The sequence below is a fragment of the Notolabrus celidotus genome, chromosome 16, assembly GCF_009762535.1.
Source record: "Notolabrus celidotus isolate fNotCel1 chromosome 16, fNotCel1.pri, whole genome shotgun sequence".
NCBI lineage: Eukaryota > Metazoa > Chordata > Actinopteri > Labriformes > Labridae > Notolabrus > Notolabrus celidotus.
Genome location: NC_048287.1, coordinates 5,664,592 through 5,808,770, shown reverse-complemented (window position 1 = coordinate 5,808,770; position 144,179 = coordinate 5,664,592). Strand labels below are relative to the sequence as shown.

Below are 144,179 nucleotides of genomic sequence, written 5' to 3'. Positions count from 1 at the left end.
TTAAATAAATTTTCACAAATTATGAATGTCTTTGAATGTTCTCACAGTAAACACAACACATAGCATTCAGAAACAGATGCATTCTTTTTTTTTTTTATTACTACTATCAAAGTTTTTGGCAGCGTAATCACAAAAACACTCTAGGTGGGCCTGTTTTGGCGCTACAATGCGGTATTGTGTGTGAGATAATACACTCTAAGAGTGTGTGTGTGGCAGCAAACAGCAGTGTGTTGCAGTAAAGGCAGGGGGCAAGGATCGAGCGTAGCTGCAAGCTGTCACACTCCTGACTTAAAGAGGCAGTGCGCCAACTCTGCACACACATGCACACACACACACACATTCATTTACAGAGCAGCTATTATACCCAAGAAGCTAGTCTGGAGGAAATGAAGCATCATTGTCATACGTAAGCAAACACACACACACACACACACACACACACACACACACACACACACACACACACACACACACACACACACACACTAACACACACACACACACACACAAACCCCAGCCTGAAGTGTTCTCTTTTGTTAAGGTGGACAACAAAAGACAGCGGGACAATGAGAGGAGGAGATGGCTGCCTCTGAGGAGAGCTATGAATGAAAGAAGAGATTGAGGAGGGAGAGAGAACAGACGTGGTGTTGCTGCGATGGACAGGTGAAGGCAGGCAGGGAAATGGGCGACTGGATGAGTAAATGCCTATTATTATGGCATTTAACACCGAGGCCGTGCCGGTGTTATCGTGTATCTTGTGGTGTTTGGATTGGTAGTGTGCAGCACTGGAATAGAAGATGCATTAGGTCACTTCCATGGTGCAGCAGGCGGCTCTCGGTAACCTTGTATTTTTATCTAGGAATGGGGGCTTTTGCATAAACAGTGTTTGTGAAAGAAAAAAAATCCAGGGACACACAGTGCTAGAAATGCTTGTTTCTTGGATTTATCGCAGCCCAAGGTTATTAACACGTCCTTGTACTGACCAAACCCTGTGATTTGTCCTTCACTTCTAAATCCCAGCCTCTCCGCTCACATCGCCTCAACATTCACATCACACTTACACCTTCTCCCCACTGTGCACACACAGCTGTGCACGTCCGCAGACAGACATACATCCACATACAGCTCCCCACCCACACACCCTCAAGAGCGACGTGGAATCAGGACTGTGGATGCCTGATACCTCGCTGTGCTCTGTCAGAGACCCAGTGGCAGAAAAGTGGCCGAATACATGTGCGAGGATGGGGGTGGGATTAGAGCTATTTAAAGCTGTTCGCGTCTGTCTCTCCAGGCTCAAGCACCAGATACGTTCTCCCCTCCTTCTCTCATTTTCCGCTTTCTACATCTCATGCACTTCTGGCTCAGTAAAGCAGGCATGCAGGCCTCTGCTCCTGGGCTCAATCCACTTATGTAACATTGTCATTGGTGGAGAAGGAGCACCATCTGTGCCTGAGGCTACTGTACACACTGTCCTCAGTGTGTGTTCACATATGTACACTCCTTTGTGGGTCCTTGTAAATGAGAGGGAAAGGGTATTACTGCTTATAATCTGTTGTGTAAATCATCAGAGGTGTTTCATTGTCATTTCAATATCATTGATTGTCACATTTTAATAGGATTTCTATAAAAGCATACGTAAGCAAAAGCAACAGAGCTTCTGTGAGGATTGTTTGGTTTGTGCCAAAGCATTATGTCTCATCTCTTTACTGATCCCATCCTGCACATGTGTAAGGAGTGGGGGTGTAGCGGTATACATAAATCATGGTTCATAGTGTACCTTTGTCTTGTCACAGTGACTTTTCAAGTCACAGTCTTGTTCAGTTTTTGTTCCCTTTTACACATTGTCTTAACCACAGCATCAACAATGTGGGCAAGTGGTGTACAGTAGCATCTATTGCTTGTACATAAAGGACTGGTATGGCTTTATGCTGAAATGCAGATGAGAAGGACTTTCATGTTGTGACTTCCTGTAAATCACCTTGAATGTGCACAAAAATCCTGTGATCTCAACATCTGAGTATGGATGTAGATCTGCTGCTATAAAAACGCCAATGGCATCTGCAGTGGTGGACAGAAAAGAAGCGAATTTATTGAAGTACGTGTTTTGAGAATCTGTACTTTACTTGAGTATTATTTTGGGGGGAACTTATTACTTTTACTACATTTGAAAGACAAATATCATCCTTTTGACTTCTATCAGTGCTCTAGTTACTCACTACTTGATCTTTGAAGTCAGCTGATGTGTTTTCTTTTCTGAAATCAGATCCCAAAGACCGTAAACTGTTGGTGTCCTTGTGTTTGGTTTGTCTCAGTGGTGTAGCCGTACCTCGGTTGAGCGTAGATCAGGGGTGTCAAACATGCGGCCCGCAGGCCAAAACCGGCCCGCCAGAGGTTGCAATCCGGCCCACGGAACGACTTTGCAAAGTGAAAAAATTACAGATTAGACATTAACTTCAAATTTTCAATAAAAGTAACTACTATTTAAAATTTGTCCTCTGAGGGTCGCATACAATCATAGTGCTGATGGAGCGCACCTGAACAGCACTTTTTCCCGGGACCTTTTTCTCAAAGTGAGAAAATAGATTACTTGTTGTTTGCATAATCCGGTTGAGATTCATTAAGTGTTTTTAGAGCACTAAAAGATGATCCACTAACTACTAACACTAGCACAACACCCCTGCATACAACATTGTCCAGCAAGCAAACAGTTCCTTTCGGAGCTGAGGGGTCCAGGATAGCCAACTTTGCCTTCTTCATTATTATAATCTCTCTGTTCTTTTGCAGTAAAAATTACACTCTGTCAGGTGAATTGATAACTTGTTTGGTGTGTTTGCAGCAGGTTTCAGTGCTTAAAGAGTAAAATGTTTTTCCCCACTATGAGACTAATCATGGAGAACTGTTTTTGTAGAAAGATAGTTGATTACATTTTCAGCACATACTTGTACTACTTTGCACTAAAACAAAGGGAAAAATGTAAAGTTGTCATTATTTATAGGTTATTATGTTCTGATTTTACTGGTCCGTCCCACTTCAGATCAACTTGGGCTGTGTGTGGCCCCATAACTGAAATGAGTTTGACACCCCTGGCGTAGATCAAACGTTCTTCAGATCAGTGCGTTCATTTAGTCGTGGTGATGATGGCTATGACTGAGAAGGATGATGATTCTCTACCTGAGCAACTACGGCCATATTTTAAACCAACGTTTGAGGTTTTGAAATAAAGAATGATTGTTTGTTGTAAATCTCTGATCTGTTTACCACACAAACTTTATCACAGCCTACAAAACATCAGCATCTAACCTGAGAAAGCATGTGGAGGTCTGGAGCTAACACACTGATTTGATCCCAGATGAACATTGGAAACTTGTCTGTGCTTGTAGTAACTTAGTTTATATTTCATTGTTTACTTTGTAGATATGAAATCATGTTTTCTAGATAAACAGAACGGAGCAGAATGTACACCAATGCATTCTTGACTGACCTGTGAAAATACGTTTAGAGATATTTTAAAAAGTACTTTAAATACTTCAGTATTCTTAAAAGCAAGTACCCCAGGACTTTAACTCAAGTCATAATCTGACTGAACAACTTTCACTTGTAATGGAGTAATGTTTGACCAGGAGGATCTACACTCTGACTGAAGTAATGAAGACGTGGACTTTGTCTCCCACTCCACTGGGCATTTGTTATCTCTTTAGCCTGAACAGAATCATCAGCAAACAGCAGTTTAAACCCCAAAGGAAGCTAGGTCTGCACTACAATGTTTTCTTTTTCCAAGTTGCAGTGATATTCACATTTGTGAGGTGTCATCTGAAAAGTGTTAACAAATATTCATTTTAACCCAACTGCTTCTGAACAACGTTGGCTCACTACTTTCGTCTTATCCACTTGTGTTTGTTCGTTGTTGTACTTCTGCAGGAAACTGTATAAGACCTTAAAGATAGCAGGGGACCTTCAAGCTCTTACTTCTGGTTTGTTGTGGCTGCCATGACGGGCTGAGCATGCCGTGTGTGGTGAGCTCTGTCTCCCAGTTTCTGTGGGAACTCTGATTTCAAGTACTTTTTGTTCAGCACCCATTCAGATCAGTAGAAGTCTGGACTAGTGATGTTCTGAAGCAACTTGTTTCCTAGACGTTTTAATGGAAATATAAATACTACCTAACTGGAGAGAATACTCAGAATTGAAATGTCAACATTGAGCACAGTTTACTTAACATGGCATCACTGAGTCTGTGGAATGCAATGAGACGTTGCAGAGTGAGGCTAAAATTAGCAGAGCTAGCACCACCAGCCTTTGGTTCCCCCTGCAGGTTATCCTCCACATGCCTGTGCTGGTTACTCATTGTAGGCTGTGTCGAGGTAACCACACACAGCCTTCACACAACTGTATCTCAGTTTTCTGAGATAAACTACTGCCAAACTGACTGGCCAGTAACCATACAGCCTGGTTAGTGACGGCAGGCTTAGATACACATGACCAGCACCTCAGGCCTGCTGTAATAATGACTGTAAACTTAGTGATAATTAGTTTAAAGGACTAGTCATTATGGTACTGATTAGCAAGGATGACATTGTTAAATCTTTTGCGCACATCCCTAATCTGGACTGCACCCGAAGCTTTGAACTGAAACAGTCTGGAGAAAATACGAGTACCATAAACCTCTAATATGAAGTGTTTTTAAACAAACTAAATTCAGCCTGCATTCATATGCATCACTTGTCTGGCAAGTACCTCCCAGCAGCAGTTTCAGACATTAGAAAGAACTCTATAGAAATAATTGTCAATGTTTAGTCTGAAATAATTATCATACTCTTTTCTGATGGTCTTGTTTGCTTTTGCGTGTCATAAAGAGGCATCAAAATGAATCTAAGTCTGTTTCATTACCAACTAAAAGCCCCTCCCAGCACCTTTAAGATGAGTTGTTTTAATTCTACAAGGACATTTCCCATAAAACTGTGACTAAACTGTTGTTTGTGCATTAAATCAAGGTGATAAACATGTTCAAACTGATTTCACCATCTGTCTTTTATACGGGCCTCGGGCTTCTCATCTAAACAAAGCACTTTTAATACTGTCGCTTTCCTATCGGCAGAGATCTTTGGTCGAGAACGGGATGCCTCAGGGCTCCATCCTTGGCTCATGTGTCTTCTCTGATTTATTCTTGTAATCGCAAAAAGACACTTTTCATTTTATCCAGATGAGACTGACCACTAGAACATATACGAAGAAGAAGACACAAAGTCACACTCATCGTTAAAGGTAAATTCTTCTGTTTTTTAACCTGGATCTTATCGTCACACTTGGGGTCATTACTACAAAGTGCGCTTAGTTAAATGTTATCATGCCCTCTGTGGCTAGACAGAAGATGATTATTTTGCAGCTGTTATATGCTAACAGTTAGCACCAATTTAAGCTTTACAACGAGTTGTGTCTAAAGGGTCCACTTACTGTGTTTTTTGTTGATGATTATTTTGTGCTGATAGCGCCCACAATCTCAATCTCAAAACGTTTCTCTCCAACACTAAGTTGTTTTTGTTGTTGTTAGTACATTATAAAAGTTGTATAACAACACTCCTGCTTCCTTGGTTGTGTCAGCTTTGAATCACTCCGTGTGCTTGATATTTGCATCTTTAAAAAGAAAATTTCACAAAAAAAATTGTAAAACAATGGAAAGAAATCCTATCCTGGCATAAGTAGCAGCTCTAGACCTGGAAATTTGACCTCAGGCGGCTGTGGCTCAGTGGGTAGAGTCGGTCATCTATCAATCGCAAGGTTGGCAGTTTGATCCCAGCTCCTGCAGATACATTCCAAAGTGTCCTTGAGCAAGACACTGAACTTACTCTTGCTGTTGTTCAGCGGTGTGTGAGTGTGTTTGAATGAGATTAGCTAATACCGATGGTTCCCTTACTATAGCAGCCTCGACCATCAGTGAGTGAATGTGGTGTGAATGGGTGAATGTGACGAGTAGTGTCAAAGTGCTTTGAGTGGTCAGAAAGACTAGAAAAGAGATATAGAAGTCCAAGTCCCTTTACCATTTACCTTCAAACAACGAGTCTAGATGCATGAAATAAACTGTGCAAAGAAAAGGTCTGGAGAATATCACCCTGTATAAGAATTGAGTCTGGGTGACGCCTATTTCAAGGCTTATTTCAGACTCAACAGGATCACATTTGAATTCATTTTGGAAACAATTTGCACATCCATTGTACCAATGCAGACAGATCTTAAGGAGACCATTAGCCCTGCTGAAAGGCTCAGTTCACATACTTAAAATCACATGGAGGAAGTTAAAATGCAAAAAGGATGCAAATTAAATATGTGCAAGATTCTAAACATGATAGAAACGTGCAGTAAATGAAAAGTCTTGCTGCTAAAAGCAGAAACAATTACATGAACAGCAAACACACTACAAATGCACAAACCATGCAAAACACACAAATAGCCCTGTGGGTGTGAAGAGAAACAGCTTTATTGTTAGCAAGACAGATGTGAAGACCTCTGAATTTGTCAATAATTGGACCACTTAGCAATAAACTCCACATGAGCCGAGTGTGTCTAAAGGCCATGCCACGCTGTGTGTAAAAACACAACTATATTAACTTGTATATAAAACCCACATAGTTTTCAAGTGGCGCCCCCTCAGGCCCGGATCACTTCCATCTCAAAGTTTGAATTTCCAGTTTTTCTTTCTTTAGTTGTTTTCTGGATTTGTGGGTTCATCATTTCAGTATTTGCAGTGAGCTTACTGTTAACGCAGTTTCAGCTTTTTGCAGCACGTCCTGTCTTTTGCAGTGTATTTCCGTGTGTTTGCTAACTTGTTTGTCACTTGTGTTGGTATGTGGTGTGATAGGTCAATGCGTAACAAGGTCCAAGAGTAAATAGCTGAAAGAAGCCATCGGCCATAGCGGAGGCGGACAAGCTTGTGTCACTAAAGGCTGATTTATGTTGCTGTTTATCATACAGACATGATTACATGAAGAATAGAGAGGAGGAGATGAAATACACGTCCGATGTCCGAAATCCCGGAAATGCTGTAAATGCCGGTAATACAAGTCGCCGAGACGACCAATCACAGGGCTTGCGGTCCGCATCGATTCTACAGTTAGTTACATTTTGGAAGAGGTGCACGTCAACTACATCCTTGGGCGTGGGCTGCACAGTCAATCCGACGCAGAAGTATAAATCAGCCTTAAAGGTGACATATCACGCTTTTTTCATCAATATATATTAGTCTAAGAGGTCCCCAAAACATGTCTTTAAATCAGATTTTGGTCTGCCTGAAAAGGAAGTGGATGTGCCCTCGGCTCTCCGGCACGTTGATCTAATGTTTACATGTTGGCTGAATATACACGGCTGCTAACAGATCACGTTACTTCAACCCTCTGAATCTGATCCAGAATCTGATCCTGACGGAGAGGCGCCTGCAGCAGGACCTTTCTGAACGATTGGTCACAGATTTAGTGTTTCTTGTTGTTTTATTTATCAGTATGTAGACGTGTGTCTTGGTACACAGCTACAGCTACGACATATAGCTATGTGGCTATGCTAACTAGCGCTAGCACTTATCCATGATAAATAAAAATCATCCACTAGATCTTCAAATCTGCAGACGTGGGGAGTAAAACCGACCTCTGCCAGAAAGGCAGCAGGACCTTTCTGAACGATTGGTCACAGATTCTGTGTTTCTTGTTGTTTTATTTGTCAGTATGTAGACGTGTGTCTTGGTACACAGCTACAGCTACAGCTACAAACATGTAGCTATGTAGCTATGCTAACTAGCGCTAGCACTTTTCCATGACAAATAAAAATCATCCACTAGATCTTCAAATCTGCAGACGTGGGGAGTAAAACTGACCTCTGTGTTTATTAAGACAGCCTACAACTAGCATGCCTCCCTCTTAAGCTCCTTGTTAGCACACATGTGTGCAGGGAATGAAAAACGGAGGGGGGATTCAGTATTATTTTATACAGTCTATGGGCTGAACAAGCTCTGAGCTCTGACTCCGTGACAGACCGGATATTGTTGTTACATAACAAAAACACGGAAGTCTGAAACGGCTCGTTTCACACACATTTACAGAAAGGTGGAGAAATCAGAACAGGGGCAGAATGGATTTTTTTCATTCTCGGGGGGATTCTGGTCTTGCCTTAGCATGCTGTGACTTGGGCAGAGGTACAATCAAGCTTTAACTGTAGCTCAAATTAGCTGTGTATTTAAATGTACTGACTGACAAAACAGCATCACTCTTACAACAAGAACAAAACTACACTGAACTTACCTTCCTGTTAATGTTTTCATTTTATCTTGTAGCTTCTCAAAGCATTGGTCTTCTGTGTTCAGCTGTAAACAGTTTCAACCATTAGGGCTTGACACCGTGGCACATTAATGCAGCACAAACACTCAACCTGAACAGCACAGACAAGCTCTGAACCGTGACCTCCACAAATACACCTCCACAATTTTATCAAGCCCCAGTGTGAAAGCAGACAAAAGCTACTCAATGTCTCATTGCTGGTTGTTTTCACCTCAAGCATCATTCAAATGTGCACTGAGAAGGACTGACTGAAGATTATGGGACACACAGAACAGCTTCCTTGTATACCAACCACCAGCTTAGAGCCTGCTGCACTGAAGCTGCTCAAACCAAGACTGAATGGTGGCAAACCTTTCTAACCCGTTAATCCCTTCTCTCTCAATTATACTGTGACTGACACAAATTCTCTTTGAGGTTAGGAGAAACATACATCCTTCAATATGACTATCAGTGAGCCAGTTTTTAGTGTCAGATACCAGGGTAAGGCGCATACAGTATCCTGTTTTTTTGCACAGCTCTACCAGTAGCAAAACCAGATTTCTCAAAACCAGGATAAGGGATCATCTTGGTTTCTGTAAACAAGAGAAGATGTTTACATGTACGAACACAAAAACAGGACACTGAAAAAAACAGATCAAAACCTGGTTATACAAGTCTACCAGTCAGGGTCCTGGAGGCAGACACCCTCTCTACTTTTAGGAGTAGGCTTCAAACTTTCCATTTTGATAAAGCTTTTTTAATTAGGGTTGGGTCAAGCTTGGACCAAATCTTAGTTATACTGCTATAGGCTTAGACAACTGGGAAACTGATACACTGGGACACTTACTTTAACTTTTCCTGTCCCATTAAAGTTACTAACCATAGACCTTTCTGGAGTCCCTGAGCTCCCTTGTCTCGTAGGTTCCTCTGGATCTCTGCTGCTGTGGACGTGCCAGACTCCAGCTGCTACAACTACTACTATCCGTCTCACCACTATCATCTCTCTCTCTTCATCTCTCTCTATCCCTCTCTCCAACATGGTCTCAGCAGATGTGTGTCTAACATGAGTCTGGTCCTGCTGGAGGTTTCTGCCTGTTAAAGGAAGTTTGTCCTTGCCACTGTAACTTGCTAAATGCTGCAAAGTGCTCTGCTCATGGTGGATTAAGATGAGATCAGACTGAGTCCTGTCTGTAAGATGGGACTGGATCTTATCCTGTCTTGATGTTGGGTCTTTGTTGATCATATAAAATAGAGTACAGTCTAGACCTGCTCTGTTTGAAAAGAGTCTTCAGCTTTATTAATGAATTGAATGCAGGTGTAGATGATTGATGATTGATGGGTTGATGCATCTATCATATAATAATCTTTCCCTGTTATAGCAGCTAATGCTTGAGGTGTTCACAATGGGACGTTAAAATCCTGCACTAATAGCTTCTAAAGGAACCTTAAATTATGTTTCTACCTTTCCTGGCCTGTATTTTCTAAAATAATATCTCGCTGCCTTTTAACTATTGCCTGCAAGCTTCAACCCTGGATTTGTTTGCCTGTTCTGACGCCCCCCTTTGTGTCGACTGTTGCTGCCTTTTGACCTAGTTTTACTCTGTTTTTCAGCACAGCTGTTCTGCCTCCTGAGTCTACTTTGCAATACTAGATTTTTAATCCAGTGCTACACCTGCAGTTTCAACACAAGCGTAATGAATCTATTCTAAAATGCAAATCCAATTAGACGGATGAAACAGCAGGAGGATGTGTTGATCAGTTCATCTTTTCATCTCCGTCAGCCAGCCTTTTCTCAGATAATAAACATCATCACTGTAAAATCAGACTAATTCCTATGAGTGCGAATGTTTTATGTGCTTATTGTTTTTGACGAGGATATTTTATCAGATGATTGGCTTTAGATCACAGAGCAGTGGAGTGGGAGAGGTTGCTTTGTGCCCTCAGATTGTGGAAGTAGAAGTTTATTTTCTGCTTAAACAATTGTAGAGGTAATTAGCCGACTGAGCACTCACAGGGCTGACAAAGATTAACTTTGAATGAATTAACATGAAACTTGTTTTCACAGCCCCTCTAGCACTTACTGGTGTTGAAAAGATCCTGATCTTGCACGTGCCTTCATTTGTTGTGGAAGAAAATGATGAATTATGTTCTTTTTTATATAATTAATACTATTTTTCTTATTAAAACTCAGGTATATGCATAACTGCTAAGTAAAGAGGTAATCAAACCACGGCACATCCTCCCTCTGCCTGTTGACACTGTTAAAGACATTAGTGTGGTCTAAGGCTGGTCTTGAGGGGGAACTAATTACAGTTAAGGTTGATTAATACTCCTGAGTCGCCCCTACGCAGCAGGGGCTGACGCGGACATGAGCACCACATACTTGTGCGTCGATGTGTCCGTGTCGTGCAGCAATTCTTAGCCGAAACACTTGAGGGCAGTGTGGTCTCTCTGATAGCCGGTCGCCTGTTTCCGTCCCCGCTACAATCTCTGTTTACTTTTCCACAGAGTTTCAGAGCGTGTTATGTTAATCTACAGCTGATACATGTTGCTGTTTATCATACACACATGATTACATGAAGAATAGAGAGGAGGAGATGAAATACACGGGTGATGTCTGAGATCCCGGAAGTGCTGTAAATGCGGGAAACACAATGCCGCCGAGCCGACCAATCACGGGGCTTGTGGTCCGCGTCGATTCTATACGTAGTTACATTTTGGAGGAGGTGCATGTCAGCTATGTGCGTATAGGCCTCTGCGGACCTCCGGTGTAGGCTATGCCATCGATCCAACGTAGAAGTATAAATCAGGCTTCAGGTGACACAGATGTGAGGGCAGCCTGAGGAGCTACTGGACCCCAACCTCTGATGTGAGAGCATCTCTCAGCTGCTGATCTCTACAAAGTGAACGAGTGGGTGCACTCACCAAGTTGGGGTTCTAATATGCTTCACCACCCATTAACTACAAATTACCCCTTATATATTCAATTCAACATTAAAAACATTTTATGGGGGCACTGGTGGCCTAGCAGTCTAAGCACCCCACATACAGAGGCTATGGTCCTCATCGCAGAGGTTGCCGGTTCGACTCCAGACTGTTACCATGTACTGCATGTCTTCTACCCTCTCTACTCCCCACACTTCCTGTCTCTCTTCAGCTGTCCTGTCTTAAAGGCACAAAAGCCCACAAAGTAAAACTTTGCCAAATAAAAATGTATGTACTGTATATTCTGATGTCACTACAGCCTTTTGACATGTAAAAGGAAATGTCAAGTCCAAAGGAATGATGTTCTAGCTATTACAGATTTAAGTTGAAATGAGCATGAACAGGACCATATGAAAATGAAGTGCCATAAAAAGGGCAATAAGCTGGAAATCAGTCATGCCCCTGCTTTGTGGACCTGTACATGATCTGTGTCAGTCTCTGTTGAAGAACTTTCTGAGGCATTCACTGTGTGGGTCAAGGTGGTCATGTTTCCTCCGATTTGCACAATCTCCCCCTGCCTCCTCTGTCCGTGTTATTTCATGCCTCAACAACTAAATGGCACACAGTTGATCTGCTGCAGGTTACCAGAGGAAAAAAATACACTGGGTAAGTGGTTTCAGTTGAAATGTGACCTGCTGCATTTCAGCAGAAGGAAAAGGCCAGCGAGAGGAGAGAGTGAGAGTGCTGTGCTGAGCCCTGCAGCCTCTTCACTCCCCCCTCAATGCCTCCTCCTGTGCAGGAGGGCCAGCAGTAATGACCTCCCCCCGCTCTGCAGAGCACCTTCAGCCAGGCCGTGGGCTGAGGCAATCTGTCGCTTGTTTGTGCCGATGACATCTGCTCCCATGGGGACCCCGGATTATTTCTCCTCTCCATTGCAAGCTCCTGAATGTGAACCTGTGTTTGTGGATTTTATCATATGAGGGGGTGTGAGGAGTAAGGAGAGCAAGAAGAGCACCTGCAAACAAACATGTTGTTGAAAGGGAAATAACGGTCTGACAGGGAAGGGTTTGTGAAGAAAGACGCTGATCATTGTAACACTGGTTTGAAAGGTTAATGAGTGAACAATATTGAGACAGATTTAATAAATGCAAGCATGAATTTCTTCAGAGACCGAGTGCTGCAGACCTCCTAGTGCTCATTTGTCAATCGATCAATCAATCAATCAATCAATCAATCAATCAATCGATCAATCAATCAATCACAGTAAATCTTTATTTATCTTTATTCCTTATTCAGTGCTATTATAAGATAAGATACAATATGTAAGGGGTAATGCATGTTTAGCAGGTAGTTATGGGACAGGATCCTATATGAAAACATCCATAGCCTGCTGATTTAGCATGCTAACCTAAGCTAACGGTTTTACCTGACTTACGGTCTATGGAGTCAACAAGCAGAAGCTACATGTGTCTGAACTCTTTTCTGTGGATTGATTTGACATGACGTGTGATCAGTTTGACTCTGGTGTTGCTCATTTTAGTGAAAGTTAATAACCGTTGTCAAGGGGTTTTGACCAATCAGAATCAAGCATTGAAAATCTGTAAGAAAGCTGGCTAATAAGACATAATACACGAAAAAACTGGGATAGAAATGATAGGATAAACTTTTTCTGGACATTTGTCTCAGCCTACAGATATTTAACACGGAATTATTAAAAAGGTATCAGATAGTTTGACCTTGAAGAAAAAGATATAAAGCCCAATTAGTGGATCAGGAATATGTAGAGTCAGTGGTGTGTGATGGTAATGAGTGGAGGATGTGTGTGTAGGAGGGAGGAGGGAAGCAGAGAGAGAGTGGACGTGAATCTGCAGGAGTTGAAGTCAGTTCAGCAAGTGGGCCCAGGTATGCTGAGTTAATATGATTACTGTGCTGCAAACATAGACTGTATTAATAATGGACGTAGTATCCGTGACTAGGGTTGGGAATTGATAAGATTTTATCAATGTCAATGCCATTGTCGATTCTGCTTATCAATCCAAGTCCTTATTAACTCTCCTCATGATTCCTGAGTATTTTTTTGAGGGGAAAAAATAAATTATACACAGTCTTCTGCACCAAAACGAGCCATTTAAATTTTTGCAAAATAATGTCTGCACAAGACTGAACATGAACATATCAACTTGAACATACTGAACAATAGGTTGACCTCATTCTTGGCTGCTTAAGTCCAGACGGATCCCCTCGAGCCTGGAGGAAAAGACTTTGAATTTGGAGAGGAAAAACGCTTTTCCTTGATGGACTGCTGTTTTTAGCACTTCCACATTGGACTCGTATTTTTAGACCGATGGTTGCTGCTTGGCTGTAAAGGAGAAGAACATGTTAGACACGCCTCCAAGATGACATCAGGAAAACACTGCATGACACCTCAGAGGCGTCACAGTGGGTTTTATGGCGTTTGTGTGGTACTGCTGTTATTTGAGTTCTCCCTGCAGACGTACCTGTGGATTAACGTGATCGGCACACTTTAATGTGAACACTCAAAAAGGTTGTGAGTGTGCTTGGGTTTATTTCCACCCAGAGATCAACAGGTTCACAGCTAACACCACGCTTCTGAGAAAGCGGATGTATTGAAAACCTCACTGACACAGGCAGCCACGTGTGTGTGTGTGTGTGTGTGTGTGTGTGTTTCTATATGTAGCACCATACAGAAGCCCCACACAAGTGTCAACAGATATTTTTTATGACCTCAATAAAGCCTCCTGGGCTAAAGGAAACAGAGCGAGGTGGAGGGAAAGTGGAGTGGTGGGAAGGGTACTGTATGTATGTAGTGAACAGTGTGTGTCTGCGTGTGTGTGTGTGTTATGTATTCATCGCACGACTACACACAGCAGCGCTCTGGACCTAATCGCAACTTACTCTGGGTCAGCATTCCAACAATCAGACGGCTCCCTGCACAGCAGATTCAAGACATCGACTTACCGAGGATCAAAAGCAATTATGTCTGATCACCGACACAAATGGAGAGAGCGAGAGAGAGAGAGAGAGAGAGAGAGAGAGAGAGAGAGAGAGAGAGAGAGAGAGAGGGGAAAGGGCTAAAGAAAGGAGAAATGAACATGTAAAAGGATCATTTGAGATCGTGTCACTATCCTGTGTTTAAGTATTCAATCTTAGGCCGATGATGGCAACAACCTCCAGTTAACAAAAATCCCAAAACCCTGTTTCAGCGATGATGCTCTTTGCTTTATTAAACAGATAAATCAATATCATCAAAGGTTAACAAAGCCTGGAGGCATCCTGAAACCCAAATCTACAACAGTCTTTGAGCTGAGGAGTTAAGGACTTTAGGTTCATGACAACAAACGTCCAAACATCAGAAGATAAGATTCAATCCCATTTAAAATAGTGTAAATATTCCTGATTTGTGATATTGATCAGGTGCTGTTATGCTTGGATATTGACTGACATTAATATGCAATGACAATAAACAGTGAGGAGATTCACAAAGCTGTTTTTGGCAACACACTCGCTGTCTTCAGATAATCATCAAGACCTGTGGTAGTCTTTTATTGGCTGCTCAGATTTTGGTTTATTGATTTATTGATACCTTTGTTTCAAACTAAACAAAGCTGTAAAGCCTTCTTTCACACAGTTGTAGTTTCTATTTGCTTCTTATGACTGGGACCTGAGTAACAAACTTAATTCCTGTTCACGTATAACCCAGCACTTTCACTGGTTGCACGTCTTGCAGGTTTAGCTTCCACGTCTGTCAACTCCCGTTGGCTTGATTTCGGAGTGCAGCTGAGTCGTGAGACCCAGGATTTCCTGCAGAACTATTCGTTTTCCATCTCCATGAAGAGCCTCTCCTCATCGATGCTGTGTTCAGTGGCCTGACAGTTTGTTCATATAGTTAAATGAGATATTAGCTGGTGTCCACACAAGTGTTTTATTCTGAAAGTTAACCTGATGCTTTCTAACAAGTAACATCACTATGAATTAGCAGGCTGATGATTTTACTTGACTGGCGTGCGTTGTGTCAGGGTCCTGCTCACCTTGTCGGGATTCTGATTTGCAAAACCACCAGCTCACCGTTCATTATCCCTACCATACATCCATCCAATATCTAAACAGCTTAACCCAACTGGGTTTGCAGTGGGCTGGAGACTATCCCGGTTGTCATTGTGCGAGAGGCGAAGTACACCCTGGACATGGCTAATCTTTCACAGGGCTAATATACATAGACAAACAACCATTCAAGAACACCTATGGGCAATTTAGGGTCACCAATTAACCTAATGCCTTCAGACTCGGGGAGGAGTACCCATGCATGCAAGCAGGAGAACATGCACACTCCAGGAACCTTCTTGCGGTGAGGCGTGATCAGCATTAACGACTGCACCAGCGTGCAGCCCACAGACAAACATTTCACTTTCACTTTGTGCAGGGAGGTAATGATGAGGCTGCTCATAAATTATATTTTGCCCAGATTAACCTACCTAAAACTATACTTGTTAAATTCTTCACCAGATTAGCAGCAAGGAGCTGAAAGAGACTTTCCTCTGGAGGTGGTAGAGACCAAAATGGAGTCAGATGGGGAATAAATGAGACTTAAGCCTGGTTTATACTTCTGAAGTTGACTCTATGCAGCACTTCATGCTCACATCCGGACATGGGCACTACATACTTCTGCGTTCATGTCCGTGCCACTCTGCTATACTACTCCAAAGCACTTGAGGGCAGTGTGGTCTCTCTATTAGTCGGGTTGTTTCCTGTCCAACTACATTTTCTGCTTTTAACAGCAAAAGTGTGTTAAGTTAAATTACAGCTGATACATGTTGAAGTTTATCATACAGCAATAATTGCATGGGACAATAGAGAGGAAAGTATGGAAAGCCGTTTGAGCATTTATTCCATATCCTTGATATCAAGCGTCAGTTTCCTGCACTAGTTCAATCTTTCACAGCACTAGTTGAATGTTGAAACCCTGACTAGTCTACTAGTAGACAGCAAAAACTCCTACATGTTGACTAGTAAAGGTCACAATCTTCACTAGTGTTACTAGTGAGAGGAATTTTAACATTACTAGTTAACTGGTAAGCCTACAAAAAGTTTACTAGTTTACTAGTAATGACAAGAATGTCCACAACACTGGAAAAAATGCCCCTCCAAAAACAACAAAAAATTTATTTGAAGGTACTTTTACCTTGAAATAAGCAAAACAAATTGCCAATAGAACAAGTGAAATTTTGCTTAGTAAGATTTGTTAAAATAAGATTTAATATTTAGAAAACTGTGATCTTAAAATTAGCATGTAAAACTTATTTTAAGTAATATTTTACCAGTATTTTAAAGCAGAGTGTCTCAGAATAAGACAGGAATGCTAACAATTAGTATTTTATCACTCTAAAAAAGCTTTCTGCACTAATTAATTACATGTCAATTTCTTCATTTGAGATATATTCACCTTAATTTGAGTTGTATTATAGCAGCACTTCTCTAGGTTTAAGACCATCTTGTACTTGAAATAAGATTACAAAGTTTAATTTGAGCATTTTGAGATATAATGTCTTCTCATAGTGAGTTGGATATACTAATATTCAGTCATGTTGTTCTTTAGGATAAGCCAGCTATGCTCTAAAGTAGGTGTTACATTGTGTGCATGTAGTTTGAGGATGGATGTTTTGATCTGATTTAGAAGAAACAGTGCTTGAAAACTGTAACTCTTAAAAACACAACTTTTCTTTCTTTCTTTTATCAATGGAGCTGTGTTCTGATAGATTCTCCAATAAAATGCATTTACTTACTCAAGTAAAGTGTTTTAAATCAAGATTATCCGTCTTCTACAAATAAGATCTCAGCTTGAAAAATGAATGAAATGTTAAATAAACCTTGTTTCTTCTAAATTACAACTCAAAACAAGATCATTTCAAGATTGTTTGACTTAACAAGATATTTAAGATGTCTTAAAACAAATCCCTCTATCTTGCTCAAATGTTACTTGTTGAGTAAATTTATCTTAAATCAAGTGGGATAAGACATTTTGACTACAAATGACACAATTTCACTTGGTAAGATTTTGAGGTTTGGCAGTGTAGTAACACTAGGTAAAGTATTTTTTGTCAGACTAGTTTACAAGTAAGGTTCTACATTGTAACTAGTAACCTAGTGACAGCCAAAAGTCCAGTAGTAACACTAGTAATGGCATTTGGCATTTACTAGCTAACTAGTAAGGTAAAATAATTCCCTAGTTATCCAGTAACCACAAATAGCATACCAGATTGACAGTCAGTGAGTTTCTTTCACAATACTAGTTTTAGGGCCTGATCTACTAAGATCCCAAATAACGAGCGCTAATTTGCGTGTGCAAATAATAATTTTGCGCGTGTTATTTCTGGGCGTGTTGCGGGTGATCTACTAAGACTGCGTGCGCAAATGATAACGAGTGCAAAAGTGGTGCGGACCGCCCTATTTTAATGAGGATTTTGCGCGTGCTATCGGCTGTCACCATGGAGAGTTTGAGAGAACAGAGTGGTCTTAAGCGATAAATGAAGTTTGAAGACATGGAGTTGGAGGTTTTAGTGGAGGAGGGAAATAAACACATCGGTGAACTCCAGCAGAGACATCTCAGCGTTAGAAACGCGATTTGGGAGGCCATCTGTGAAAAGGTGAATGATGTGAGAAAAAACAGAAGATCTGCCGATGAAATAAACGCATCTACTCTTCTCCAAAACGCAATCAGTGTTTTGATGGAGTGATTTGATGAGGCTAAGTCTGCCACTCTTGCTCTAGAAAAGTTAGGCGTCATTTGGATGAAGACAGTCGCCTCACTGTCCCAGGGAGCAACTTTCGGGTGAACGTTTTCAATGCCTGATATCATCATCCAGCAACTGTCCCAAAGATTCACCAGCTTAAATGGAACTAGGAACATGTTTGAGTCAATTCACCCCAACACACTGCTGCAAGCACGAGATGAGGAGTTACGCAGAACTGCCTGGCGCAGCTCAGTGAGCGCTCATTCTCCAAGTTAAAACTAACTAAAAACCCCTTGATGAGCACGATGGGACAGAATAGACTGAGTGGACATGTCATGTTATCTATTGAGAGTGACAGATCAAAGAAAATGGACATACAGTGCATCGTGGACAAGTCCGCGGAGCTTAAGTCTCGTCCAGACAGTGGTGAGTAGGCCGAGTACTTCATATTGATTTTGTGTTTGTATGTGAACATGTGGGCCGCTGTGCCAATTTTACTAAACTTTATATCTGTTGACACAGTGACCTACTGTGCTCTCATTATATGAAAAAGTTAAAGTGGGTGTCAGAATGATGCGGTCGCTATCCGTGGTGCTGAACTGCTTTGATTTTGTGTTGTTTTATTATTATTATTTTGTTCTCTTGGTTTGATTGACTAAAACATGTAGTAATGCTTGTAAGCCCCGCTGTTGCGGGCATGTTGTAAAGCGATGTTATGATGAGCGTTACAGTGACCGCAGCCATGTGAGCGTAACGCTGAGCCAGTTTGCACCTGCCTTTTCAAACGTGCAAAATATAGACGCAAATACAGCGCGCGCTATCTGCTTCAGGTTTGATAGATCACATTGCGTGTGCTAAATGATTACATTTGCATCTCCTCCTCCCAGTATTTTGCGCGTTCTGATGATCTACATGTATTCTGCATATTCATGAAGGCAAACACGCTCAATGATTTGCGAGTGCTATTTTGCTCATTTGACAGACGCAATCCTCTGTGCTCCCGGTTAGTACGTCAGCTTTGCGCGCGCTATCAAGTTTGCACGTGTTTTTATACACGCAAACCTTTAGTAGATCGGGCCCTTAGTCTTTTGGAACTTACTAGATAACTAGTAGGGCTGAAAATGTTGACTAGTACTACTAGTGAAAACCAAAATGCTCTATAGGAGAGGCTAGAGGAGATGAAATGTACCTTCAATGTACGGCGATTCCACAAAGTGTTGTAAATGCATGCGATGCCACCCAGCGGACCAAACACAGCAGTCCAGATTGTTTTGACGCCTAGGTACAATTTGGAAGAGGTGCACATCAGGCTACACCAAGCGCCAACCTCCGTTCTCAAATTTGTTCCACACAGCAGAATAGACCAGGGTTTACAGTTATTGGGTGCCACATACAGTATCCACCCTCGAAAAGATGCTTTGTTCTTGGTTTGTGAACAGGTAATATGTCCGAACATGTTAATTCAAACACTGAGGTGATTGTGTGTCAGTGTTTGTTCACAGTATCACAAAATCTTTTGGAAGGATGGCAAAAAAAAGTCTGCGGTTTGACAAACAACACTTTAACATTTGACACACTTTAATTGAGTCTTCATAAGAGTCTGATAGTCAAGTGTTTCCTCAGGCAGGGCCATGTGAGCGTGTTTCTGCTCTGCTGAGTTCATGTTGTGTACTTGTTTTTCATGTATCAGCAGATGACATGAGATTCACTGGAATTTGTTTTGGAGCTGGAGGAGTAACAGAGCAGAGTAATGAGTGTTTTTACACACAGACCCACAGCCTTATCAGCAGGCCGTGTGTGTTTTCCCGAGTTAAGGGAGAGACATTTTGTTCTCTGGGGTCATGCTGGGAGAAACAACACGTCACTGTCTGCGTACACAAACAGACACAGGACGTGTCTTACTGATACTACACGGCTGATTAAGACAGCCGATTGATACAGCTGATTAATACCTCCTCCTTTATAAAGAGCAGGATCAAAACCAGTTTTTACTTCAGTATAAACACATATAACATGCTGCTATTTTACATAAGTCTTCTTTCAACGTTATTACAATTGCAACACAATTAGAGTGGTACACCAGCCGAGGAATGCATGTGATGAGTCAAACCAGCTTCCCATCCAGTGGCCTCATCTGTGCCACCAAATGAAGGGATTATCTCAGTTGGAGGGATGTATGCAGTTCCATGAGGGGATAAGGAAAGGCTCCAGTTGGCCACGTACTTCCTTTAACAAGGCCTCATGTTTGTCATCCTGTGTCTGTGTCTGTAGATAAAAATATGGGCTTCACATGTTATGTGAGGTAATTCCCTTTTACATGATATAAAACCATTGACACATCAGTCACCGACAAATGTACCCCTTGCTGTCACAGATAAATGAGGCATAGAGACTAAAGTCATCTGTTTTTATTATAGTAAAGCAGAGGTATGCATAATGGCACATAATAAGGGGCCAGGCGGATTTGACTGACAGGTGAGTGTGTTGGAACCATTTGTCAGACCGCTGAAGCTAACTTTTTGCTGCTTTCAAGATTAGTCAGAAGCTGGTTGGAGTCAGCGTTTCCAATATGGCGACCACCATCTTTGGGCTCCAGAATCCTTCTTCAGTGACAAATTGGTGACGCCAATAACAGGGGACTTCTACCGGTCTGTCTCCGATCCGCTGTGGTCCGGCTCCTGGCTCTCTCGTCTGTCAACACTCACCGATTGCGTTTTCAGATCGAGCATGGAGCAGGACCACCGGACAGCTATTATTATAATTTGTATTATTTGTATTATTTTAATCATTATTATCTAAACCATTGTTTTAACATGTATTTATTTATCTTATTTATTTTGTGTTCATCTGATCTCGTTAACTCTACCTTATTTTTAACTTTTCTTTCCACTCTTACTTATTTTATTAATTTTACTGTGTTGATTTTCTTTTTTAAGTATTTCTTTTTTAATCATGTCTTTTATAATTTTACCATTGCTGTTGTTTTCTGACTGTCTGTTACTCTGTGAAGCACTTTGGGCTACATGTTTTTATGTATGAAAGGTGCTATATAAATAAAGTTGAGTTGAGTTGAGAGTCATGTGACCGAGGTTTTCCCATGGTAATCACTGAATCAAGGATTCTCCTCCTCCTCCTCTCCTCATCCATGTTGTCTTTCTGGTCCTCTGAAAACCTCTGACCTGTTGACTCCAGGCCTGGCTCTGCTCATCATGACGGTGTGTTGTTGTAGTTAAGTGAAATACGATCTGGTGATAACACAGAGTGTTTTATTCTGAAAATTAACTGGATGTTTTCATTATGTTTTGGTGCCTGACTTCCTGTCCCGCTCCATCTGCTCTGTTGAGATTGATGTGTCGTGCTCCGGCATCCGGCAAAAAATAGAAGTCTTGTGTATCTGATCTGGAGGGCTCTGACCTGCTGTATGAGAGACGCAGCCGGAACACAACGGAGTGGATCCAGTGGAAGTTAACACATTGACTAGAATAGAAACCTATCAGATCCGATGCTGTGATGGATCAGAGAACACGGATCTGGTGGAATTTGGCCGTCAGACCACTTCCACTTTCTATTGTGCTATACAGTTGTGCTCATAAGTTTACATACCCTGGCAGAATTCATGGTTTCTTGGGTAGTTTCTGTTGTCTTTATGAAATAAAAAAAATAAACACAGTTGTTTGATAAACATTTTGAATCACCCAACCACTTACTATGAGTGAAAAAACCTTTTTCTCTTATCATTCATAATTCATTCTCTGAAAAATGGCCAAAAAAAATCACAAATTTTGTCAGGGTATGTAAACTTAGAAGCACAACTGTACCTAAAAGAAGGGGTATGCCGAGTTTGGTGGGACATGGATGATATCCTGCTGGGAGGTGCATGTGCTAAAGATGGTTCCAGAAAATATCAGGGCCTGAATGTACAGTAAGTACTGAGAAAATGTCTGGAGCTCATGTGTGAACAGGGCTAAAGGAACCTATGATACAGTAACAAAGAGTTCTATTCTTTTGAATGAACTAGTTCAGTGAAATGTATCATTCAGTGATGGCTGAAGGCGTTTTCTGTAGAGGTCCAACAGAGTGTTTAATAAAGTGATGGAGCTCAAATTCTTAGGTTCAAAGGTATTTTGAGATTCTGATCCATTAAAAACAGCAATGAACACAGAAATACTGCAAACTTGAAACAGGTTATGCCGCACTAGCTTTGACCTGGAAACAGTTTTACCGGGAATTGTGACATACTTCTCAACATTCAATTTAGACTTTTTTTTTCTCAAAATGCATTAAAAAAAGCTGTGTTATTTTTTCCCCCTCACCCCTGGCCCTAAAACTCTTTCATAGTAAAAACAATAACAAGGTACCATCAAAAAGTCCCTTCCTCTCCTGACTGATCTTGCCAGGGGAGGAAGGACTCTCAGTGTCTGAAATGTAAACTTTGCTGGAGAAGGAGAGCAGATCTAGTTCAGGCCTGTCACAGTTCTGTGTTCACTCAGCTGTATTTTTACCTGACAGAAATGCTCTCTCGTTCAGATGTCTCTCTTCTTCCCCTGCTTCAGATCTCTGTGTGCACAGTTACTCCTCTGTGTGCTCATTTCACAGCTCTGCGCATGCAAAATTTATGAAACCAAGTAAACCCTGTGTCCCGTCCTCTGCTGTACAAGGTGACTCCACAACGGTTTCATGCTTCTGTAATCTTCACAGGAACAGAAACATTCTCAAGGTATGAAAAACAATATTTTTATATCATTAGACCTGAATGTAGCAGCCATTGAAAGCTCATTTAAATGTGCCTTTTCTCTCTCTGTGTGATTACACAGCACCTTTCCATCACTCTGCTCTTATAACATGTAAATGATTTAATAACTACTTAACATTTCTAACAGCTCCTCTAGTCTTTGTTATACTGGTCACTGTTTGGGGCCTGCTTAATCAGCACTGATTGATCTGAGCTGCAGACGTCTGAACGGGCGTCATTAAACTAAAATTATTAAGTGAAACTGATATAAAAACCAGAGGACAGCTGTTCAGTTAGTATCAAATTATTAACATTACTGGGTTTCATTCATTTTGTGTGCTCAACACCACCTTCTGTTCCATGACAAGGTTTAAAAAAGTGACATTTTACAGTAAAGTGGTGGAGATTTAAAATAATACTGCATTAATCAATAAGAGCTTGAAATGATGTCACCAATGGCCCTAAAAGTCCTTGTCCCTTAGAGTACTTAATAAACACAACAGGAGAACTCCGCCTGCATTGATCCATTGAGAATTTGCAGAACATCCTCAGAGGCTTGGAAAGCTTAAAAGCATCCCAATGTGAAGTCTCACAAAGGATTTCCACCAGATCCGTGTCCGGTCCATCTCTACATCAGCAGTCATACTCTGTGAGTGCGAGGTTGACTCATCCGTGAGACTTAGGGCTGCCTGGTTGGAGAAATAATTACGATGATGATGCTGCAGCAGAGAGCTGCAATCCTGCTCCGGAGCTCCGGAGCATGGAGCAGGACCACAGCAGTAATTACTGAAACAAGGATTCTCCTCCTCCTCTCCTCATCCATGTTGTCTTTCTGGTCCTCTGAAAACCTCTGACCTGTTGACTCCAGACCTGCCTCTGCTCATCATGATGGTTTGGTTTGTTTTGGTGCCTGACTTCCTGTCCCGCTCCATCTGCTCTGTTGAGATTGATGCGTCGTGCTCCGGCATCCGGCAAAAATAGAAGTCTTGCGAATCTGATCTGGAGGGCTCCGGTCTGCTGGATCAGAGACGCAGCCGGAACACAACGGAACAGATCCAGTGGAAGTTAACACATTGACTAGAATAGAAACCTATCAGATCCTGTGCTGTGACCGATCAGAGACGGACCAGACACAGATCTGTTGAAATTTTTCCGTCAAAGGTCAAACAGGCTGCAAAGTAAAACCAGAACAAGCTAGTTATTTGGCTTTTTTCAAGAAAGTGACTGTGTCTTTAAAAGGACACATCCCTCTCAGGCATCAGTTTGAACAGCCTGGAGGTTTTGATGTAAGGGATAATGTATGATTAGCAGGTAGTTACAGGAAATATTCAATCCTGCTTATTACCTGGCTACTAACTTGAGAACTTGATTCCTCGTCAGTGATCCTTCCATGGTGATGGATTCTTCTCTGCCTGTTGCGGTGGATTGAACATGAAACTGTCCTCATTCAGCTCTCCTTCTTCTCTGAGCTCTGCGGTTCACACACCTTTAAAAAGAAACTAATGTCACAACTTTGAACCCTGCTGCTATCATCACCACCGCTCATGGTTTAACTTTCTTTGTAGAGATCACTAACCTAAAGTTTCTCTCACCTGCTCCGCTCCTTCATCATATTGATGAACAGGATCTAATATGAAAATGTCTGTAGCCTGTAGATTTAGCATGCTAACCAAAGCTAAGCTATTGTTTTGATGCTAAATGTGTCTGAACCCTTTTCAGTGGATTGATTTGACATGATGGGTGATCAGTTTGTCTCTGGTGTTGTTCATGTTAGTGAAAGTTAATAACTGTCTTCAAGGGGTTTAAACCAATCAGAATCAAGCATTTAATGATAAGGTTAAAAATTAATGATTAAATAATTAATAATGATAAATGTTAAAAAGTCAGGTTAGGGATGATTAGTGCAAACATCTGGTAACTTTTCTGATGGAGCTTTTAGGATTTGGACAACATGAACTCAACATGTCTCTAAATTTGGTCAGCGTGAGGCAGGGAAACTCAGTTTGGTTGAAGAAAACATCACAGTAAGGTTTGAGCGGCACCAAAGTAACGATGTTAGATCCCTCAGAGAGTATGAAACAATATGTTAAGAGAGAGAGGGGAAAACATGCAGCTGGCTTCCCCTTTAAAATCTGCTTTCGGCAGGTAAAAAAAGTCCATTAATTGAATAAAAATGCAGGCCATTACTTGGAGTCCATTTATACACTCTCCTTAATTATACCTGTGCTTGGGCTCTGAACGGTGAATAATTTGGAAATGGAGTTTTAATTGTCCCATTTACAAACCAGATAATTTTAGATTTTGCTTTAATGCTCATAATGTGACATTATTGGCCTTGGACTTCTGCACAAAAAGTACTGCGTAGGGTACAAATTATATCAGCTTAACTCATAACAGGAACATCAATGTGGGCTTTCATATCGCTGAACAGTTCAATCTAAAGTCCTCCATCACACCTCAGGCTGCTGTTTGTCTCCGCTGTGGAAATGAAACATTCCCCACATTCCTGATTTTCAGCTGCTTCCATTGAGGTCACATCCGAGGCCTCTGGGCTCATTTACAGCAGCAGCTCTCTGCCGCAGCATTGTCACCGTCATTATTTCCCCAACCAGGCAGCCCTAAGTCTCACGGATGAGTCAACATCGCACTCACAGAGTACGTCTGCTGATGTATTTGTGCTCACAACATATCTACGCAGGGTTTAATTTTACTATGAGGTGTTTTTGGAGCAATCAACACATTTCAATGAGCTTTATTCATTAGGCTTTTACCTTTGCATTGAGCAGAGTTGTATGACAGAAACACATGCTTGGTCCTGATTAGACCGTGGAGAGCACTTACTGGTTTTCCCCTTATGTCCTCGCAATCAGTGTAGGATCAGGATGAAACAGCCGACGCTCCGCTGACAACTCCCACATCAGTAAATTACAACTAAAATCATCACCACACTCCATGACTCCTGAAATGAGCTATTTTTATGTACTGGATGACTCATTTTCTGTCCACGACATAAAATCAAATGTGAATTCATCCGGGGCAGTGCTATCTGTGACATTTTCAGAAAAATTAACTCCTACAGATTAAACTGAAAATGTAGAGTCTGTATTTGAGTCTGGGTTTTAAGCATGGGATGCGTGTCTGTTCATGGACTGAGTAGAATCGTCCTATCAGGTGTCAGCATGCTTTGTTGTCTGCAGGTGAAAGAGTCCATTTAAAGACATCTCGGCTCCCATCAGCTGTAATCTGACGATGATTCATTCCTCTCTATAAACAGATATCTGCATAAAGTGAGCGTGCATTTTTCCTGCTTCCTGTAAGGAGCCAGCCGTGAAATTATCTTTAAGTGTAAACTAAAGAAAAGAGATTCGCTGGAAACACAAGGCAGGGTAAGTTCACCTGCTGCCCTACCAGACTAGTTTCTCTGGACAGTACTACAGTGAGCAATGAGTCCAGCCTTTGTGAGTTCAGCCCTATCACCCCTCTAAAACACTACGCTCTCAGCATGCAGGCCTGCTCATCATACCTAAAGTCTCTAAAAGTAGTATGGGAGGTAGAGCCTTCAGCTAACAGGCCCCTCTCCTTTGGAATCATCTACCAGTCAGGGTCCGGGAGGCAGACTTTTCCTTCTTTCCCTCTCTCTCCTGTCTGCCTGTAACTAACTTTAACTCTTCCTGTCCTATTAAAGTTACTAACCATAGACCTTTCTGGAGTCCCTGAGCTCCCTTGACTCGTAGGTTCCTCTGGATCTCTGCTGCTGTGGAAGTGCCAGACTCCAGCTGCTACAACTACTACTATCTGTCTCACCTCTATCCCTCGCTCCAACACGGTCTCAGCAGATGTGTGTCTAACATGAGTCTGGTCCTGCTGGAGGTTTCTGCCTGTTAAAGGAAGTTTGTCCTTGCCACTGTAACTTGCTAAATGCTGCAAAGTGCTCTGCTCATGGTGGATTAAGATGAGATCAGACTGAGTCCTGTCTGTAAGATGGGACTGGATCTGATCCTGTCTTGATGTTGGGTCTTTGTTAATGATAGAACATAGAGTACGGTCTAGACCTGCTGTTTGGAAAGAGTCTTCAGAGAGAACTTTTATTGGGATTTGGCGCTTTATAAATAAAGATGGATTGATTGATTATTTAAAGGAGACAAAGCACCTGGGGTCTCATTTATAAAAGAGTGTGTAGAATCCTTACTAAAAGAGTACGTGCTCCGTCTGTACGCGATGTTCTGTTTGTAAATCACAAACCACCTGGAGATATGTGCATGTAGTTCAGCCTCTTATTCCGCCCTTTTCACGTCAACATTCAACCATATACGGTCAATGCAAAGCACGTTATGAATGAACATGCAGACAAATGAGCCGGAAGATCAAAGGTTCTCATGGTGAATCACGTCAACAACAGAGAGGAAGACGGAGAGAATAAAGTTTCTGATACACAAACCGTGGCCCTCATGAATGAAGCGGAGGTCAGAGAGCACGCATTGTTTGTTTCTTACAGCAGGAGGGACACAAAATGAATACAAATACAAATAAAAATATGGTGTGACTCCACGTCGCTGCAGCATTCATGTATCCGTCACCTGTGCCAGAGCATCCATCACTCATCATGACGCACGGCCTCACTGCAGTGTTTCATGTTTACAGGACACACACTGTTATTTCACATTACAGAGAGCTCACGTCCTTCAGAGATCTCCTCTCTCTGATATTATCTGACAGAAGTTTGATCTGTGAATATAAGTTTTAATGTGCTAGTTTCATCACGGGCAGCTTGGCCTGCGCTCTGACTGATTATGATGATATGTAAGATAATAACTGTGAGAACCGGTCATGGCTTTACTCCACACTTTTCTCATTAACACAGTAAACACATGCAGGTGAGGAAGATGTGATCAGTGTGTGAAGCAGCCGGGGCCGTGTCTCTGCGCTCCGCATGCGTCGTACAGCAGTCTTTATTAAAAGTATAACTACACTCAGTGACTCTGCACAGCGTTAGAAACATTGAAAACATGACTGTCCACGGCTGATTTACGTCCTCTGATGTAACTTTGGTTTTACCTCCAGACGAACACGTTAGGATACGGCCCGTGTGTTTCCTCTACACTTTGGAGGAATGTGACCACGAGACAAAGCTGATTAAATATTTGATGAACTTTAAGACAAGCTTTTATCTTTTAATGACAGCTTATTGGAAACGACTCACCACAGACAGACATACAGTTGTGCTCCTAAGTTTACATACCCTGGCAGAATTTATGGTTTCTTGGGTAGTTTCTGTCTTTATGATATAAAAACAGAAAAACACAGTTGTTTGATAAAAAATGTACTTCACCCAACCACTAACCATGAGTGAAAAAGTTTTCTCTTATCATTAATATTCTCTGAAAAATGGCCAAAAAAATCACAAATTCTGCCAGGGTATGTAAACTTATGAGCACAACTGTACAAATAGAGTATGCAGATTTCAGTGATGATGGTGACGCGGGTCTGTTAATGTTGTTATTCAATTAAATGAAATGTGTAAAAGGCATTAAAATATAATCTGACTTCAGTTCTCCCTCTCACCAGCTGTGTTGCCAATCTCCCCCTGCCTCTAAAATGTACGTACGCCTGGGTCAGAGTTTGCTTACCTGTAGTCACATTTTCACGTCAAGTTTATATTTATAAATCACAAACTTGGCGTGAAAAAAGGCGTACGCCAATTTCAGGCCACGTTTTGTGCGTAAGCAACGTTTATAAAGGAGACCCCTGCTCTCTGCACACCTCAGGAATGGTGCATTTAAGACTATCGGACAACTCAGCGATGTTTCAACACGGCTTCAGCTCACTCTTAAACCTCCCGTTAGAATCAGTCCAAATTAATTCACAAACAGAAGAAACGAAAAGAAGAGGAACCTTATCATTCTCCCTTTCATGATGTTGTCATTTCAGCAAACTTGTGACCCATTATCAGCAAATGAATCACAGACTTGTGTCTTTTTTGGGCTCGTACAGTCAAACTAAGACTCACCAGAAACAGACCAAGAAATGACAGTGTTTGCTTTGCACACATAACAGGTGAAGCAACATTTCCTATATGATCTGAGCTCACATCTGTAATTTAAGTTGCACTCCAGTGACCTTACAGCGTGCTGTTATGTGATACAGATAAAGTGAGAGCTCCACACTGCACAAAGAGAATTACCTATGAGTGAAGGAAAAGCATTTTAACATTATAATAAATACATTAATATGGTTATAATAATACATAGCAAAGTTTTTAATGATTAAGATGTGCACGTTGAATGTAAAGCCCAGAGGACATTAGAAGGCATCTTCTAATGTCAGACAAAGGAGAGACAGGGAAAGACAAGCTCCAAGTGTGTTCTGCCTCGAATCGATGTCTTAGCCTGCGCCGTAGTCTGCGTAGCTCCCTTACCTACGCAGAGGCTTACGCATAGCTGACATGCACCTCCTCCGAAATGTAACTACAGGTCGAATCGAAGCTGACCGCAAGCCCTGTGATTGGTCCGCTCGGCGGCATTGTATTTCCCGCATTTACAGCACTTCCGGGATCTCCGCTCATCACCCGTGTATTTCATCTCCTCCTCTCTATTCTTCATGTAATCATGTCTGTATGATAAACAGCAACATGTATCAGCTGTAGATTAACATAACACGCTCTGAATCTCTGTGGAAAAGTAAACAGAGATCGTAGTGGGGCCGGAAGGAGGCGACCGGCTATCAGAGAGACCACACTGCCCTCAAGAGTTTCGGCAGAGCATTGCTGCGTGACACGCACAAGTATGTAGTGCTCCACGTCAGCCCCTGCTGATGCAGAAGTATAAAGCAGCCTTTAGTTCCCCCGGCAGTCTAAGCCTATAGCAGCGTAACTAAGAGATGGTCCAAGCCTGAGCCAGCTCTAACTATAAGCTTTATCAAAAAGGAAAGGTTGAAGCCTACTCTTGTTTGTATAAAAACTCCTCTAGGAGACAACCTGCTATCAAGGTAGCAAAACCAAGTCCATAAACTGGGTCTGTAAATCAGTCCCTCCAGGAAGTTGCGATTTCGCGATCGCAACTATCAACGCAAATTCAACCAATCAGCGCGATTTTTTCGCGGCCCTGCAATTTTTTACAATAACTGCAACTTTCCCGCAAATTTGACCAATTACCTCAATCTCAGCCCCTGTACGTCATCGGTTTTGTCATCAATTTGACTTCCTTGGAACATAAACATAAGTCCTCACTTGATCGGCACTTTTCAACAACAAAACACGCACAGAGAACGGGTGAAGAGAGGGGACAGCAGGCAGGACAAGTGACCATGACAACGTTGTTATTTATAGATTGAGGGGCTCAGTGTTAGCTTGGTAACCTACCTGCTTTATGAACCAGCTCTCCTCACCTCCATGCATCTGTCTCATCTTCATTGATGATTTTTACCCCCGGTGTGCGTTAGTGACAAAGACACAACCGGGGGACGTCTGTTTACTATTTGATGTTTGACGTTGCCGTGGTTACCGTAAAAAGCTCTGCATCTACAGCTTGATTTAATCCAGTTTGGTTAAACATCAGACACATTCAGTAAGTTTTGATCAACTCCTTGTCATCAAAGATGCAGATTCATTTCAGAGTGCCGCGAACTGACTGTGCATCAGTCGCTGCGAGGTGCATTCAGGGACCGTCGTAAATGTGCAATACAGCCCTTTCATGGCATTTTTCTGTGAATCAAGAGAATCAAAATACAGTCAGTGGCCACATCAAGAATGCTTTCTAAAAACAACAGTAATTTAGCATATTTACTTGCCCCTGAGATGTAATTGGGGGAAAAAAGCAAAAAAAAAATAAGTGCAACTTTCACCGCAATTTTTTCAAAAAGCTGTAGCAAATTCAGGCTTTTTGGGCCGCAACAATCACAAAAAAATCCCGCAAAATCCTGGAGGGACTGGTAAATGATCATTATGATGCCAACGTGTCAGGAGTAGCTTCTGTTAAGTTTAGTATTTTCTTCGTGTTGTCATCCGGCTTTTATTTCCTGTTTTATTTTTGATCTTCCTTGTGTTAATGTCTTGTTTACTTCCTGTCTGTATTAGTAATGAGCTATCATTTTATGTTCCTTCTGTTTATCATTGATCCAAGTCTTGTGTTGTATTCCTTGTGTGTGTATTCCCACTCATGTCTTGCATGAATAATTCTTGTGAGACATGAAGGTAGTTTCATACTCTGTATCTGCGAACTGAACATTTATGTTTATGTATACGAGAAAAAGATTAGACATGTCACATCATTTAGCTGTTACATACGCTCTGTCCAAACATTCAATTCCAGCTCTTTTTCGATGAGATGAAATCTGCGAGAGTGGTTGCTGTGTACATTTCTCCACCCTGAATGCTTTCCTCGTGCTGTGTTGCCATAGAAGCCTGATTCAATGTGTAATTGCTAATGGGCTCATTAGTGAGGCGGAGAGATGTGAGATGGAAATGTCCAATGTTGATGTTGATGCAGCTTCCTCTCATCCTCACTGCAACTTATCGACGTGGTTAGATGCTCTTTTCGGGCTTCGGTATGTCCATATGATGTCATCAGTTTCTGATTCAAAATAAACATCAATGAAAAACAAAGAATTTGAAACTAATACTCAAATACTGCTTTTGGATATTTGGTCATTAGTGGTGAGATGTGCTGTCATTGATGCCTCAGTGAGAAGGAAAACAGCAGCATTAGACTCAAGCATCAGCATCGCTTGTTCCCTCCTCCTTCTCCTCCTTCTCCTCCTCCCTCCTCCTCCTTCTCCTCCTTCTCCTCCTCCCTCCTCCTCCTCCTCCTCCTCCTCCTCCTCCTCCTCCTCCTCCTCCTCCTCCTCCTCCATCGAGACAAAGACATACAGATCTGAGTCCTGAGTACTCAAGGACCAAACAAAGGACACTGAGTGAAGTGCTGTGGATAAACGTGTACAAAAGGTGACCAGGTGAGAATCAAAGAGATTTCAGAGAGGGATTTTGTGGACTTCACTTTGTTGACTTACTGTTAAGAATTTATACCCCTCATATTGACAGGATGCTCTCCTCCTCCTTGTTGGAAATGTGGGAGTAGGCGGGGGTGAGCTCTATCCCAAACATGCTTCCCGCTGGTGCTCTGGTTCTCTCTGCTTTTAGCATGTGGGTATCGTGGGCTTTGAGAGCTAGCACGGAGGGAGGTGGTTCCAGGATGCCGGAAAAGGGAGGATAACCCTGGCGATGTGTTGGCTCTTGCTGCTCATCTGTATCTAAGGTCAGGGTTGTGGGGGCCATTAGTGGCCTGATGATAGTCTAGGAATTTCTGCACTGTCAACACCAAGAGCTTACATAAAGGATTCCTGGCTTTGTAGGAGGTTGCAACTCTGTTTGGGTTGTGTAGGCCATCACTGCACTTCCACTCAAGGCTGGCTGCAAAAGCCAAAGAGTCACCCTGAACACCGATGTTCAGATGAACGTATTCACAGCCAAGACCTGCTTTCACTCTGAAAAGATCATTTATTCATTCATACACAACGTACAGGGAGTTAATTTACTTTAATATCTCATCCATTTTGAAGGTAATGAGATTAAGAGAAAGGTGCTGTGTCCACTAACCAAACAGCAAGTCCAATGTGGAAGTGCTAAAAACAGCAGTTCATCGAGGATCGGCTTGAGGCTGGCTTCAGAAGTACTGGAAACCACACCAATTCAAAAAAGACGATCTTTACAGCAGAAATAAACATGTTTACAGCAATTTTCATAATGCGGTAATTTTAAAGATATTGAGATTACGAGTCAGATCACTTGACTGACAGGTGGGAACACTGTAGCTGTTGGCTAGGAGGCTCAAACTCCGCCTCTTTATGTCACAATCGCTCGACAGCAGCAATATGGCTCCCGCCGCTGACTGGCCTCAAAACAGCGCTTCAGAAACAGATGGCTGACGTCACGGATACTATGTCCATTATTTACACAGTCTATGCCACTAGCACCGTTTTTTGTGCTGGGAGCGCCCAAGACCTCAATTATGGAGCACTTCTCAACAGCGTTTAGCCAACAGGTTAAGAAAGTAGTCCCACAACACATTCATTTTCCCTGAGTAGGTCTGTTTTAAAATGCTCTGTATGCTTCATACTTGCTTTCATTCAATGAAATGATTAAGAGGGTAATAGTTCATAATATGCTTTGGGATGAAAAAGAAACATACATTAATTTAGTATCACTTTAAGAGGGGAAACTGCATCTGATGGACTTGACTCAGTGACATCACCCATTGCTTTCCAAAAGGAGGTATAAAGCCGATCGATGGAAGTCGCCAAATTGAAAATGCTGACCCAACCTTTTAGTCAACCAAGAAACAGATAAATAGGTGGAGCTGAGGGGAGCTGTAAGCCTCCTGACTACAGACTGTATATTAATGGACTCCATTGGTGTTCACTGAATGTGAAGCCAAAAGATTTAGAGCTCCCCCTGCTGACTGGCTGCAGTATAGTTCATAAACCTGCCTCCCCCATGTCAACAGATGAAACACGGGTCAAACTAAAGAGATTAAATACAAATCATAATAATGTTTCTCAAACATGGTTTGAGTCGTTTTGGTTAGTTCTGATTATGCTGATTTATGTCCAAGTGTTCATTCTTCTGAGAAGTTTTGTTTTTATGAGTTATTTCATTTTAAAAAGATGATTGATTGACAGCTCCGTTGACAAAGCAGGCTCCTGCAGCGTTCTGTTTAGCAGAAAGAGGAGGAACAATCACAGAAATACATAAAGTATTTATAATAAAGCTCAAGCATAGGTTCAGACAGGAAGACTATACCCTGCATGCTACTGTTATTTTAGATAACCTTTAATTCACAAAGTCACATACTGGTTAACCAGACTGTTACTGCTCCACAACTTAAAGCTGACAGCTCAACATCACAGCTTTTAGCGTGATGGATTTAGAGTACACACAGTTGGTCGGCATTGAAATGGGCCAATGGTCACTGTGTTGCCATTTTAGATTTATTAGAACAAAGGGAGAGCACATTCCTCCTTACTGCAGATCCACGGGACCAGACGGGTAGAAAACATTCATTTTAAGATATCCTGGGGTTTGATTCTGCCTGCATTAAGATTTTAATTGGTTTGATTCAGCGCAGCTCAACTGATGTGCTTTTGTTTTAGCAGAGAGAGAAGTTAAGAATCTATTTCTAAAAGTTTAAATATGTTTCAAACAAAAGCACCACCATTTTTTCACGCACTAATTTATACTTAAAGTTGATTGACAGATGGAAAACTGCACCAAGAATATACGAGTACTGGTTGTTGGCGCACTTTTTCAAATAGAGAAAGAAAGCTGCTTTACACTTTCCCTCTAAAAGCATCAGCTTGTTTGTTCTTGAGAGCAGAAGTGACAGGACTTGGAAAAATGATGAGGTAGTTGTTTAAGCCTGACTTCCATCAGTTCAATAACAGCATAGAAATCATAGAATGTGGGCCTATAAATAATGGACACGGTATCTGTGACGTCACCCATCTGTTCCTGAGCGCTGTTTTAAAGTCAATCGTTGGCTGGAGCCATATTGGAAATGCTGAACTCAACCTAACCTAGTGTGAGGTAAAGAGGCGGGGTTTGAGCCTCCTAGCCAACAGCTATGTGTTCCCGCCTGTCAGACAAGTCAGTCATGTCCTTATATGGGCAAAAGCTTGTAATCTTAATATCTTATGAACTGACGTGTTATAAAAAAATTCACCCCCCGTACAGTGTGTGCCGATAGAGAAATTAGCTACTTAGAGCCAAGCTGTTTTTTGAACCAGGCTGTAAACATGTTTATTAATGCTGTAAAGATTGTCTGCTTTGAATGGGTGTGTATGTGGTTTCTGGTGTTTCTGCAGGCAGCCTCAGCAGGATACTCGATGAATTGCAGTTTATAATACTTCCGCATGGGCTTCATAATTTGGGACCGGAGGTTGCCGCTTGGTATAAATACAATAAAAACTGTTTATTTTGTCGTAAACCGGATTTGAGTCGACTTGCTATAAGAAAAGTACTGCCTCTCCACAGGAGGAAGCTGGTTTCCAGCAAGAAACTTTGGTACCAATCTGAACAAACACATTCACTTCACCATTTTGTTTGTTTATGTTCGTGACAGTTGGAAGAGAAGAGCGATATGTCTTCTCATTGGTCAACATCACTGACATGACGGAGTGCATCATAGAATGCAGACAGAAAAATCAAGCATGCTAGACTTTCTGTGGGGAAGTCGAGGGGAATCCTACATGTGACCTTGATTTTTGTTCATTATGACACACGACTTGGGATGGGTACTACCGAGTACCGATTCACGAAAAATCAAACAGTACCATCTTTCAGTATCTAAACGCATCCTTGTGACTGTGAGGGAGTGGAAGAGAAGGCAATTTTCCATACTTTCACCCTGTAATAAAGTTTGAGACTGATTGGGTGGACGTCTCTGCTCTCTGCTCTCTGCTCTCTGCATCTGCGCCTGAGCCTGCAGCTGACGGGCGCACGGACTCACCGCAAAGCAGAGCTGCAGGAGGATTAAGTTGAGACTGACCCTCTCGCTCCGACTACCTGCCCTGTTTATAACCGTTCCTGTGTGCGTGAATGCCCAACAAGTAAGTTGTGTGTCCTGTTATTATAAGAGACTGAGAACTGACTTTTTCCCATCCGCAGGCGTTCACAAGTGTTAATGATAAACTCCCGAAAGAGTAATTAGACGCCACGAGCACGTGTCAGCTAATATATCCAATCACCTATATAATCCTGTTTCTGTTCATTTCATGTTAAATTAAATAAATACGTTAAATTTAAAAAAATTGAGATTTTATTATTAAACAAATTAACATTTATTACGACATAAACAAACAAAAGTACAGATTTGTACCGTTGGGTACCGGTATTGATTCCCAGGTACTGGGTGTCGGTACCGTATCGGTTCAGATGTGAAAGGTACCCATCCCTACACACGACACGGGACAAGACGATCGCTTTTCATGGTCAACCTAACGTCTGCCTCATCGGGCTTATAGCGTGTAGTCTGACCTCGGCATTGGTCATAACCAGGGCTTGAAACAAACTTTTTCAACAGCTTCACACAGAGGTAATTGGGTTCAGTATTTCATTGGTTAACAGAATATATTTGCAGTCAAAACCTGAGTAAGCTGAGGGTGGATACATGAAGACACAATTAATACCCATAGATGCCACCAGTTGCTCTGAAACAGTCCTAATCCTGAAAAGAACTTGAGTCCACTGTTTGGACAACGAATCAGATTACTGACCTCTTAACAACCAGACATCTTGATGCCGGTACCAGATTTAATTCTGTGTTGAAAGACGATTATTTTATCTATAGGAATGGAGCAAAATGCAACTTCCTGAGGTGTGCGTTTTGATGACAGCATGTGGCTGGTGTCCGAAAAAGCGATTAACAGTAGGCTGCAGTACAGTCTCTGTTTATGTTATGTTGGGTGATATATTTGACAGCTGCAAGAAGGAATAAGGGTGCAAGTTTGTCCTTGTGGTTAGGGCATCTCATGGACAGGGGCTCTAACATTGGACTTACAACAGATCCATGTCCGGTCCTTCTCTGATCCACTTCGGTTTGGCTCCATGCTCTCTCGTCCGGAGTAGGACCCTCGGACAGCTGGAGTCATGTGACAGAGGTTTCCCCCGCGGCAAACACTGAATCAAGGATTCTCTTCTCTCCTCATCCATGTTGTCTTTCTGGTCCTCTGAAAACCTCTGACCTGTTGAATCCAGGCCTGGCTCCGCTCATCATGACGGTTTGTTGTTGTAGTTAAGTGAAATATGATCTGGTCGTGGTGCTAGATCCAGCAACAATAGAAATCTTGTGTATCTGATCCGGAGGGCTCCGACCTGCCGGATCAGAGACACAACTGGAACGCAACGGAGTGGATCCAGTGGAAGTTAACACATTGACTAAAATAGAAACCTAGCAGGTCTGGTGCCGTGACGGATCAGAGACAGATCTGGTGGAGTTTGACTGTAATCCTTGATGCAGTGGACGCTAGTTCAACTCTCTGCTATGACACTTTGCTGCAGATCTCTCCCTGCTAACTACTCCCCACATTTCCTGTCTCTCTTCAGCTGTCCTGTCATTGAAAGCAAAAATCCCTTTATAAACCGATATAGCTCAAATAGATAACTTGTTCCCTCCATACATTATCTCTCTTCACTGCCACCGTCAGAGAGTTTTTGTAGCTCAGGAATATGAAGCAGCAGAAAGAGCTAACCCAGCAGTGACCCCAGGAAACCACAGCTTGTCATTTTTGCTTTTGGATGAACGTAAAATCTGAGATGAGACATTTTGATCCATGTGCTGTACTGAGGTTCTCAAAGGCAGATATATGCACATTGTGATCACAGCTTTACTTTTACTATCACTTCATTTAAACACAGAAGACGCCTCCAGCATACATTGAATAATGCATTTTACATCTGTAGTCTGTTCAGAAAAGATAGTTGGTGCAGATGAAAGCAGTAGTTACAGAAAGTCCAACTTCAGAAGACAGAACATTTGAGGAAGATTATTCATAGAATCGCCCACGTGTTGATTGACAGGTGATCTCTGGTTACTGCAGCGCGACAACACAACAGTAAAGAGCTCTAACACTAAAAATGGGCACTAAATGATGACAGCTTTTGGGATTACTACTTAAAGTGCTGTAATAGAAAAGTGCTGGATATACAGTAGGTTTGCAGGAGGGGGGCCTCTTTGGATTCAGGCCACACGTCCATCAGCTAAGTTGTGATGACTCATGCTGTTACACCATGCCTACGCATCTATCCCTCTGCTGCACACCAGCTTTATCTGCCTCTGTCTCTCCTTCTCCATCCCTCACTGCTGCTGTCACACACACACACACACACACATTCATGGACAAACTCTCCTCCCCCTTTATTCTGCGAGGCAAAAAGCTAGAACACTGTATTCTTCACTGCCACCAATCCATGCCCTCGTTTTAAACATATCTCCTGCCTAATTCTCTCCGTTACGTAACGGACAATTATACAACCAATTCAGAGCGCTCCTCTAAGACTCGCCTCACAAGGGCACTCGCAGCGTGGCGGTAAGAAGAGCTGGTGATAGGAGGAAAAGGAGGAAATGTGTAAGTAATTTTAATAAAGAGATGGAATACAGTTAAGACCCATCATGGACTAATGATAGGAAATGAATAACGCGGGAGGGAAGGAGCCGGTGTGAAATTGTCAATTAGGATTTTCTTCCTGTGGTGACTGGAGGGAATTCAATAAGCCAGAGGCAAAAGCAGACCGCTGCTGTATGGAGATCACAGCAGCCTGCTTCTCCCTCTCTGTGAGAGCTAAAGCTCTACAAGCTAACAGCAAGCTGCAGATTATGAGATCAGCTTTAATAAACGCAGTGAAGTGGTCATGGAGGAGGTTTTTTTTATTATCCAGTTAGTGTCATCCACCTCTGCAGTATGACAGGAGATGTATTTATTAGAGCTACGAGTGTGTGTTTAGAGATCACACCAGAACAAATTCTAAAGGCACATTTTTATCACACAACTCATTGTAGTACTTCATTATACCTCATGTAGAGTTACGGCCAAATTCCACCAGATCCGCGTCCGGTCCGTCTCCGATCCGTCACAGCACCGGATCTGATTCTGATGGGATGAGGGGGAAAAAATAACACAGGTTTTTTTTAATGCATTTTGAGAAAAAAAAGTCTAAATTGAATGTTGAGAAGTATGTCACAATTCCCAGTAAAACTGTTTCCAGGTCAAAGCTAGTGCGGCATAACCTGTTTCAAGTTTGCAGTATTTCTGTGTTCATCGCGGTTTTTAATGGATCAGAATCTCAAAATACCTTTGAACCTAAGAATTTGAGCACCATCACTTTATTAAACACAATGTTGGACCTCTACAGAAAACGCCTTCAGCCAACACTGAATGATACATTTCACTGAACTAGTTCATTCAAAAGAATAGAACTCTTTGTTACTGTATCATAGGTTCCTTTAGCCCTGTTCACACATGAGCTCCAGACATTTTCTCAATACTTACTGTACATTCAGGCCCTGATATTTTCTGGAACCATCTTTAGCACATGCACCTCCCAGCAGGATATCATCCATGTCCCACCAAACTCTGCATACCCCTTCTTTTAGGTATAGCACAATAGAGAGTGGAAGTGGTCTGATGGCCTAATTCCACCAGATCTGTGTTCGGTCCGTCTGATCCGTCACCGCACCGGATCTGATAGGTTTCTATTCTAGTCCATGTGTTAACTTCCACTGGATCCGCTCCGGCTGCATCTCTGATCCGGCAGGTCGGACGCACGACGCATCAATCTCAACAGAGCAAATGGAGCGGGACAGGAAGTCAGGCACCAAAACAAAATTAAAACATCCGGTTAATTTCAGAATAAAACACTCTGTGTTATCACCAGATCGTATTTCACTTAACTACAACAACAAACCGTCATGATGAGCGGAGCCAGGCCTGGAGTCAACAGGTCAGAGGTTTTCAGAGTACCAGAAAGACAACATGGATGAGGAGAGGAGGAGGAGAATCCTTGATTCAGTGATTACCATGGGAAAACCTCGGTCACATGACTCTCAACTCAACTTTATTTATATAGCACCTTGCATACATAAAAACATGTAGCCCAAAGTGCTTCACAGAGTAACAGACAGTCAGAAAACAACAGCAATGGTAAAATTATAAAAGGCATGATTAAAAAAGAAATACTTAAAAAAGAAAATCAACACAGTAAAATTAATAAAATAAGTAAGAGTGGAAAGAAAAGTTAAAAATAAGGTAGAGTTAATGAGATCAGATGAACACAAAATAAATAAGATAAATAAATACATGTTAAAACAATGGTTTAGACAATAATGATTGAAATAATAAAAATAATAACAACAACAAACCGTCATGATTAGTGGAGCCAGGCCTGGAGTCAACAGGTCAGAGGTTTTCAGAGGACCAGAAAGACAACATGGATGAGGAGAGGAGGAGGAGAATCCTTGATTCAGTGATTGCCGCAGGAAAACCTCGGTCACATGACTCCAGCTGTCAGGCGGTCCTGCTCTGTGCTGAGTTCCGAAAACGCAAGAGAGAGAGCATGAAGCTGGACTGCAGCGGATTGGAGATGGACCGGACACAGATCTGGTGGAAATCCTCTGTCAGGGTGCATACCGGCCTAAAACACCTCTACTGTAAGCCTTAAGATTATTCAACTGCAGCACAGGGAAACATTACCATAATGGCCTGAATATGACCGACCCTGATGATTCTTAAAGAAAGACTTTGGGAAGACCAAATCTTGTTGTCATGAAGAAAGCTATTTTAATTGTCAGTATTGATCAAACAAACACATTGTATGTTCTATATAATGGCACAGTAACATATAAGTAGAAAGATGCACCAGTAGCATGAGGCACACAACATGCACTCAATCTGACAGATGTATTTGAAGTCACAGAAGCAAACACATTCCTTATGGCTTCCTGGTTTGCTTACTTGTAAGTAACACAACCATCCTGAAACACATTTTTTTTTCTTCTCCATCCTGGAACTAACTGAGCTCCTGCTCTGTTTTCATGCTGATGGCCATGAGCCTCCCGCTGCTCACCCACAACAGAGCCTAACATTCCTGGGAACATGTGATTTTCCTCTCTGCTTCCCTTCCCTGCCCCCCACCTCTACGACCTCCCTGACCACCCAGACACGTGGCCACAGGGCTGTTACTCCCTGGAAAACAGCCAGAGTAGGAAAAAACTGCAGAGAGGGCAAATCAGACGGGGCTAAATGGTTTCTGATAACGCAGGCAGTATTAACATGGCTCCTGATGGTGCTAAAACTTAACTGCTGCTGCTGCTATTACCACTTTTTTGAGCCAGCACCAACCACTGCTCTACTTTGGCAACTCGTGTTCCACATCTTAAAATGCAACTCCAAACAGTACTGCACACACCTCTTACAGGTATTGCTGTCGCCAGTATTTTCTTATATAACTGGCATTTCTATGGCTTCAGATGCACTTCAGGTTAATACTATTATAGCTTGCATTTCTGCCAGTAACATAAAAACACTGCTGCTAACAGGACAAAGGCTACCAGTGCTACAGCTATGATGACTTATATATATCTGTTGTTGTTGCTGTTGCCATATTTTGCTCCAAAAAAGAGGAATTAAATAGACGTACTGAAGGCCAACAATCCAGATGGATGCAGGGCTTGCTGGATGAGACGGGGTAGTCTGCATTACTGCTAGCCAAAATGACACAGCTGTGGTGAACCTCACCCCCATCATTACAGCTACTGGCCAACATGTTCAAGAAGGTCACTGGGCCAGCTGTTAAAGTAAACCTATTCATCTACTGTTTTTGAAGAAGAGAGATGTTCACCAGAATAAACTTGACATTCAAAGAACACAGAGGAACATAGACTTCAGTACTGCAGCATAAGCAACATTTTGAATGGGTTATGGAGCAAGAATAAAAACATTCAAACAATAGAACCACAGTTTTCACCAATCATTGCCGTCATGGTGGTTAAAGTTATTTTCAGTTAGGACTCAAATTCATATTGTTTTGGATCCAGATTGAATTGACTCTCAAATGTTTGAGTATGTTCATAAATGAAGGGACAATTGAGAAGTTGTTGATTAAAAACTTTCAGAAGCAACGTTCTGGAGATTTTCAGCTGTGTCATTTAACAGGAATGTTAGGTATACAGTATGAAAACAGCAGCCATTGATGCTAAGGCTTTTCAGTCTCTTGGGCAAAGGTAGGCAAAAGCTGCAAAATGGGTTGTTCTTTGCCCACTGGCACTGAAACCTGATGTAGTTTTCTGAGCACAGAAACAAACTGAAGCTCATTTCAGTGAAGAGTTTTGGTCTTCATCTTATCTTTTTTCCTGTTGTGAGTGAGTCAGAAAAGAATACTCAGTTCTCAGTTCAAGCTTGACATATTGCATTCATATTTATAGTTTGTAATGCTGTCCTATATAAAACCCTGCTGTAGCTCTCCAATAGTCCCTTCATGCACTTTGATTTTCTCTGCTTGTGCTCAAACTGTATGCATAATGATGTATTGTATGATGGATAAAAGGTGTGTTGGGTTAAGTTGTAGAGATCAGCAGCTCAGAGATGCTCTCTCCAGCTCTGCTGCCGTTGTCTGGATTGCAGGATAGGATGTTGCTCCACTTTTTCCTCTCAGAGATGGTTGGGGTCCAGTAGCTCCTCAGGCTGCTCTCACATCTGTGCCCGCTAACTGTCATGATTTCCCCACTCTCAAGACCAGCCTGGGACTTTTGGTCCTTGGTGTCACTTTTTTTGCTGAGAAGGAATCATTGTTGCATGGGTTTTTACCTAGTCAGTAAGAGAGCCAGATAATAACCAAGCCGCAACCTCCGGTCTAAAAATATGAATCCAATGTGGAAGTGCTAAAAACTGCAGTTCATTGAGGATCCGCTTGAGGCCGTCACAGCAGAAATAAACATATTCACAGCCTGGTACAAAAGACGAATGTAGTCTGGATAGCTGATTTCTCGATCGGCACAAACTGTACGGGGGGTGAATTTTTTTCTAACGTGGTAATAATTGTTTTGGTTTTTTTCCTGTTGCTTAGCGCCGCTCGAGTGGCTGCTTTTTGCAGCAGCTCTCTCTTCGTTGTTCTTTTTTCAACTTTTTTTCATATCTGTTTAGTTCTCATTGTATTTGGAGCCTGTCATGACTTTTAATGACTCAGTTGTTAGCCATCAACACCAAACTGGCTCGTTTGCAGTGGTGTTTTTACTATTTTTGTTCCTGTCTGTGTCCGGAGATCCTGCGTGTATCCATGATAACATTGTTTACACACGAGATCAGCTGTTAGCAGCCCGTAGCATGTTGATGCTAAACGATGCTGGGCCCGATGTTCCCTGCGATCTAAGGAGAAGGAGGCAAGACGTGCTGGTACTGAGGTGCAAGCTAAAAAAGACGACGTCGACCTGTCCTTCCACCCACCGTTATGGCGAAAGGAAGATCTATCTATGATAAGGTGGACGAGCTAACCCAGCACTAGAGGGAATACTGGCAGAGTAGCATCATGCTAACAGAGCTAACACGAACGCCACATTGGAAGGATTACACCTGCTGTGGGCGGACAGGATACAGGAGAGCAAGACTGAACACACTGGTGAAGAAGGCCAGCTCAGTCCTGGACCCTGTGGAGGTTGTGGCTGACAGGAGGATTATGGCCAAGCTGTCGTCTTTGATGGACATTTCTTTCCTACATTTATTCTTGTTGAAATTCTTCTTTTTGTTTGCTGCTGTAACTCCATGAATTTCCCCATTGTGGGACGAATAACGGAGTATCTTATCTTATCTTATCTTAATTTCGAAGATATTAAGATTACGAGTCTTCCAATGAGAGGCACAGCTGACTTGATTGACAAGCGGGAACACTGTAGCTGTTGGCTAGGAGGCTCAAAGCCCGCCTCTTTGTGTCACAATCGCTCGACAGCAGCAATATGGATCCGCCAACGATTGGCCTCAAAACAGCTCTTCAGGAACAGATGGGTGACATCACGGATACTACGTCCATATTTCATATAGTCTATGGTAATAACTGTGTGTAAAGGGTTAAATACTCAAAATTGGGTGGCACTGCACACATTTTCTCTCAAACTTAAATAAACACCTTTACATCACGGCTCAGATCACAGCAAATCTATTACAGACTCCCAAGAGAACGACCGATGAGAGCAAATCAATGTTTCTGTTTGTTGTTTTGTTTGTTTGTTTGTTTGTTTTGCCTCCAGTGTTTTTGTGGGAATCATAAAAAGCTGTATATTTCCTTTATTTTGGCTTTGAGCGTCTGAGGCCTGGATAAGATGGTGACGGTTCTGAGTCTGGGGGACGGTGTCCTGGTTGATTTAATAAGATACAGGCCTTTGGCTGGATGTTCCAGTCTAAGTGGATAAATGTAAAAAAGCAAAGTGTAAACTCTTCACTTCACAAATCAAGTGAGTACAATCTTTAAAATCCAGTGTTAATTATTCTTTACAGATTTTGAGTTTCCTGTAAGTGTTGGTGCCTTGGGCAGCTGAATAAAAGACTGGTGAGTGTTTTTAACACCCCACAGCGCTCAGGCTGGGCATTATCTGTCTGGGGCACCTTTGGGCTGGCGCCTGTGGGAAGAAGATGAAGATTAAAAAGGCTTGTTTTGGTTAATCAAGGCCAGTGGGAATCTGTGTCCATAAGGAAATCGGGAGGCTCTGTTTGTGCTTTGTAGCTTCAGAGGCCCACGCACTGATTGCAGATTGTGTACACAAGGGGACGAACCAAAAGAGTTCTAGCTTATAAGGTCTCAAAATGCCACTACTGAAGTAAAATCAAATAAGAAGAGAGCAGAGACTTTGATGCGGCTGCAGTGTTTATTGATGTGTTTGTGTGTGTGTGTGTGTGTGTGTGTGTGTGTGTGTGTGTGTGTGTGTGTGTGTGTGTGTGTGTGTGTGTGTGTGTGTCAAAGTGCAAGTAGTTTGAATGAGGGAAAAGCAGTCCACAGCGAAGAAACTGAATCTGTGGTTTTTAACATAAACTAGTATTAAAATTAAAATTCACCATCAGACATTAAAACAGGAAGAAGATCAAATGTTCAAAAATATCTACAGCAGAAGATGGAGTCACTCTCTAATTGAACCCTGCTAACACCCTAACAGAACTCAGCAGGCGTTAACCTCTCTGTACTTCATATGAAATCTGCAGCGGCTTAAAACTGGTGCGTCATTTTATATGCTGCAGTGTTTTACATTACCTCCAACCAATGCAAATACAAGGACAAGATGACTCCAGAGCTTCAATACAGCACTCTTATCATAAACTTTTATAAAGACACATTTAAGCCCTAAAAGACATAACTACTGTATAGCCGTGCTACAATATCAACAGTGTGGGTATGCAGAATATTCTCAGAGTCTATTTGAGAACTGCAGGGTATGCAGACATTTATCACCGTATGTTAGAGAGTTTAGCACATTGTTTAGTGGATGAGGACATATTGCCCAGAACTATGTAGCTATGTTACGCTAAGCTAAGCTAACACGTGTTTTTATATTCCAGAATATAGAAACACTAGAAACAGAGTCAAGTTATGAAAATGGAGGAGCCCTCTTTGTTTTCAAGTGTGCAACAAGATCACTATCATCTCTCTCTCCCTCTCTCTCTATCTCTCTTCATCTGCTCTATCCCTCTTTCCAACCTCAACTCAGTCTCAGCAGATGTCTGTCCGTCCTCTCTCTGCCTGTCTCTTACTTTAACACTTCCTGTCCCATTAAAGTTACTAACCATAGACCTTTCTGGAGTTTCTGAGCTCCCTTGTCTCGTAGGTTCCTCTGGATCTCTGCTGCTGTGGACGTGCCAGACTCCAGCTGCTACAACTACTACTATCCGTCTCCCCACTATAATCTCTCTCTCTCTCTTCATCTCCCTCTATCCCTCTCTCCAACACGGTCTCAGCAGATGTGTGTCAAACATGAGTGGTCCTGCTTGAGGTTTCTGCCTGTTAAAGGAAGTTTGTTCTTGCCACTGTAACTTGCTAAATGCTGCAAAGTGCTCTGCTCATGGTGGATTAAGATCAGACTGAGTCCTGTCTGTAAGATGGGACTGGATCTTATCTTGTCTGGATGTTGGGCCTTTGTTAATAAAATAACATAGAGTACGGTCTAGACCTGCTCTGTTTGGAAAGAGTCTGAGGATAATGTTTGTTGTGATTTGGTGCTGTATAAATAAAGATTGACAGATTGAATAAGAGGTAACTTTTTCCAGTGGATGGTGATATGGATCTTAAGTTGAGTTCATGCAGAAATAGCTCCGTCAAGGACAGCGTGTATTTTAGCCAAACTCTCTTTCTCATTCAGCCAATGATTCATCTGAATGAGATCCTAAAAACTAAAGTGGAGGATGAGATTAGGGTTCGCCCTTCCCTTCCCTCTGTATCAGCCACTGGCAGCAGGACCAGTTTTGATTTATATCTCCCACGATCTGTGCTCCAGGAACAACCCCAGCTGTTCCACTGACACGGCCGAGGCCAGAGGAGAGATGGGTAATGTAATTAGCCAGTGAATGAAAGGAGGAGGATAGATCGGGGTTACAGTTGCCCACTGATGTTCCCACACGACAGACTCATATCTCAGCGTGTACAAAAGCCCTGCTCTGATGCCATCCTCTCATTGTAATTAAATGAGATAAAAGAGGCAGTGGAGGAGCGTGCCACAGAGCCGGATGACTGTTGTGATGCTGTGTGACATCGGTTCATGGTGCTGTGATATAAACATGCTGAATTATATCTCTGCTGGGGCTGGACAGCTCAAACATATGCTCAAGCACGGACAGATGGGGTTTTGAAGTAGATGAGATGCAGAGCATTAGAGGCCAGAACCAGCACTGACTGTTCTTATTTCAAACTAAAACCTGACGTAGGACAGACGATGGGAATTAGAGAGACAAGTTAGATTTTTATCGTTTTTATTGGTTTATTGTTTTCTTATATGCCTTATAAATGGAACTTAGAGCACTTTTATCATTTCATTATGTTTATTGACTTTAACATTTTTATTGTTATATTAGTTTTAGGATATTTTAGTATGTTTAGCACTTAGAAGTTCTTTGTTCATGTTACATTTGTTTTTTTTAACTCTGTAATGATCTAATATCTCACTGGCTGCAAAACAAGTTTAGCTATGGGTCCAAATAAAATAAACTGAACCTGAACAACATTGATATATTTGTTGATTGCAGACTGAAGCTGGAGATGTGACAGTGCCCAGATGATTAAACTTCACTCTAAACAAGAGCCAAAAATAGACTTTATGGTGATTTGACCTTTGCATTGTGTCAAACTCCTTGATATTCAGTCTGGCAAGTTTAAACCCCAACAAAGTTGCTGATCCTAAAGTGTAGTTAGTTAACTTAAAGGAGCAGTGTGTAGAAGTTAGTGGCATTTGGCAGAACAAATTTGGGTGGAAATGGGATATAACTTTTATAACTATTTAAAAAAATAATATAGTAGAAATAGAATAAGTATATATATTTACATTAGGAGCGGGTCTCACGGCAGCTGCCATCATGTACTGCCATCATGTTTACAGCAGCTCAGAAGGGACAAAACAGAGCACAGCATGTTTTGTTATTCTGTGCCAAGCTGCAGTTCCAGGAATTCTGTTTGAAGACAGGCAGAGAAAAAGAGAGAGCGGTTGTTGTTGGCGTAGATTAAGAGAGAGACGTTGTTGTTGTTTTGCCCAGAATAATTGGCCTGGGACCAAGGATACCATACATCACATGATCGTAAATCTGCTGCATTTTCGTAGAAAATAAATAAATAAAATGCAAAGAAATTAAGGGAAATCGGGACAGCTTCTATTTAGCTAAGACTATTAGCAAAAGTGAAGCCTTACCTTCGCAGAAACTAATTCAAGAGAGTTATTCACACCTTTGTTACATCACGCTTAGACTATTGTAACTCTTTGTTTGTCGGTCTCGACCAAGCGGCAAACTCCGGTCTCAAATGATGAAGCCAATGCGGAAGTGATATAAACTACAATACATCGAAAATCCGCTTGAGGCTGGCTGCAGAAACACCGGAAACCACATAGACATGAATGGGAAAAAGACGATCTTTGCAGCATTAATAAACATGTTTACAGCCTGGTTCAAAAAACGACTTGGCCCTACAACGCTAATCTCTCTAATGGCACACACTGTACGGGGGGGTGAATTTTTTTCTAAAGTGACGGTTCAGAAGATATTAAGATTATGAGTTTTGCCCAAATAAGGACATGACTGACGTGACTCCCGGTTGGGAACACACAGCCATTGGCTAAGAGACTCACACTACGTCACACTCTGCCCAGTTGAGTTCCGCATTACCAATATGGCTGCTGCCGTCGATTTGCTTCAAAACAGCTCTCAGGAACAGATGGGTGACGTCACGGATACTACGTCCATATTTTATACAGTCTATGGTCTCGACCAGTCAGCATTGCGCCGTCTACAGGTCGTCCAAAATGCAGCCGCCCGCCTGCTGACTGGAAAGAAACGGCAGGATCACATCAGTCCTGTCCTTGCATCTTTGCACTGGTTGCCTGTGAACTTTAGGATCCAGTTCAAGGTCCTGTTTTCAAGTGTTTAAATGGTCTGGCACCGTCTTATTTATCAGACCTTGTACAGCCTCACAGTACTTCCAGAGCACTTAGGTCATCAAACCAGCTGCTCCTGGCAGTACCTCGGTCCAAACTCTCTACTCATGGGGACAGAGGCTTGTCAGTGGCGGCCCCAAAGCTGTGGAACAGCCTACCTTTCCAGGTTAGAGTCTGTTGATCACTTTAAGACACTCCTGAAAACCCATCTTATCTCCTTGGCGTTCAGTCCCAGCTAAACAAGAATCCTTGGCTTTTTACTTTTTTACTCTTTTATTTCCTAAATTGAGCTCTTACTATTTTTTTATTGTTTTTTTATTTTTTGTTATATTGTGTATGATTATATTGTATTTTAATATCTGTACAGCACTTTGGTCAACTGAGGTTGTTCTAAATGTGCTTTATAAATAAAGCTTGACTTGACTTGACAGACAACGACAAAAAAACAGAGTAAATATTGGTGTTGCTTTTCAAAGGTGGAAGTCATTAATGACAGAGTTATACTTGATGGATGATGCAGAAGTTTCCTGTTGTCTGCTGGACAGGTAAGAGAACAACCTGCCGTAATCTAAGGTGTTTGTACCAATGTGTATTTGTCTTAAATTGTTTTGTTGTTGGAAAGAAAAGTTGTTTTACAGTTTGTGCCGCCCGCTCACAGAGCATGGTTGTGATAGCGGCTTATAACGTTTAATAATGTATTTTGGTCCTTTGTCTGAAGGTAACATGACACATTATCAGGCAACTATTGGACATTTTTGGGAGAGCTTTGGTCCTCCACGGCCACCGTCTCTCAGCTGAAGGTTAATTCTATAATCTGACCGTTTCATGTTGCTTATATTCCCATTTCTACACAGTGCACCTTTGAGGGTTGTTGGCTGCACTTTAATATGCATCCACCAGGTTAAACGAAGGCATACATGTTATGCTGAAATTAAGCTAATAAAGCTTGAGCGCTGCAACTTTCATCAGAGCCACTCAGCCACCAACCAATCAACAGTGAAGCACTATTTCAGTTCAGGTCATTGAGGATGTCAGCCTTAGAGTTGTTCAAGGGTTCATGTTCAAGTGTGATGTGTCTTCTTGTCAGTGTATAAAAGCCTGAGACCCTCTTGTTATAATACAGAAAGCTTAACTGAATACAGACATCAGTGTTCAGGACTTAAGCTATTATTCTATCGATTCTACATTTCTCAGAGAATGAGTTTTTGCACATGCAGCCTCCTCACCGCCTCTCAGCACACTGTTGCCCATTAAGTGGTTAATGATGTCATGTAATGAGTGTGCCCTCACTGAGCCGCGCGCCAGCTCCTCAGTCTACAGCAGACGTCATCAAATGAAATCAGTGTGTGCCCCGCTGTTTGAACACAGCTCTGCTGCTCTGCCGTAAAGCAGCTGCTTGCGAACAAATAAAGTGAGTTCACTCTGTGTAAATCAAAATACAGTGAAAAGATCCATCTTTCAGGGAGCATATATCATTGTTATTGAGGTAAAAAGACACACTCTTCAAAATAATGGATGCGAGATGTAAGGTATCATGCATAAAGTGAGCACAGTGAGACAAAGTCACTCTCACACCCTGTATGTATCCCAATCTGCTGTGATAACCTTTTTATTATCCCGTTTGTAAATACAGATTTAAAGATGATTTAATGATTTTAAATTATTTATTCATACAGTTAACATAAGGACCCCTATGATTCTAGGGTCTGCAGCACTTCCATGGCAGCAGTATATTCTTATCAACTTCCTTGTGGGACAAATTAACATTAAAATGTTCATTTTAATTACAGTACAGTCCAAACATTAGCCTCATATAAAACTGTGAAGTGAAGTCAAATGAGTGTTTTTCTGTCTTCAATCCTACCTGACAGACAGAAGTTTCTCTGTCCATTTGGGAGATTTTTCCTCTGGGACAGCCCCTCTTACTTGTGGTGTTCCTCAGGGGTCTGTTTTGGGCCCTATCCTGTTCTCATTGTATATGCTGCCCCTTGGATCTATTTTCCAGAAATATGGCGTCTCATTTCATAGTTATGCTGATGATGTGCAAATTTATATGCCGTTCAGCTTAAAGAGGAATGGATCCCTGCAGTCCTTATTCAACTGTTTGAAAGATGTAAAGTTATGGCTGAGCCTAAACTTTCTGCACCTGAATGAGGAAAAGACTGAGGTCATTGTATTTGGACAGCCCCAACAGTTCGATGGGAGCACTCTCGGCCCTCTCGCAGCAAATATTCACTCCTCTGTAAAGAGCCTTGGAGTTCATTTTGACAGTGCCTTCAAATTTAGGAAACAAATCTGTTCTGTGGTTCAGTCCAGCTTCTTCCAGCTGAGACTCATAGCGAAGGTGAAGGCATATCTCCCTCCTAAGGATCTAGAGAGAGTTGTACATGCCTTTATTACGGCTAGGCTTGATTATTGTAATTCTTTGTATGTCGGCTTAGACATGGCGTCTATTCAGTGCCTGCAGCTTGTACAGAATGCGGCAGCTCGCCTCCTGACTGGCAGGAAAAAGAGGGAGCACATCACACCTGTGCTGCGTGCTCTCCACTGGCTCCCAGTCCGTCACAGGATTGATTTTAAAGTTGCACTTTTAACATACAAGGCCCTAAATGGATTGGCACCATCCTACTTGGCTGATCTTCTCCATGTCCATAACCCAGCTCAAGCACTGAGGTCAACAAACCAGCTGCTCCTGGATGTGCCTAAAAGTCGCCTTAAAACCCGGGGAGACCGAGCCTTTGCAGCAGCGGCCCCCAAGCTCTGGAATGGCTTGCCACTCCAATTAAGATCGGCCCCAACTGTTGAATGTTTTAAATCTTTGTTGAAGACCCATCTCTTCTCTTTGGCCTTCTACTCGTGAAGAGGACATTAATATCCTGTTATGTTGTTGTTTATTGTTGTCTTCATGTAATTTTTACTTTTTACCTTGTAAAGCACTTTGGCCAACACTGGTTGTTTTAAATGTGCTATATAAATAAATAAAGTTGACTTCATATTGAACTGATGCATACAATGGCTGCAGCGCTGCAACTTTAAAGGTCTTCACTTTCCCTAAATACCGCAGATCGTGTCTGTTTTGATCTGGTCAGTGTCTCTTTCACTTAGCTCCTTGTTTCACTCTTTCACTGCTGTTTCCTCCTCTTTTGTCTTTTCTATGTTGGTATTTGGTCAACCATACACAATGAATCCGAAGTTTATGCTTTCAAAATAAAATGAGATGTAGTATAATAATATCCTGCATGTTGTCCAGAATGCTAACGGAAGCTAACCTTTCTTGGTGGAGGTGGACTGAATCTGACGTGTGTGATCACTTTGTCCCAGGCAAACACTTTGCTATGAAGAAATAAATCACAGATGCTTTGGAGATTTCTCCAATCAGAACAAAGTATTTACCGCAGTTCTAGGATCCAAAAACAGACAGAAGGCACAGTTCAATAGATGTATTGTTTAAAGTGAGGTTGGATATGGAGTTTGAAGCTGGGAAGGTACAGATGGGCAGGTTGAGGCAAACAGCTGAAAATCTTGGGAGAGTTGTGATCCTGAAGAAAAAGAGGGAGACTGAGAATTACTTTGAGAGAACGGATGAAACACAGTAAAGGTCTTGGGTAGGTAGTTTGGCTGTAGAACAGTACCACATGAAGAACTGAACACTCTGGCGAAGACTGGTTGTGGAGCCGGGGTATATATACTGCAGGAGTTTGATTAGTGGATGGGTCTCAGGTGTGCAGGTTGATTGGCAGGAGGAGTGCAATGGAGAGCCACACCACTTTTATGTGTTATAGTCCTTAAATTTCCCCAAAATTAAACACAACTTTGTATTTTTTTTTAAATCCCTTTGACACCTGTTATTTGTGCATTTATTTACTCTTTAGAAATTAATTCATTTCTTGATGAAAAGGCTTCATTTATTTTTAAAAGAGGGCTCAGTTCATCTTTTCAAATGAAAGGATCTCAACAATTAAAGGTAAATGTTTTCAAATGTTAATGAAGGATAACTTTGAGGTAAATGGTGACATTTCTGCTTCAGAGTGAGTCAAAGCTTTCCTCTTTCATTAAAGAACTATGAACCAAAAAAGCTTTTTCAACCATTAAGAGGTTTTTAATGCAAAAGGTCTGCGATATATTTATGTGGCGAGCTGCTCTGAGTGTGAAACCTTTTGTTTCAGAGGAGGCTGATGTAACTGAATGATAGTATCTGATTTCAGAGCATTACATTAGAAACCTGCTGCATGTTTAGTTGTAAATGGAGAGGAGCGTGCATGAGAGAGAGAGACTTCATCACTGTGGTGTGAGACAATCCTGCCCATCCCCCTTCACAGCCTGGCTCTGCTCACACACTCACATGTAGAGACAGCCTTCAGCACTGAGCTGCTACAGCATGGTGTTTAACCCCCACATTATCACCACAGTGACACAGATCTACATTTTTCACTGCGGATAACGGGGATAAGACCCATGGCATGTGCAATAAATGAGATTGATCTGACTCCATCCAAATCAATAGCTATGTTTACATGGGGGCAAATTATTCTTACAGTGCATGTCTGCCACACATCATGTGTCCAGTTTTCATATTTATCACTGCTGCTCTTTTAGTTTGAGTCAACGTGTTAACTGATACCATTTTACAAATGCATCAGTTATATCTATATCTATATATATATGCATCTGTCAAAGTTATAACAGATATTAAGAACTGAAACATGAGCTGTCGGCATGATGCCTCTAAAGAGCTGGGCACACGGCTGTTAAAATGTCACAGTTATGTTTTTTATTCACTTTTAACTTGGATGCTCTTTTTTTTTTTAAATCATCAAAACCTTTAACTTCTATTTCAACCTTTTTGTCCTTACATCATCATTCCCACGTTAAAAGTTCTCACACTGGATCATGTAATGCCGGCCATGGAGAGAATTTGTGAAAGATGTTGAGACTTCTCTCCGCTAGGGGGCCGTAGGGAAGTAGTGTATCACAGTGAAGGCGTACTGGGTTTAACCCAAGCGGCAACCTCTGGTCTCGAAATATGAAGCTCATGAGGAAGTGTTATAAACTGCAGTTCATCAAGCATCCACTTGAGGCTGCCTGCAGAAACACCAGAAACCACATACACACCCATTCAAAGAAGACGATCTTTACAGCAGAAATAAACATGTTTACAGTCTGGTTCAAAAAGCGGCTTGGGTCTACTCAGCTAATTTCTCTATCAGCACACACTGTACGGGGGTGAATCAGAGGATATTAAGATTACGAGTTTTGCCCAAATAAGGACATGACTGACTTGATTGACAGGCAGGAACACCCCGCCTCTTTACCTCACACTAAGTTTGGTTGAGTTCTGCATTACCAATATGGCTCCTGCCGACCATTGGCTTCAAAACAGCGCTCAGGAACAGATGGGTGATGTCACGGATACTACATCCATTATTTATAGGGTCTATGGTTTAACCACAGTGAGTTTGATTACCAGAGAAAGAAGGATCCAGCTCTTACTTGGTTAAATGATAACTGTAGCAGAGCAGACAGCCTTTGTAGATTTGCAGTCATTTGTGGATCTCTGTAGATTAAATGTGTTTGGAATAAACTGACTTTCAACAGGACTTGACGTAAACGTTAAACACAGACACTCCCACCACTGTTCATTTACGCTACCTGCTGAAACCGGTTTTCAGGATCAAGACTTTATAACAGGACCACCAGCTGTTTATTTTAGTTTTTGTTTTTTTTAATGGCCAGCAAGATGCTCTATGTATGAAATGAAGAAATGTTATCTCAATTAATGGTAAATGGTAAATGGACTTGTACTTATATAGGGCTTTTCTAGTCTTTCTGACCACTCAAAGTGCTGTTACACTACTCGTCACATTCACCCATTCATACCCATTCACTCACTGCTATGTAGTGAGGGACCACCAGTGTTAGCTAATCTCATTTGTTCACATTAACACATCTCTGAACAACAGAGGGAGCAATTCCGGGTTCAGTGTCTTGCTCAAGGACACTTCAACATGTGACTGCCAGAGCTGGGATAGACCTTCGATTGATAGACGATCATCTCTACCCACTGAGCCACAGCTCCAAGCTTCCTCCTCTCGGCTTCGCTGCTTTAATATCCGATCACAGGTAAAAAAGAATTCAAACTTAGTATGTTTTGAGGTGCTTTGTTGTGAAAGTCACTGTACTGACGGGCTAACATCGGACTTCCACCCGGTCCATGTCCAGTCCGTCTCCGATCCGCCGGACAGCTGGAGTCATGTGACCGAGGTTTTCCTGCTGTAATCACTGAATCAAGGATTCTCCTCCTCCTCTCCTCATCCATGTTGTCTTTCTGGTCCTCTGAAAACCTCTGACCTGTTGACTCCAGGCCTGGCTCCACTCATCATGACGGTTTGTTGTTTTAGTTAAGTGAAATACGATCTGGTGATAACACAGAGTGTTTTATTCTGAAAATTAACCAGATGTTTTCATTTTGTTTTGGTGCCTGACTTCCTGTCCCGCTCCATCTGCTCTGTTGAGATTGATGCGCGTGCTCCGGCATCCAGCAAAAATAGAAGTCTTGTGTATCTGATCCGGAGGGCTCCAACCTGCCGGATCAGAGACGCAGCTGGAACGCAACGGAGCGGATCCAGTGGAAGTTAACACATTGACTAGAATAGAAACCAATCAGATCTGGTGCTGTGGTGGATTGGAGACGGACCAGACATCGATCTGGTGGAATAAGGCCAGAGATAAACTTGCTTCGTAACCTTTCGGAGCGTAACTGTAGTTATACTTGACTATGCACAATGTTATTGAAGGATACCTCCAGAGGGCACGGCATGAAGCTCAGGCTGTATATACAACCCCTGGATGTGTGGGATGTAAACAACAGACATAGCAACACTCCAGGAGTTTACCCTTGTGCTGAAGCTGTGATCAAAGCAGAGAAGGCTACAGTGGCAGCAGCAAAGGTGTTCTGTAAGGCCACGAAATCTGCCGGGGCAATGGCGAGTATGTGATACTCCAACTCTGTCACATCAGCTTTGCCTCTACGCTGCCCCCGCTGTCTATAAACATAGACGTGCACGTTCATTTTGGAGAACGTGCACAGCCGACGCACTGAACCATCACTGGAGATGCATGACAGCCATCGTGTGTTTGCGTGTTCATCGTTGACGGCAAGTGTTCCTCCAGCCTCAGCATGCCGTACCTTTAGTTCTGCACATATTTGGATGTGGAAGCATCTGCATCAGACAGTACTCCAAAACAGCAGGGTACAAATACACGTACCTTTAAGCCTCTTTAGTTGGTATTGATAGAGAGTCTTTCAAAACGCCAGCAGACAAAGCTTTGCAACAAAAGCAGACACGTCTAGTCTGTCAGAGTAAATGTTCTCATGGAATAAAGGACGAGCGGTCAGTCTCATCTCAGGCTGACCTGCCTCTCGGCCTGCTGCTTGTGTTACATCTCTAATAGGAGGAAATGGCTTGTGGCGAGGAGAGGATCCAGCCCTTCTGTGGGAGTTTAATTCAATCACAGCTCCGGTCAAAAATGAATTAAAACTCTCATTAAGTCCCCCTCATGTGTTCCAGAGACTAAGCTGGCTGCTACGGCTCACAAGTAGAGATTTGGGTGTTACATAGAAGCATCAGTCAGCTCTGTGGTTATCTGCCTATGAGTCAGCCATCAGTCACCAACTCCATCATTTTGTTATTTTAATTTGAAGCGCTTGTCCTCACCCACACACCAATGAGCCCGACCAAGACAGTAGGCTACGTGCTTTTCAATCTGAACCTGTCACAGTTTGACAAAATCGAGAGCACGGTGCTCTCTGCCCGGACTTTATCACGCTGAGCACAATGTGGATAATACACTGCATTCGCCATCACAAGACCATTGACCTTTCTGCAGCAGACCATATCTAACCACGTTGGACTGAGGCCATTTATTATTGGGAGCAGAAATTGTTGTTTTGTGTCAGGGAGAGAAAGAGGAACCGCTGTGTCGTAACCCCACAGGAAAACGTCTCTGTGCCTCCAACCATTTAAGAGTTTCTGCTTCAGGATCAATTCAGCCTCGCTTTGTCGCTTCTGAGCAGCAGCTTACATTATCTCTGAAGTCACACTGATTCATTGTTACAGCTATTGTCAGGAAGACAAAACGGCCCTGACAGCAGCATTTAAGCCTCTTCTATTCCTGGATTAATATAAACGTGTTCTTTGTGGAATCAAAAAAATAAAAGATGTGAACAAATGAATTTTTACATGGAAAGAATGGTTCCCTGCCTCTGGGAAATAACACATGAACAATGCAGGGAGCTGCAATATAAATAACACAGAGGCCCACAGAAAAGGAACAATCTGGAAAGCAAACATGTAGTTGCCTTCCTCAGATGGTTAAAAGCACTGCTGCATGAAAAAAATGATACTTTTTTTTTTTTTTACCCTGCCACAGGAGCATCAAACATGGCACAAGAGCGCCCCCTGCTGATATGACAATGGTGGTGCGCTGCCTTCAGGTGCTCATTATAATAAAAGGACCACAGAAAGCCAGAGCACATGGAAGGAACATGCCATGCAGGGTTGTTCCTGAATCCTGGACAGATTGTTCTCTAACTAAAATCATTCTTTCCTTATGAAATCAGCCAGTTTGAAGTTATTACTGCACCTTAATTAGTGCTTTTCTGTACCTTTAATCAAAAAGTAGTTGTGAGTTATCATGCATTTATTTTGTGGTTGTGTTAAAACAGACATTTTTATAACATTGAGCCCTAAACAGACGCAAGCTGGATCCCAGACCCCCCTTAGATTGGGTTTTATCACAGGGTGCCAAATCTTATATAAGATTATGCTTTGAGAAAAGCAAATAAAACATTCCTTTGTTTGATAATGACAACTCAAACCTCCTTACTGAACCTACTTTAAAGCTTAAATTATTTCACCTCTCATTTGTGTATGGTGTCCCACAGATGTAATCATATATAGAGAACAAGCGGCAACCTCCTTCGAAAGTACTGGAAACCACATACACACAAATTACAAAAAAGCCGATCTTTACAGCAGAAATAAACATGTTTACAGACTGGTACAAAAAATGAATGTAGTCTGGATAGCTAATTTCTCGATCGGCACACACTGTACGGGGGGTGAAGTTTTTCAGAACACAGCAGTTTTGAAGATATTAAAGGTGACATATCATGCAAAATCTACTTTTTAATGGTTCTTTACCTGAAATATGTGTCCCTGGCATGTCTACAAAATGAAAAAAATCCATTCTGCCCCTGTTCTGATTTCTCCACCTTTCTGTTAATGTGTGTGAAACGAGCCGTTTCAGTTTTCTGTGTTTTTCTTACCTCACAACGCCATCTGGTCTGTGAAGTCAGAGCTCGGAGCTTGTTCAGCCCATAGACTGTATAAAATACATCTCAACTCCTCCTCTGTTTTTCATTCCCTGCACACATGTGTGCTAACAAGGAGCTTAGGAGGGAGGCATGCTAGTTGTAGGCTGTCTTAATAAACACAAAGGTCGGTTTTACTCCCCACGTCTGCAGATTTGAAGATCTAGTGGATGATTTTTATTTATCATGGATAAGTGCTAGCGCTAGTTAGCATTGCCACATAGCTACATGTTTGTAGCTGTGTACCAAACACGTTGACATCCTGACAAATAAAACAACAAGAAACACTAAATCTGTGACCAATGGTTCAGAAAGGTCCTGCTGCAGGCGCCTCTCCATCAGGATCAGATTATGGATAAAATTCAAAGGGTTGAAGTAACGCGGGTCTGTGAGCAGCCGTGTATATTCAGCCAACATGTAAACATTAGATCAACGTGCTGGAGAGCCGAGGCCTCATCCACTTCCTGAGGGGGCGTGGTCAGAGAGAAAACAGCCTGTTCTGAGCAGGGCTGAAAAAGAGGGTTTTTCAGGCATGCCAAAATCTGATTTCAAAGTGTTTTTTTGAGCATAAACTTTAAAGACATGTTTTGGGGACCTCTTAGACCAATATATATTGATGAAAAAGAGCGTGATATGTCACCTTTAAGAGTGTTTTCCATTTTGAGAGGCACAGCTGACTTGATTGACAGGCGGGAACATTGTAGCTGTTAGCGAGGAGGCTCAAAGCCCGCCTCTTTACCTCACACTAACTCGAGAGAAGTTAGGTTGTGTTCAGCATTTCCAATATGGCACCCGCCGGCGATTGGCTTCAAAACAGCATTTCAGAAACAGATGGGTGACGTCACGGATACCACGTCCATTATTTATACAGTCTATGATGGCGAAATTATTGCTTTTAATAGTTCACTGGGATTTTAGAAGTTAAAAACGCTCAAAGTCCTTTAACAGCAGAGATTAAGCCCATATGCGTTACGCTACGTTACGTTACAGTGCAATAAGATACGACACAATACAACAAGATAGGATACTGGATACGTTGCTCACAATAGCAATTACATCCCAACACAGCTATTCTGTTCTGATTGATAAAACTCATCCATGTCACAATAAATCTCAAAATCTGATTAACTGAAGAATATAAAATACACCTTAAAGGTAAAGTGCAGCGTTAAGGTCATTAGCGCCACCACAAGGAGTCATGAGGTAGTGATGTAGTTTCATGCAGATATCTGTCCAGTCTTCTGTTTTCAAGTTAAAGTAACTATATTCAGTGAGTTACAATTATGATTGATTGTTTTACCAGTAATTTATCCCATCCTGCTTCTCTATAATACGAAAATATCAAGTTTGAATCAAATACATACTTAAAGATATAATATAATCGAGAATATTAATAAATATGATTGAATAAAATGAACTGATTTGAGGCGTGTGTCACTGTTATCTTCTTAATGAGTTTATTGATTAGGAAAATGCACATGAATCAACATTTCCTTGTTCCTGGTCTGTGTGCCTCTAATAGAAACAATTTGACTAAATGTAGTTGAATGCATAGTTTGTGCTTTGGTATTTACTGTTTATTGTGTTGCTGTTTTTTTAATGGTGTGTGTATGATGATCATTAGATAATAAGAATCAGTAGAAGTTTGGAAACTGTTATAGTTACTTATTATATTGTAACAATGGAAACAAGGAGGTGTTCTGTCCAAAGTTGTGACTGTCTTCTTGAAGAGAGACTTGATGGATATTACCTTGTTGCTGTCGTGTGTAACCATGTTATAAAACAAAGTGCTGTATAAGAAAATATCATAATCAGTGTGTGCAGATAAGCTGTGAGGTAAGAAAAGATATTTTATGGCAGAAATTTGCCATTTTGAACTTGATAATATTTGACTTCGGTTTAATGTGTTCCTTATAGGTGAGATCAAGCGGCAACCTCCGGTCTCAAAATATGAAGCCCATGCAGGAGAAACTTTGCAGCAGAAACCTGCTTATCACTACAGCCCACTGTTCTCTCTGTGGGGAAAGTTAATAACAATCTGGGCTCATATGCACTGGCTCCTGATAAATCACAAAACACAAGCAGTTAATAAGTTGGATATGGTCAGAGGAGAGATGGATATCTTCCCTACAAATAAATAAAATAACTCTTCACGCACAGGAGCACTCACAAACTGACTCACTACTCCCAGACAGGCTGCTAATTTCTTGTAAACAATGAATTAAATGATGACCTCCCTCAATATTTTTATATGAGGGATAAGTCAAAGGACTTTCTCTAATTTATGAACACCCACAGAATCATCACACAGGTCTGTTACCACCGTGCTGCGCTTGCACTTCTCCTCCTCCCTCCTCTAGCGACACTTCATCTGCTGCTCTTTGCTTCTGCTGACACTGGTGGAACGTCTCCACCATCACCCCGATGAACATGTCCAGGAGAAAGAAGCTCATGACCATGAAAGAGATGAAATACAGCAGCATCCATTCATTGTAGTTCCTCACCGGCTGAGAGAAGCAGAAGAAAAGAAATGTAGGTTTTAAGTTTTTTGTGTTTGAGAAACAAGAGATAAATTTCACACTGTTGTCATACGAGTGGAAACAAGTTGAGAACTTTGAGGAAGGAAAGAAATATATTGGGTAGCTCTGCTTTATGGCACGAGTATTTTCACATTCACTTCAGACTTTGTGTTGTATTTACTTTGTGTTAATATTTCTTAGATTTCCTGTTTATTTTGTAAGATCCTCAAGTCGTCCTTGTATCTCTTGGCACCTTGTCTTGTGTTGTTTTTCCTTGTGTGTTTCTACTCTATCGTGTTTCCTGTTTTATTTTGTAGTTCTTGATCCCTTTAGTTTTACTTTCTGCCCTTGTGTGTTCCCCTACATTTTGGCACTGTTGACCATCAGGTCGGCATTATCAATATTTCTACAAACATAAACAAGGCATGACCCAACAAAAGTTCCTGTTCTGACTCCAACAGCATCCAGCCCATCATACATGATGTTCACCCAGCCATCGGTCGAGAACATTGCAAACAAGGACATCAGAGCCTGAATTGAAAACACAAGAAAGTAAGGTAAACAGGGGAACTTTATTAAGTTTTGTGATCTATCAGGATGAGATATCTATATTACAGTGAGTAGTTTTAGAGGAGCGTAGGCCCACACATCTGTTTTTCCATACCTGAGGCAAGCTGTCAAAGTTGAACTTCTTTCGTGTCCAGCGATAGTTGGCAGCCAGACATTCACTCTTGGTGGTGATGTTTCTGATGTCGTGACCCAGGCAGTGGTGGAACTTTCCTTTAAACAACTGAAGTGTGACAAAGAGTGTGTATGCTGTTATTTCAACTACCATCCTGACACTATAATTACACTTTTGAAGGCAAGAACAATTCATTACAAACAGATGTGTTTGTGTTACCTGCACCCCCAGAATGCCAAAAAAAAACAAAAAAAACGCAGCAAATAAGGACGATGTTCCCGATGGGTTAGACTGCAGCGATAAGAGATTCCATAGCCTGCTTCAGATTGGGGGCTCGCTTGATCACCCTGAACATTGTGGGACCTTAAAAAAAACTTTCTGCAATCTACTGCCTAAATTACATCCTTAAAACATTTTTTGAATGTTGCTGTGAGAGTGTTCTTCATTTTTTACAAGTCAACATTGTAGGAATGTTTTATGGTAGAACATTCTATAATCTAATACCTAAAAAATGTCCCCAAAACATCCTCAGAATGTTGCACCAAAAACGTTCCTCCTTTGTTAACAGTTATAGGAACATTATATTAAATGATAAACATTCTTATAATATTATTTTAACATTACATGAAAATGTTTTCTTTAAACTATTAACAGAACTTCTAGGGAATGTTAGCCAAAGTTCTGGGAATGTTCCCTGCTGGCTGGGTCTTCTGTGAATGTTCGTGGTTGTCCTTCATTAAAACTGAGAATTTTGAAAATTAAACTGAACTAAAAAGTAACCTTTCAAATCTTCTAAAAACCTAAGTGAAATAAAAATTAAAAAAACGAAAAAAGGATAAAAAATAAATAAATAAATAAATAAGTGATGAAATTTTCAAAAACATGAACGTAAACAGCATGACCAGGTGTGAGGCTGTAGTTTCAGAGGCGTACCTGAAGGCAGCGCTGTGTTGTAAGCGTGAATGAGAATGAATGATGTGCTGCAGCCCTGAATCGTGGTCCATACACGTGTAGAGTCAATGAGGAGAGATAGTTACATGGCTCTGTAGTCGAACACAATCAATACTGTTTTCTGAATTCCTTTTTTTGGCTGAAGATTTTTTGCGAAGTGATTTTTCTCTCGACGTTTTGTTTCGGAGGGCAACTCTGGCTGAAGAATATTTGGTAAGGTTGAAATTTGATGCTGTTGACAGAGGATGTTGGCTAGCTAGCAAACACAACAGTTCATAAGCCATGCACAGAACAGCTGTGTTAGTTCCGGTTTAAAACTATCTAAATAAGATTCTGTCTGTTAACCTGTACGCTTAAATGAAGGAAGACTCATTTTACATCAGCCATAGCATTGTAAACAAAGAGTATAGTATGTGAGAGTATCAAATATTGCAGTACACCTGCGTTTTTAGCTGTTTTGTTGTTTTAGCTGCCATGGTTTTCACAATAAAAACATCCACGCGTGCTTTTATTTTGAAAAACGGACCCACTAGCTGCTAGTAACCATAGGGTTTGATACCCCTGTTTAGCTCCTCTTTGTAATAATTATAACACCTGTATCCCACAGTCTTCTGTGAGACATAGATGTGTCCTTTTTCAACAGCACAGCCGAGTATAGGCCTTTATTTTCCGTGTCTTATTGAAGTTAAAGCACACAAACGACACCAACACCAAGAGTTAGCCGAAAGCTAACGTGCTCGCGGTTTTAATTTGGTGTCGTGTGTTTTATCCACGGGGACAAAATGGACGGGCGGCCTCGTCCATTTCTCCCGCTCAGCAAACAGGAAATGAGGACTCCCCGCCCGCCCGGTCGATTCTGTGTGTGGAACCAAGCGCTTTTAATGTGCCATGCTTTGTGTGGAGGAAATGTTTTGTGGATAAAAGAAAAGCTAACAGCCTTCAGATTAAAATACGTTTCAATCTGTTCACCTTTAATACTTATAACAACGTTTATTGGACTGTTTTTAATATTTATTACATTTATACGTTATAAAACAAGGACATTGTGGCCTGACCTTTACTTTGATAAACCGAACAATCTCTCCTTCTTTGTAAGTTTTAAAGACGACCCACAATGTTTACAGATACTAAATTATTATCATGTAAGAGTAAGAAGGCATCAAATATATTACGTTTTTTTTTTCAGGCATTTTCTTTTTAGGTATTTTAGTTTGAAATCACAGGTTTTTTGGGGGGGTATTTTAGTTTGAAATCACAGTTTTTTTGGGGGGGGGGGGGGGGTACTTTAGTTTGAAAGCACAGGTTTTTTGGGGGGGGTATTTTAGTTTGAAATCACAGTTTTTTTTTGGGGGGGGGGGGGTATTTTAGTTTAATATCATAGGTTTTTTTTTAGGTATTTTAGTTTAAACTATGGACTCAGTATTGGTCTATACGCCAATACAGATTAACCTTTGATAGGCCTATAATTAAAATAGGTCTACATTTAAATAGATTGACCTGTAAGTAACTTCGCCAAATTCTTCCCAAAAGTTCTACTTTCTGGATTGTTTCTGGAGATGTCAGCTTTATCCTGTAGCCTTTGTCATTTGTTATCATACACCTCAGAGCTTTTTTCCTTCAAACTTATGTTCACTTTGAGTTTTGACACTCAGTCTGTTGAGGCCGCATGTTTTGTGTTGTTTAGATTTGTTTGAGATCTCCAGAAAACAAATCCACCCAAAGCAAAATGCCTGAACCCAGCTTTGCATTGTGTGATTCGATCACTCATTTATCTGCAGACACCGGAGCAGAATGATGAAGTACATCCTGGTAACTGGAGGAGTCATCTCAGGTATCGGCAAAGGGATCATAGCGAGCAGCGTGGGGACCATCCTGAAGTCATGTGGTCTGCATGTAACTGCCATCAAGATCGACCCGTACATCAACATAGACGCAGGAACATTTTCACCCTATGAGCACGGTACGTCAGAGGAAGTCTTATCACTCAGGACTCTCTTATTATTTACACATGATTAAAAACTTTCTGTATATGTTTATGTTACAATTATGCGTCTTTCTCTGTGCAGGAGAAGTGTTCGTGCTGGATGATGGAGGGGAGGTGGACTTGGATCTGGGGAACTACGAACGCTTCCTTGATATCCGGCTGACCAAAGACAACAACCTGACCACAGGGAAGATCTATCAGTCCGTCATAAACAAAGAGAGGAGGGGAGACTACCTGGGAAAGACTGTGCAGGGTAAGCAGCCGCTGTTAAAGAATTATAACGTCTTTACGAAGAAGAGGAGTAGTTTGATGTATTTCTTTCTTTTCCAGTGGTGCCACACATCACAGATGCCATCCAGGAGTGGGTTGTGAAGCAGGCCAAAGTGCCCGTTGATGAAGATGCAGAACCTCAAGTCTGTGTAATAGAGGTAAGCTGAACACTTTCTATTTATTATTATTATTATTATTAGTTATAATTACATCCTCAGTACCCTGCTGAGGCAGAGACAGCCTCGCCTGTCACTCATGATACGTCTGATCATTTGTTACCGTCTGCAGTTAGGAGGCACTGTGGGAGACATCGAGAGCATGCCGTTCATCGAGGCCTTCAGGCAGTTCCAGTTTAAAGTGAAGAGAGAGAACTTCTGTAACATTCACGTCAGTCTGATACCACAGGTAAGACAGCAACACCTGCAGGATGTTACTCTGTTATCTGGAGAAAGGAAATGTCAGCTGCTGTTTAAAAACTATACAGTGTAAATACATGCACTCGCAGCTAAATTCCACCAGATCCCTGTCCAGTCCGTCTCCGATCCGTCACAGCCATAGACTGTATAATAAATAGACGTAGTATCCGTGACGTCACCCATCTGTTTCTGAAGAGCTGTTTTGAGGCCAATCGTCGGCGGGATCCATATTGCTGCTGTTGAGCGATTGTGACGTAAAGAGGCGGGCTTTGAGCCTCCTAGCGAACAGCTACAGTGTTCCCGCCTGTCAATCAAGTCAGCTGTGCCTCTCATTGGAAGAATCATAATCTCAATATCTTCGAAATTGACGCTTTAGAAAAAACAATTCACCCCCCGTACAGTGTGTGCTGATCCAGAAATGAGCTATCCAGACTACACTCGTCTTTTGAACCAGGCTGTAAACATGTTTATTTCTGCTGTAAAGATCGGCTTTTTTTGAATTGGTGTGTATGTGGTTTCCGGTAATTCTGAGGCCAGCTTTAAGCGGATCCTCGATGAACTGCAGTTTTTACCACTTCCGCATTGGACTCATTTTTAGACCGGAGGTTGCCACTTGGTCACAGCACCAGATCTGAAGTTGTTAACTTCCACTGGATCCACTCATTTGTGTTCCGGCTGCGTCTCTGATCCGGCAGGTCGAAGTCCTCCGGATCAGATACACAAGACTTCTATTTTTGCTGGATGCCAGAGAACGACGCATCAATCTCAACAAAGCAGATGGAGCGGGACAGGAAGTCAGGTTTCACCAAAACAAAATGAAAACATCCGGTTAATTTTCAGAATAAAACACTCTGTGTTATCACCAGATCGTATTTCACTTAACTACAACAACAAACCGTCATGATGAGCGGAGCCAGGCCTGGAGTCAACAGGTCAGAGGTTTTCAGAGGACCAGAAAGACAACATGGATGAGGAGAGGAGGAGGAGAATCCTTGATTCAGTGTTTGCCGCGAGAAAACCTCTGTCACATGACTCCTGCTGTCTGGTGGTCCTGCTCTGTGCTGCGGTCTGAAAACCAGTGGGTGTTGACGGACGAGAGAGCCGGATCGGAGACGGACCGGACACAGATCTGGTGGAAGTCCCACATCACTCAGCTGTGGTCACAACAGATCTTTGTGTTGACACTAGTTTGCAGGATTAATAATCCTCTCGTATCTGAAACTGATTTTGTGTAGTTTTGAAAAGGATCTGCAGCTCTCTTTTTAAATCTGCTGTGTGTTTGGAGTGAAAAGTCACCTCAGAACGGACTCCAGAGTTACTTATTCAACATTATCAACGTTAGTTTGTACGATGAAGGATGCAGCTGCTCGACCCTCTAATTGTGACATGAAATCCATCTCTCTCATTGGACCAGAATCTTTACACTTTTAGGTGAACTTCTTCCAAAGACGAGAAATCTTTTGGACTTTCAAGAAAACCGACTCCATGAATCACTTGATTTCAAACAGAAGTTGTTGGTTAATTTCTCAGTGTATAATAAAGTCTTTGTTCTGTGCAGCCGAGTGCAACGGGAGAACAGAAGACCAAACCAACACAGAACAGCGTCAGAGAGCTGAGAGGACTGGGACTGTCCCCGGATCTGGTGAGTCATCTACAGTCCACTTCTTCTATAAATGCTCTATTTCATTGAGACTGAGTGAGTCTGTACTTTAGATTATGTCAGAAGTAAGAGGTCAGGGGAGAGGATTAGGGATGTGAGGATACACTCATCCCACGATTTGATTCTAATCCCGACTTTTGGTGCACGATACGATTCACTCACAATTCTCAAGAAAACTGGATTGAACTCAAAACTTAAATAACTATTATTTTATTTCATTTCTCAGGTATGGACAGTTGCAATATTTATTTGTTCTCTTATATTATTTGTAAACAAAGTCATTCTTTTTCATTTTTAAGGTGTTGTAACTCAAATAAAACCTCTGCACACTTTTTTTCAGCACCTTGCTAAAAAAACTCAAAATGACCGTACAAAAATACTTTGTTGGAAAATTTCAGAACAAGTATAAAGAAATGTAAGGTGAACGATTCCCAAATGAAAGAATTAAACATTAAAACAAATAAGGTCAATCTCTTTAAATAAACTAAAGTGCTCCTGGTTTGGAGTTGACATGTTTTTCTTCAGGAGTATCAGGGAGAGTCAAAATGCTGCCGTACCTCAGACTGTAAACACAAAGGTTCATCCTGACCTGCTCGGTCTTCACCTGCTGCCTCCATGTCTGTTACGCTCAACTCAGCGAGTGACGAGATAGCAGAGGAAGAGACTTCATTATGTTGAACAAGTGGAGTGAAATGCAGATAGCGCCCTCTACTGTTCAAAAATAATATCGCAATACAAATGTTGTGGAATCGATTTTTAATCCACCCTTATTTGTACCAATTTTTTTACCGTCTTGTGATATATCCTTACATCCCTAGAGAGGATACATTTGCTCTGTAGGGTGACCTAAACTATGTTGATATCTTGAGTTGGTACGTTTACAAAGACAGCAAAAACTGTGTTTCAACTCGGCAATCTAGTAATATGACTTTTATGACAATACCCAAAACGACTTTTCCATCGGCACTTATGATGGCCAAAGGAGATTGTAGATGCTTGCCTGAAGTCCTCATCTGTAAAATATAAATGTCCTCTGTAGTCGGGGTTCACATGAAGCTTTAAAAGTGAGTCATAAAGTAAAAAAACAGGAAACAGAGAATGATGGAGAGAGGCGAGGACAGGAGTCATGTTGTCTCCTCAGCTGATTGAAAAGCCCTGCAGCTGTAGTCTGATTCATTATAAGCACCATCTTTGCTATAATGAAGGCATGATGTGAAACAGTGTGAATGATCTTTCTGAGGTCTGCTGTAGACAGACGTTACTTCATGTTTTCACATCCTCCTGAGCTGAAGGAGACAGAGTTGAGCAGCTGTTGGGATTTTCCTGTACTCCTGTACCTTTTTATCTTTTGTGAACTGTTAAAAAATTTTTTCGTCTCATCTCTGTCGTCAGATCATGTGTCGCTGCTCCACGGCTCTGGAGAACTCGGTCAAAGAGAAGATCTCAATGTTCTGCCATGTAGAACCTGAACAGGTACGTCACTGACTCTGACACTGAAGACACAGACTCCTCTCTCTCAGGCGCTCTGAACTCACCGTACGCTCTCCTCTCAGGTCATCTGTGTGCACGACGTCTCCTCCATCTATAGAGTACCGCTACTGCTGGAGAACCAGGGCGTGGTGGGGTACCTGAGCCGGAGACTCAACATGCCCATAGAGACCCGACCTCGAAGGATGCTGACCAAGTGGAAGGAGATGTCTGACAGGTGAGAGCAGAGACAACGTCTGAACTCTAGTTTAGTCTGTGGTGTGTTTTCTGTCTCACTCTATCCGTACTGATCTACACCCTGTCCTCATAGGTCAGACAGGCTGCTGGAGAGCTGCTCCATCGCTCTGGTGGGGAAGTACACTAAGTTTTCAGACTCCTATGCTTCAGTCATCAAAGCCCTGGAGCACTCAGCTCTGGCTATCAGCCATAAACTGGAGGTCAAGGTATGAACACAGTGTTGATGAGCCTCACTGCTCATTCTCACTATCAGATTCTCATTATCACCCTAGGGGAGAGCTGTAGGAGAACAGATCAATACAAAGACTGAAAAAACAGTGAAATCAGACTTTAAAATCTGACACAATACAAGTACTAGAGCTGACGGCATTAATGCTTTAATCCCTGCACGATTAAGATCAGAAAATAGATAATCTTATGTATTTTTTTAAATATATTTTGTGGGCTTTTATTCGAGAGGAGAGGAGAGGACAGTGGATAGAGCTGGAAACTGGGGGAAAGAGTGGGGGAATGACATGCAGGAAGAGGGCTGCAGGCTGGAATCCAACCTGAGTCATACAATTTAACCATTAGCCTAAACCCGCACCCACACTTTCATTTTTTAATTGCATCTCTTTTTTATTTTATCCCTTTTTAAACCAACATTGTACGGCCGACGCTCCTACTGTCGCCATGATGTAAAGAAAACACCACTGTGTCTTTGAACTAGGGATGGGCATTTCAAGCCAAGATACTATTCGATAATCATTGGCATCTATTCGACGATTATTCAAATAATCACCCACCACCACACACACACACACACACACACACACACACACACACACACACACACACACACACACACACACACACACACCTCTGTCCCATTAAAGTCCCATTTGTGTGGCAGTCGTGTTAACCAGCAGCAGGACGAGGTGCTGCTAGTAGCATGCACTGACAGCGTCTGTCTGGATCTTTACATCAGTGTTTCTGTGACGCAGTGTGGCGTGTGTGTTTACATGTTACAGCCATGCTCAGTCTCTGGAAATACATGTGTAGTAGTTAGGGTTGCAAAGGAGTGGTACATTTCTGGTAAATTTCCATGGGAAGTTAAGCTGGGCAATTTTGGAAATATTCCAAATTAGAAACTTTCCATGGGAATTAACTTTGAATTGAGGGTAATTTAATGGAAAGGTATCGTATCCAAACATAAATATTTGTTTTGTTATAAGCAGACATCCATCCAAAATAATACAATTAACAGATTTATTTGTAAGTAGAACTTTATCAAGTGTTCAATATTTTATTGAACAATCAATTATTTCATTGAAGAACAAAAACATGAATGTTGAGTTAAATATTACTCATCCCCTGACCCAACCCATTCAAAAATGAACAACAATGTAATCCCAACAAAGTCCCATTCAAAATGTTAAATGAAAAGAGCCCCTCTCCCTCCAACAGAGTCCCATTCAACATGCAAATAAAAAAGCATCTTCCCTCAAGCTTCTCAAGCCTAACCTCTGCAGGATTCTAGAAATCATCTGTGCTTCATGTGATGGAGGAATGCACAGTGCATTATATTTAAGTTCCCTATTAAGAGCCAATCTTCAATTTAGTAAATTCCTGATTTATTCCCATGGAAAGTTTCCAACTTTGAAAGTCCCGTAATTTTGCAACCCTAACAGTAGTGTGAGATTCAGAAACGGAAAAAATCGCAGATGTTTTCTTCTTCTTTTACTATTTAATGCAGTTAGCATTCTTCTTCTTCTGTTTGCTAATACGGTTAGCCTTAAGACGCTCTCTAGCCACCGTCTGGCGGGAATACCATATTATAACCAGGCACCGGTCAAAACAATGAAAAACTGTACTTTTAAAATAAGAAAATATTCAAAGTTACTCTTGAATGAATATTCAAAAATCATTGCCCATCCTTACTTTGAATGGCACGTATTTCTTCAAAAACTCCCAGACGGCTCGGTTTCCAAGTCAAAAGCGGTGTGCTTGTGGAGGTCTTATAGTGGCAGCAGTATTCATTTCAGCCTGCATTAAAAACTCCTCTCAGGAAGTCTAAAAAGACACTCCTAACCACAGTCTCACACACCCACACACTCTCACATGAGCTACATGAAGCATTTTAAATCTGCATTTAGTCTTAGCAACATGAAAAGAGAGAGCAGACCCTTAATGAAAAGATTGATTCTGTTATTTTGAGCTCTTTAAACCTCCCCTCTAAAGTCCTTTCATGTCTCCTCCTCAGTATATAGACTCAGCCAATCTGGAGCCCAGCACCCTGCAGGAGGAACCGGTGAAGTACCACGAAGCGTGGCAGAAGCTCTGCAGTGCAGAGTGAGTGCTCAGGACTCGTTTCCTCCAAAGTATTACAACACTTTTATTATAAATGCACGCTCACCAGCTGTTTTGTTCTGCTGTGACCTCAGTGGCATCCTGGTTCCTGGAGGTTTCGGTGTCCGAGGAACTGAAGGAAAGATTCACGCCATCAACTGGGCCAGAAAACAGAAGAAACCTTTTCTAGGTACACATGCTGTCAGGATTAACACAATCACACTGTTAACTATTGTCTTATTCAATTTATTTTACTGTGATTATTTTGTTTTTAGTTCAACAATAAACCCCACATTAATAACAGTGAGCTCACTGCTGTGTTTCTGCAGGTGTGTGTCTGGGAATGCAGCTGGCTGTATGTGAATTTGCTAGGAACGTGCTTGACTGGAAAGGTAAGAATAACTCTCCTACATTACTTCACTTATGATGGTACAGTTATTTGTGTTAATATATCAAAAGCAGCCCATCTGATCTTGAACCAAGAAGGACGAGTTAATCATCAAATAGTTAAGACTTTTATAACTCTGTATAGAAATGTGCATAAACCAGAGCTCTGTTTGCTTTTTAAAGGTATGTGTAAGATACTAATTCTTCTCCTTTGCCCTTTTTATCCTTTAGATGCCAACTCGACTGAATTCCACCCAGAGTTAAAGCATCCTGTGGTAAGCTTTTGTTGAATGAATACAGGACCTCGTTGTTTTTAGACCCTATAGGCGTTTTTCAACCGCAGGAACTTTACCCTGGAACTACGTGCGTTTCAACCGGTGGACCCAGGGTCTAAATTCAGTTCAGGTGTAGATAATCTCCCCCCTAAAAAGCCCCTGCTAGGGGGGTAGTACTTTTTAAAGGTCCTGGGACTTTCGGGGGGCAGGGCCTGCAATGCTGAACGTGTCTGATTGGTAGATTAATCGCAGTGTTTTTATTCCGCCTGCCATCCACAATAACATCACACACATCTGTGATTCACTTGATTTCTCTTTCTTTCATTAGTTTTTATTTGTTCTATCTTTTTTGTATGTGTGTGTACTTTTCAAAAGAAGAAGCTGTGATTCTCTTGATTTAGCAGCTTGTAGCAGTAGTCTTCTCTCTGTCCTTCTCTGAATGCGTCTCTCCCGGTGTCACAGTTTTAAAAGTGACCCTGTAAACTGGAGACCTTCAGCTGAATGCGTCAGTGTTTGTGGAGTTTACACAGCTGTTGAAACACAGAGGGAGTTCCTGGGAATGCAAACTAGTTTAGTTTTTATTAAGATTTCAAAATATCCTCATCAGATATTTAATGATCGTCTAAAGACGTTGCATCTGGCTGAAAGTCTCCAGTTAACAGGGTCGCTGTTTAAACCAAAACACCGTCCGATCTCTGCCACGGCTTTTTGAGTTCAAAAGGATTTTAAAGCCGTGTTGAAACGTCTTTGCTACTCGCTCTTATCTCCTCTCACGTGTTGATTCAGTGAATCCATCTGTGATGAAATATAGCACCATCGAAAACAGCGCCAGCTGAGTCTCTTCATGCTAACAGGCTAACTGTTGTGTTGCTCATAATGATACCTGCCTGTCTGTCTGCTTCTATGGAGTCATCTGTGATGAATGACTTTCGTCTTTGTTTTACTGCCCTCTACTGGTCTGGTGGTGTAGTGCATTTACTTTTTTTTTCTTCATATGTCACTGGCCTGATTTGCACAATCTACCCGGGACTTCAGCCTGCGGTCAAGGCAGACAACAATGGGGGCACAGGAACCTTTTAGTTCAGGGTAAAGTAGTTCTGGGGGCTCTAAGACCCTGGAACTCTTGGTCGAAATGCACCTTATGTGGTTCTTTCTTAAGATTTTCATGTTAAATGTTTGCAGGTGATCGATATGCCAGAACACAACCCCGGACAGATGGGAGGTACCATGAGACTCGGGAAGAGACGGACCATTTTCAAGACAACCAATAGTGTATTACGTAAGAGAAGCTGTCATTCTAATGAAGAGAGGAGCTGATTGTTGTACCTGCCCTGTGCTCACAGCTGTTCTGTATTCTAGGCAGACTTTATGGAGATGCAGAGTATGTGGAAGAGAGGCACAGACATCGCTTTGAGGTTTGTTGTCTCTGTTTATCAGCAGAGGTAAAATGCTTCTACTGACGGTTTTTATGTTTACAGATTTACCTTGTCATGTTTTTGTTCTCTGTGCAGGTCAATCCTGAGCTCACCCGTCACTTCGAGGAGAAGGGCTTCCGCTTCGTAGGTCAGGACGTTGAAGGAGAAAGAATGGAGGTCATCGAGCTGGACGGTACGAAACATGACGCTTCTATTGAGTTAATATCAGTTCTTAATTAGAGGGTCATTCTTGTAATATACACCTGGGGCTATTTAGATACACTTAAGGATCTAAAGCCTGGTTCACACCTTTATGTTGTAGTAAAAAGTGTTTGCAGATGTTTCAGTAGATTGTTACGTCCAAGCAGCAACCTCTGGCCGCGAGTATTGAAGCCAATGAGGAAGTCTTAAAAACTGCAGTTCATCGAGCGTCCACTTGAGGCTGGCTTCAGAAACACCGGAAACCACATACACACCCATTCAAAGAAGACGATCTTTACAGCAGAAATAAACATGTTTACAACCTGGTTCAAAAAACGAGTGTAGTCTGGATAGCTCATTTCTCGATCGGCACACACTGTACGGGGGTGAATTTTTTCATAACACGGCAGTTTCGAAGATATTAAGATTACTAGTTTTCCATAATGAAAGGCACAGCTGACTTGACCAACAGACAGGAACACTGTAGCTGTTGGCTAGGAGGTTCAAAGCCCGCCTCTTTACTTCGCAGTTAGGTTGAGTTCAACCTTTCCAATATGGTTGCCGCCGACTATTGGTCTCAAAAGAGCGCTTCAGAAACAGATGGGCGACGTCACAGATACAGCCTATGATTAAAACCAATGACTTAAAGCATCAAAGGCACACACGACACAAATAATCAAACCGATCGAAGCAGTGATAGACGAGAAAATTCCTCATTCTGTGAATTGAAATGACTGATTTTGTCAGTGAGAAGAGTGATGTGTTACAAGTACAAATGGTTAAAGAGATCCATCCTGTAGTCAGATATTAAAGCTGCTGTTGGTAGTCACAGAGTAAACATCTGTTCAGAGAGAGGGACTTCGAATGTCAACACTATCCCTCCCAACCAGATTTCCTCCTAGCCCCCCAACACAGATCGGCAGTCATGATAGTGCCGGACTCATAACCAATCAGAGGACGTCGTAGGGGCCACCCCTTAATTAATCAGGACAGATAACATTGCTTGATACAGAGGCATTGGAAAACGCAGAGATTTCACAATAGTCTCAAATTACTTCGCTTATAATGAGTACAGATGGATTTAATGACCTTTTCTCCAAACCCAGCAGAAAACACCATTCCTACAAACAGCAGCTTTAAGAATAATCTTTCTTTGGCTGTCTGCAAAAATAAGCACCTTCAGTGAATGACATTGTAGACTGAAAAGAAAGAGGCCCAGGATTGCGGATGTTGGACTTCAGTCATCCTCTCCTGCTTTCTATCTTGTGAATAAGTGTTTACTTTCAGCACTGTGAGGTGTAAATGTCCGCACCAAACTCCCAGTAACCTTGATGATTTTGTTCTCAGATCACCCGTACTTTGTGGGAGTGCAGTACCACCCGGAGTTCACCTCTCGTCCCATCAAGCCATCACCTCCCTATTTTGGTTTGCTGCTTGCTGCTGCAGGGAAGCTGCCAAGCTACTTACAGAAGGGCTGCCGTCTGTCTCCAAGGTAAACATGCAGCATTAGATTAAATGTTTCAATCAGTAGAGTCATACCAAAGCTGATATTTGACTGACTTTTACATTCTGTCTTTGACACAGGGATACCTACAGTGATCGGAGCGGCAGCAGCACCCCAGACTCTGAGATATCAGAACTGAAATTACCCTCAATCTCAAGTGAATGACTCAGGTGTTTGGAATAAAACCATAGTTTTTTAAAAGTCTTTCATTTTGAACGGTTACATTTTTCCTGAATGAAGATGCATCTTGTACTGGACTGTCAATTGTTCACGGACACAATCTGGTTCTGTTACTCAAACTCATATTACAGATTTGTTTCTCTACAGTGTTGAAATGAGTTGTGGACTGGATCTATCATGCTGAAGTCAGCTGGTGGGACTGTACTAGCAGTACAGTACAGATTTGGCCAAAATTCAGTATGTAGTGAGTGAAAGAGCAAAATCTACTGTATGCCAAAACTACCCAGATGTCTTAATGATTTGGGAAAATTTCACAGTATGCATCGGACCAGTCTGCCTCACGTACTGTTAATAGTTTTCACAGCACCTAAAAACTGAGTTCCCCCCCATCAAAAAAAGAAAAAGCAGAAGCGCTGTGCATTGTGGGAAACAGAACGCAAGGCATACTAGTCCAGACTTTATAAAGCGCTTTTCATACAATGACATTGTAACAAAGTGCTGTACATAACTTCAAATAGTATAAATTATGAAAAAGATCCCACCCAACCCACAATCTTAAGGTTAGAATAATATGCAACAAAAGTAAATAAGTTGAACGAACTGAGGAAACACTGGAGGTAAGATGTTAAAACTCACAGGAAATTAAAATGCATTTTAAGATAACATTAAAACCATAAAATGCTATACTTTAAGTACATAAAGTAGAAGTGACTAAAGTTTGAACTAGATGAATAAAACTCAGTTAAGAGACTAAAAAGGTCTTGAGTTTGTGTTTAAATCTGACATCTTAGTTTTGGCATACATAATGAATTTTGGCCAAATCGGTACATACTGCTAGTATAGTAGGTGGTTTCAAAAACAGCCAGTCTTGTGTCCTTGCATTTATCATCTTTGCTGGACTTCTCATACAGTCAGTATCAGACCATCAGAAGCATACCTATACACTACTGTGGCCTTGCTGTAAATATAACCATGGTTTGGAGCTTGCATAACCAGGATGTATTTTAAATGGAAGATGAAAAATAAAAGGAATTCAAATGTAAAGTTTCATGTTTTTTTTATTGCATTCAAGATGTTTAACAAGTTTCTTTCCACAATGACAAGATGCAGCTACTGCACCATACTCTTAGTGAAAATGCAACATGACGTGGGTTTGGATGAACCCAGACCAATTTCTTTCACTGCTCTTGCAGGCCCTCTTCTCTCAGTCTGTCAACTCGACCTGAAATGTAACAAACATCTCATTAAGCACAGCTCGGCAGTTAGGTTTGATTTAGTTCATACAAGAGCTGATCTCAGTCCCATATCCGCAAGCTTCATCCAACAGTCCTCAATGTGTTATGTAATCATCATAGATCAAAAAAAAAAAACTGCATGCAAAACAAGCACTAAAACATACCTGCACAAGCCAGGAAGGCACATGAGCACATGTGGCCCACAACATCAGACCGAAGATCAGTCACGCCAACTTCTGCTAACAAAAGAGAAATTCAGGTTTTAGGATTCTTTCAATATCTAGAGAAGTTAAGTCACCAACATGACTGTTGGACAGCTGAGTGGCTGCTGATGGCACAGGAGGCCACAGCAGTCAAAGGCCACCCCATTTTCTTGCATGCACTTGGAGAACCGAGAGCTACACACAAGCCCGGGTCCTTAGGATAGCACGCTTTAACGTAGAATAGTGGGATTAAATGTAACAGAAAGTTACCTTAACACAGGACTTCTTCATCCAGTCACAGATCAGAGTCAGCCAGGGGAGTCACCTGAGAGGAGAAACTTCAAAATCAGTTTCAGCAAGCCTTTCCCTTCCTTCTAGAAATCCTTTAACACATGTGGCTCAGTGCGTAAAGTCTCAATCAAGCCTTAACTCAGTGAGGGCAAGTTTGTCATCACAGCCAGAGAGCTACTACTCAACGATGTGGTAGAATAATCACCTTTATGTAAGGTTGTCCCTTCCAGTTTTACTGCTCTCATCTTCAATGTTGAGTTCCTGCACAAAGATAAGAAAAAGGAAGATATAAAAACAAGGCACACATGTTTGAATTGTCTTGTTAGTTATTCCCATGACAGATTCTGTCCTTCCCCTTAATGTTGCTTGAGCAGTTATTTGCAAACTGAACAGCGACCGTCGGTGAAAGTCTTCATCTTGGCTACCAGTTGACCACTCACTGCTACAGAAGAGCACGAGCGGCTTCGATAGGAGCCTGATGTGCAAAGAGATCAAGTCTTTAAAGAAAGTATACCTGAGATCCAAAACTATATCCATGGTTGGAGAGGCTGGGTGGAGCCTCTGCTTCTGGATGACCCTGCAGACAGAAGAAAAAATAAACTTTAATGCCTGGCTCTGGGTAACTTAAATATCCGAGATTCAAATTACATCAAAAAAAGTAGTTAAAAAGGCACATTTGCAGAAAAGGTGGTATAAACAATTCCTCGCATCACATAATTCTTGATGCAGTGAAGGTAAAACCCTCATGGATCTCCATTTGGATGACATCCTGACACGAGTTAGCCACGTGGTTAGCTCCACTTCACGTTAATCTTTAAACTTTAACTTTGAAATATTACATACGTCTGATCTTAACGACACTAGCGTGACAACTGGCTTCTAAAAAGGTTGCAAATGTTGTGTTGTTGATTCTGTTCTTTCATGCATACAGAATATCTTCCTAACGCAGCATGTGTGTAGCTTCTTAAGCTAACTTTAGCCGGGCTTCTCCCAAAACTAGTAAACTACTAACTTACATTTGAGTGAGTTCCACTTTTAAGAAGTGCACTTTAACACAAGATCACTTTAACTTTGTGTAAATGCAAGACATGCTTATATATAGGGATGATTCAAAGAGAGGCCTTACCGATCTTTCTTTCTCTGCGGCGCCGTCAGGAGGAAGAGACTGAATGGCGCGCTGCGTGCGCATTTATACTGCTGATTGGCTCACGTGGGTCACTGACTCATGGGATATGTAGTTTTTCGCTCATTTTAGGACCCCAGCTCCTTTTTGGGGTTATTGTCCACCAGACAGAGGAAAACTAACACAAAGGGAGATTATGAACATTAACTGGACACTTTATTTTAAAAAAGAAACACAACTGAGAGGATGTTGTGTGTTTAGAGAGTTACACTGCGGGGGGAAGAAGGGTACAAACCTGTTTAACCTACTTCAGAACCACGGACAGCAGCCTGTCTACAAATAGGCTATATTGACCTGACGCTTGAGATAACGGGTGTACAGTGCCACACGATGCATAAACAGCCACGACGTGTTGTTTTGCACAGCCGTGGCGCATGAAAACTGAATGTACCATGCACTAATCAGCTGAATGTCACACAATGATGACAAAATCCTCTCTGGGTGCGTCCATGGCCCTGTTTGAAAGGGTCAGTTGACGTGGAAATTCCTGCTGCGACTATAAGCAGCTGACTTGTGGCTTAGTAAGACACGGCCGTGCGTTTTCTTGTGGCTTTAAAGTCAAACTATGGTTTATCTCTGAACTTTACGCACGATTGTCTCATTCGCGTCTGCAGCAGGTTTACAGTTGCAGTCAAATGTCATGTGTAGTAGTGCATAGGCAAATCTATCACATGATTGCTCGGCGTCTGTGAGCAGAAGGCAGCAGCAGCAGCAGCAGCAGGACCCGCAGCAGCAGCGGGGCTTCATGTAAACACGCCGCGCACAGGGCTTTGTCTCACACACACACACACTCGCTCTTCGCAGGCATCCTCCTTCTACTAGTCATGCCATGGATATTTTGTGGCAGTACCAGTTCAGGATAATTTTACTCGGGGACTCCACAGTGGGGAAGTCGTCGTTGCTGAAGCGCTTCACGGACGGGATTTACAGCGATGTGGCGGATCCGACGGTCGGGGTAGATTTTTATGCCCGCTCCCTCGATATCGAGCCCGGGGTGAAAATAAAGCTGCAGCTCTGGGACACTGCTGGCCAGGAACGATTCAGGTAAATACAAAATAACCTACATTAAATGTGTGCGATGTAAATGTGACGGTCATTCCTCACCGCGGTGATTTGGCGTTAAATTATGGAGAGGCCTTTGCGCGCTGTCGCGTTTGGCTCATATAAAATGAAGCCCTTTAAATTGAATTAAGGCCATTTCCTCTGTAGTTGTGATGTAATGAAGTGAGTGCAGACAGCAGATTATATTGGCCTCGATCTGTTGATGCCCTCGCCTTTCTAATAACAGGGTAATGGAGTTGCATCAGTGCATCCATTCACGGGTGGATGATGGGCAGTCTCCTCATATCTAGGCCCCAGATTGACTCCCTGATACTGACTCCACAGTCTCCAGGGCAACACAATTGATGGCAACCCTGTAACAAAATCTGGTGTTTATAGCATTCATCCACCCTGTTGCTGGTTCTGTTTCATGTGTCCCAGCTGTCATGGATAGTTTCCTTTAAAGCACTCCTGAGTCTGGAGAAGCAGCTCCGCTCTCAGATCTGCTTTCTCGTTTGAAGCCAAAGCTTCAGAGGGTGTTTTCCTGTCAGGCTCCACCACACGAGTGTTTCACTTCTGTCTGAACTGAGCGCGAGGAGTGTTTGTGAATGCAGTCAGCAATTTCTAAACAACCTTGTGCAACATTTGGTAATAAATGGTTTATTGCCAGGATTGGTCCTGTGGGACAGCATCCACGGTTTGCTGTATTATTCTAGATCCTTTGATTCAGGTCTGTTTTAATATAATTCAACACTGCGACTGATCATTAGAGTTAGTTGGTGAGCTAATATTTTCCCCTTAGACTGCATAAATTAAATTGACATAGCCACCACAAAAAAATATCTGATGGGTAATAATGTTCCCTTTTGAAGACTCTGGTTTGGCATTTCGACCATCACCATCTTGTTTTTCTGGAACACAAGTGACCATAGTCAGCAGAGGAGGTAGATACACATAGCTTTGCCTCTGTCCAGGTTGTCAACCACAGGTAGCCACTTAGGCTCTTTCACATCCTGCTTTTTTCTATTTTTTTTTAATGGGATCACAATTTACAAAATGTAATGAACTGAAGAAATATTGAAACTACTGATTGAGACAACAAAATAATCAGTTATTATTTTCTGGGTTAATAATTCAAATGTGAAATAGACTTATTTTTCTCATAGACTTCAATACAGTCACCACCTATTGGCCACTAGAGAAAATGCACGTTAGGTATATTTGTCTTTTAACTTCCATTTCTTGTAAAGTCAACGTTTCACCCATACCATTTTTTGTTAAGACATGCTGTCACAAGTAGTTGAATATCTTTTTTATAACTCATACGTACAAACACACATCCTGCAAAGGGGTGGTCATCTGCATTTCCACCGATTACAGCACATGGTGGGTAATGAGGTCAGAGTTATACTCGCTTTTTAAGTACGTGTACACGACCGTCTGTGTTATGAACATAATTGTTCACATACTTGACTCTGCACCACGCAGAGGGTACCTCTAGAGGGCACACCAAAGAGTTCAGGTCGCATGCAGATACTAGCATGTAAACAAGAGACGTGTTAATTCAGGGTCACACTGACTGCATCGCCCCCACTAAGTTTTTCCCTCCCTCCTTGGACGTAACCATCCTGGATTGGATGGAATTAGATCTGCAGGTTTCACGCATCTCTCGCCAGCTATTTTGACCGGCATATTTTTTGCTGTTGCAATAACACATCATACAGATGGAGAATTGGTTTATCAGCTTGTCTTTAAAATGTTTCTGCCATTGTTGTCCCTGCTGCAGTGTAGACTAACACATCCCCTCTGCACATCCTTCCTCCATATACAATTGTTTGAGGATCCTAGAAAGTCGAAGGAGCTGTCAGGTCATAGTTGTGTCCATCAGAGATGTCCAAGAAGTAAACTTGTGCTGAGCCCAAACTGTTTCGACTTCAGTTGCTAACATGCCATTTACTTCTTCCCCAACAGGTCCATCACAACCTCATACTACCGTAACTCTGTGGGTGGGCTGCTAGTTTTTGACCTCACCAATCGCAAGACCTTCGAACATGTGAGGGAGTGGCACAAGGAGGTGAGTGAGCACATCCTGCCTCACCACATGGTCTACATCCTCATCGGCCACAAGAGCGACCTCAACAAGGACCGCAAGGTAGGCCGGGACGAGGCCGAGCAGCTGGCGGCCGAGCTTGGCATCCGCTATGTGGAGACATCAGCCAAGTGCAACAGCAACGTGGACCGGGCCTTCGAGCTGCTGACCAGAGACATCTACGAGCTGATGAAGATGGGGGAGATCGTCACTCGCGACGGATGGGATGGAGTGAAGAGCGGCCTCACCGCCAAGGTCCTCTACCCAGAGGACGAAGAGGAGCTCGCTACTGCAACAGCTGAGAAGGGCTGCCACTGCTGACTGAGAACTCTTTTTGTCCAAACACTGTCCTGTCACACCAAGAGCTCACCTCGTCTCACAGCCGTCCATCGAAACCAAGTCACTCAGGCTCAGCACCCTGAAATCACCATCCGTCACTTCCTCACTTTGTGCTTCGTGCCCTCTCTGTGTGTCGGTTCTTCTGACAGCTGGGATTCTTTTCTAACAGGGGGGCATTGTACATCCCAATGTGTGTCTTTTAGGCCAGTTGTATCTCTTAAGTCATGTGGTGTAGCAGGAGGCAGCCTACTTTGGCTCTTGTTGGGTTCAGAAAGCGAGCAGAGGTGATCAGGTCTTGGACTTAGCTTAGCGTGTAGCCAATAATCCCTTTCACAGCCCGGGGGTTAATGGACTACAGAGCATACTGAAGGTACAGATAAATCACCGGACAATGACTTCCTGTTGTCTGGCATCTGTTGTGGGTTTCTACCTGTCAAAGTGTGTGTGATGCTTTTCCTGCAATCTTTTGTGACTGTAAAATTGTAAATAATAGTGAAATCTATAGAGATAAAAGCTAAAAGGTCACTATTTAAATAATAACGTGAACAGACACAGTGCACTCTTCAATAAGTGTCACCATGTTAATCAATGTGCTACTCCCGCTACTGTAAGCTGTGTGTGCACTAACGCCAAACTGACTCCGGTCATTCTCTGAAGAGATGATTATTGTTTTTGTAAAGATTATAGATGATTCTAGTTTAGGTGTGTACACTAATATAGGCCATTGTAATTAGGGTAGCTGGTCCCATCTAGGTCATTGTATGATAGCATCGACAGGAGCGAGACGTCAAGTGTGTCAGCTGTCAGTCATCAGACCTTCGCAGACTTTATCAGCTGTAGTGACGATGTGTTTGATTAAGAAAGAAGGGAGTTTAAATGTCACCTGCAGCTGTTTGTATCTCAGACAAACAGCTGTTTCTTTGTTCCACGCTAAACTCACAGAATAAATATTTCATTCAGACCTGAGCTGATGCCAACTCATTAAATCCAATAGTGCAGATATGCGCCGCTTTCCTGGGACTCTGCTTTGTTCCAGAGGTGTCGGTATGAAATTTGGGCTTAATTCAGTATAAAGGCAGGCTTTCAACTTGAAAACCATGCAAAAGCTATTAAGTATTCCTTTTATCATGGATTTTACAGTCCTTCAAAACCCACTATAGTCTCAGCAGACCAGAGCGTTAAAGCTTAGCACCCTGGATTAGGTTTTGGGTGGATCACATGTCATTACCCCCTCACACGCATGCTTCCTGTTGCACTAACAAAGTGTAAGTTCTTAGAAGTGTAGCCTTGCATTTTGGGAAAAAAACAAATTATACTTGCTTCTCAAGAGTCAGAAGACCATCCGTCCTATTTGTGTGCATTAAGAACAGACTTTGAGGTTATTAGTTTATCTTGGACTTAAGGCAAAAGGCAGATAAAAAGCAAGTCTGGCTCCCTCTGTAGATTAAAAATACACCTCACAGCCAGATATTCTCATGAAAAGACTCGTAGAGAGCTATTTGATTCTGTATATGGATGTGTTTCCTGTAAAAAACCCATAACAGCTAGCTCGTAGACTGTATAAAACAAAGTCTCTATGACACCACCCATTGGTTCCTGGCAGGCACCATGTTGGAAATGCTGACTCAGCTTAACTTTCAATCAATCGAGAAACAGGCAAAGAGGTGGGGCTGCCTCCAGGCAAACAACAACAATGCACCCTCCTGTCAGTCAACTCAGCCATGCTTCTAATGCTCTATGTGAATGTATGTATAACCCTTACCATGTATATTATCTTAATGGGTGCATTATAAAAAAACACCTCCAGTACAGAGTGTACACATTAATAAATGAGATACAAACCCAAACCCCTTTTTTGGAAACATGTTCACATAATTAGTCAAGATTGGCATTCTAACATGGTACCAAATGGAGACTCCATGCTTTAGCAGCCTGCCTCAAGTGGACAATCTAGGAACTGCAGTTATATGCGCTCTACACATAGACTGTATAAATAATGGACGTAGTATCTATGAGGTCACCCATCCTGAGCGCTGTTATGAAGCCAATTGTCGGTGGTAGCCATATTGCTAATGCTGAACTCAACCAAACTTAGTGTGAGGTAAAGAGGCGGGCAGGTATGTGTTCCCGCATGTCAGTCAAGTCAGTCATGTCCATACAGTGTGTGCCGATAGAGAAATTAGCTACGAAGACCATGGCTGGTTTTTGAACCAGGCTGTAAACATGTTTATTTCTGCTGTAAAGATCGTCTCTTTTGAATGGGTGTGTATGTGGTTTCCGGTGTTTCTGCAGCCAGCCTCAAGTGGACGCTTGATGAACTGCAGTTTATAACACTTCTGCATGGGCTTTATATTTTGAGACTGGAGGTTGCCTCTTGGCTCTACATTGGCTTCATCATTCATCCTCAGAGGGTGCTACTTGATCCTCTAGATGGTATCTTGCAGAATTTAAAGTTACAGAGGAGGAACAAAATGTTCTGAGAAAGTGTTTCACACGACACAACATTAGTAATTCACCAGTGTGCAGGATGAATCTTCGACATTTCTAATCCTCTAATATACAACTGCGATGAATTATAAAGCTACTTGATTGTATTTGCAAAACCAGTTGCTGGCGTGACGTTTGATGCAAGATGTCTGCTGGAATATCAGTTAAGCTAATCTTTAATTATTAACTCTGCACTGGGCCAGGCTAGCTGCTTCTGGCCTTGATGAGCTATTTAGTCCTCCTCCATTAATGAGCAGACATGACAGCAGTATCGCAAACTAATCTAAATATCAAGAAGAACGTTTCTTTCCCAAAATGTACGACTACACTTTGAAAAACAGTGATTACCAACATCCAGGTCAGGTTAAGAATATGCCTTAAAGCTCCTGTGAGAATTGTTCAGTTTGTGTTGATTTTGGCGCCCCCTGTTGACAGAGCAGTGTCTCTCTTCCTGTGGTTGTCTTTTCCTTTTCATGTGCAAGTAAAGCTGTTTAACAAAATATCTCGTCCTGCTTTCTTTCAACGATAAAATCAATCACTAATCAATAATCTTTGCCATGGATGACTACAAAAAGGCTGTAGATCACTTAATCTGACACCTACCCCCCCAGCAGTGTTTTCAGACACTAAACATGACTCATAGCCTAACCAATCTTCACGCTGATAGCCTCGTTCGCTTTCGGAGGTGAATGATGAATCGAAGTTTTTAACACTTCTGCATTGGCTTCAATTCTCGCAGCCAGAGGTTGCCGCTTGATTAGAATCTTCTCACAGGAGCTTTAAGAGTTAAAGAAGGTTAAAGCTACACTTGAAAAGTTGCTGATATTCCGAGTAATCCAATCAACATAACTTCAGCTTTTACAGGATTTACAGACTTGTGACAGTAATTATACTCGCTGTAATAGAGCTTGTGATGGTCAACAGTAAGCTGCTTTTATGACAAATATGTCCGTCTGTGCGCACAGACATGTTACGTTAACACGAAGGGTCATGTGTGCTCCAAAGTGTCCAGAGGGTTTTGCCTGTAGAAGCTGGTAATCTGTTGTTCTGTGGTTTGGAGGATAAACTACAGTACACTTCACCTGGGAACTCACACTGCTTTCTCACCTTTCACCAGCATCTCACCGAAAGAAAAAAAAAACCTCATCACACATGTAAACAGAGATTATGCATTCTGCAGGTTTTACTTTGCACTCATGTGACCAATCAGACATGTTTTTGTTGCGTTGAGTGGCTGTATGGATGATGCAGAGGATGTCATGTACAGTATGTGGTTGCTGCTTTGTATTTGATAAGGAATGTATTCCTCTACATGTGCACCATCCCTTTATTTCTGCTTTACAGAACAGATCCAAGCTGTATGCCTCCTGATCAACCCTCCTCTGTTACTGCAAGGTTTATTCATTTTATAGAAACACACATACACTGAATGTTTTTTTAGTTTCATTGACAATCAGATGTTAACATTTGTTGTCCTAGGTGCAAGTCAGGACTTCATCACAGGGGTGCTAGATTACCTTGAACATTCAGAATCTCTGTTTGACAAGCAGTCTGACTGTGTTCATACTAAAACTACCTTTTGGCTCTCATCTGAACAGGGTTAACTTGTGTGATGTTTGTCTTTGTATGTTATTACTATCAGCATGATTCCCATTCGTGAGCACTGCCTGCTCATCAGCCTGGGTCGTCTCACTGCACAGTGTGAAGACGGCAGACTGGTTCAAAAGGACGACACTGGACAGACAGCTTGAGATGGCTCTCTGAAAGACGGACTGGACTCTATGGGAAGAAATATGCTTGTTTGGCATCAGCGATTACTAGATGCCTCTATATCCACCAGTGTTGCATAGTTAATAAATATAAATAAAAGTTACAGCTGTATTTTTAACCTCAGACTGTAATCTTGCAAACAGTGACCATCCCATAATGAAGATAATGATGAAGGCTATTACTGTTTTTTTTTTTTTTTAGATCCATCCTCCTGTTTACTAAAGTTGTTCAACATTTTGGATGTGTGCTGTTTTGTTTCAAATGGATCCTTCAGTTTTTTGAGGTGGGGTTGTTTGAGGTACTTGTTGATAGTATTTGTGTTGCCTACAGGGGATGCTGGTCAGCTCGGCCCCTTTGTTGTGAAACTGGACATAGAACCAGCACAGACGCAAGGCTATCAACCCATGCACTGGATCAACTCTAGCACGTATTGTGACTTATTTTAAAAGTCTGACCCAAACTTTGATGTCAGTGTAAGTGTGCACTCTATTTAGGAATGTTTCTGTGCCATCAGAAAGTCTATTTGTGTTAGCACTATCGCAGACCAAACAATGTTCCTTCACCACGGAACTCCACTTCATAAAACTGAACTATCCCTTTAAGTCAAGGAACTGGATGAGAGTTTTATTACTGAAATCCTGAACTGGAGCTGATCTTCGAGGAGACATGAATCTTCTCTCAAGACCCAGTTTGCTCTTACTGTGTAAAGCAGAAGTTCAACATTTGTAAAATTCACTTCTTCCCTTTCTATCCAAGAGTGAGAGAAAGGCTTGTCACCGCTATTTAGTCTTACAGAACTGAAGCCAGGAGGCTGTTAGCCTAGCTTAGTCTTTGTCGACTTGAAGTAGTGGAAAGAGCAAACCTGGCTCTATGTAAATTTAAAACAGGAACACCTGTAAATTCACCATTTCAATGTGTCTTTTTTTATTGAAACAGTGATATAAAGACTATGAAGCTCAGTGTCACATGTTGGAACATTTTATTGATGACAGTTAGCTGGGTGCAGTGACTCACAGGGTTTTGTTGCCACAGTGAAGGATGAGTTTGGAAGCATCATGGCTGTATAGACACTGATATCTGGAAAACAAAACAACAACATAGAAATAAAAATGAATATAAAACAGGCGATGATACCATTACAGTAGAATAATAAATAGTTCCAGCATGCCTCAGCAAACTCCTCTCAAACACAACAAATCTTTGTTTTTACATATCTGCTTGAGCACAGATTAAACAAAGTGCAGAAAGTAACATGTGCACCTCAGAGGTGTCTTTTTGGTGTGTTTTTTTTTAAGCTTTGTACAGAGTCAAACATCTGCTTTTAGTCTCACTGCAATTGGTTATAACAAAACAACACATTTTCCAAATGTTGAACTACGCCTTTCAGTTTTTGTCTTGTGTTTTAATTCAAATCACAGAATCGATCAAACCGATCCACTCGCAGGGCTTCTGTACCAGAAAAAACAAATGCAGATCTAAGACCTGCAGAGTCATACACAGCACAGACCATTCAGCTCCTGATCCCCGCGGTCACATCTCACAGCTTTATTGAATAAATGTTATTTATTTTATATATTCTGTATAAGGTATTTGCCTTTCATTTGATGTGAATTTTTTGATTGGTTTAAAAAAATAAATAGATGTCCAATGAACAATCGTTGAACTCAATTTTGTCTTCGAATAGGGTTTGGCGCCCTCCTCTGTCAAATTAAAGGAAGAGCAGCATGACCTACATTGCCTTCTCAATAAGGTTAATTCAGGAGTGAGATGAACCAAGTTAAATCAACTTTGCCTCATTTTACCTTAAACATGAGTTACATTATAATAAATTATAAGTAATTAGTGAAACAGTGCTGTAATCAGGTCCAAAATATAACAGAATTTCAGTTCAGAAATGACGTTTAAAGGTTTTAAATGAAATTAATCTGTGTTAAAAGTGTAGTCTTGCCTCTTTTAACATAGCTCTGGTAACCTACAGAAAACAGAACATGTTTTAAAGGTATCTGAATCTTGATGTTTCAATCAAGACCTTAGTATTCATCCTTGGTATTTATTTTGGAAATTTTGACAGTATACCAATATGAAAGAAATGTGTTTTGTTTTTTTTTCTTAAATAATCTGTACCTCCACACAATAACAAAACATAAATCTCAAACGTACATTACAAACGGTATAGACACACAAAAAATAAATCAAATCGATGAAAAAAGAAAACCATAAAAAACTAAAAGAGAAGAAGGACAGAGGGTGGGGGCATCAATAAATACTTAAAGCATGCTTGAAGTTCATTTAAACCAGGGGTTCCCAAACTTCTCAGTCCACGACCCCCAAAATATAGGTGCATGCACTCGTGACTCCCACTGTCCCTCGAAGTGATTTAATGTGTCTTCATTTAGCTGGTCTGCAGAAAATGACCCTACCTATATGAGCATGTGTCTGTGTTTCCTGTGCAGTTATAAATGAACCTACTGCTACTGATGCTTTTGATAATTAACTGTTCACTAACCCTTAACTTAGGAGTCATCTGGCAAAAAGAAAGGCAGAAAACTCATTACACTTTCTATTTTCAAGGTTTTATTTAAAGTTGAGCTACTACTTTTGTCGATATTTTATAACTTAAAAAAAATAATTCTGGAAGACATCTCACGACCCCTTATTTGTGTCTCGTGACCCCTCAGGGGATCCCGACCCACACTTTGGGAACCTCTGATTTAGAGTATAAATTCATGTTAATATGGCTGATTATAAAAATAACCATAACAATCATAGAAATACTATTATATTTACTCTGGTAAGGAGTTCAAGAAAGATCTAACTGTATCCCACAAAGAAATGTCTATCTATGGAAACAGAATACTGCACATGCTCGGCTTTACAGGCTCATTCAATTTGGCAATAAAGTACAGTTACATTTTAAATCTAAAAACCCTGTATGGGATTTATACCAGCAGAATCATATCATGGCAGTTCAACAATTTTGCAGGATACAGACTAAATTACTAAATCAAGTTTTTAAGTGTATAAACTAGGCCGTGCATCGTTTTTTTGTTTTCCTTATATTTGTTTTTTTTTCTACTATTCAACTTTTTTTATTGAGTTTTTTCAGTATTTCTTTGTTCACCACAAGTTCACAAATGATATATGTTATACAAAACCAACAATTATATATATATATATATATATATATATATATATATATATATATATTTATATATTTATATATAAAATACTAAACAGTATAAAAAAAAGGGAAGATAAACATAAGAAAACAAGGTAAATTAACGGAGCAAAAAAAAGCAATCTTATTCCTCTTGGTGAGGTCATCTTCGCAATAATTTCCAGATAGGGACCCCACATAGATCTAAATACCTTAGTGTTATTATTCATTTTGTGGATAAGCTGTTCAAAAGAAACTATCCTGGCCAGTTCATCTCCCCATTCACTTAAACAGATCTTCTGTTTTGACTCCCAATGCCTCAGCACCTTCCTGCAGCCTGTTATAAAAGCTCATTTCACCTAAAATACATTTTTGAGGGCAGATTAGCCTCCTCTGTTAAAATACACAGTACACATAATACTGGGCTCTAAGTGAACTCTGTTTTTAACACATCATTTATACATTTAACTATAGCTGACCAGAAGTCCTTTACAATTTCACATTCATACAACATGTGGATAAATGCGCCCCGTTTTTAATACATCTCCAACAACTTTGGTCCGGTCTAAGCCCCAGCCTTGATATTTTTGAGGGTGTCCAATAACTCCTGTTTATTATTTTGAATAAGATTAGGCGTGTCTGCATGTCTCTGGCTATATCGTACCATGACTGAACTAATTTTACCCCAGGCCTCTTTGTTTAATGTCCTTGTGTTTGGATAAAGTGAAACTGATAGAAAATATAGCCCAGTATATAAAAAGCTTCTGTAATGACAGTTTAAAATAAAAACAAGCTCTGTCAATCCAAAAAGACCCTTCTCAGGACTCTTTTCTAAGCAGTTGATGATCTTTCCTCTTTCACTTGAACGCAACTCGGCAAAACGAGATGAGCCAATCAGAGCGAGGTAGTTTCGATGGTCCCGCCTTGTTTTACCCATCATCCTTTGCAATAGCTAAACTCAGACACTAAATATAACTAATTCTCCAAGATAATTAACGAATGACTACACATCTCGATGAATGTGTTTAACTGTATTTTCTAATTATATATCGTAGTTTAAATCAGTGATTCAGGGATGCAGATTTGGGGTATCTAGACCTCTGAGTGAGGTACATGTTGCCACTGGTCTCTCGGTGCGGCGTTCAAATATAATGTTAAAAAGGGCTTCTGCCATGAATGGCACAGGAGGAGTGGGGAACTCCACACCCCCTGCGGAATCGCCATCAAGAGATTTCGGAAGCATAATTTTTACCACAGGGGCTGCTAGTGATCTCATGTCCTGGCGCCCCGTCCTCACATGTTCAATAGAAACAAAACCGATGAACCCAAACCCAGCCTACTTGTCCTTTAGTTTCAAGCCCTATTCATTTACCTCCAAATGTAAAAGTTGATTTGTCAAACCTGGATGAATGACATCTATTGAGAAAACTCAGAATAATAATTGAGCAAATCACGGTATGGCATTATGACAGCAATAAAGTTCAATACAAGTTATAAAATAAGGAAAGGAATATAAATGCTTTTTTTAGGCAGAAAGCATTAAAATTATTGAAATATTCATTTTTAGTCCTTCTCTGGGATCAAATTAGAGAAAGAAATTATGAAAAACCTTTTAAGATGGTGCAAAAAGTATTATTAGAATCCAGAAATATATATATATATAATTATATTTATTAAAAACATTGTGAAATGTTGGTTAACTTATTTTACATTTGAAAATATTAAGCAAGTATAATCAATTTATTTAAAGCTTTCTAATCGTCTGTCGTCTTTTATAAAATCAAATTGAATGTTACTTAAAGTCAGGGTTTGTATGATAGAATTATTCTATTCTATATATAACCCAGATGTCTGGACTCGTTATAGAGGTACTATTTTTAATAGTATTTTATATTTGATTGTAATGGCTGCTTGTAAAAAATAGCATTGCAATGAAAGAACAGAAGAAAAAAAGTAATAATAATAAAAAAAGTAATAATAATAATAAATGATATATATGTAAGGGCTAAGAGTCGGCCCACGACTGTCTGTCCTCCCTGTAGTTAGCTAGATGTGTTTGTGACAAATAAACCTTTTCCATGAGACGGATCGGGTCCAGCTATTGTGGTATTTCCTCACAAAGGCACAGGGTAACCGGTTGTTTTAGATGAGCACAAACCAAAATGGCTCAAGTGTGTAATTAATGAGTGATAGGAGTCCACCAGAGAACAGGAAAGGCATGAGATCGAATTTGTCTTGTTGTCTTTACATTTATTATTGTGATTGGCTGTGATCCACTGATTCCTTCACTTGTACAACTAGTCTATTTTCGCCGCAATAGATTATAAATGACACAAGATTTGGAAATACTGCCTGTGTTATGTTCCTAAGCCTCCACGTAATGTTCAAAAAGCAGCCTATATTTATAACCGTGTTTAGTGGGTTAGATCGTCACCATTAAAAGGTGGCTCTTTACCTGCAATAAAGTGCAGTAGGGGGGCTGCAGTTAAGTGGTTAATAAGGCCGTAGTTTACAGAAAAATCTTGCAAAGTATGTTCAAGTATTACCTGACATAAACTCAAGGGAGCCAGCATGCTTTACACCAAGGGTATAAATGCACACCAGTGGATTAAAAGATTAATAACATTAAAAGCCTAGTTAAACATTAGGTGCAGGACCTTAGATGTTAAAAGTGCAAAGTGACATAAAGTCGTCAAATGTATTTATAAAGCACATTTTTAAAACAACTTAAATCGACCAAAGTGCTGTACAACCAGGGAGACAACAACATTAAATGTAATCCCAATAAAAAGACTTGCAGACAAATAAAGAACAACAAAATGAATAAATGCATTAACAAAAACTAAAAAGTACAGGATGAGCATCCAGATGCAGACAGAATCAAGGTGAAATCAGACACTGTCTAAGGGCTGTAGTGCAAAATAGGGAGAATATACCAACACTGAAGGATATGTTATCATATTTCATCATCATCATCAGTCATCATCTATATTTGGTATATATAACCATGTACATGTAATGTATGCACAGGATGATACAGACACGTGTGTAAGACCCATATGGATAAAGGTATGAAGGAACAACAAGAAAGACAAGGCACTAGAAACCTAATGTGTTAGTCTTCCATTACCGTAAAAGAAAAGTATTAGGTTGTGCAAACAAACACAGAAGGTCCCATTAAGAACGCCAGACTCTAGCAGCATATTTGCATTTACTTTGCTAAAGCCAGAGCCTGTAGAATAAGTTATAGATGTATTTTTTTAGAGTTTACATGAGCGTGATAATAAGGCGAGCGCTGTTCAGCAGGAAGTCAAGCTACATCAGCTAAGTACGCATGCGCCACAGCTCTGTACAATCTAGGGCTGCGTTACTCTTCATTAAACGGTAAGGACAACCTTATATTTCACTACGTGCATCCCTATTTATTCGTGGGTTAAATATTGGGCGCTTTTACGACACTAACGATGGTTTAAGCCGGGATTTCGGGTAAATTGGCCGGCCAGGCTCGCAGAGAATGGAGGGGCAACGCCGTCGCCGTGCCGTTGTTTGCTGTACGTGCCGCCGCACAGGGAGACGTCATTTTGAGGGGGAGCGGAGAGTTAAAATGCAGAGTTACGAAGGGACGTACGGTTCAGAGACAAGCGGCACGTAACCGTCACACTGTAAATGCAAAGCTATAACCGTCTCGGTCAGTATACTTCACAATATAGTCCAGTTTCCCACACATCAAGTAACGCCCTAGTGTGAACCATAATGGCTACCGCCGAATTGTAGTCTGAGTCTGGCGGCTGTGTGGATCTCAGCAGAGAAAAGCAGCACACTGCTGCCGTAATATCTCATCTGAGGGAAGGAGAACGCTTTTACCTGCAACTAATTTAGCACTGACGCTAGAGTACGTTATATGGTCCCTGCACGAGCCCTCCTGATGGTTTGCATCCTCTTAAATCACATAAAGCTGCAGTTTGTGTACACTAAGAGAGAGTCTGGATCATCTTATTCAGGACACCGTTAACAAAGTTGGACGCTATATGGCATAAATATGATAAATGTGGCCCTTACTTTCACACAATTAAATATAGAAATCATATTCCCTTTTAAAATGACCCTCATAACTTTTTCTTGTATACACTATATTGACAGAAATGTATAAATTCACGCTCAGTAACACTACTATTGAGACTATTTTGGCCATAGGTTTCAATTTTAGTTTCAGTGGTTGTGGAAACAGTTTCCAATTGAATAGTTAATTTGCAAAAACAGATTCAGTTTTTATACATTTTCAAAAAACATATTTCGTTTGTATATTGATTCCCAATAAAGTTACATTTTCAAGTCATTTTGACTTAGTCAAAGCCACCCAACCTCAGTTCATTGACCATTCCAAAAGCTAGTATTAGAAAAAATGTTTTTTTTTTAAACATTTTTTTTTTATTTTTCAAAAGTGAGTTAACTGTTTTTGCAAATGAACTCTTCAATTCTAAAGAAATGGAAAGTGATCGATTCCCAAATGAAAGTATTCAATATTAAAACAAATCGTTTAATCATTTTAAAAAAAAATGTGAATGTTGTCCATGTCAAAAATAATGCCAAATGCGTTTTTTTCCCCCTAAATAAAATTTTCCTTCACGCCACAATGCTACAGATCATATTGAGGTGTTCAAAATGTTAAACACACTGAATATCAATGGGAGAGGCAGGCTTATATATAATCTCTGCGGACGAATGAAATATAGAAATACATATTCCGTTAAAAAAATTATCCTTGTAAATTTTTCTTGTATGAACTAAATTCACATATATTAATAAATTCAGTCTCAGTCACACTACTAAAGAGATTTTGGCCATAGGTTTAATTTTTGGTTGATGGTTAACTGTTTCGTTACCGAATATTTTGGTTGATAACTTTGTGAATTTTAACTTATATTAGTTATAACATACATTGGTTCATTCTGTTTCTCACCTGTCAAGAGATGTACACATTAAAAGCCTAAATCAAATTTTGTTCATACTCCTTATGCTAAGCTAAGCTATGTAAGCTAGGTCTAGGTATGCTAGAAAAGGACACATTTAGGACAAACTTCTCTCTCATATACTTGTAATAATGTTAAAATGAACTAAATAAATGTTAAAAAAAAATGCTTTAAGGATAACATTAAAACCGTTGGAGTACAGTACTTAAGTACATTATTTTGAGTACTATCTAAATTAAATTAGGTTTAGTTTCTTTATGCTAAGCAAAGCAATGTAAGCTAGGTGTAGGTCAGCAAGTAAAGACAGAGTATGTTCATTTAGGACACATTTCTCTCTCATGTACCAGTGATAATGTGTTTAAATGACTTAAATAAATGTTAAATTATGTGTGCACTTAAGAGGGATTAACACTAACTTTAAATACATTTTCTTTTTTAAATTATCCTTGTAACTTTTTCTTGAATGAACTCACAGAAATGTATAAATTCAGGCTCAGTAACACCACTATTGAGAATATTTTGGCCATAGGTTTAAATTTAGTTTTGGTTTACGGTAAACGGCTGTGGATAAACCGTTTCATTACAGAATAATTGGGTAGATAAGTTTGTCGATTTTAACTTATATTAGCTATAACATACAGTGGTTTGTACTGTTTCTCATCTGGCAAGATATGTAAACATTAAAATCCTACTTTCTAAATTAAATTAGGTTTAGTCTCCTTATGCTAAGCTAGGTGTAGGTAGGCTAGTAATAACAAAGTACGTTGATTTCGGACAAATGTCTCTCATTTATAGGTAATAATGTGTGACCTCTAGGATACCATTAAAAACACCTAAGGCTACAGACCAATATCATTTACAGGGGAATATATGTGCAGTGGTACAACTCAAGTCCAAAGCAACAAAATATACCCCCTTCAAAAACTTTAACTTTGTAATGCGACCATAACTGATTACAAATTATATATAGAGTTATTAAGATATCATCCTCTGAGTAATATAATATATAATATAGTATAATCAATGGTTTCAGTTTATGTAATAAGATAATTAATCTAAATTGTGCAGTGCTAATGGAGGCTGTAGGTAATAATAGGCAAAGCTAGCATAAAATACCAGATTTAATGCACTGAAATCACTCAGAAAAAGGGGTACCTTCTCATTATCTTGATCATGAGAAGGTACATTGATGTTAAATTGGATCCTAAATTATAATTGGATATATACACTACCAATCAAAAGTTTGGACACCTTCTCATTCAATGGTTTTTATTTATTTTAATTATTGTCAACATTGTAGATTAATACTGAGGACATCAAAACTATGAAATAATCTGGTTTTGTCATAATCTGGATTACAACAGTAGTCAAATAGGGCTATCCATTGTGTATTAACCCTACCTCTGAACAACACAACTGATGGTCTCAAACACATTAAGAAGGAAAGTCATTCTACAAATGACCTCTTGACAAGGCTCATGTTAATTAGAAACCATTCCAGGAGATCACTTCATGAAGCAGACTGAGAGAATACCAAGAGTGTGCAAATCTGTCATGAAGGAAAAAGGGAGCTACTTTACAGAATCTAAAATATAAAACATATTCTGCTTTGTTTCACACTTTTTGTTAATTAAATAATTCCATATATGTTTTTTCATAGTTTTGATGTCTTTGATATTAATCTACACTGTTTACAATAATTAAAATAAATACAAACCCTTGGTTGAGAAGGTGTTTCAAAACTTTTGACTGGTAGTGTATACACAGTATATTTTTTAATGAATTCATCCTTTCATTCATCAGATGAACAAACTGGACAGCTCTAATACAAAAGCGGCCCCTCTCTGCAGTCTACTCTGAGTGCGATGGCGACCAATGACGAGGTCACGATGTCCATGGCCGAAGTGGTGATGGTGAAGACTGACGGTGAAGAGGATCCGAACGACCCAAACAAAACTCAGGTCATCCTCCAGCTCCAGCCTATCACGACAGGGTACGTTAAAAACTCAGGTGATGAATAAATGATGTTGTGGTGGGGCTTATGTGACAGGTCAGTTCCCCTCAAACACAGCTCGGAGATACCAGCATGGTTTGATCACAATGAGACAACTTAATGTAAATGAAATATAAATTGTGCTGTCTTTTCAGAGATGAATCTGCAGAGACAGATGCAGCTGTCATGGCCGTTGAAGCACATCAAGGTAATGAAATGTCAGAATGACGTTTCAACAGCTTGAACGATCTATTACGGATTACATACATATAGCAGTTTACATGACAAACGTTGGTATCCGTCCCCCCTCTTCATGTTTATAATGTTGTGTGCGTATCTTGTGTCCTTTAGAACAAACTGATGGAGAGGATGTGGAGATTGGCTGTCCCATAACATGCGGCGACTGTAAAGCTGTGCTGCTCGTGAAGAAATTTGTGTGTCCAGGAATCAACGTGAAATGTGTGAAGGTTAGTGATCATCATGGTTGAGTCTGCATTGTAGGAAAAACTTTACGCCTTTAAAAAGAAATTGAAAATGTGAAAAGATACACAAACCCTGATATACATAAAACACTCAGATATGTAAGAAAACTGTTACATATTCTGTTACCAAACATTGCTATACATAGCTGAATGGCAACTAGGTCACTCAATAGTCTGTCCCTCTACAGGAAATAAACACGCAGTACTTCTGATGTCCCACATAAACCACTTATTTATTCCTCCACACATTGAACTCAGAAGCTTCAGACAGCTTTATTCCCTTTAATAGTGCCGGAAAAACGGCTTGTTGAGTTTAATTTGCTATGAACAATCCAAAGTGATGAAAGCTTCAAATCTGACAGATTTATTTCCATACTTTTTCACTTTAATCCATCCTTGTTGCTTCCTTTTAACAATCTAAGTTGCTCAAGCTGTAATAAGCAACACATACTCTGCACCAAATGGAAGATTTAATACCGAGGCTCAAATAGGGTTGCAAAGGGGTGGAACATTTCTTGTAAGTTTCCAGTAAATTACTATGGGAAGTTAAGCTGGGGAATTTTGGAAATATTCTAAATCGGAAACTTTCCATGGGAATTAACTTTGAATTGAGGGTCATTTAATGGAAAGGTATCATATCCAAGCATAAATATTTGTTTTGCTATAAGCAGACATGCGTCCAAAATGATACAATTAAAACAGATGTATTTGTAAGTAGAACTTTATCAAGTGTGAAATAATTATTGAACTATCAATTCTTTCATTGAAGTACAAAAACATGAATATTGAGTTAAATATTACTCTTCCCCCCGACCCAACCCATTCAAAAATTAACAAAAATGCAATCCCAACAAAGTCCCATTCAACATGTTAAATGAAAAGAGCCGCTCTCCCTCCAAAAAAGTCCATTCCACCTGGGTCTCATCAACATCCTCCGTGTCCACTTCCTCAACATCCAACTCTTCCTCTTCAGTGTCACTGTCCAGCCTTGTTGAGGATGGCTCTACTGTACATAGATATTCAACTGTACTTGCATGAAATCTGGTTATTTAGTCAGGATTATGCTAAATTATGTTTCCCCAAACTATATTTAAGTTTCCTATAAGGAGCTAACCTTCAATTTAGTAAATTCCTGGTCTATTCACGTTTATTCCCATAAATTCCCGTTAATTCCCATGGAAAGTTTCCAACTTTGAAAATTCCCAGAATTTTGCAACCCTTGGCTCAAATATGAGTAGCAAAAGGGTGGGAAAAGATTAAAGCTGCTGCAACAGGACTGAAAATACTGTAATTTAGGCTGGGAAAACAGAACAGTAACTGTGCCATCAATTCAATGAGAATATTTGCCTCCGTTTGGTGCGCATATTTCCCGTAAACATCACCCAACTTTTTTCTTCTTTGTGCAAAAAAAAAATCTGATTCTACTGCAACTAATTACAGTTTGTGTGCCATAACTCTTAACACTGCCAGTACCAAGAGTAAACACTAGGCTGCTGTATGACATGAATACATACAGTTAAAGTTGTCTGTCACCAGAGTTCTGAACTTCCACACAATACCAGTAAATACTAAACAATAATGATACATATTTTCAATCAATCTTTATTTAAATAGCGCCAAATCACAACATATCCACAGACTCTTTCCAAACAGAGCAGGTCTAGACCGTACTCTATGTTCTATTATTAACAAAGACCCAAAATCAAGACAGGATCAGATCCAGTCCCATCTTACAGACAGGACTCAGTCTGATCTCATCTTAATCCACCATGAGCAGAGCACCTTGCAGCATTTAGCAAGTTACAGTGGCAAGGACAAACTTCCTTTAACAGGCAGAAACAAGTGGCAACCTCCGGTCATACAATATGAAGCCCATGCGGAAGTGTTATAAACTGCAATTCATCAAGCGTCCACTTGATGCTGGCTGCAGAAACAACGCAAACCACATACACGCCCATTCAAAAAAGCCGATCTTTACAGCAGAAATAAACATGTTTACAGCCTGGTTCAAAAAACAGCTTGGGTCTACGTAGGTAATTACTCTATTATCACACACTGTATGGGGGGTGATTTTTTTTCTAATGCGACGGTTCAGAAGATATCAAGATATCAAGATTTTGCCCAAATAAGGACATGACTGATTTGACTGACAGGTGGGAACACATAGCTGTTATTTAGGAGGCTCAAACCCCACCTCTTTACCTCACACTTAAGGCTGATTTATACTTCTGCGTCGAATCAACGGCGTAGCCTACGCCGGAGGTCCGCGTAGCTCCCGTACCTACGCAGAGGCCTACGCACGTAGCTGACGTGCACCTCCTCAAAATGTAGCTACGGAGGAGCATTGCTGGGCGACATGGACACACTGACGCACAAGTATGTGGTGCTCATGCTCCACGTCAGACACAGAAGTATAAATCAGCCTTAAGTAAGGTTGAGTTCAGCATTACCAATATGGCTCCTGCTGACAATTGGCTTCAAAACAGCGTTCAGGAAAAGACGGGTGACGTCAAGGATACTACGTCCATTATTTATAGTCTATAGCCTGACATGAGCGTTATGTGTGTGCATTTAAAAGACACCAAAGGGACTTGTCACTATGTGCCGTGAACGAGGAGAGTTAGCAGTGTAGTGGCTGTGACTGTGGTTAGAGCAGAGACACACAGTGGACAAGACTTCACTGGCAAATATTACAAAGTGAGGCATCTTCACGTTTGTGCAGAGCTGTGGAGTTCAATACCATCAAAGGTTAAACTAACAGCGATCATATCGTCTTATAGCACATAATGCTAAAAGGTAACAAAGTACTAAAAGTTTGGTGTGCAGCCTTTATTGTTAAGAAGCGCTCTCACAGGGTTTTGAATATATGAAGTCAGTATTTAAATGACATGTACTGATATTATCCTCTTGACATGTTGTCAAGGTTCTGTGTAACATCCGCTGTCCAACTTTACTTTTAATGGACAACCATGTAATCACTGTAGTCTGTTGAAAGATCAGACAATGTTCCTCACTGAGTGCTGCCATGAATGTAAACCAGCTCATTATTTTGAGACTTCACTCTTCAGATGGATTCGATTTTTTTTAACTTCTGTGAATATGTGTCCATGCTGTGAAGCGTGATATGTCTCCAGTAGATGCAACGAAACACTGTCAACACTTTCTTTTTATAACTGTTAGCGCAGCCTCCTTAATCCTGGACTGGTGAGGAGGCGGGAGAGAGGCAGGAAAAAGACAGGGTGAAGCAAAAAACAGTCCTCAGTCACTTAAAGGTGACATATCATACAAAATTGACTTTTTAATGGTTCTCTACCTGAAATATGTGTCCCTGGCATGTCTACAAACCCCCCGAGAATGAAAAAAATCCATTTTGCCCCTGTTTTGATTTCTCCACCTTTCTGTAAATGTGTGTGAAACGAGCCGTTTCAGACTTCCATGTTTTTGTTACGTCACAACAATATCCGGTCTGTAACGGAGTCAGAGCTCAGAGCTTGTTCAGCCCATAGACTGTATAAAATAATACAGAATCTCTCCTCCGTTTTTCATTACCTGCACATATGTGTGCTAACAAGGAGCTTAGGAGGGAGGCATGCTAGTTGTAGGCTGTCTTAATAAACACAAAGGTCGGTTTTACTCCCCACGTCTGCAGATTTGAAGATCTAGTGGATGATTTTTATTTATCATGGATAAGTGCTAGCGCTAGTTAGCATAGCTACATGTCGTAGCTGTAGCTGTGTACCAAGACAAACGTCTACATACTGACAAATAAAACAACAAGAAACACAAAATCTGTGATCAATCCTTCAGAAAAGGTCCCGCTGCCTTTCTGGCAGAGGTCGGTTTTACTCCCCACGTCTGCAGATTTGAAGATCTAGTGGATGATTTTTATTTGTCATGGATAAGTGCTAGCGCTAGTTAGCATAGCCACATAGCTACATGTTCGTAGCTGTGTACCAAGACACACGTCTACATACTGATAAATAAAACAACAAGAAACACTAAATCTGTGACCAATCCTTCAGAAAGGTCCTGCTACAGGCGCCTCTCCGTCAGGATCAGATTCAGAGGGTTGAAGTAACGCTATCTGTGAGCAGCCGTGTATATTCAGCCGACATGTAAACATTAGATCAACGTGCTGGAGAGCCGAGGCACATCCACTTCCTGAGGGGGCGGGGTCAGAGAGAAAACAGAAGAGGGCTTTTCAGGCATACCAAAATCTGATTTCAAAGTGTTTTTTTGAGCATAAACTTTAAAGACATGTTTTGGGGACCTCTTAGACCAATATATATTGATGAAAAAAGCATGATAGGTCATCTTTAATAATCACAATATTCCTGTTTCTCAATAGCCAACATTAAATGTAGTGTAAAGCAGATGGTAATGTTGAATTCAGTCACAAATATAGATCCATGTTAGTCAAAAACCACTGAATGACACCATAACTCCTGTTATCATGTAGCATGCACAGCTCAAATTACATCATAAGAGCATCATTTAATGTAATAGTTTTAAAACAACTACCCCTGTGCAGCCTTGACGGTGCACACAAATATGACACTGACACATAAAGTCTGGTATATTATTGTAATTCTGCTTGTTGACGTGTATTTACACAACACCTTCTCCATCAGTATGAAGACCAGCTGATTAGCCCAAAGCAGTTTGTGCACATTTCTGGAAAAGCCACTCTGAAGGACTGGAAGAGAGCCATCAGGATGGGAGGAGTCATGCTAAGGTGAGAGACTTGAGAGCATATTTCATTTTTGGTTTCACCACTGGACAGTTAAATCACAGTCTGTATGAAAGCGTCACATTTACTGCAGAGTGTTTCAGACGAATGTGTGACTCATACATCCCAATAAAGATCAGAAATGTTGGCAAGATGAATGTTCTGTGTAGCTTTATATGTGTGAACTAACTACACATTCCTCCATCATTTCTGAGCCGTAAAGGAGATGATGATGATGATGATGATGATGATGATGATGGTGTTGATGTGTTTTGGCTTCTCTCTGAAAGTCCTGTCTCTTTGAATGATGGAAATCTTCAGTGTTTGATGCATATTTATTATTTTATGTTGCTTTCTTTTCTCACACACCGCCTGAAATCCAGTCTATTACAGAGTTATTGAGTCAGCCCTGAGAAGATCAGAGATAACTGAACTAGAAACACTGTCTCTTTGTAACTTATACACCGTCTGCTCACCTTTTTTTTTTTGTCTCCCAGAAAAATGATGGATTCTGGTCAGCTGGACTTCTACCAACACAGCACACTTTGCACCAACACGTGTCGCAGCACCAAGTTTGACCTTCTGATCAACAACACACGGTTCCCTCCTGATGGCACGGGGCTGAACACGCCAACGTCCTCGCAGGGTAAGAGCACGATGAGGGCACAGCATGGCAGATAAAGCTTTATTTTGGATGTGACATCACCCCGTGTGTTGTTCGAGTTTTATACTTTTAGATTGCTCTGTACATCTTGTGCCGGATTTGCATATCGTGAGGTCAAAAGGAGGCCAAACAACATTTTTTTCCAAGAGATTCAGTTGATTGAATAGTTAATACAGGGTCATTCCTGTGCGACTCATGGCCAAGGTAATCAAACAGAAATTTAAATTCAAACTAGAAAAAAACAGCAGTTGCCATATTGGAAATGCTGAACACAACATCTGTCAAGCTAGTGTGAGGTAAAGAGGCGGGGTTTGAGCCTCCTCGCTAACAGCTACAGTGTTCCCGCCTGTCAATCAAGTCAGCTGTGCCTCTCATAATGGAAAACTTGTAATCTTAATATCTTTAAAACTACTGCGTTATGAAAAAATGCACCCCCTTACAGTGTGTGCTGATCGAGAAATGAGCTATTCAGACTAAACTCATGTTTTGTACCAGGCTGTAAACATGTTTATTTATTTACTTATTTATTTAAAGCGACAGTGCATATTAATGAACATTTCAGCGTTGCACCAATGTAAATATGCCAGAGGTAGTCATGAGGCTAATTTTCATCCGTTGTCCCCGGCAGGTCAAAACAGAGTTCCTAACAAACGATCAAGATACATGACATGTGGAAACAGCACATCATGATAGCATGACAATGAAAACAACAATACATCACAAGAGCACATATAAGTTATACAAAATTGCAAGTTAGCACGCTAAAGTGCTGCTCAGCATAATCGAGAGATGTGTCTGGAGTTGGACCAGATAAACATGGACCAACATATCAGAGTATCACAGCAAGTAAAAATGCATACATTAAACCCTTAAAATAACACACACACACACACACACACATAGCGAGAGAGAGAGACAGGGAGAGAAACAGCAATGGATACAAATTAGTGATTACAGACCTGATATGTCTTGAGCAAGTGGCAACCTCCGGTCTCTAAATATGAGTCAATGCGGAAGTGTTAAAAGCTGCAGTTCATCGAGGATCCATTTAAGGCTAGCTCCGGAAGTACCGGAAGTCACATACACATGAATGGAAAAAGACGATCTTTACAGCATTAATAAACATGTTTACAGCCTGGTACAAAAGACAAGTGTAGTCTGGATAGCTCATTTCTCGGTGTCCTCTCACTGTGAGGGGGGTGAATTTTTTTCTACCGCGGCAGAATCGAAGATATTGAGATTACTAATCTTCCAATGAGAGGCACAGCTGCCTGCAGGAACACTGCAGCTGTTAGCTAGGAGGCTCAAAGCCCGCGTCTTTACGTCACACTGGCTCAACAGAAGCAATATGGCTGCCGCTGCCGATTGGCTTCAAAACAGCGTTCAGAAACAGATGGGTGACGTCACGGATACTACGTCCATATTTTATTCAGTCTATGGTCTTGAGCCATGTTTATTTCTGCTGTAAATATCACCTTTTTAACATTTGTGTGTGTCATGTCTGGTACTTCCAGAGCCAGCCTCAAGTGGACAATTCAGGAACTGCAGTGTTTTCTTTTTTAAGTTTTATTTTGGGCTTTTACACCTTTATTAAAAGAGGAGAGGACAGTGGATGGTGCAGGAAACCAGGAGAGAGTGGGGGAATGACATGCAGGAAAGGGGCTGCAGGCTGGAATCCATCCCGGGCCGCCTGCTATATGGGCGCACAACTTAACCATTATTACAAGTCTGTGCCTGAAACTGCTGTTTTTAACACTTCTGCATTGGCTTCAATTCTCGCGGCCGGAGGTTGTCACGTTATATCAGTGTCTAAAGTTTGTTTTCTTGTTGTTTACCACGGTTTCAGTCTAGGTTGATGTTTTGGTCACATGTCTATGTTACCTCCTTCAAGGCTCTTGCATGCACTACATTAGAGAGATATATTTCAGTGGTGGGTATCACCTTCACATAAAATTGAACCCAGAATAATCTTTTGGTCTCAGATGTTCATTTAACTGGAAGACTTCTCCTCTTCGTCACAGAGTTATATTAATACTACTCTCTGAAAACTCGACACATCTCTCCAACACCTTGAACCCAGGAGGGGGAAATATTTACGGTACTTATACGGTGCAATGAATATAAATAAGATCATTTTTAATAAAAGGATAAAGAGTCTGTACTGGAATATAATGCCTGAGGAGCATGTATCATCTTAATGCAGAGAGGATGAAAGATATTAAATGGGAGTTAGTTTTACAAGCAGGTGAAGAACACCAACGTGTCCTGATGGCAACAGAGAAAAAACACGTCTGAAAAATAACTTCTTTATTTCAAACCTCTTCTTTTGGAACACTAAATTCTTGGTGATCTCTAAATTTAACGTCCTCTCTCTTATACATTGCAGCTCAAGTGGTTCTGGGTAACGGCGCGGCTGTGGGCGAGGACAGAGTCGAGGTCCTGAGCGGGAAGGTAGACTGGAGCTCGCTGGAGTCTGCAGACAAGAAGGAGTCTAATGAGATCTCAGGTCACAGAGAGCACACACCTCCTCACAGATCGTTCATCCAACACTAATGATACCACAGAGCGCAGCAGTAACAGAGACCTGCCCTTGTATCTGTCCACAGAGGACACGCTGAACTTCTGGAAGGGGATCGCTGACGTGGGTTTGCTGGGTGAAGTGGTGACTAACATCAGCACGGTGCTGCAGGAGCTGCTGAGCGGTGTGCAGCAGCGCAAAGAACCAGCAGCTCTACAGGAAACAGGTACAGTAAATTGTGTGACTCAGGGCGAGCTCGAGGGTGCTAAAATGAGAAAGGAAAGAAAGAACAAACTCAGCTGCTCGTATAAGCTGACGGACGACAAGCCAACATCATGAGGCTTTAAAGCAGCTGATGCTGGTTTCTGTTATGACAATGAATGGTGTGAAATGAGTACATGTGTGCAACAGCTGATTTTGTTCCTCCTTTCTGACTGACCATGTGACCCTTTGATTGATTGCCGCACTGATCCCAGATTCCTGTCTGGTAGAGGTGGCAGTGCTCAGTAACCTCGCCCAGGTGTTCGGTCTGCTCGACCTGGTGAAAGAGATGCTGGAGAGGAGGAGGCAGCAGACGGATCCCTGTCAGGAGCAGATCCTCAGCACGCTCACCAGTGAGTACAAAACATACACGAGGTCTAAATGCTTGAAGTGGTTCGACAAGACCGAAAATCTGACTTAATCTCACATGTGATGCATTTCTATGGGGCGTTTGTAAAGTTGTGCACACTGAAACTAACAGCTACAATTCTCCACATTTAGCTCCAGAACGTCATAAAAATGTAGAGTACACAAAGTTAAAAGTCACTTTTTTGTCACATTTAGAGCAATATTTGTGATCTTCTTCACTTTTGATTTTCTTGTGATAAATATATTTAAGTTACAATCCCTGTTAAATCTAAATGCTAAATCTAAATGTTGAATATACATGTTATTTAACGTTAAGATTTAACAATCAATGTTTAAATTTAACATTTATATTTATATATGTTACAGCTGGGGTTGGTAATCAGATTTAGATACACTTTTTGTTATACTGGTTAAAATGATCTTTATGTCCTGATGGCAATCATTACATGATGTGTTCTTAAAAAAGAGTGAAGAAAAGCTGCTTTCTACAGCCGGAGTAAACCTGGGAAAACACCAACCAATCAGCATTTTTTGGGACCCAATATTTTAAACCATTCAAATCCTGTCCTGCCGTTCTGCCCGCCTCCTGCGAGTACATTTCCCCGGCATGCACTCCAAGTCCCCTTCCCCTGACTCTACTCACTGCCCCTCTCGCTCGACCTCGGGCCTGTCCCCTCTGACCCGATGAGGTGCTTTGCTCAGGACTGTAGTCTGGATCAGAGTCTAAAAAGCTCTCACCACGGGGGCTCTGACAAGCAGAAGAATGAATGACATTTAGTAAGTCCTACAGAAATATATATGTACTGTAGCGTCTGTCCGGACGCTGTAGGGATGACGAGCCGATTCGTGAACACGTTGAGTTTTAATAACCGGTCACTGTCGGCCGTGATCACGACAACCAACAAAGCAACAATCAATGTTTGAAAGAATGAAGAACTTCTCCTGCTTGTCTCTCCTCTCTCTAGCTCACACACTCTACACCTCTCCTGATGCCTTCACTGACCGTCAACACTGTAGGAATTAAGAACATCTTCACTGAACACGTTTAACAAACAGTAGAGTTGTTACAGTATTATATATGTGTTACAACTTTTCTCCTGATATCGTGTCACCGGTACAACTGGATAATGCTAGCATGACAGCTGTGAGTACTAACAGCAGCCATGTTTGTTTGTGTTTTTAACTTTCACTATGATAATGTTTTGGAGAGGACCGGTTTTGAATCAGTCACCATCATATGGTCGCAAGTCAACGGCGCTCGTGCATGTGAGCGGGGGGGGGCGTCGTTTTGGAGGAGCTCTGAGGGAGGAGGGGAGGGGTTAGACGGAGTCCTGAGGAAATGCTACATTCAAATTCATGCTATTTTTCCGAGACTACCAACCCTAGCTGTAAATATAAATGTTAAATGTTGCTCCTAAATATTTAGCTAATATGCAAATCCACACTGCCTCCTAGCACAAAAGGGTTTCACTACGCTCAGAGATAGTACTGACCCAGTCTTGGTACAGACACTCTAGGTTGCTAGTGCTAAGTCTGTATCGCCATGACCATCAAGACAAACCAAACTAGTTTCCGCCATTTTCCTGCAGCGAAAAAAATAACAAAGACGAAGCTGATGGATTCCAAGGCTAACCAGTGGTCGGTCGAGGAGCTAAGCTGCCTCCTTGCAGTTTGGTCCTCGCAGGAGATCCAAAACAAGCTGGAGGGATCGACCAGGACTAAATCCAGGGAAAGATCCCGCTAGCGCTGCTGGGAAAAAGGGATCACGTAGAAGTGACGTCATGACATAGCTCTTCCACGGGCTTGAGCAGGTGGAAAAACAAACTGGTGCAGAGTTGGTTCACAAGTTCAACCAGCGCGAGCACCAGCCAGGAACTAGTACCAGGTTTGTATTGGTCGAAAAGGGGTATTTGAGACGAATGTAAGAGGCTTATCTCTTCCAGCTCTTCCCTAGTCTGGTCAGAAGCCTTTTGTGCCTCTTTTCAACCAATGCAAACCCGGCTGTATTTCTGGGCTTGAACTGGGCTTGTTCTTCCACCCGCTCCAGCCCGTGGAAGAGGCACGTCATGATGTCAGATTTATGTGACCGCTTTTCCCAGCAGAGCTAACTTTCCCTCACAACAACAACGATGGTGGACAACAGCAGCTTGTCTCCTCGGCCAACCACTTCTTTGTCTTGGAATCCATTAGTCTTTTTAGTTTTTTAGCTGCAGGACAATGGAGGAAACACGTTTGGTTTGTGTTTTTGATCACTGCAAACCCGCCCCTCGCCCCTGACGCAAGCGGTTCACAGTTCTAGACCAGCAAAGAGTTGGAGCCGCCCTGGAAACGGTTTTCCCGTCCGAGAGCCGGTTCACTCGCAGTTGAAATACGAAAAACCTGTTCTCAATTGAGCGCCGGCTCCGATCCGGCCCTGAAACTGCCTCGGTCGAAAAGGGGAAATGCAGAAGAGGTGAAACAACTTCAAGAATTTCTACTTGTCTAGTTGCCCTTTGGGATCAAGCTTTAAATTACCATGACCTGGATGACTGAGAACCTTCACAGACATGGACAATTTGAGATTTTAGACATGCTGTCCCATTCAGGTCAGTTTAAGAGAGGATTGTAGGATTGTAATCAGCTGGAGAGTCTCTGGCAGCAAAGACCGGGTCATCTTGTGTTTGAAGGCCGGATCTAGGAAAGACGACTGTTCATGTTTGAAGATCCACAGTATAGGTGGATAGGTTGTAGGTTGTGTTTGAGTTCAAATGCGTGTCAAATGTTTATAACGTAGACATTTGAAGAGACTGAACAGTTCAAAGGAGGGGAACTCTTTTAGAGGTGTTGGTAATGCCTGCAATGAAGGCAGCGGCGAACAAGAACATGTTCACCAATGGTTTAGTTTGTGCCCCTGACAAATTCAGCTCAGGGATCCTACAGAGAAAGACCTTTTGGTTGAAGAGTTAGATCTCACCCAGTTCTTCCATAGCTCTCTTATCAGCCACCAGACTGTGGTTTTATCTGACAGGACACAGGAGATGAACCTCACACAACAATACAAACAATTCACCCTCTTGTGTAGACCAGAGACTCCTCTGCTCAGCAAAAACTGCAGTTACAGTTAAAATTCTCCTTTTAAAGTCTTTATTTCCACTTGTTAGTCACACACACACTGTGATGTGCATCATTGACCTGTAATCACCCTGTAAAGAACTGAATGTTAAGTATGATAAAGGACAGATGACGAGATTAGTCTTGGCATTTGCTGCCTTAAGCCTACGCATCAGCGCTGACGAATACTGATATTAAATATTCATCTGGGGACACGCAAAACACACATTTCAGAAGAAGTGTCTAGAGGTAAATAAGTGTGATAATGTTTACCAGTAGTTCCTCCGCTCTGCCCTCGCTCACTGCTGTGTTGTGTTCTCTGTGCAGATCTGGAGGTGCAGCTGGAAGAGCAGAGGAAGCAGCAGCAGGTGCGGGCTCTCTTGTCCTGCCCTCAGCCTGCCAAAAACAAAAATCCCACCAAACGTCAGACCAAGAGGCCTCGTCTCCAGAGACCTGCCTCCACCACCACCCTCCTGACCTCCCCCATCAGTCAGCAGGCCACCCTGCAGCCACAGCAGTTCACCGTTCTCTCCCCCATCTCTCTGTCCTCTGTGGGTCAGCCGTTCACCATGGCCGGCCTGCCCATCGCCTCCCTGGCCCAGTCCTCCAACACGGTCACCCTGCTGCCCGCCGGCTCACAGCTCTTCACCCGCTACATGGTGGCTGGGGACGGTAAGGGGGACACCATCACCTTGCACCCGTCCTCAGGCCTCACGTTGGTGGGCACCACCCCCATGCAGGACTCCAGCCAGCTGGGCACAATGGTGAGCCCCTTAGAGCTGGTGCACCTGAGCCAGCAAGCCGGGGGGACGGAGATGGTGCCCATAGAAGGCCAGGTGGTGGATGGCACCATGCTGGTGCAGCAGGAGGTCATGCAGGGGGAGGTGGAGGCCGGCCAGGAGCACACAGTCATCGAGATTAATCCGGCCCCCATGGAGCAGACGGTGGGAGTGATGGAGCTACAGCTGAGCGGGGACTCGGGCAGAGAGGGGGCCGCCATGATGGTCCAGAGCGGGATGGAGGTGACGATGGCTGCAGGGGTAGAGGAGACACAGTGCCAAATGCAGGAGGGTCAGACTGAGGGGGTTCAGGGTCTGCAGCTGGATGCCAGCGGACAGTTGTCAGGTGTACAGATAGTAGTGATAGAAGAAAACACTCAGGAAGAAAACAAGGTCAAATGAGACACGCCTCCTGTGTCATCCAGCAGAGCAGGACTCAATGAGCTTGCATAGACTTGTCAAACTGTAAATACACACAATTTCCAAATCCACAACTCAACTTGGTCTCGAGCGAGCTCTAGGGTAGCCATTTCTCCTCTTACAGTGTGTGTGTGTGTTGATGCTCCTCTGAACTCCTGGATGATTTGAAACAAAGAAGCATTGAAACAAAGAGTGTACTGTATGCTTGTGTTTGAAGGTATTTAAACGATAACTCTGGTTTTTGATGATCTGAGTGAAAGTCTGTTATTTGGCATCATCTCTGGCTCTAAATGTGACGTGGAGCTCTCCAGGTCGGCTGCTGAGATGTGAGAAAACTGTATGCACACAGTTTTCCCTGAGCAGTGATGAGTGAACATTTATGTCCTTTTTTTCATTTAATCTATGATTTTACGACAACAAGCTTCACGTTGGTTTTATTTAACTTTGCAGGCTTTTATGTGGCAATAACTTGAAAGATGTGGACTTTGATTGAAAGCTTTAACGTGCCATCGGACAGCTGGCGAGGTATGTCCACAAAGAAGTTCTTGTTTTGGCCTCTGAACGGCTCAGATCTTTATTCCTGATGTTTGACATCATAGAATAGATCCTTGGTTAAACAGATCAATATGTTAAGATATGATAATTAATTCAACCAGAAACAAAAGTCTCATCCCTCTTTTCAAAGCCACTACACGCTTCATTGACAAAAACAGATGTTTTACTTCACAGAACAAAGCTGTAGTGTTGCTTGTTTACTCCTTCCCTGATTGGTTCAAATGTAGTCATTGAAAGGATTAGTGATTGTCAGCAACACAATGAGGAAAACAAACTGTACAGCAAACTCTCTTTGCTTTTCAATTTAAAGTCTGGTGGCTTTGACGACAGTGATGTACCTGCAAGAACTCAAAACTAAGCAAGTGTTTATGTCTCATTTCAGGTCAAAAATATCTTCTTAGACTTAAAATAAGCCACACTCATCTGAGAAGCCAAGAGAAACGTCTTATTTGAAGATCATACAAGCCATAATTAAGGCCTGAATTGCATCTAATGAGTAAAACAAATTCTGTCAATGGAATAAGACAAGTGTACTTGTTAAGTTTCTTGAATTAAAACATTATTCTTATTTCAATAAACTTTAATGGTACATTTTGCTGATTCCATTGGCAGATTTTTTTGCTCTTTACAAGCAATTCAGGTCTTATTTAAGGCTTTTAGTATCTTAAAATAAGACATTTTTCTGGACTTGTTTGGAGAATGTGGCTTATTAAGTCTAAAAAGACATTTTATACTAGAAATAAGATACTTAGTGTATATCTGTAGACTCCCTGTCTTTGACCACATCGGACCCTGAATAATAATCAGAACCTGTCCGTGGTCTTTAAAAGGTCCTGTGTGGTTCAGAAGCAGAACTGGTCCAAAGTGATGTTAGCAACAGGAACCCCAAACTAAGGTCATATGAACAAAAAGCTGTGGACCGGTCCCGATGTCCCCTAATGTCAGCGATCCCCTCGGTCAGTGAAGTGTCATCAAATCTACAGAAACGATGCACACCCCGAGTTGTAACTACTTAAGCCTCTATGAACAACCATAGGACTAGAGTAAGAAGTAAGAAGTGTTCACGCAGGGCTCAGCAGCTTTCCTGTTTCACCCTGAAGCAGCCGGCTGTGTGAGCTCTCTGCTGCCGATCACACTCTCTACCAGTAAGTGTTTGTCACCTGAGGCTGGGATTTATTGCACTGTCTGTTGTGTCGTAGCATCGCGTTGAAGCTGTATTGTTTTTGCACTGTCCTGTTAGGACTACAGGAGGATGTTTGCAAAGATGCCTGCTCTCCCGACCTTCCTTTTAGAAATCAGTTTTTATTTCAGTGTGTAGTTCAAAGGAAGCGGACTGAACTGCTCTCACTGGAAACGCGTCGCTTTGGCACTTACTTTCACAGTGGTCTCTCGCCTCCTGATTTCACTCACATTTCTTTTCTATATTGTGACTGTGTTTCTTGATTTCTTCATGATAGACTGCGTGAGCTACTGGGCTGACTGTTTGAGTCGATATATGAAAACAAAAATGTAAAAATACTAAATGTCAAACTCTTGTATGTCTGTATTTTACACTTGTAAAAAGGTGTCATATTTATTAGTTTCCAAACCTCCTGGTTCAGGTGCAGACATGGTTTAATTTATGCTAGTTCACATCAACAAAGACCTGTTCACAGCTTGTGCATTTTCAGTCATTTAATTTAACAAATGAGAGTATTTGCATACTGACTTTGTAATGTGTTTTAATATCAGATTAAAACAGAGAAAACAGAACATGGAAGCGTTGTTGTGTCCTCGTTTCACCACCAGGGAGCGCTGCATGCTCACTCCATTACGGAGATGAGGGTACACAGCTGCAGGACTCCACGGAGGAAATAGTCTGCTGCTGTAATCTCTGACTTCTCCATGTGTCAGGCTTATTGCAGTGCGCGGTGTAATCTGCACCGTCATGGGCTGTCTGTGATGGGCAGGCTTCTCTGGAGGCTGAGCCGTGCTGACAGGGCACCAGGGCTCGCTGGTTATTACATTTCCTTCTTCTTGTAGCCTCTAATACTGCCAGACAGGCTGCATGAGGAGGGGAAAAAAAACACGAGGATTTTTGTTATACAAGCGTAAAAAAAACAGGCACATACACAAAGCAGAGGGGCTGAAATGGAGACCTGTGTGTAGGTGTGGAGCACAAAAGGGAAACATCCTGTCATCCGCAGATGAATGTGAAGCCGCTGGGGGCCAGGTGAGGGCTAAGAGGTTGAGAAACTGAACCACAGGGGTCATTGTGTGGTGAAGGAGGAGAGGATATGCTGTCCGAGTAAATTACAGAGCTGGTTCATAAACTGTAGATTGGGTTTCGTGGCATGCTGTGCCCAAGACAAAGAAAACAGGAGCAGCAGCATCAGTTTCATGTCAGACGTGTCTTAAAAGACTCCTGCGGGGTTGAAAGGGTGTTGACAGAGAGGACAGTGTGGCTGACATTCAGTCAGAATCACCTCAGCTAGAGCAGGTTTAGCTGAGAAGAGATACACGAGCGTGACATTTGTTGTCAGGATGTCTTCAATGCAAGATGCTTCCAAGCTGTCATCAAACCACAGCTGATTAAACATTCACTTAGCATACAAGTAAAGCTACAGTGGCAAAGCATGTGTTAACTGAGACTGCAGAGCGACATTTGCTTTCTCCTCAGCTCTTGATTAACTGTGGCGTGCATGCATGTTGAAGCCACTGTTTTTGTTCTGTCAGTGTGTGTGACCCCCGTGGATAAGGCGTACATGTGTGTGGAGTGTTTTCCAAAAATAATCCTTCGCCCTGCTTACTCTCTACTCTACCAATCACACCATCCTCTCCATGGAAAATGTGAATGTAGGTATTTTTAGACTGCACGGTTTAATTAAACGCTGACCTGACGACACAGAAATGATCCTTCCTGATTTTCTAGTTTCTTTTAAAATGACATTTATCCTGTTATAACCAGTTAAAACTCCTTATAGTATGTTTAAATGGACTAACAATGAAAAATCAAATGAACACTGACTGAAAAGCTGTGTAAATAATAGATGTAGCCACTCTGACATTTCCTGTTTGTTTGCAGTCCACTGTTCTAAAGCCTCAAGTTCCCCATCCTGGTGTTCCGGAGGCAGAAGTAACCGTATAGAGACAGCACATAACACTTTTCGACCGAGGCAGGTTCAGGGCCGGATCGAGGGGCGGGGTTGCAGTGATCAAAGACACAAACTAAACGTGTTTCCTTCATTGTCCTGCAGCGAAAAACTAAAAAGACTAATGGATTCCAAGACAAAGCAGTGGTCGGCCGAGGAGACAAGCTGCCGTTGTCCGCCATCGTTGTTGTTGTTGTGGGGGAACGTTCACGCTAAAGCTACTGGGAAAAGCAGTCACATAAATCTGACATCATGACATGCCTCTTCCACAGGCTCGAGTGGGTGGAAAAACAAACAGGTGCCATGTTAATTTGAGAGTTCAACCAGCTCCAAAACCAGCCCGGAAATCCAACCCGGTTCACGTTGGTCGAAAAGAGGTATCAGTGGAGCTGGAGAGGAGCAAGGGGTTGGCTAACCCAGAGTTATAAATGACATCCAGTTTAGGTCATGATCATAGACTGTATAAATAATGGACGTAGTATCCGTGACGTCACCCGTCTGTCTCTGAAGCGCTTTTTTGTGGCCAATCGTCAGCGGCAGCCATATTGGAAATGTTGAACTCAATGTAACTTCTGTCGTAAAGTGTGACTTAAAGAGGCGGGCTTTGAGCCTCCTCGCCAACAGCTACAGTGTTCCTGCCTGTCACTCAAGTCAGCTGTGCCTCTCATTGGAAGACTCGTAGTCTCAATATCTTTGAAATTACTGGGTTTGAAAAAATTCACCCCTCACAGTGTGTGTCGATGGAGAAATTAGCTATCCCCAGGAGGGAAATTCAATTTTTTCACTCATGCTATTTTTGGACATGCTACACATACAGTTTTTTTGGTATATACATACAAATGCACATACATGCAGTGAACATGCTTAGGGAGAGATGTCAGAGTGAGGATACTGCTGTTAATCAGCGCACCCCGAGCAGTTGGGGGTTCGGTGCCTTGCTCCTCGGCAGTGCCCAAGGCAAGTGAGCCAGCACCTCTCCAGCCACCAGTGAACTTGCCAAGCTTCATCCATGCTGGGACTCGAACCGACGACCCTTTGGTTCCCAAGCCAAGTCCCTATGGACTGAGCTACTGCTGCCCCCACTCATTAGCTAACGCATAAGCTGGAGGGCCATTGTTGATTTCCCTAAGGGACATGTTCTATTTAGGATGATGATGAATTTAATTTCAAGGCCTGGACAGTTTTCAGAAGCTCAGTCCCTGATATTTTCCAAAGTTGCTTGTTCACATGACCCTCACAGCATGAAGTGTTACTAACCATAGACCTTTCTGGAGTCCCTGAGCTCCCTTGTCTCGTAGGTTCCTCTGAGCTGCCGTAGACGTCCTCCTGCTGTGGACATTCCAGACTCTATCTGATACAGACGAGCTGGACTCCAGTGGCAACAGCTTCCACTCCCTCGCTCTCTTATTCTCCTCTATCCCTCTTTCCAGACACAACTCGGTCAAGGCAGATGTGTGTCTAACATGAGTCTGGTCCTGTCCGAGGTTTCTGCCTGTTAACGGAAGTTTGTCCTCCCCGCTGTGACTAGCTAAATACTGCAAGGTGAAATGCTCATGGTGGATTAAGGTGGGGTCAGACTGAGTATTATCCTGTCTTGGTGTTGAGTCTCTGTTCATAATTTGACATAGAGTGGTCTAGACCTGCTCTGTTTGTAAAAGAGTCTTGAGATAACGTTTGTTGTGATTTGGCACTATACAGATAAAGATTGATTGATTGATTGAAGTCTTGTCTGTCGATTGAGCGGTGGGTAAGGGAGGATGAGTCTCTGAAGGCAGGACGTGACAAAAGCATGCAGTAAATGCCACGGTGTAATGTTTGCAACATGAATCCACATCAAGCGGCATCATCTGGTCATGAAATACGACAACAATGCAAAAGTGTTAAAAACTGCAGTTCTTGGGAAGCCGTTGGCCTCGCGAGTTAGGCGCGCCCTATATACAGAGGCTATGGTCCTCGTTGCAGTGGTAGCAGGCTCGACTCCCAGCCTCTACCATTTACTGCATGACCTCCCCCACTCTCTACTCTCCACACGTCCTGTCTTTCTCCAGCTGTCATATCCAATAAAGGCAAATATGCCAAAAAACAAGAAATAATTCATTTTAAAAACTGCAGTTCCTTGAATTAAATAAAGTTCAACACTATCTTCTCTCTCTCCTCATCTCCCTCTATCCTGTCTGTAAGATGGGACTGGATCTTATCCTGTCTTGGTGTTGGGTCTTTGTTCATAATATAACAAAGAGTACGGTCTAGACCTGCTCTGTTTGGAAAGAGTCTGAGGATAACATTTGTTGTGATTTGGTGCTATACAAATAAAGACTGATTGATTAATAAACCTTGAACAAGTGAGGCAGGTGGGCAGTGGGTCCTTATAGACTAACTGGATGCCTGCCAGGTACGCATAGTAAGCTGTTGAGCTTTGACTGCAATGGTAAAAAGATGTTTGGTTGAAGACATAGCTGATCGATACTTGACGAACTGAAGGAGGAGTAAGATTCACCTGGTGGTGATGAGCTGACTGTCATATGGTGAGTCAGGAGTTTGCACAGTTGCTTTCTTTAAAGTGTTTCAATGTTGACTGTGATGCACTACAAATCCAATTTTCCCCTACACATGCCAGATGAGACGTGAAAATCTCTGTCAGTTTGTGACTGTGTAGTGAATCTTGTGACAGAAGCAGATTTCACTGTGAAATCTTCTCTAATCATAAAAGTTTCATTGCCCAGTTTTCAGAATCTTCATTGTTGGCCATGAACTTTCTTCAACTTTTATCCAACAGAGAAATACCCTGTGGTATGTGCTCTCGCCCAATGCATACTTCGGCTGCCTTCAAGTAGAATGTTACATCCAAGTGGCAACCTCCGGTCTCACAATATGAAGCCCATGCGGAAGTGTTATAAACTGCAGTTCATCAAGCGTCCACTTGAGGCTGCAGAAACACAGGAAACCACATACACACCCATTCAAAAAAGACGATCTTTGCAGCATTACAAAACATGTTTACAGTCTGGTTCAAAAAACGGCTTGGGTCTACGTAGCTCATTTCTCAATCGGCACACACTGTGCGGAGGGTGAATTTTTTTCTAACGCGACGGTTCAGAAGATATTAAGATTACGAGTTTTCGTCCAAATAAGGACATGACTGACTTGACTCCTGGATGAGAACACATAGCTGTAAAGGCTGATTTATACTTCTGCGTTGAATCAACGGCGTACCCTACGCCGGGGGTCCGCGTAGCTCCCGTACCTACGCCGAGGCCTACGCACGTAGCTGACGTGCACCTCCTCCAAAATGTAACTCCACTTAGAGCCGACACGGACCGCAAGCCCTGTGATTGGTCCGCTCGGCGGCTTTGTCTTTCCCGCATTTACAGCACTTCCGGGATCCCGGACATCGGCCGCATATCGGCCGTGTATTTCATCTCCTCCTCTCTATTCTTCATGTAATCATGTCTGTATGATAAACAGCAACATGTATCAGCTGTAGATTAACATAACACGCTCTGAAACTCTGTGGAAAAGTAAACAGAGATCGTAGCGGGACCGGAAGCAGGCGGCCGGCTATCAGAGAGACCGCACTGCCCTCTAGTGTTTTGGCGGAGAATTGCTGCGTGACACGGACACACCGACGCACAAGTATGTGGGGCTCATGTCTGCGTCAGCCCCTGCTGCGTAGGGGAGACGCAGAAGTATAAATCAGCCTTAAGCTAGGAGCAGGGGCGGATCCAGATTATTTTAAGGTGGGGGGCACAGGGGGGTACAACAGTTAAATGAGGGGGGGCATCTAAAAACAACAGAAATGAAGGCAGCACCGACTTCAACATTTTCGACCATTAAGTACTTACACTCAGTTGTCATAGATCGTACAGAAGTCAGTGTTTTGATGTCTTCACCTTTCTTTAATTACACAAATGAATGAAGGCTAGACTTTTTCTCTGCTTCATGCACACTGGAAGTAAATCCAGTTTTGCCAGACAGCCATACCACAAGCTTCTATACTAAACATTAGGTCACAAAATAATCAGAACAAATTACATTCTCACAGAGAGAGCAATACTGCTTAGGAAAAAGTAATGATAAACAACTTACAGCTGTAGTTCCACAACTGGACTGGACTGTTGCTAAGCAACTCAAACATTCCTCTGAACTCTGTTACTCAGAGTAGATATTCTGTGGTGCACAATAGACTCGATCTTATACATTCATTTGCATGTTTAACTTTTTGCAACCAGTTAAGTAACATTCTGCTGTATGATCACCTGTCGGATATCTTCTGCAGCAGAAATTAAAAGTATTGGTTTGATAATGCTCTTGTATTTTTGTGATGAAGAGGAAGTGAGTGTAATTATAAGGACTTTTTAAAAATAAGATATATCAGACAGAATTATTTTCAAAGCACAAGTATCTTATGTAGATTACAAAGCATTTCTTGAACAGATCTCTAAGCAATGCAAATGATGTAAGAACTTCCTGAGGTGGCCAAGTCTGATCCTTTATCACAAAAACTGAACTGATATAAAACTACATTCTATCAGGTGAGAAATACAAAAGAGCAAATAACATATTGCTACATGGTGGGTTAATAATCAATAGTCTGCATTTGGGACCTTTAGGTGCAGCACATGGCTGACTGGGTGCAGGTGTTTCTACTGATGCTGTCATCTGAATCCGTATCAGAGTCAGTGGTCTCTTTCCTGGCTGCATCTTTGACACAAAATTAAATTGCATCATCAAAACTTTATTAACTGTATTTCTAAATTAAACTTCTATCATACTTTTAACAGCAAAGCATAAAGAGCAGATGTCTAACATTTTCTCCACATCACCTGGAGGTCTGTCTGCTGCTCTGCATCCAAAATTAAACCAGTAGCTCACTGTTTCTAAAGCAAACTTACAGAAATCAACAATAAAAGTAGTAAGCTAAACGTTGCAGTGGGTGAAACATGTAATAGTTCTCATAAACCTAGGGAATAAAGGTTTATGGATCTAGTGATCTCACCTGCAACAGACTGAACTCCGCGACGGAAGTCTGCATCTGTGCCGGTGTTATAAAGTTAGCGTTGGTCTGCTGCTGCTATTTCCTGTTTGAATTTAAAATTAAGAGCCCCTTAATTGTACGAACACGGTACAATCAGATATAGGGTTTTGTTTTTGCGCTTGATCACAGAATGGCAGGTAGCAACATTGATTGACAGCATGAAGACCCAATGATATTTGGGGGGGCACATCAGATCGCAGGGGAGGCGGGTGCCCCCCCGCGACCCCACGGTAGATCTGCCTCCGGCTAGGAGGCTCAAACCCCGCCTCTTTACATCACAGTATGCCTGGTTGAGTTCCACATTTCCAATATGGCTGCCACTGCCAATTGGCCTCAAAACAGCGATCAGGAACAGATGGGTGTCATCACCAATACTACGTCCATTATTTGTACAATCTATGGTTACATCTTCATGACCAAAGGAGGATTGTTGTAATACAGTTTTCACACGTTGTAGTATAGCCAACATTTTTACCAAATATCTTCAAATTTATGAATAAAAGTTACTTAATGTAAATATCTGGATTCCATAGGCTCTGTCAGTTCTGACAAAGTCCTCAGGCATGTCATAGCTCTTGATCTTGAAGCTTTCAGAATTTTTTTTAATTACTATGTAGTGACTACCATGTGAGGGGTGGGGTGGGGGGTGGGGCGTTCATCTGGTCTCTTCTCATGAACACAGTAACCTTGACTGCATTTGAAAGCACCACAGGTCAGTCTGCAGTCTCAGTATTGTCCGATTGCATGCTAGTTTTTGCTAATTAGCAGTAACCTTAATCACATGTGGGGTTGACTGGGGTGTGAGGGTCAATTTTGACAAAGATTGTTAATGCTCGCTTGGCGCAGGAGGGAGAGTTACAGCACAACAAGTCATACACAAGTTTGATAAAAGCAAAGTTTTTGGGCCAGAAAACAAAAACAATGAGCCAAAGAAATCTCTTTAAAGGCTCACATCCCTGGAGAAGTATGATCTAACAGCAGAGTTAGATCATAATTCTCTGTGGTTCACTGAGACTAACATTTTTCACAAAACACTTTACTTTTTGATCTATATTTGATATAAAAGTTATGATTAATGCAGCTCAGAGTATCAAGCAAAATATCATGACGCCTGTAGTTTTGTTGAGATTTGTTGCTTTTCTGTTTGTTGCCAAAATGAATGAAGAGTTTTAGACTGTTAGGTTCTCCAAACCTCTTTCTTCTTCTGACCCAATATAAACCATTGTAAACAAAGGCTGTGGATGGTTACTGAGTTTATTCCAGCTGCTCTGAAAAGTTTTAAACCTTTCTGATCAGCCCTAAGTGCCAATTACAGAGCAGCAGTGACAGTCAGAGCTGCTGCCAGCGCATTTTATAGACTGCCTTCAGTCCTACTTTTACCACTGCAGTATTCAGCTTACTGATGTAACATTACCCAGCTCCTGGGTAACTCTCACACATTTGGAAAATAAAATTTGCAGGCAAGCAGTCCCGCACTGACACCTTCGGTCGCCAGATCATAGGGTTGCCAGGTGTAGCTGTAGGGTATGGTGAGGCTGGTGAGGCCCAAGCTGGTTTACCAAATAAAGTGGCTCACATAGAATTCAAAAACTGACTGAATTTCCTTTTTTCAGAGCCATAGGTGGTAACCGGATGTTGCACTCATGGATATGATCTCAGTGATTCAGTTAGATCATTTCTATATGATACACAAGTTACGCTAGCTGAACACAGAGGAGTGATAAATCTATTTCTTTCAGATCATTAGAATTATTCAAACCACTTAATTGGGAATTTATCGTGATATTAATAAAATAAATCAGTAACCTCTCACAGATTCCCACATGTTCACAACAGGTGTCTTTGAAGAAAGGTTTCAATTCAGTTGCAAAAAACCTACAAGTTTCAGCATCTGTAAGGGATCTGCAGCCTCTCAGTTTCTAATGTAGTGACATGAGTGGGCAAGGATGCTAGGATAAGGACACGCTGTACTGATTGGCTGCCTGAATGATATCCAGGGGGCACTGGCTAGATCAGATGTATGCAAAATAAACATGGCGAGTGCCCCAGGAGAACCCATGCCTGTACACCACACATATGATCCAGAATCTGACCCCAAGCAGGAGGAGGCAACTGTAGAAGTGTTGCAGTTCAAGCGGTAACTTCCGGTCTAAAAATATGAGTCCAATGCAGAAGTGCTAAAAACTGCAGTTCATTGAGGATCCTCTTGAGGCTGGCCCCGGAAGTACCGGAAACCACATACACACCAATTCATTAAAGCCGATCTTTACAGCAGAAATACACATGTTTACAGCCTGGTACAAAAGATGAGTGTAGTCTGGATAGCTCATTTCTCCATTGGCACACACTGTACAGGGGGTGAATTGCTTTCTAACGCAGCAATTTCGAAGATATTGAGAATACGAGTCTTCCAATGAGAGGCACAGCTGACTTGATTGGCAGGCGGGAACACTGTAGCTGTTGGCTAGGAGGCTCAAACTCCGCCTCTTTACCTCACACTAGCTCCACAGCAGCAATATGGCTCACGTCGCCGACTGGCCTCTAAACAGCGCTTCAGAAAAAGAGGGGTGACGTCACGGATACCACGTCCATTATTTATGCAGTCTATGCTCCCCGCACATTCACAACATGTCCTTGTTGTCTTTGAAGAAAGGTTTCAATTCAGTTGCAAAAAAGTTTAAAAATTCATCCTTTGTGGACGATCTGCCGCCTCTCAGTTTCTAATGCAGTGACATGAGTGGGCAGGGTTGCAAGGATAAGGACACGCTGCACTGATTGGCTGCCTGAATAAAATATTTTGGGGGGGGGGGGTGACTGGTGCAGACGGATGCAGAGGCAGAAAAACACCAAAATAAACATGGTGAGCGCTCCAGGAGAACCCATGCCTGTACACTACTAGGGACAGGTAGAGTCGGTCATCAAGCTATCAGAAGGTTGGCGGTTCAATCCCAGCTCCAGCTCCGGCAGTCACATGCCGAAGTGTCCTTGAGCAAGACACTGAACCTCGAATTGCTCCCTCTGTTGTTCAGAGGTGTGTGAATATGAACAAATGAGATTGGCTAACACTGATGGTCCCTCACTACATAGCTGCCTCTACCATCAGTGAGTGAATGGGTATGAATGGGTGAATGTGTCGAGTAGTGTAACAGCGCTTTGAGTGACCAGAAAGACTAGAAAAACACTATATAAGTACAAGTCCATTTACCATTTACCATTACATATACTGTATGATCCAGAATCTGACCCCAAGCAGGAGGAGGCATCTATTGAAGTGTTGCAGCTATGTTACAACAGCATGTCTGAGTGGTATGTTCAAATCTGAGTGTTACTCCTACTTTCTTGCCTTATGTGTGTAACATCATGTGGCCGACCCAACATTTTCCTTAAATTCTGCCCAATGTTTGCATCATTGAGACAAAGGAAATCAGTCTTGAGCTCAGAAAAAAGATAATGGAGGCTCATAATAAGGGGGAAGGCTATACTGTCATTTCCAGGCGTTTTACAGTGTCTAGTACAGCTGTATGTTGCCTCATTGCAAAGTACAAGGAGACAAACTCTGTTAGAAACAAACCTAGGCGCAGGATTTCAAGAACTCTGGAGAGGAAAGTTGTCTTAGATATCAATAAGAAGCCCCGGACATCTGCCAAGATGATTGTTGCTGACCTGACCTCTTCTGGAGTTGATGTTTGAAGGAACACAGCTGTGAGGGATCTTCATCGTAGTGGGCTTCAGGACCATCAATCCAGAAGAACCCCTTTACTCAAAGAGCGGCACATCAGAGCCAGACTTATGTTTTTCCCGTGAACATTTGAAAGGTAAAGATAAGTTTGGAAGTCCATCTTTTGTTCTGATGGAACTTTTAGGGCATATGGATTTTGATTATGTTTGACCAAGAAAGGGAGAGTCTTTAAACCCTCAGAACACAGTTCTCACAGTTAAACATGGTGGTGGGAGCATCGTACTGGGGGGCTGTTTTGCAGCCTCAGGCACAGGGAGTCTTGTTTGGGTGCATGGCATCATGAAAAAAGAAAGTTATGTTGACACTTTGAGGGATCCTATGAAGAACTCTGCTCTTAGTCTAGGCTTTGGTCGGCGCTGGGTCTTCTAACAAGACAATGAACCAAAGCATACTTAAAAATTTGTCAAACCGTTCTTAAAGGACACTTAAACCAAGGTCCTGGAGTGGCCAGTGCAGAGCCCAGATCTCAATCCTGTTGAGAATCTGTGATGGGTGCTCAAAGTGAATGTCCATGATCAGAAACCATGTACTTTGGACCAGCTGGAACAATTTACAATGGAAGAATGGGACAAAATCCCTCCAGAGACATGTGCTAACCTTGTAAAGAACTACTTGAAGATGTTGTTGTCAGGTGTGGCTCAGAAAGGGTGCACTATTGACTACTAATGGCCAGGGGGCTAATCATTTTGGACGTGTCATTTTTACCTTTTCTTGTTTCAATTCATTGCATCAATACAGTATCCTAATCAAACATAGTGAACATTTTGACTTTGTTATTTTGGAAATAAATATACTATAAACACTTGTTTTTAATGGTCATTTTCATGAAAAAATCAAGGGTTTTATCTGATTTCACAAGGGGGGCTAATAATTTTGGCCTCAACTGTACATAGAATAGTCCATCTTCTTGTGAATGGTCTTTTTCTTGCTTCTTTAGATCATTAAGAGACGTTAGTATTAAGTTTAGTCTTTATTAGCTTTAAATGAAACCGTCCTCTGCTGTGAGGAAGCACCGTGACTTTAATCTACTGTAGCTAGGCACAGCAGTTTATGTATGCATGTAGAGCAGATTGAAACATGACAAGCAAAATGAACACAAACCATAAGGTGTGAGTGTGCAGGCGTATTAACCAAATAAGCAAACATTATAGTTTTGGGTAGAAAGAGCTGTTATGAAAGCAAAAATCAAGAGCTGCTAAAACCACCAACACAAAAGCTGAGCTTTTGTTGGGCTCCCAATCCAACCGACTGTATCATCCAAAACACTCCACTCAGTCCTGCTTGAAGGGATTTCTGGCTCCGAGGACTGTTCTGTTTACAGCACAGACTAAGAGGACTGTCGACCTTGTCTGATTTTTTTGGGCACACTGCAACTGTGAGGAGCACTAATAAAACTCTGGCAGCCTGTGCCACCATGTGCCCCCCATCTCCTCCCTCTGCCAGACATGTTGGTGCTCGCCAGCAGCAGAAGGTGCGACTTCCCTTCTCGAGCTTTGACAAGCAGACGAGGAGGAGAGGAGAGGAGCGGAGGGCCCCTGTGAGCGATGACGGGAGCCCGGCTGATGGACAGAGGTGTTAACCCCATCGGTGGGCAGAGGGGAGATAGCGGCGTTCTTGTTTACACATACTGAGGCCCGATTGTCACCTTGTCTGTCAAGAAAACATCCTATCTGCCGCCTCTTATCTCGCCACGAGACAGCCAGCTACTCTGCTGGAGAGACCTGCTGCCGCTACACATCACCATAAATCATTTCTCTCACCCATACCTTTGTTGATCCTCATATTATTCTCCCCTTCTCATCTCCAGGCACTCCTATACACTCGTCCTCCCGTCCTTAAATAGCTTCCACTCGTATGCACTCTACAAACTCTCCAGTATTGGTTGACAATGACCCTTTGGCCCAGTCTGCCCAGGAGGCACAGAAGTGTTTAAATTATCCACAAAAACTGCTTTATGAAAAGAAAACTTACCATGACAACCAAGTGGTTTTGTACTTTACTGAAGAGGTGCAGCCTTTTCATTAAACTGTGTTATTTTCTGACGGCATTGTGTCAATTGTAAACTCTTGGAAGTATTTAGCCTGGTTCAATACTGCGACTTTGCACTAAGCAATTATGATATCCACCAAGGCCATCATGATTGTTCACGACACTGATCACACAAATAAGAAGGCGAGGGCTTTTGATGGAATATTAACACATGCATTCATTCAGCCTGAACTCTGGGGGAAAGTACCCGGATCCATCAGACACCCCCAAAATGATTTAAAATGACCCAGTGTGTGACTTTTAGATGAAAGAAGTGTTGATGAAAAAACAACAGTTAAAAAGATGGGTGAGATTTTTTTCTCAGGTTTTTCCATCTGAAGATTGTTTCATTTAGTAGAATAGAATATATCTTTATTGTTATTGTACGTGTACAATGACATTGAAGTGCAATCCATTTATCAGGGCAAAGTTGCATAAAAAGAGCATCAGTAGAGTAGTCAAACAAGTGAATAAGGGAATTTTAGGCACTAAACTGATTGCAACAAAAATAATTGTATACATTAGCAGAGCCACCAACAGAAAGTATGTGCAACAAGTGTTGTATTTAAGTCCAGGACTCATCACAGACATCAACTGAGGTCTTTAAGGTTTTTGTAATATATCTTGAGAGCTGCCTGAGCATGCAGCCATCTTTTTCTTCCTCTCTGAAACGTCTTTTTACATCACACAGCCCATTAAGCGCCATAAGCACCATATTTATGATTTTTGTATGAAAATAAAAAGAAACCATCTTCATGTGGACCAGATTTCCCCAACTTCCAAAACATCAATGTGGAAAAATGTCTTTGAAATCATTTTTATCATCCTCCTTTCATCACTGCAATGGAAACTGTTAATTCAATTGTAAAGCTAAACTGTGTCGTGACACCTTGGAGGATAAATATTTACACCTAATTTCACACTTTTGTATTAAAGGGTAATATCAAAGGTAATGATGGAGAACGTATTAAAAATCAATGATGAAGTCCAGTTGGTGCTCACCTTGGAAGCTCTGCATGAAGGAGTAAATGAAGCAAACACTGCAGAAGAAGAAGAGTCTAAAGAGTCTGAGGATGAGAAGAGGCAGTGTAGACGTGCTGTTGTGATGGACAGATATTCTGGACGTAGATTGGAAGGACTGAGGGGGCGAGAGTGGCAGAGAGAGGAGACAAGAGGAGTCCCAGGAGCTGCACATTTTCACAAATTGATGATTGCTATTGTAGGAAGCCTAAGTGGAGGAGCAAATTGATGAGCAGTGAAGATGGGAATTTTGAAAAGCTCATCCGTCTCTTATTTTCTCGTTAAAAAGAAGGAGATAAATGTTATCAACTGCAGAGTGGGACTTCCCATTTAAAATTAAATAAGAGCAATTTGTAAGTAGAGGGACTTCAGACAGATTAGACCGGGGGAGCAGAGATTTGCTGCTGGAGTTATGGTGTTGTGGCCAGTTAGAGGAGCTATTCCTGTATGCATGAATGCTTTTAAGAGTCTGTTTATGTATTTCTGTCTACATATGGTTTCTACATTTTCAAGCTCTTCATAGTCACAGGAGCCCAGCAGGCCCTCAAATGACTAACATCACTCAGTACGTGCTGGCTGTATCATGAAAAACATTTCAAAGCTTGCACAAAGTGAGTGTTAGACAGCCAGAACTGAGTGTCTTGTCAAATAACTGAACCTCTGTAAAAGTCAATTTTATATCTTTTTCGAAACATGAAGAGAAAATATATTGATTCCCGTGGGAGGAAAGTGGGATACTGAAACTGCAAATAGTTCAGAGCGCAGAGCAGAAAAAACAGAAGAGATATGCATCACAGCAGAGAAATATATGTTGTGTATCCTTTCTACTTCAACAGATACAAACAAGTGAAATGCTAACATCCAACAGGCACAGCATCTGCACTCGGCTTTTTACCGTCTTTGTATCTCACCGGTGAACTTTGAGATGTTGGATAGGTGAAAAGTTGAACCTCCTGGTTGGGATAGAGGAATAGACTCTGAACAAATATGAGCACATCTGATATTTATATGCTTTTGTTAGAGTAATAATAATAATTTAGAGAAATACTTATCTGTTTTATTATTAGTTGAAGAGACGAGACATGCATGTGAGAACAAAAGCTTGAAGCATTTCATCCCAAGACCACTGGCTCTCAACTGGTTAAGCTTCAGAACCCACTACAGATTCCTTAATGACGATCATGCAGCCCTGCTAATCATACATAAAGTCTCTAAAAGTAGTGTGGGAGGTAGAGCCTTCAGTTATCAGGCACCTCTCCTTTGGAATCATCTACCAGTTGTAAGAGTAGGCTTCAAACTTTCCTTTTTGATAAAGCTTATAGTTAGAGCTGGATCAGGCTTGGACCAGCTCTTAGTTATGCTGCTATCGGCTTAGACTGCCAGGGGAACTGACACACTGGGATCCTATCTTTTTTGAATTTGTGTGTATGTGGTTTCCGGTACTTCTGGAGCCAGCCTCAAGTGGACACTGCAGTTTTAGCACTTCTGCATTGGCTTCAATTATCACAGCCAGAGGTTGCTGCTTGATTTTGATACATATTGAAGCTGTAGCGTTAGCTAGATTAGCATTAAAAACTAGCAGGCTTTTAGGCAGGCATTTACCTGCTTCAAACTACACTGGCTCACTAAAGCTAACTGCCTTTAAACCAGCAATGTCTGAAAAAACAATTGGGTTTTCTGCTGTCATGTAACCTTTACTCAGGACAGTGACAGGAGCTTGATAATAACAATAATAATAATAATAATAATAATAATAACTGTATTTATATAGCACCTTTTAAAACAAATGTTTACAAAGTGCTTTGACAAACAAAGCGTAGTTCAAATAGCAGAGGAAACTATTTGACAGACAGGGAGTGTCGTGGCGTGTCTGTCTGTTGAGGATGATCAGAGATGTGAGCTGTATGCGGTATTTTCAATAATCCCGCAAAGGCTGCAAGTTGATTCTGTCTTTGTGTTATTTAATTAACATCAGGAAATTTCTCAACATATTGTATAACTGGGACCCGCATTTCTCTGCCAACTCCACACCTAGGTCAGGTTGACCTGAGTATCATTTCATGAGAAAGTGAACTACTGAACCTTTTTAAGAACAAATAGAGGAAACATCTGGTTTTTGAGAGACCGCCTTCTCACGCACCTTTCTGGGCCTTTAGAGTAGTGAATTCGCCACGACAGGAGGAGAAAATTTGATCAATGCAAAACAGAATGCAACGCAAGAGGTTAAAGGGAATACACGTCAATTAAAGAGTATGGAGTGGTGTGACAATGGACCAGTAAATCAATGCTGAGAAGTTTTTCAGGGTAAATAGATAAGGATGGATAAGTAAATAAAAGCATTCAAAGGGCAATCAAAGAGGTGTTCAGAGTAAAAGGACGACATCACATCGGGAAAATTAGAAAAAGTGCAAAGGATGAATTAGGAACATTAAAATGATAGAATAAATATATTAATTAGTTAATACAATAAATAATCAAATAAAATAATCAAATAGAATTTAAGACAATGAATTAGTTGGATAAAAACTAAAATTAACAATAAAATAGAAGTAAAAGCTGTTAGAAGAATGAAGTCACATAAGAGCAAGTCTGTAAAAATGGGTTTTAAGTAGAGATTTAAAAGATGTCACTGACTCTGCGAGCCTTATCTCCTCAGGGAGGTCGGTTCAAAGTCGAGGGAGCTCTGATGGAGAAACCTCGATCCCCTTTGGATTTGAGCCTCGACTTTGGAACGACCAAAAATGCTCCACCCGAGGATCTAAGGCTGCGAGATGGCTCATAATTTGTTAGCATTTCTGCAATGTATCCCGGGGCGAGACCCATACGAGCTTTAAAAGTGGTCAGCAAAATCTTAAAATCTATTCCAAAACGCAGAGGAAGCCAGAGGAGAGAAGCAAGGACAGGAGTGATGTGACCAGTTAGAAGCCTAGCTGCTGCGTTCTGGACCAGTTGGAGGCGAGAGAGAGATTTATTGGTAATACCGTGATGGTGGAGCGCTCAAACTCCAGCTGACTTCTCATACTCTGCTTAACAAGTTGTTTGTTGAGAGGCCAGCGTTTATTTACTTCTTATTAAAGCAGTCTGTAGATAAGAGATGTTGCAGTGCATGAGCTCTAGTCATGTAGCTCTAGCGAAAGTTCAGACAGGAAGACTATGAAGCAATCACAGCAGTTTAACTCTCCTCTCCCTCATTCAATAGCTCACCTGCTTCCAGCTCCACGCTCCGGAGCTGTCATTGGCTAATCAGCAGCGGCTGTCATCCAATAGCTCAGTGGCACGCCCTTATCATTAGCCTATCAACTCTCTGCTGTCTTTTTAAATGTGTCTCTCTCTACAGCTAGTTCCTTCTTGCATTGATGGTGCGCACCCCTCCACCTCCCCGTCTCCACCTGGTCTCTGCAAGTCTTCATTCCTTGGATCTTCAACCACCACCACCAGTGTCTGGACTCTAGAGGATTTCTTCTGCTGCCAAATTCACACATCCTACACTCACAAAATTACCCCCATAGAGTCCTTACGCCAAATATTTCTGTCAAGTTCCATCATTCATTCAGTTGTAATAAATAACCTTAATATTCAAATTGTGTCTCTCCTGATTGAAGTAATGTTCAGTCTATCCAGATATGGCTAATGCTGGTTAGCAACATATTGGCTAACCAGCTAGCATGATTATGCTTAGTGACTGTGAAGGCTCAGTCTCTGACTTCTATCAGGGAAGGTGAAATCCAGGTCTGCTTCTTTTCTCCCACTAATCTCCTCTCCTTTTACCTTTTTCTCTTCACAATACCTTTAACAGCTTTTGTTACAGGTTCACAGGCACCTCAGCTTTTACTGTCCAAAACTTACTCATAATTCTCTCTTCGTCCATGTCTTTACACTCCCAGACTTTCTAGCGTGTCACATCCAAAGCAGGACAGGTGCATCCGTCAAAGCCCGATCGAAGGGAGCACTGACGTCAATCATTTTATGGAGCTGAGAGGTGTGAAATGATGTGCTGTTTCAAGTGGAAAAGATATGATTCACTGCCTGACACCCTGACGTGACGCGTGATGAGTGTAGATCACAAAATGGGGCTGCAGCTGAGAATCCAATCCACTCTCATTTCGTGAAACTCAAGTGTTGGGAATGGTTGTAAATGGAAAACCTTCTTGACCCACCAACCATGGCTGAACTTATTCACTACCGCCTGACTACCTGCAGCTGCACTGAAGTCTCCGTCTTCCCAAACTGTGCGACTGAAGATAAGTGAGGCTCCTCTTACGATGGTATGTGATCATACAAAGAGCTGCACAAGAAAGACTGTGTGCCATTTTCATATGATTGACTGGTCGGATTTTCAGCTCAGTGTTGAAAATTAAGATGTTTAAAAGTTAAAATTGACAGTTTTTGAGGAGGAGCTGAACATTTTCCCATCAAAATAACGATGTGCTGCAGAAAACATTTGGCCGCTGACACACTTTCAATGTTTGCATGATTTCAGAGACAGGATGAGATTACCAGAAAAATATGGTTATTTACATTCATGAAAACAGTGATCAACAATTTAAATTATGTGGTAACATTCATCTTTACAGCATGACAGCAAATATGTAACTGTGTGATTTTGGTTTAAAGGCACTCGTCATCAACTTGTCGACTCCTCACGTATTTGTATAGACTCAGAGTTTTATAAGAAATACAGTATCTCTTGCTCAAGGTTGTTTTTGTGCAGAAAAGAAGCATCACAGTAATGTCTCAATGTTATAAGGGCAGCCCAGTCTCACAGCAGCTTGTGAAATATTAATCCATCCATGCATTTTCTTCCTGTTGTTCAGAGTGTGGTCGCAGTGGCAGCAGGCTGTGAAAGTCCACCCAGACATCCCTCCACAGCAACTTTTCCAGCTCCTTCAGGGGGATTCTGAGGCGTTCCTAGGCCAGATGGGACAAGCTTTGAATCTAATGGGGTTGAGGAATTCCAAAGGGAGGCATGAAGGAGATGATAAGATGTGCAAACCTTCTCATTTAACTCTGTCGATGTGAAGGAGTAATGGCTCTACTCCAAGCTCCCTCTGCACGCCTGAGAGCCTCTTTAAGGCTGTACTCAGCATCCCTTTGGAGGAAGATCATTTTGGCTGCTTGTGTCTGCAAGCTCATTCTTTTGGTTACTACCTAAAGCTCAGGACCATAGGTGGGGTTTTTACATAAGCAAACTGGAGCAAACTCAAGATCGCTTATTTTAGGTCTTGGTCTTGTCTCGGAATCGAAAGCATTTTTCCTCTGTCTTGTCTCGGTCTCAGACTGGGCAGACTCCATATTTTATATCAAGATCGGTCGAGACCACCACTGATGTACTCTGTGTCCCTGTCAATACTCCGATAAGAGAGAACCCCCCCTCTTTCTCAATTCATTCATGTTTTCCTCAACTGTTGTGGCCATGACTTTCGCGGTGCAACAGTGAATGACGCGCCCCCTGTACTCATGCATTAATGAATGGAGACAGACGACAGGAGGAGGGACTGTGTGCCCGGGACCAGAGATGTCTGCTAAGACGTTTAATTAAGCAATAGATAGACATTCAATAACTGGTTGCAAAAAGTAAAACATGCAAATGAATGTATAAGATTGAGTCTATTGTGCACCACAGAATATCTACTCTGAGTAACAGAGTTCAGAGGAATGCTTGGGTTGCTTAGCAAGTCCAGTTGTGGAACTACAGCTGTAAGTTGTTTATCATTACTTTTTACTAAGCAGTCATAATAAATATTATTGCTCTCTCTGTGAGAATGTAATTTGTTCTGATTATTTTGTGACCACTAATGTTTAGTATAGAAGTTTGGTTGGCTGTCTGGCAAAACTGGATTTACTTCCAGTGTGCATGAAGCAGAGAAAAAGTCTAGCCTTCATTCATTTGTGTAATTAAAGAAAGGTGAAGACATCAAAACACTGTCTTCTGTACGATCTATGACAACTGAGTGTAAGTACTTAATGGTTGAAAATGTTGAAGTCGGTGCTGCCTTCATTTCTGTTGTTTTTAGATGCCCCCCCTCATTTAACTGTTGTGCCCCCCTGTGCCCCCCACCTTAAAATAATCTGGATCCGCCCCTGGAGCATAGCTCCTCCTGGTCAAACATTACTCCAATACAAGTGAAAGTTGTTCAGTCAGATTCTGACTTGAGTTAAAGTCCTGGGGTAGTTGCTTTTAAAAATACTGAAGGATTCAAAGTACTTTTTAAAATATCTCTAAACGTATTTACACAAAGCATGAGTGCAGTCAAGAATGCATGGGTGAACATTCTGCTCCGTTCTGTTTATCTAGAAAACATGATTTCATATCTACAAAGTCTACCATGAAATACAAACTAAGTTACTACAAGCACAGACAAGTTTACAATGTTCATCTGGAATCAAAGCAGTGTGTTAGCTCCAGACCTCCACATGCTTTCTCAGGTTAGATGCTGATGTTTTGTAGGCTGTGATGAAGTTTGTGTGGTGAACAGATCAGAGATTTACAACAATACAAACAATCATTCTTTATTTCAAAACCTCAAACGTGGGTTTAAAATATGGCCGTGGTGCTCAGGTAGAGAATCATCATCCTTCTCAGTCATAGCCATCATCACCTCGACTAAATGAACGCACTGATCTGAATAATGTTTGATCTGATCTACGTCCAACAGAGGTACGGCTACACCACAGACACAAACCAAACACAAGTACACAATTCATTAGCTGACTTCACGGCTAAAGTAGTGAGTAACTGAAGCACTGACAGAAATGTAGTGGAGTCAAAAGTATGATATTTGTCTTTCAAATGGAGTAAAAGTAAAAAGTTCCCCAAAAAATAATACTCAATTAAATTACAGATACTCAGGTAAATGTACTTTGTTACTGTCCACCACTGCTTATTGTCAATAACTATACCAGGAACTGCCAGGAGACTATGGATATGCGTGTTTAGTCAGTTAAACCCTTGCGAGTCAGCCCCAGAATTATTATTATGAAAGGTGACATATCACGCTCTTTTCATCAAAATATATTGGTCTAAGAGGTCCCCAAAACATGTCTTTAAAGTTTATGCTCAAAAAAACACTTTGAAATCAGATTTTGGTCTGCCTGAAGAACCCTCTTTTTCAGTCCTCCGCAGAACACTCTGTTTTCTCTCTGACCACGCCCCCTCAGGAAGTGGATGTGGCCTCGGCTCTCCAGCACGTTGATCTAATGTTTACATGTTGGCTGAATATACACGGCTGCTCACAGATAGCGTTACTTCAACCCTCTGAATCTGATCCAGAATCTGATCCTGACGGAGAGGCGCCTGTAGCAGGACCTTTCTGAAGGATTGTTCACAGATTTTGTGTTTCTTGTTGTAACAAGTAGCTATGTGGCTATGCTAACTAGCGCTAGCACTTATCCATGACAAATAAAAATCATCCACTAGATCTTCAAATCTGCAGACGTGGGGAGTAAAACCGACCTTTGTGTTTATTAAGACAGCCTACAACTAGCACGCCTCCCTCCTAAGCTCCTTGTTAGCACACATTTGTGCAGGGAATGAAAAACGGAGGAGGAGTTGAGTTGTATTTTATACAGTCTATGGGCTGAACAAGCTCCGAGCTCTGACTCCGTGACAGACCGGATATTGTTGTTACGTAACAAAAACATGGAAGTCTGAAACGGCTCGTTTCACACACATTTACAGAAAGGTGGAGAAATCAAAACAGGGGCAGAATGGATTTTTTTCATTTTCAGGGGGTTTGTAGACATGCCAGGGACACATATTTCAGGTAAAGAACCATTAAAAAGTCGATTTTGCATGATATGTCACCTTTAAGACTTGTTCATATTTTCCTCGTTGTAGGCCTGAAATGCTGGTCGTATGTTGTGTCTGGCATATGGACCACTGTGTCAACCTGAGCAACCAGCACAGGCATGTGGTAGTTAACCTTCAAGGTGCTAGCTCTGCCAGTGTTAGCCACACTCACCAAACCAGTTGTGACATTGTGTAGCCACAGAATCTGGGATCCCGTGTTTAGCCGTGTTAAATAAATTGATCTCAACTTTGACTGGGCTCTGAGTGTTTTCTAACTTTCAGACTCGTCAGTTAGTCGGAATTTAAATTTTGGTTCCATTAACGAGGCAATTAGAAACTTAAAAACATCCCAATATGAAACAAGGTTGAAAGACTGTAACGTTCATGGGTATTAATCTGAAGTGGTGTCAGGGTTTTCCAATTATTTCTTGTTGTTAAGAAATGAGTGAAGATTTTGGAGGCCCCAATTTGTCAAAGGAAAAAACAAAAGGCCAGAGAGAGCAATATTCATCAAAGCTGTGACTCATAATAGCATGGAAATGAGAATACACTAGTATATACAGAAAACACCTGCCACACACATATTCTCAAACAAAAGCACAAGGGATTTATATTTTTAGTAATGCTATTGGATCAACCTGGCTGGCCATCATAATGAGGCAAGGGAGATGGAGGCCGGTTCCTTTCACAGGTCAGCGGACTGACAAAGCCCAGCATACCAGCCTAGAAGCATTGAGCTGTCTGCTGGCAGAGGTCTGTCTGGTCTGCATGAGTCTGTACAAGACTGATCTGTATTCACCTCCACTGCGCCTCGGCCCTCTTCTGTTTAATATGGGCCTGCAGTAGCCCACTGCCATCACCTGGCACCGCAGAGTTCATTCTCAGTGTGTGTTTTTATCAGCACCCCTAGGGGCATATGTAATTGCTCGGTGCTGATGAGAACAGCCCTGGCTCAAAGTACCATCTCATATCGCAATTACACCCGTGGAAGTGTGGGGAGAAAACAGAGAAAATAAAGAAACTAGCCGCTGTGGCGTGGCAGGTGAAAGACTCTGGCCTTGCCTCCTGCTGCTGAGCCGAGCCGGCCTGATAGAGGAGGAAAAGTCAGCCATCTCCTTGGGGATGTAGAGTTTCTAAGCTGTTAATCCCCCTTCTGTGGATGATTGAGGGGAACATGTGACATTTGAAGCCTTTTATGTTAAAGTTTCCAAGGCTTTCAGCTGCAGCAATACCGTCTTACCATGACAATAAAGGTGGTAAACTTTCAGAGGAGCTCCCTGTGTCATGTTCAGAGGTGGAAACTATACCCCTGTTCTTCTCTCAACTTGAAGAGTACAGAAAAACAGAGACTAGTGTACAAGAAGATTCCCTAGAAAGTACAAGTGCTAATCCAGCGTCTCCTCTGAGGAAAGATTGAAAAAGTCCAGGCTCTTATGTGTCCCTCTGAAGGACATCTCTACTGGCCATTGTCGTGAAGAGTGAACTAAACCTCATTTAATGTTTGGGATGAAATTATTTGACTTCAATTTAATGGAAAAAGAAAAATAGATCATAAACATTAACTGTGCTCAAATGTACACACCAGTCAAGAGGGGGACATCTTCCTGCTCTGAATCTACTCTGACTTTGCGTGGTTCACTTTCACACTCGTTTCTTGACGTTCTTCCTGTCCGTCACAATCAAGCTCATCAGAATTTCCCTCTCCTCTCCGTTCCATTCGTCTATCATGATATGCATTGATAGATACTCCAGGGAATGGTCTCTTCCATGAGTTGTCGTTACTGTCATTCTTCATGCCTGAGTGTTGATGTTGGTGTTGACTGCAGAGTACAGCTGTTGGCAGTGTCATAGTTGAGTCACCAAACTGTGAGTCTGAGTCAAGTCTTGATTTGCCAGTGTTCAAGTCCAGTCTGAGAGAAGTCCCAATTACCTGAAGATTTACAAGGAAGGCAGCTGTTTCACTCATGACTGACTGTGGGTCTTTTTGAATTGAATACACATTTAATGTGTTAACATTTGAGTCTGAATGATCCTGTGGACATCCTGTTTTAATCTATGAGTGAAGCTACAGCGCTGTGTGGTGTGTGGCGGCCAAATTCCATCAGATCCGTGTTCGCTCTGTCTCTGATCCGTCATGGCTCCAGATCTGATAGGTTTCTATTCTAGTCAATGTGTTAACTTCCACTGGATCCACTCCGTTGCGTTCCGGCTGCGTCTCTAATCCAGCAGGTCGGAGTCCTCCGGATCAGATATGGAGCAGGACAGGAAGTCAGGCACCAAAACAAAATTAAAAAAACATCTGTTTAATTTTCAGAATAAAACCCTCTGTGTTATCACCAGATCGTATTTCACTTAACTACAACAACAAACCGTCATGATGAGCGGAGCCAGGCCTGGAGTCAACAGGTCAGAGGTTTTCAGAGGACCAGAAAGACAACATGGATGAGGAGAGGAGGAGAAGAATCCTTGATTCAGTAATTACTGCCGGAAAACCTCGGTCACATGACTCCAGCTGTCCAGTGGTCCTGCTCTGTGCTACTATCTGAAAAAGTCAACCAGTGTGTGTTGACAGACGAGAGAGCATAAAGCTGGACTGCAGCAGAACAGAGATGGACCGGACACGGTTCTGGTGGAAGTCCCAGGTAAGTGTGCACTGTGCCTCTCTTAACGGGGAGAAACACTCAGGGAGAAGTCTTTGTGTCCATAAAGACAAAGATAATTGAATTATATAAGGCATAATAAATGATAAATGGAGGAACCTTACTATTCTTTCCCACCACTTCATGCTCTTGAGCACTCGTGATCCTCAGCACAGTGAGTTTTATGTGACTGACAGCTGGGACACTATTAAAACTGTGCAGGTTGAATCATCGGAACAAAAGCTATCACAACGTGTCGAGGAGTTTTGTTTAATTAAAAAGTTGCGCGCGCTGTTAAAAAGTGAGAGGTCATGGATTCAAACCTTTTGTGCCAAGCACCAAAGAGAAAACAAAAGAGTATAAACTTATCTCTGAAACCTTTCCAGAGAAGCAGAACATAAAGTAAACTAAACTAAAGTAAAAAAAACTGTTTGCAGATAGCCCTTTACTCATTCAGTAGATGAGGAGCGGCTTTGGCATTCAGTCAGAGTCATGTTTGTCTCCACTTAAACTTCTACTGTACTCGATAACGTGAATCCCCTCTGCCTCAACATCTCAAGTAGTTAACAACACACTGACTCTCGGATGCTGAGACTGGAGAGTGTGCTGTTTTCCAACCATGACATCTTTCTGGGGTGCTTTAAAGCTGGATTAAGGTTCAAGAGGGTAGTTTGGGCTGGAACAAAATGGAAACTTCAGAAGTGGATATCCAAATATTACAGGACGATTGGGCCTTGGAGGATATCTAATGTTTGCTTGTTTTTACTCTGATCTTAAAAAAACTCATTGCCCACTGGAGAAGAGAAAGTTTGAGATGAGACCAAAATAATGTGTTAAAGCTGGGGTTGGTAGTCAGATTTATATTCACTTTTTGTTATACTGGTTAAAATGATCTTTATGTCCCGATGGTAATCAATACATAATGTGTTCTTAAAAAAGAAGTAAAAAAAGCTGCTATCTCTGCTGGAGTAAACCTGGGAAAACACCAACCAATCCCTGCCATCAGGAGCCAAATGATGAAACCAATCAAATCCTGTCCTGCCGTTCTGCCCGCCTCCTGCAAAGCATACACTTCATGTTTGTTTGTGTTTTTAACTTTCACTATGAGAATGTTTTGGTGTTTTCTTACCGCTGAGTGAGACATGAGTTGACGGAGTGCAAAACACAAACCATGTGCTGAGGACTGGTTTTGCACTTGTGAGCCGGGGGGGGGGGGGGGGGGGGCGTCATTTTGGAGGAGCTCCGAGGGGACGGGGACGGAGGGGTTAGACGGAGTCCTGAGGAAATGCTACATTCAAATTCATGCTAGTTTTCCGTGACTACCAACCCTAGCTTTGAGACACTTTGAATATTCCTCATGTGTCCATTCGATGATGAAGTTAGATAATAATATTAATAATAATGAATATGATTTATATATCACTTGTCTTTAACCAAGGATACAAAGTGCTTACAACAACAACATGATAAAAAACAATGTGGAAGGATGGAACGTTAGAAACAAATCCTGAATTAACACAGAGGGAGGTCTACTTCAGAGCTGATTGAAAACATACCAGGATAACAAAAATAGAGCCAGTCAAACATACAGAGATTAAAGATATATATCTATCTAAAAGCCAGACTAGAAAAGTGGGTCCTTAAGAGTTTTTTAAAACAGTGGACAGATTTAGCAAATTTAATGACAGGAGGGAGTGAGTAACACGATCTGGGTGCAAGAGCAGCAAAAGAAAAGTCACTTTTACTAAAAGATTGGAGGGTGGTATGCCCAGGAGGTTCTCATTGGACATCCTGACATCGGACTTCCACAAGATCCTTGTCCAGTCCGTCTCCGATCCACTGTGGTCTGGCTCCGTGCTCTCTCATCCGTCAACATCCACCAGTTGTGTAGCAGGACCGTCGGACAGCTGGAGTCATGTGACTGAGGTTTTCCCACTGTAATTACTGAATCAAGGATTCTCCTCCTCCTCTCCTCATCCATGTTGTCTTTCTGGTCCTCTGAAAACCTCTGACCTGTTGACTCCAGGCCTGGCTCCGCTCATCATGACGGTTTGCTGTTGTAGTTAAGTGAAATACGATCTGGTGATAACACAGAGTGTTTTATTCTGAAAATTAACCGGATGTTTTCATTTTGTTTTTGTGCCTGACTTCCTGTCCCGCTCCATCTGCTCTGTTGAGATCGATGCGTCGTGCTCTGGCATCTGGGAAAAAATAGAAGTTGTGTGTATCTGATCCATTGTGTTCCCACCTGCTGGATCAGAGATGCACCCAGAACACAACCGAGTGGATCCAGTGGAAGTTAACACATTGACTAGAATAGAAACCTGTCAGATCTGGTGCTGTGACGCATGTAGTGCTTTAAGAGTCCTTCAAAGAATCTCAAATTTAACTGGTAGCCAGTGAAATGACATTTAAACTGGAGTGAAGTGAGATCTGTGATTCATCCTCTTTAAAGCCTGCCTTCTGCATAAAAAATAGTTGAAGTGTTGTTAGATGGAGGTGGAAAGTTAATCGTTGAAGTCAAGCTCAGAAGAAATTAATGCATGAACGATAGGTTGAAATCTGCAGCAGATAAAAGTGATCTTTTTGTTGCATTGCATCACAGTCAGAATAGCTGGGTGGGACAATTTTTCACCTCGAACATCACATTTTAGAAGAGCATCTAACAAAATGCCAGATTTCTTGAGATAGTTTTGATATACTTGGATGGAGGACCCATCCTCCATTAATAAGAAGTTCTGTTTTATCTGAATTAAGCTTGAGAAAATTGTGAGACATCAATTTGTAATAGCAGCCAAGCATTTTTCTGTTAATAATTTTCTGTGCTAAACAAATGTAATAATTATAGAAAGTGAAAAAAGGAAAAATATAAATTCTAAAAGTTGATGTTTCTTTACATATTTTGAAGCATTGTCTGTGGGTTTGCAAAGGAGGTCCCCTGCCAGCAGCTAATGCTGTTTGGGGGTCCTTGGCATTGTTAAGTTCGGGAACCCCTGACATAGAGATTTAACTCTAAGTGTCATCAGCATAGAAATGATAAGATAGTAGAGGTACTGATAGGAGCAGCAGTTTAAATTTAAAACACACTGTAATGGGAATGAAGGTTGAAAGAGTTGTTGATATTTATTTGTTCTTCTGATGCTGCCTGTGATGTTTTGATCCCTTTGAAATATGACTACACTGTAAGAAAAGGAGGCTTGTATCGTGACTCAGCATTTACAGTTCTGAAGCCTTGTTGTTGAAGATGTGGTAAAGAAGAAGGTTCAGTGATCTCCCAAAGTGGCAAGTGAGGAAACAGCAGAATTTCAGAGCAGCTTTTTATCTCAGATTTCACAACAGATGTGACTAAAAGGAGAGAACATGAGAGAAAATATTAAAGCCTTTGTTCAGGAGAAAGAGATTCTAAAATCCAGCTCCAGATAATGTGAGGCTTTAAGGGTCTGAGTTTTATGAAACAGACTCTTCATCCTGACAGGCCTCAGTAGAGCTTTTATTCTGACAACAAACATGAGACCATGAGGGTACATCTTATGACCACTTCTCCAGCAAGGAAATGAAGTTGAAAAGAAAATATCTGGAACTGCACTCTTTGGAAGAAACCACATGACTTGAGCTCAGACTTGTGCAGCCTCATAACCTTAAATTTACCTCCCAAAGCCAACATTTATTCTGCGTTTGGCAGGAGGAAGCTGCTTAATTCATTCCCTGCTTGGAAATACATGAAATTATCATTAAAGGCGTTAAATCTCTGATGACTCATCAAAAATAAATGATTCAGAAATAAAAGTTAAGCTTGTTCATATTTAATTTCTACTGGTGGAAGAACTCTCCTATTTTTAGCTCATAGTTTTAATAAATCTAAGAGCAATATTGACTTATGAAGAGATGACTCTTTTCTGTTTGATTTCACTGAGTGGGGACCTTAAGGGCTTCTCTGGGTATAAAATTATAATAAGTTTTAAGCAGAAGTCAGGATTTATATGTAGAAACAATTTATGGTAAACACAGAAGAACTGGTTTAACTTTTTTCTTTTTAAATAAATGAAAAAGAGAAGATAAATGGAAAGTCACCGTTTTTTTGTCAGACGTTTCTGTACAAAGCTTCCTGAGCCTCACAACGTCTTCAAGAGACAAACTGAAATCTTTATCACTTCATATAAAAATTGCAGTATGCTTTAAAAAGTTGCTGGATGGTGAATGTTTCACTTCTCTGAATCTACTGCAATGTCATCAGCAGTACTGGTTAGTGCAGTCACATCCATGTGACAACTATAGACTGTAGAAAAGAAGGAGTCTGAGTGATGTCAACCACTGGTTTCTAAAGAGGTGTTACAAAGCCTGACAAAGGTACTTGTGTTCTAACAAAGGGTCTAAGTGCTCAGTTACAGCACCCATGACACCCTTATCCCAATACTTCAGCTCTATTGGTAAGTTACGTGACCTGCCACATGGTCTGTAATGTCCCCAACAATCTAAACATGAGGATAGGAAGCGAGAGCCAGTACCTGGGTTATCACGTTGGTGGCTTCCTTCTTTGTTGTTTCTTCAAGGACACCACAGGGAGGCTCAACAGGTAGCTCCAGCCTCCAAGAACGACCGTGCTCGATGCAAGCTCTCTCCTCTATCACAGCCACATTCAAAAAGGGAAAGAAAAGGGGACAAATAGAGAGAGGAGTCTGAAGAGAGATGCTAGAAAGAGAAAATGGAAGGCAGAGTCAGGATTAGAAGCCTATTTAAGCTATAGAGCTCACCCCTGCTGGGTAAGGCTGTATGCTCCCTACCTCCCTTTCCAAAAAGAGTGTCAAATTTTGATTTGTCAGACCACAAAAAAAGTTTTCTTCTTCTTCTCAGTTTATCTTCAATGAGCTTGGGTCCAGAGATGTCACCCACATTTCTCGATCATGTTTATATGGTTTCATCTTTGCATTTGTGGATGCAGTGACAATCTGTGTTCACAGAGTCACTTTTAGAAGCGATTTTGAGCCCATGCAGTGACATCCACTACAGAGTCATGTCTGTTTTTAATGCAGTGACATCCACTACAAAGTCATGTCTGTTTTTAATGCAGTGACATCCACTACAGAGTCATGTCTGTTTTTAATGCAGTGACATCCACTACAGAGTCATGTCTGTTTTTAATGCAGTGACTTCCACTACAGAGTCATGTCTGTTTGTAATGCAGTGACATCCACTACAGAGTCATGTCTGTTTGTAATGCAGTGACTTCCACTACAGAGTCATGTCTGTTTTTAATGCAGTGACTTCCACTACAGAGTCATGTCTGTGTTTAATGCAGTGACATCCACTACAGAGTCATGTCTGTTTGTAATGCAGTGACTTCCACTACATAGTCATGTCTGTTTTTAATGCAGTGACTTCCACTACAGAGTCATGTCTGTGTTTAATGCAGTGATTTCCACTACAGAGTCATGTCTGTTTTTAATGCAGTGACTTCCACTACAGAGTCATGTCTGTGTTTAATGCAGTGACTTCAACTACAGAGTCATGTCTGTTTTTAATGCAGTGACTTCCACTACAGAGTCATGTCTGTGTTTAATACAGTGACTTCAACTACAGAGTCATGTCTGTTTTTAATGCAGTGACTTCCACTACAGAGTCATGTCTGTTTTTAATGCAGTGATTTCCACTACAGAGTCATGTCTGTTTCTAATGCAGTGATTTCCACTACAGAGTCATGTCTGTTTTTAATGCAGTGACTTCAACTGCAGAGTCATGTCTGTTTTTAATGCAGTGACTTCAACTACAGAGTCATGTCTGTTTTTAATGCAGTGACTTCCACTACAGAGTCATGTCTGTTTTTAATGCAGTGACTTCAACTACAGAGTCATGTCTGTTTTTAATGCAGTGACTTCCACTGCAGAGTCATGTCTGTTTTTAATGCAGTGACATCCACTACAGAGTCATGTCTGTTTTAATGCAGTGCTGCCTGGGGGTCTAAAGATCAGGTCCATACAGTCCTAGTTTTGGTCCTTGTCCCTTTTGTACAGATGTTTCTCCAGACATTCTGAACCTTTTAGTGATATTATGTACTGTAGATGATGAAATCCACTAACTCTTTGTCATGTTACTCTGAGGAACATTATTCCCACATTGTTGATATGGCTCACTCAGTCTCTCACAGAGTGATGAACCTCTTCCCATCTTCCCTCTGAGAGACTCAGCCTCTCTGGTGTGTCCTTTTTATACCCAGTCATGTGGCTAACCTGTTGATCATTAACCTCATCAGTTGGGAGATGTTCCTGCAGGTGTTTTTGAGCATTACACAAGACCCATATGTTGTCTTTGCACTATTCTCATCTAAAAGCTTTAAAGGATTTGCAAACCCACACATTCTGTTGTCATCAGCACATTCTGCAGCATCCCAAATGTATGACATTGGGGTTGTATTAGTACTATGCAGCTTCCCACCCATGTCCTGTGTGTGTCTGAGTCAAACACACAGAAGAGGAATTTGGAGTCTTGCTTTCTCCCACACTGTGACAGCTCCTCGCTCCTCTGCTTATGAAAATAAATGCTGACGAGTGTTGAACCGGTTGGAGTGCTCGGGTGTCAGATGGGAAAGAGAGTCGGCTCTCGGGGGCTGACAGGCCGACGTGCCTGCTTTGCATTGAGATGCGTGACGCGGTCCTTCGTCTCAGCACCCTGTCCTGGCCTCCGTAGCCCCCTGGTAGCTGCAGGGGGGAGGTGGGTGGCGGGTGGAGAAGAGCGGAGGCCGGGGCAGCTGAGGCTCATAGTCAAGGCAACACATCCCACATCAGTATTCCACAGTGACGAGTGCTGATGCTGCTTTGATGCTGCAAAACTTCATCCTGTCTTGGTTTTGCTCCGTCATTGTACTTTTCTTCTGACATCTGCGACTTTTGCTTCCAGGCTGCCTCTGCTTGTATGACTTTATTTTCTGTCTGAATGCTGCTAAAGATTTGAAGTGGCGCGCTGCCAGCTGCCTCTGTCCATCTGCCCTTAGAATTTAATAACTTGACCTGTGCTTATATAAGCTTTTGTTTGATTTTCTCCAGACAAAACCTATTATACAACTAATTCACAAGCTGTCAACACTGCATTTCATGCCTGTTTCCAGCCTGAGTAATGACCAGTAATGGGAGACAAAACTCAAAACGAAAGCCATGCTCTAAACTAAGTCTAATATTTCACATGAACATGCTGTGTTTCACAGGGAAAGAGGCTAAATTAAATTATTATTATTATTATTATTATTATTATTATTATTATTATTATTATTATCATTATTATTATTATTATTATTATTATTATTATTCTTATTATTAGTAGTAGTAGTGGTAGTGGTAGTAGCATTATTATTATTATTATTATTATTATTATTATTATTATTATTATTATTATTATTATTATTATTTAACACTATTATGTATTATTATTCATGTATTTATATATGCACTTATTTATTAGTATTATTCTAATTATTCTAATTATTCTAATTATTGTTATTATTTAATACTAGTATGCATTATTATTTATGTATTTATATATGTATTTATTTATTAGTATTATTCTAATTATTATTATTATTATTTAATACTAGTATGTATTATTATTTATTTATTATTATTATTATCATAACCATTATCTTTATCATTGTTATTATTATTATTATTATTATTATTATTATTATTATTATTATTATTATTATTGTTATTATAAACCAAATTTCATTGTGATCAATTCAATAAATGTTGGATACATTTTACCATTAAGAGTTAAAAATGGACCTTAGCGTGGCGCTTCAGAGAATGTTTTGAGAGGGACATTTAATGAATCAACTTCCTGGTTTTACCCCCTGGTTTTCATTCTTAGGCATTAGGCGTGTCATCAATACACCGTATCCTTTTTAGGAATGCCACACCTATATGAAATAAACGTTCCTGATAATAATTTAAAGAGTTTTGGTCGTTTTGTTGCAAAAGCGTGCAGCCAAAAACCTAAACCCCCCTTCAAAAGTGTGTCATGTAAACTTTGCTGCACAAAACAGACGTTTTCATTGTTATATATGTAATGCTGCTTCCATAACAGCAGGTGTTTCAATGCACAGTGAGGAGTTTTAAACAGATTTTTAACATGGTGTCATAGTGTCACTGTTTCCTCTTCTTCATGACTGAGGGGTCATGTGAACTGTGGAAAACCTAAACTGTAGTTCCACGTTGCCGTTCGCCTACACAGAAGCGAACGCTCTGGGCCTGATGTGCATCTCCTTAAAAATGTGACTATGCATCAAAACGACGCAGACTGCAAGCCCTGTGATTGGTCTGCTGGGTATTTCTGTACATCAGTTCAACATCTCCTCTGATGTCTCCTTCTGCAGCATGATCAATTTCTGCTCAGCATTCATCAGCTCCAACTTCAACATACACTACCGTTCAAAAGTTTGGGGTCGCTTAGAAATGTCCTTATTTTTGAAAGAAAAGCACAGTTTTTTCCAATAAAGATAACATTAAATTAATCAGAAATACACTCTATACATTGTTAATGTGGTAAATGATTATTCTAGCTGCAAACGTCTGGTTTTTAATGGAATATCTACATAGGTGTATAGAGGCTCATTTCCAGCAACCATCACTCCAGTGTTCTAATGGTACATTGTGTTTGCTAATTGCGTTAGAAAGCTAATGGATGATTAGAAACACCTTGAAAACCCTTGTGCAGTTACGTTAGCACAGCTGAAAATGGTTTTGCTGGTTAGAGAAGCTGTAAAACTGGCCTTTCTTTGAGCTAGTTGAGTATCTGGAGCATCACATTTGTGGGTTCGATTTTACTCTCAAAATGGCCAGAAAAAGAGAACTTTCATATGTAACTCCACAGTCTATTCTTGTTCTTAGAAATGAAGGCTATTCCATGCGAGACATTTCCAAGAAACTGAACATTTCCTACAACGATGTGTACTACTCCCTTCAGAGAACAGCACAAACAGGCTCTAACCAGAGTAGAAAGAGAAGTGGGAGACCCCGGTGCACAACTGAACAAGAAGACAAGTACAGTAGAGTCTCTAGTTTGAGAAATAGACGCCTCACAGGTCCTGAACTGGCAGCTTCATTAAATGGTACCCGCAAAACGCCAGTGTCAACATCTACAGTGAAGAGGTGACTCTGGGATGCTGGCCTTCTAGGCAGAGTGGCAAAGAAAAGGCCATATCTGAGACTGGCCAATAAAAGGAAAAGATTAATATGTGCAGAAGAACACAGACATTGGACAGAGGAAGATTGGAAAAAAGTGTTATGGATGGACGAATCAAAGTTTCAGGTGTTTGGATCACACAGTGGAAGATTAGTGAGATACAGAACAAGTGAAAAGATGCTGGAAGAGTGTCTGACGCCATCTGTTAAGCATGGTAGAGGTAATGTGATGGTCTGGGGCTGCTTTGGTGCAGGTAAAGTGGGAGATTTGTAAAAAAATAAAAGGGATTTTGAATAATGAAGGCTATCACTCAATTTTGCAACGCCATGCCATACCCTGTGGACAGCGCTTGATTGGAGCTAATTTCCTCCTACAACAGGACAATGACCCAAAGCACACCTCCAAATTATGCAAGAACTATTTAGGGAAGAAGCAGGCAGCTGGTATTCTGTCTGTAATGGAGTGGACAGCGCAGTCACCAGATCTCAACCCCATTGAGCTGTTGTGGGAGCAGCTTGACCGTATGGTATGCAAGAAGTGTCCATCAAGCCAATCCAACTTGTGGGAGGTGCTTCAGGAAGCGTGGGGTGACATTTCTTCAGATTCCCTCAACAACTTAACGGCTAGAATGACAAAGGTCTGCAATGCTGTAATTACTGCAAAGGGAGCATTCTTTGATGAAAGCAACATTTGAAGGACAAAATTATTATTTCAACTAAAAATCATTATTTCTAACATTCTCAATGTCTTGACTATATTTTCTATTCATTTTGTAACTCATTTGATAAATAAAAGTGTGAGTTTTCATGGAAAACACAAAATTGTCTGGGTGACCCCAAACTTTTGAACGGTAGTGTATACCATATAATACCACCACAGTTTCCTGTGCACAAACAAGTAGAGGATGTAGAACGGGACCTTAGACTGGAGGCATGTCTTTCATAGAAAAAGCACTGGTGACGAGTGTTTGGGCTGAGTATTGTAGAACAACGCAGACACTCCAACGCAACTTTCTGTATGTAGTGCTCATGATGGCGTCGGCTACTATGGCGTAGCTACAGCTTAGAGTCAATGCAGAAGTATAAACCAGGCTTTATACAACCACACATTAAAAAAAAATAACTACCCCTTTAAAGAGACTTAGTGCAAATTAGGGCCACACTGGAAGCAAAAAGCATGCCATCCCTCTTCATGGACTTTGCATTGTGGTCGCATAATGTCTCCCAACTTCTTTTTGACGTTCATTTATTCAGGAAGTCGAGATTACAATCTCTTTTTTAT

At 41.6% G+C, this 144,179-nt stretch overlaps 3 protein-coding genes, 2 long non-coding RNA genes and 4 other non-coding genes across 16 annotated transcripts; 4 read left to right on the top strand and 5 right to left on the bottom strand.

Annotated features, from left to right (window-relative positions):
- Positions 1-51,279: 51,279 nt before the first annotated feature.
- On the bottom strand, positions 51,280-62,085 carry LOC117827728. 3 transcript variants are annotated; one of them, XR_004634272.1, is made up of 5 exons: positions 61,362-62,085; positions 60,411-60,536; positions 60,177-60,277; positions 59,548-59,734; positions 51,280-51,393 (listed from the first exon to the last, which is right to left on the bottom strand). It is a non-coding gene; the product is annotated as an uncharacterized LOC117827728 (long non-coding RNA). The 3 variants fall into 3 exon arrangements; XR_004634271.1 differs by having other exon boundaries at positions 59,548-60,277; XR_004634273.1 differs by lacking the exon at positions 61,362-62,085 and adding an exon at positions 60,648-61,222 and having other exon boundaries at positions 59,548-60,277.
- Positions 61,305-73,879, top strand: ctps1a (CTP synthase 1a). Of its 2 annotated transcripts, none has more exons than XM_034704431.1 (18): positions 61,305-61,592; positions 63,158-63,339; positions 63,446-63,616; positions 63,694-63,791; positions 63,922-64,038; positions 65,608-65,691; positions 67,102-67,182; positions 67,263-67,414; positions 67,508-67,640; positions 69,677-69,765; positions 69,858-69,952; positions 70,092-70,154; positions 70,381-70,424; positions 71,607-71,703; positions 71,784-71,839; positions 71,936-72,032; positions 73,388-73,532; positions 73,625-73,879. In XM_034704431.1, exons 2-18 carry the CDS (start codon positions 63,171-63,173, stop codon positions 73,707-73,709), a joined length of 1,776 nt encoding a protein of 591 aa, XP_034560322.1. In that variant the 5' UTR covers positions 61,305-61,592; positions 63,158-63,170; the 3' UTR covers positions 73,710-73,879. The 2 variants fall into 2 exon arrangements, with proteins under 2 accessions (XP_034560322.1, XP_034560321.1); XM_034704430.1 differs by lacking the exon at positions 61,305-61,592 and adding an exon at positions 62,349-62,470 and having other exon boundaries at positions 73,625-73,748.
- Positions 73,880-74,764: 885 nt separating this feature from the next.
- Positions 74,765-76,886, bottom strand: LOC117827727. 2 transcript variants are annotated; one of them, XR_004634269.1, is made up of 7 exons: positions 76,872-76,886; positions 76,580-76,754; positions 75,968-76,030; positions 75,659-75,714; positions 75,433-75,487; positions 75,124-75,198; positions 74,765-74,946 (listed from the first exon to the last, which is right to left on the bottom strand). It is a non-coding gene; the product is annotated as an uncharacterized LOC117827727 (long non-coding RNA). The 2 variants fall into 2 exon arrangements; XR_004634270.1 differs by having other exon boundaries at positions 75,124-75,195.
- Positions 75,012-75,085, bottom strand: LOC117828593. The gene has a single exon (XR_004634455.1). It is a non-coding gene; the product is annotated as a small nucleolar RNA SNORD99 (small nucleolar RNA).
- On the bottom strand, positions 75,264-75,393 carry LOC117828583. Its single transcript, XR_004634446.1, has one exon. It is a non-coding gene; the product is annotated as a small nucleolar RNA SNORA44 (small nucleolar RNA).
- LOC117828596 lies at positions 75,796-75,932 on the bottom strand. The gene has a single exon (XR_004634458.1). It is a non-coding gene; the product is annotated as a small nucleolar RNA SNORA16B/SNORA16A family (small nucleolar RNA).
- rab42a (RAB42, member RAS oncogene family a) lies at positions 76,673-81,071 on the top strand. Its single transcript, XM_034704432.1, has 2 exons — positions 76,673-77,680; positions 79,649-81,071. Exons 1-2 carry the CDS (start codon positions 77,466-77,468, stop codon positions 80,085-80,087), a joined length of 654 nt encoding a protein of 217 aa, XP_034560323.1. The 5' UTR covers positions 76,673-77,465; the 3' UTR covers positions 80,088-81,071.
- A 7,604-nt stretch (positions 81,072-88,675) lies between these two features.
- Positions 88,676-88,809, top strand: LOC117828591. The gene has a single exon (XR_004634453.1). It is a non-coding gene; the product is annotated as a U11 spliceosomal RNA (small nuclear RNA).
- A 1,719-nt stretch (positions 88,810-90,528) lies between these two features.
- Positions 90,529-110,108, top strand: gmeb1 (glucocorticoid modulatory element binding protein 1). 4 transcript variants are annotated; one of them, XM_034705008.1, is made up of 10 exons: positions 90,529-90,588; positions 94,293-94,482; positions 94,638-94,690; positions 94,834-94,949; positions 99,596-99,699; positions 100,191-100,339; positions 102,744-102,863; positions 102,964-103,101; positions 103,352-103,489; positions 106,923-110,108. In XM_034705008.1, the coding sequence occupies exons 2-10, from the start codon at positions 94,355-94,357 to the stop codon at positions 107,774-107,776; spliced, it is 1,800 nt and encodes a 599-aa protein (XP_034560899.1). In that variant the 5' UTR covers positions 90,529-90,588; positions 94,293-94,354; the 3' UTR covers positions 107,777-110,108. The 4 variants fall into 4 exon arrangements, with proteins under 4 accessions (XP_034560899.1, XP_034560897.1, XP_034560900.1 ...); XM_034705006.1 differs by lacking the exon at positions 90,529-90,588 and adding an exon at positions 90,669-90,903; XM_034705009.1 differs by lacking the exon at positions 90,529-90,588 and adding an exon at positions 90,691-90,903 and having other exon boundaries at positions 103,367-103,489.
- The last annotated feature ends 34,071 nt before the right edge of the window (positions 110,109-144,179 follow it).

Bases quoted from the DNA above. Each gene is read 5' to 3' on its own strand.
- ctps1a (XM_034704431.1), top strand. From the start codon at position 63,171: ATGATGAAGTACATCCTGGTAACTGGAGGAGTCATCTCAGGTATCGGC. The intron at 69,953-70,091 runs GTACACATGCTG...GTGTTTCTGCAG, and splicing joins ACAGAAGAAACCTTTTCTAG to GTGTGTGTCTGGGAATGCAG. The intron at 71,704-71,783 runs GTAAGAGAAGCT...TCTGTATTCTAG, and splicing joins GACAACCAATAGTGTATTAC to GCAGACTTTATGGAGATGCA.
- rab42a (XM_034704432.1), top strand. From the start codon at position 77,466: ATGGATATTTTGTGGCAGTACCAGTTCAGGATAATTTTACTCGGGGAC. The intron at 77,681-79,648 runs GTAAATACAAAA...CTTCCCCAACAG, and splicing joins GCTGGCCAGGAACGATTCAG to GTCCATCACAACCTCATACT.
- gmeb1 (XM_034705008.1), top strand. From the start codon at position 94,355: ATGGCGACCAATGACGAGGTCACGATGTCCATGGCCGAAGTGGTGATG. The intron at 94,483-94,637 runs GTACGTTAAAAA...CTGTCTTTTCAG, and splicing joins CTCCAGCCTATCACGACAGG to AGATGAATCTGCAGAGACAG. The intron at 102,864-102,963 runs GTCACAGAGAGC...ATCTGTCCACAG, and splicing joins GGAGTCTAATGAGATCTCAG to AGGACACGCTGAACTTCTGG.